The sequence below is a fragment of the Cryptomeria japonica genome, chromosome 6, assembly GCF_030272615.1.
Source record: "Cryptomeria japonica chromosome 6, Sugi_1.0, whole genome shotgun sequence".
NCBI classification, from domain to species: domain Eukaryota; kingdom Viridiplantae; phylum Streptophyta; class Pinopsida; order Cupressales; family Cupressaceae; genus Cryptomeria; species Cryptomeria japonica.
In genome coordinates, this window is record NC_081410.1 from 482,850,296 (window position 1) to 482,994,474 (window position 144,179).

At 40.2% G+C, this 144,179-nt stretch overlaps 1 protein-coding gene across 5 annotated transcripts; it reads right to left on the reverse strand.

Annotated features, from left to right (window-relative positions):
* Positions 1-3,218: 3,218 nt before the first annotated feature.
* Positions 3,219-111,717, reverse strand: LOC131052862 (uncharacterized). 5 transcript variants are annotated; one of them, XM_059207442.1, is made up of 8 exons: positions 111,590-111,717; positions 111,369-111,461; positions 109,166-111,213; positions 108,928-108,973; positions 28,069-28,280; positions 27,612-27,719; positions 21,031-21,153; positions 3,219-4,142 (listed from the first exon to the last, which is right to left on the reverse strand). In XM_059207442.1, exons 2-8 carry the CDS (start codon positions 111,420-111,422, stop codon positions 3,890-3,892), a joined length of 2,844 nt encoding a protein of 947 aa, XP_059063425.1. In that variant the 5' UTR covers positions 111,423-111,461; positions 111,590-111,717; the 3' UTR covers positions 3,219-3,889. The 5 variants fall into 5 exon arrangements, with proteins under 5 accessions (XP_059063425.1, XP_059063424.1, XP_059063427.1 ...); XM_059207441.1 differs by having other exon boundaries at positions 111,369-111,464; XM_059207444.1 differs by lacking the exon at positions 111,590-111,717 and having other exon boundaries at positions 109,166-111,020; positions 111,112-111,213; positions 111,336-111,458.
* Between the last annotated feature and the right edge of the window lie 32,462 nt (positions 111,718-144,179).

Genomic DNA, 144,179 nt, shown 5'->3' on the forward strand with positions numbered 1-144,179 from the left:
AAGGAAACTTGTCATATCTATATCGAAAGTACATTGATGCTAAGGCCCAAGTTACAATGAATATAAAGCACCTAACAATCCAATTCCTGGGTACACTAAAATTACTAAATAATAAGGCTACGGAATTTGCCACTGCAGTTAATGCTCCTCCTGTTAACCCTTCTATTGTGAAGGCCAAACTTCCTTCTTTCTACCCAAGATTTCCAGTGCCCAACCAATGCTCGTGCAAGGGCTTCTCTAGGTCCCATTCTTAATAGGATTGGCATACATCGAATCCCAAGTTCCCTCAGATATCAGGTGTAATACATTTCAATATATATCTTTTAGTAATCATCCTCCAAGTAAGTGCCACCCTCCAAAAGCTTAACAAAAACATTGAAGGAAAGGTGTTCATTAGCCCAGCTTGGAGAATAATAGGGCCAAACAATTTGTTGCATCGTGCCAGCATCAACAAACAAGGATTGAAGCTATTGAGTAATTGCATAGAACTCATGTATACTCTCATACTCCAGAATCGACAGAGGCTAGGAGCCATAGAAGGTGGTCTTCTATCTGAAAATGCCAAGAGATCATCTGAAATATTGCAAGAGTAAGCTGGAGCAGCTCCTAACCCAAGCGAAAAGAAGTGTAAATAGAGAATTCCACAGAAGCCACCAGGAGAGGCCCTGAATGGGATACTCCAGTTTATAGGCATCTTCCAACACCTGACACAACTTGAATCTCCTGGCCAGACATTGATGACATGATAACAGCATGCCTTCCAAATAAGCTCTCAATTAAGCAGATGAATGGAATATGGTATTTTATGGATAATTTTTAGCCTGAATTCTTGTAAAAACTAGGCATTTGCTTTTTACTAGTCAATGTGCATGATCACTCAAATGGCTATGATACTGTAAATAAATTAATATCTTTTTGTCAAACTTTTTTCAAGTTAGATTAGATTATATAGGGATCACAGGATTGTTAATATTAGTTGCTAAGGCGAGTATAATTTTGAGATTGGTGTTCAAGAATGTAATGTAAGTATAACAATGACTTGTTGAGATGTACACATATTTATCCATTTTTTGTAAAGAGACGTGTCCTTTCGGCACTTATTTTTTTCAGTTTGTGTAGTTTGACACTTTGTCAAACACTTGGCATGCATTCATCTTTTAAGACTGATTTCTGAGTTTGTTTTTTCTGTTTCAGAAGTTTATAGTATTGTGCAATGTTTTTTCCTTTGAAAGAAAGATAAATACAACAACAATAGATAACAAAGGCAATATAGGAACACAACTTATTCTTTTAAATTGATTCAGATTGGAATATAGAAATGTCTCTTCAAAACTGAATACATCAACAAGTTGGAATGACATACCCCAAAATATTCATCTGGAAATACATAAATCTGATTTTGAATTGAAATCTGCAAAATCACTGTAGCAAGATACTGTAGCAGTGTCACTGTACCGAAGTACTGTAGCACTGCACTATAGTGCGACACTATAGCAACTTCTTTTTCTTTTTCTTTTTCTTTTTGGCTGTGACAAATGCCCTTAAATCTGCTCTAACAATTTTCTCCAAATCTGCCCTTCTCTATTTGAAAAATCTAAGACTTTGTAAGCCCAATGTGTTTCCTGAATGAAAACACCATTAATCCTCTTGACTGTGTCTTGCAACAGCAAAAAGAATGTCATTCATGAGGAATATAAATTTTCCATTCAACCAAGCATGCTGGAAAAACCATACAAAATGCCCTTATATTCTTTCCTCAAGAGGTCAACTCATCTTGTGTGGCAATGTGGGATAAATGAAGTTCCCTTTTATGTAAATATTTTAATCTCCTCTTTATGGACACCCATGTACTTTTAAGTAAAAGGGAACATTTAATATTTAAAACACATAACTTTATGTGTCCCACTAAAGGTATTAAATAACAATAAAGTTAATAGCTTAATTTAACTTTATAATTCAACTTTATTGTTAAATACTAAATAATAAATAACACCAAATAACTATTAAATCTCTTGTCGGTATTTAACCATTACCACCAACATAAGTGCCATCCAAGAATTCATTGAAAATATTGAATCACTGACTTGGCCACTGACTTACAATAAATAGTATCTCAAAAACACATCAGAATCGCTCGTCAAGCTCCCTTGTCCTGGTTAGCCTACGGGATCATGGAGAAAATAGCCTAACGACAAATCATGAGTTAATTGGTTAGAAAGGGGGCATTACATTTTCCTTTCGTAGATAACTCCAATGCAACACAATTTCTTTTTCCTAAACACATATTCTAACTTTTATCCAAAAAAAAAAAAGTACATAAAACTGAATCTCTACATATGTATGTGCGTCCACCCTTTAAGAATTGTTGGGTTGTAAATCACCGTAAACTAATTTCTTTCGTTTTTTAGGGAAAGGAAAATTCCTCCACATTGTTTCCCATGGGAGTTAGAATTTAACAAACTCGAATTAGCTGAAGAAGGTATCAATTACAAGTGTTCAAGAATAAGGAATTGTTCTTCAACAGAAGGTATAGAAAGTGACTACCCCGAAATTCTCTTGTTAAGGTATCTAAATCTTGCTTGGAAGACTCATGAAGTCTAATCATTAAGATTTCTTACACAGAACTAATAAATGCATGTAAACATTCTATAGACTTAAACCAATTAATAAACAGAGATGCTACATCGCCACATGCCATCTTATGAGAAGAACTTATAATAGATGTAACATTATATGTCTCACTTAAAACAAAATGCCAGACTCTTATTTACAGCAATCAGGACATAAAGATGTATTAGTATAGAAGAAAAGAGGAAATGGGTAACATGATCGTCTACTCAACATCTTTTGTAAGAGAATCATAAAACACCATAAGAAATCAAGCACAGGGAAAATGAGAACCTACTCATATACAAGGACACTTTTTAAGAGACACCTAAAACATGACACCATATTTGCCTGTCAAATGGTAGGGAAAAAACCAGAACAAGGATAATCATGTAAGTCGACACTTTTCTGCTTAAATTTTCAAGCTATCTGAGAAAACAAAATTACAGAGGATGAGGACACAACAACTTTAGATTTTGGGTTCCATTCATGGAGATGTGTGGAAGGCAAGTCCATCACTACCAGAGAGTGATTGGATTTGAAAATAACTATTATTTATATCTCAGGACGTAAAACTTTTCTAACCTCAAAAAGAAAGATGAAAGTGAAAATTTACTCGGAAGTTCATATATGAAATTTTATAAACATAAAACTACAAAAAATCCATTACCATTAAAGAGAACAACAAAGCACTCCCTCTGGAATGTCATTTGGCAATGGAAGTTCTGCGACATTTCTACAAGGACATGTCATATGGATAGACAATGTCAAGTCAAATAAAGATTCTGTTCCATTTGCTATAGGTTTCTCAGAGGCAACAAGAAATTTTCTGCAACGGAGCTTGGCGAATCTATTTCTGACTGACAATCTCTCCAACTTTTGTATTTCATTTCTTTGTTCCGATATGCACATTGAAGTTTCCATCTACCTAAAACATGGCACCATCTTTGCCTGTCAAATGGTACGGAAAAAAAAACAGAACAAGGATAATCATGTAAGTTGACACTTCTCTGCTTCAATTTTCAAGCTATTTGAGAAAACAAAATTACAGAGGATGAGGACAAAACAACTTTAGCTTTTGGGTTTCATTCAAGGAGATGTATAGAAGGCAAGTTCTTTGCTACCAGAGAGTGATTGGATTTGAAAATAGCTATTATTTATATCTCGGAACGTAAAGCTTTTCAACTTTTCTAGCCTTAAAAAGAAAGATGAAAGTGAAAATTTACTCGGAAGTTCGTATATGAAATTTTGTAAACATAAAACTACAAAATTTCCATTAGCATTAAAGAGAACAACAAAGCACTCCCTCTGGAATGTCATTTGGCAATGGAAGTTCTGTGGCATGTCTACGAGGACATGTCATATGGATAGACAATGTCAAGCCAAATAGAGATTCTGTTCCATTTGCTATAGATTTCTCAGAGGCAACAGGAGATTTTCTTCGACGGAGCTTGGCGAATCTATTTCTGACTGACAATCTCTCCAACTTTTGTATTTCATTTCTTAGTTCCGATATGTACATTGAAGTTTCCAACCTAAACAACAGAGAGAAAATGCAAACAAATTAAAAAGAAAAGACTATTATATGTTACAACCTTCTAACAAAAAAAGACATTTACTAGGAACTGAAATCACTCAATCTCTGCTCAATACTGTATATGATATCAAATTAGATGATAAATATATTTAATATTATGACACAATGAAGTGAAAATAACATAAAAAATATGAATAAAACCTAAATTGGCTGACTTTTCTGATAAAAGTTCATCATTTTACTTCATTACTTCACAATTATTCCCTCCTACTTTTCTCTTATGTTTATCATCTTTTACACGATTTCTGAATACTTCTCCATTATAATAATTTGGAATTAAGCTTATAGAAAACTAAAAGATATCTCTTAGTGGATTGACTAGATATAACTGATTTGCTCAAATATCAGTAAAGTACAAAATAACAGTAATTAACTTTGCCAAAGTCAACAGAACTCCGTTCCCCTATTTTTGAAAAGAACATAAAAGAGTTTACTGCTTTGCTAAAATACTCATGACTTAAGCTAGTGTTTCTGCTTTTAAAATACACAAGTCACAATAATTGTCATAGGATCAGTTTTACGGTTTTACCACATTACAAGGAAAGGCATCCTCAAATTCACAAAGATGCAGCATGCATGTTGTTGGTTTACCAACTTGTATTCCAGCAACTCTTAAAGATTTACCTAATTCTTATGCTCAAAGCTGCTGGAAGTTAGGCCAATGAGCAGGAAACACTTTCAATTGTGTTTTGCTCTGCAGTTTATGCTCTGTGAAACCTAGGTGGGTTTCCCTTTATGACACTAAGTGTAAGTATACAACAGATCTATAACTCAATGTCTAGCAAATTGATTCTTGTATGCTTGTGACAAGGATTTGTGTAATAGATCTTAAAACATGCAAGCTCCTTGTGACAAATTTGTTTCAAATGTGAGGATTTTGAACTACATAAATATAAAATGGTTGATTTAAGATTTATCGTTTTATGATCAATTATGAAGCTATGGAAGAAACTGGATTTATTGATGCCTATTCAAGGTGACGGGGTCAATACAACACACATTCATACATAAAAATAAATATACTCCTATGGTCATGAAGAGCACACGATTATAATGAGAGGGAGGGAGGGTTAATCAGTACATTAACAATCTTTTACTTTTCAAAATTTGATTAGATGCAACAATAGCAATACTTCCAAAGGCTTAATCAACCACATATGCAAAATCTAGCAAGTAAGAACACACAATTTACGTGGAAACCCTTGCAGGAGAAAACCATGGCAAAATATTGCTTTTGTATTGAATTTTTTTAACAAATCTTGTACGCACCAACCCACAGGAGACACCAATCCCCTTAAGATGATTTCAAAGGCACCAGCCCACTAGAGACACCAATCCACACAACTGAGCATCAACTCAGAAAGAGATGCCAATCTCTTTCAAAATGAGGCACCAACCTCCAAAAATGAAATGATAAATGTTTGACCTTCTTCTTTAATCAAATCCGAAGCCCTTCACTATTCTGCTCAAGAAACTCTGCTCATGAATCTGAAAAATATCTGCTCATAAAGTCTGAACTTAACTGCTTCATGATGTCCCAACTTAAGAAGGGAAAGCAGGGCTATTAGGCTAATTGGTTTTAATTTTTAATAGGTATATTCCTTGGCTCTTTTAACAAAGTTATTATGGCTATAGGATCTCCCACTTGCATGCATCAACTCTCGTTGGTTCTCTTTTGCACCCCTATTTAGAAGATTGATGCTCAAACTTTAGTTTTTCAATTTTTAATTATAGGGCATGGTCCCTTAGATCACAATTCATCTAACCATAATAAAATTAAAGAATTCCAAATGCATTAATTTTTATTAGAACTCAAAATCATAAAAGGCTGAGAACTCTTGCTTTGGCCATGCTATCAGTCCCAACAAACCAACATTGCACCACATGGCACTATTGTCAAACCACATGGCACACCAAACCTCAATACCCACATTCTAGGCCATTCACACTTTTCAATGTGGCACGTCTGTCAATGCTGTTTGGTGCAAAAATTTACACCTGTTTTCAAAATCTGTTAGTCCATTCTATATATTTTGAATTTGTGATCACCTAGTAATTTACTTTTTGGATAGGAGTCCAGTCATTACTTCCTATGCTTTACCTTTTGTTTTGAGATGGTTAATTCCATGCAGTCTAAAGTTTTATTTACGAGCATTTACAAAGAATCTATTACTCATATTATGATAGCATTGGTTTACCATTCTCAGTGGTGCTTTTCACAAATTTAAGTCTTTAAATGCAGCACTTATTTGACAAAAATAAAGGGTTCAAATACGATTAGTGCAACACTGATGATTTTCATTGTGATGTCCCCTTACTAAAATCACCCTAAAACATAAATTAGCAATAATTTTAGGATCTAGGAATTGGAGCTCATCCTTTATACAAATTGATTTTTTCCCATATTATCCAACCATAGCTAATACTATGCATACCTATCAATCATTTACTTATGCCAATAATGAAATGTTAAAGTATTTCCAATAAGTTAAATAGATTGTTAATTCGTGTTGTATGATTTACACCCCATAGATTGGATGAGACTCTTCCTCCCTATTCTACTAATCCTTACAAGTTGGAAGATTTACTATGCCAAGGGCGCATGACACAGTCTACGGCTCCCTCAAGGTTTACTGCCCGTCTTGGGACATTTTCGCCATGTGATCGATTTACTCTGCCTTTCCCCCACACACTCCCTATCTTTGCAAGTATTAGAGAAAGACGAAGATAATCTTCCTCTTCTCTCGGGAGGAGGTTTTATTTTCACTCTCGATGTCCATCGCTCGATTGTACGCATCGGCATATGAGGACGAAGGCACTACTTTCATCTTCTTGCGCAGTGAGGGTATCAATCCTCCGTGAACCACCTCTTCTTCAACCCATAGGCTGGCTGGTTTTCCATCTTGTTCAACAGTTCTTTGAGCCTACGGTTGTAAGCGCGTACACTCTCATTTTTCCCTTGCTTAGTATTATAGATTTCGGCCACGGTCTCATTATCATCCCTCAAGAGTTTGAATTCCTTCTGGAACGCCCTCTTCAAATCACTCCATCTCGTCTTGTGCTGGGCGTCGAGGTCTGTGTACCAATCAATGGCGATCCACCGAAGGCTGGCAGGAAATGCCTTCAGCTAGTAGTCCCTATCATCTTGGCCATTTGCCTCCCAAATGGTTATGCATGTTTTGCAATGCCGTACGGGGTCCTCCGACCCGTTTCTCGTGAACTTCAGCAGTTTCTGCTTCTCTTGGGTGTTCAACATTGTTTTCACTCGGAAGGTATGTGTGTATTCGCCTTGTGTGCCGGACCTGGGTCGACTGTTTTGACCGCTACGTTCCGGTGCTTTCCTTGCACTCTCGGCCACGCAAGCGTCCTCTACACGTCCACCTTCAACATCCCCAACACTTCGAGTATTCCAAGTGTGTCGGACCTGAGTGAACTATCCCGACCGCTACATTTCGGTGCTTTCCTTGCACTCTCAAACACACGCACGTCCTCTACACGTCCACCTCCAGCATCCCAACACTTCGAGTACTTCCAGGCTTCGACTCGTCTCTGTGCTCCCTCCGGCCGAGGGTCGGCAGATCACCTAATTGCTTGGTCTTGACCACCCTGTGGCCTCTTCTCAACTTTGACGGGATCTACGGACATGAATCACTCAAGGCTGACCCGTTTTCCCCGGCAATGGCGCCAAAATGTTTACCGCTACAACTGGTAAATTAAATACAGGAAATAATAATGTACATAACAATGCATACCAAACACGGCAGTAAAATATATCTTTATTCGCACATTCAATTATTACAGAGAAGAGACCAAAGATGGTCGGCCAAGGATTACAATAGATCCGACAATACCATCCCCCTTCCTTGACAGTACACGACATATTTAAAGAACCCGACAGTTGCCGAGAGGTACACAACCATCAACCAACCGACACATAACTACCCGAGACTGACAACCCACTCAATACAATTAATTAATACCTCGTCGGATAACAAATATTATCAAACATAACAATAGGCAATTTATGCCGACAACACTAATGAGGCGTCTAACTTGTAATGCTTCCTTCCTTATTCCAATTCCGCAAATAACTAACACAAATAACCTCTGATGAAGTACATAAAGACTCCTGTGTGAAGCCCCTTCAGTTTGCAATAATTCAGCTGATCTTTAATAGCCTCATAATCACAAATCCATGAAGAATGAACGTTCTTCAATAGAAAACCCTCTGAAACCCTTCAATTCCCTTATAACCCCCAAATGGCACGATTTTCCACAAGTACGCCTAAATGCATTTAAATACATTTAAAGTGTATTTAATTACTTTTGCATAGTTTCAATAGTCACTTGGGTGCCATATTTCACTTTAAGTGATTTAATTAAAATCACTTTATAATATTAATTTGCCTTTTAATATAATAAAGTCACTTTATGATTTTATAATAATCATGTGGGTTAATTAAATAACTTAACCACTAGAATATTAATATCTTCTTCATTATTCAGTCTTTTGACGTGCCATCAGAAGCTAGAGTCAACGCTAAATAACCCCCATGTGTCCAAGTGCCCTGACTAAACATAGCACAACTGCCAGATTGACTTACTAAAAATAGTAGGTCCCGCAACTAAGCCCACACACCAACTACTAAGGCCCTGGAACTGAACCCAAGACTGGACTGAAGAAGTGGAATTGCCACTGAGACTCTCTATCCAGAATTTTAGCCTACTAGAGTCCAAAAATAATAAGCTAACCCATCAGGGTGGGGACATCACACCTCTCAATTCGCTTGAACTGATATCTTCACAAGTATCTCTCTCCAAAAGCTTAGTTTGATAATCAAACCCAAGACCACCCGTTTCACCAACACTATAAAGAAGCAAAGAGTCATCAATGCTAGCTATTTTGAATATTTTATCCCTTTTGCTTTCAATGAGCCCACCGTTTATAGGTGTATTTTTTATCTCATATTTAGTAGTCACATGCATACCAAAGAGGTTTTCTTGTGAAAACTCTTGGGAAGTTGGGGCAGCAACGAGAGGAGATCCATTTATCACCAAATCTTCAACATGTTTATGTACAAGCATATTGGAATCATCACCAACATCATCACTTTGGTACTGGTCATAAGCTGGTTCAATGACGCCACCCAAATCATCCTTAACATGCTCTTCTTTAGCAAACTCAACCCACACAATAGTTCTACTTACATCTTCTTTGAAGTCATTAGTCTCAAGACCTTCATTGGATAATTCCAAATGAGGTTTCCAAACTGTTGTTTTGTGGTTATTGCCAAACTGATCTTTATCACTACCAACCACATGCAAGTTTAGAGGAGTATTTTGGGGCTCTAACACACACTCTTCATGTGTCAAGGTTTCTCCTTCAAACTCATGGTCATCTTTATGTGTCATGTGCACTTCTCCATCACTTGTCTTTGTGTTAAAGATATTATTTTCAGACTCTTCCTTATGTTTGGATTTTGCAAGAACCTTTACCAACCTCCTAATATCTGGATCCTTCATCACATTAATCAATCCTTGCATTAAATCACACATAGACTTATCTGCTTCTATAAGTGGCAGTGCCACCGCCACTTCTCATGCTTCTAGCACTAGTAGTTGTAGTGGGAGTGCTACCATTGGACCTAGGATTCGTAAATCTAGGTTGGATTCCTTCTTTGTGCCTCGCACTACTCCTGGGTCCCAACCGTCGCTTGAGGGCATGGGTTGGAACAAGGAGGTCCATGATGCTGCTAAAATGGCAATTGGTAGGTTTTGGAGCTACAACTGTATTCCATTCTTTGTAGCCAGGTGAATGTTTTACTAACTTTTATGTTTGATAACTTTGATTGTTTTAATTTTTATACTTAACTTATCTCATTGAATTTTTATACTTAACTTATCTCATTGAATTTTTACACTTAACTTATCTCATTGAGTTTCTTTGCGACAGGTCTCCTTATTGGCAACAAATGGTTGATGCCATTACCATATGCAGGGCCGCGTTCAAAGCCCCTAGTGAGAGTGATTTGAGGGGACCCATTTTGTCTCAAATGGTGGATGATGTGAAGAAGGATTTAGATGAACAATGCCAGATATGGAGCACTAAAGGTTGCACCATCATGACTGATGGTTGGACAGATAGGAGAAATAGAACTCTCCTTAATTTTCTTGTTTCTTCCGCAGGTGATTGATTAATTTTAGTTTCATATAGTCTTTAATTTTTTATTTTTTATCTAATGGTTTATTGAATGATCATTGACCTAGCTTTATTTTTTTATTTCAGGGGGCACTGTTTTCATCAAGTCCATTAATGCCTCCGCCCATTGCAAGAATGCCACCTACCTATGTGAGCAGATAGAGGAGGTGATTGAAGATGTGGGTGAGGAGAACGTGGTACAAGTGGTGACCGACAATGCAGCAAATTATGTTGCTGCGGGTAAACTTAATTTTGTTTGCAAATTAATTACTATCTTGTAGTTTGTACCTCCATTAATTACAATTTACAATGCAACAAATTATGTTGCTGCAAGTAGACTATTGATGGAGAGGCACCCATCTATAGTTTGGACTCCATGTGCTGCTCATTGCATTGAGCTCATGTTGGAGGATATTGGAAAAATCCCATGGGTCAAGAGATGTGTAGAAAGGGCAAGAAATGTTTGCAAATTTGTATATAATCATTCATGGGTGTTGGCTCTTATGAGACAATACACAGAGCAGAAGGAGTTAGCTCATCCAAGAATCACAAGATTTGCCACAAACTTCCTCACATTGCAGTCCATGCTTAGGTCTAAATCTGCCTTGAGACGTATGATTGTTGGTGAGGAGTGGTCTTCCTCATCCTATGCTACCACCCCTGCAGGGAAAGATATGGCAGACTGCATTTTGGATGAGCAAGGATTTTGGGTCCCTTGTGATGAGATAGTGAAGGTAATTTTTTTATAAATTCTACAATTTAAATTTTAACTTCATGTTTTATAACTTATTATATGTATTTTCTTATTTGCTCATTTTTCTAAATTACACAATATTTTCAATTTTGCAGTTTGTTAAGCCCTTGGTGGTTTTGTTGCGAGCTGCGGATGGAGATAAGCCCACAATGGGCTATATATATGAGGGCATGGATAGGACGAAGGAGGCGATCAGATTCGTCTATGGAGGAGATGAGAGCAAGTATGGTCCCATTTGGGAGATCATTGATAGGAGATGGCATCATTAGCTTCATAGGCCCATCCATGCGGCAGCCTATTATCTGAATCCGGCATTCTGTTTTATCCCTTCTTTCAAGGCTGATGTGGAGGTCCTTAATGGGCTATATGCAATCATGGAGAAGATGGGACCTGCTGGTACTTCTCAGATAGACCTTTTTCGAGAGCTACAATTGTTCTCAGGTGCACAAGGGGAGACCTTCTCTCGTCCTGTCGCCAAAGACGGCAGGACAACTATGATGCCAGGTAAAAATAAATTGTAAGGCTTAATTTTAGTTTTATTCAATGCTATATTGTAACTTGTTAAATGAGTTCATGAGTGAGACTGATTTTATTTATTTTTCTCATTTCAAACTCAGATCATTGGTGGAGCTTTTTTGGCCCAGAGACACCAAATATTCAGAAGCTGGCCATTCCCATCTTAAGACAACCATGCAACGCATCAAGTTGTGAGCGCAATTGGAGTATGTTTGAGCACATACACTCCAAGAGGCGCAATAGATTATCTGTGGAGAAGATGAATGATCTCGTCTTTGTTCACTACAACCTCCGCCTGAGAATGAGAAAGAATGCATTAGTTGACATCCCTCCTATCATTCTAGATGAGGTTGATCTTGAAGCAGAGTGGGCCAATGAGAATCAGACAACTCCTGGGACTCCTACAGCTATCTTTAGTGATAATGACATTGATTGGATCGACCAGGTAGATATAGAGGCTGAGGCTGTAGCCATGGCAGAGGAGGAGCAGAGAGCACGAGTAGAAACAGGAAATACTGAGACTCAGAGTGACACAGTTGTTCCTGATGTTGGTGAGCATGGCATGGTGTCACGGGGAGCGACTATGGCTGCTAAATCATCCAAGACCTACTTTAAACGCCTTCGCAGGGGGCCAAGGCGAGAGGGTGCATGACCCTCTGAGCCATAGACTTGTACACTTGTATGTCATGTCCCCTCTTTAACTCTGTCTAGCAGAGACATGTGAATCAGCTTATTATGGGGTCTTGTAGGCTGACAGTGGTGGATAGAGACTCAGTGAGGATATTCAATGTTTGGGATTTGGTGTTCTGGCCGTAGTAGACCAGTTTGGAGCAGTTCCTTAATTTTAGGAGGCAGATCCTACATTTGTGGAGGCTATTCCTACTATTTAGGAGTTTATGACAGTATCCAGGGTTGGGTTTCCACGAGCCTATTCCTTGGTTTCAGTTTTAGAAGATTTGGGTATGTTTCCTAGTTTCTAGGAGCATCCCTAGATTTTAGGGATAAGATTGCCAGTGGATCCATGATTTCTGACTTCAATCACAGACAGGTGGCAGGTTCCGTTTCAGGCTTTCGGAGTTATTTGAGCCTTCTGCAACTATTTGGGTTATATTTTTAATATATTTAAATATTTCCTAAGTTAGCGTTTAATTAATTAAAAAAGGCTATGTTTATAGCCATTTTGGAGTAATAAGGGGTTTTTGGCTTCATCTGGATGCATATGCCCATGTGTTATAGCTCGTTGGAAAGGTCTTGAACTTTTCTAAATGTTTCCCATTTGTCAGGGACCCTTTTGATGAACGAAATTCTTTTATATTAAAAAAGTGGCGTTTTCTCTATACTTGGCAACTAAAAATGAGAAATAAGACTTTATAAACCTAAGCACACTTTTCATACACTTTTAGGGTTCGAGCTAGAGGGGAGGAGTTATAAGGAGATGGTAACCTAATTATCATCCATCTTTTACACATTTCATCTTTGATTTGGAGAATTTGCTTTGGAGAGCGATTTAGCATCTGGGACGAAAACCCCAGGGTTTTGCCTGTCTGGGACGAAGCCCCCAGCACAGTGGTTATTTGGTTATTGCGTTCAGTTTTCAATGCCTTAGAGTGGTACGACATCTTTTCTGGAGGATTCAGTGAACAGAGTTTGGGTTCAGCGTGGAGATTGGGGGTTTCCAGCTTGGCATCACCAAACAGCCGTACGGCTGTACTTTTCAGCCATTTCTCTTCCCACGTGGAGCTATGTAAGAGCTTTGGATGTTTGTTGCAGCCTCTTTCTTGATTTCAGTATTCACTCGTCATTCAGGTTGGACTCATTGCTTATTGTAATCTTCCTGGAATTGTTTGGAATCACTATCTGGATAATTATTTGATTTAAATAATCAGAAATCTGCTTGGTACGATTCTGATTTGGCTGTGTATGAACATTTATTTCCAGTACTCTTTTCATGTACTTGTTCTTCAATTATTACTTGCTGAAAAACTATCAAAAACACAAAAATAAACAAACCTTCTGCAACTTCTGTCTATTCTCTAAAACCATCAAAGGAAACATAGGAAAATATAGTTTATTAATTTAAAAACTACAGCAGATCAGCAAGGGGATCCATCAGGGATCTTTCATTGTAGTTGTATTTAGTATTTACTATTTACCTTTGGTATTTGTATGAAACATTTGATGATGATCATATGATGACATGGATTTTTTATTCCATGAGTTTTGTAATATTGTATACATTTGACAATATTTATATATCTATGTTTGTTATTTTCTTCAGCTACAATTTGCGTTTGTGCTTATGTGATTGATGTATACTTGTGTATGTAATCAAATGAGCCGAGTTTGATGATGTTTTTGTGTCTTTAAGGTGTATTCAATAAAGGGTGTCTGAAACAAGTTTTAAATCTTTAAAAATCTCTAAATTTCTTGAGTTTTTCACTTTCCCGAGTCCAGCCGATTTTGGAGCCGAGTCTAATGCCGAGTCCCGAGTCCGAGTCCGAGTCAGCCTTGTCGAGTTCGGGTCCCGTTTCTTTGGTCTGTAGAGAGTAGGATCTACCGATGGGAAATCTATTGCTGCCTCCTTCAGTTTGTGAAGATTACTTTCCATGGGAGAAGTCATGGGTCTGCAGTTCATCATACCAAATCTCTTCAATATGTCTAAGGTGTATTTTCCTTGGTTAAGTATAATGCTGTTAGAGTTTTGCCAAACTTCTAATCCAAGGAAGTAATGTAGAAGGCCTAAATCCTTCATATCAAACTCATTTTCAAGGTCTTTCTTACATTGACCAATAAGGTGATCTTCTCCTGTAATCAGAAGATCATCAACATATAAGATCAATATCAACATGTCACTTTTGACTTTCTTGAAGTAAAGATTTGGATCTGCATCAATCTTTGAGAATCCCAATCCCAACAGATAGCTGTCAATTCTTTCATACCAGGCCCTGGGAGCCTGTTTTAGACCATATAGAGCTTTCTTTAATCTGCACACGTGTCTCTGTATTGTGGATCTCAAACCCTTCTGGTTGTTCTAAGTAGACTTCCTCCTCAATTTCACCATTCAAGAAAGCAGTTTTCACATCCATCTGATGGACTTTCCAACCTTTGGCTGCTGCAATGGCCAGTATTGTTCTGACAGAGGTGTATCTAGCAACTGGAGCAAATGTCTCATCATAGTCTATTCCTTCTTTCTGTGCGAACCCCCAAGCAACAAATCTGGCTTTATGTTTCTCTATGCTACCATCTGCAACATGTTTGATTTTGAATAGCCACTTGGATGAGACAACGGATTTCCCTTTTGGCCTAGGAACAATTTCCCACACATCATTGTTGAGGATGGATTTATATTCTTCTGAGGATGGATCTTTCCAAACTTGATGTTTAAGAGCTTCTGGTACACTAGAAGGTTCTGATGTAGAGAGATCATTCATTAGGGCTACATAGCTAGTGAATCTTCGGGGCCTCTTACTTTCTCTAAAAGTCCTTGAAGGAGCTACAAAGTCTCTTGCATCTTCTATTGTTTTGTGAACCCATAGAGGCCTTTTCTTAAAGATTTCTTGGGGAGGAATTTGTTCTTCATTTTCTTCTGAACACTCCCTCTGAATCTCAGGAGTGGAATCCTCTTCTATGTCTGAAGATGGAACATAGATTTCTGACTCAATAGAGTATTTGGCTCTTTTGAAGGCTATGTCTTCTTCAAATATTACATCTCTACTAAGTTCAATATTGCTATGTCCAGGCACAAATATTTTGTAGGCTTTAGAGGTTTCACTATACCGAACAAAGATTCCTTTTCTTCCAAAGGGTTCTAGTTTTGTTCTTTTCTCTTTAGGTATATGAAAGTAGACAGGGCATCCAAATATCCTAAAGTGAGTGAAATCAGGTTTTATACCTGTGAAAACTTCTTCAGGAGTTTTATCTTCAATGTGGGAGTGAGGGCATCTATTTTGTATGTATACAGCAGTGTTGGAGGCTTCTGCCCAAAGATGAGTTTCTAAGTTTTGATCAAGAAGCATGGCTTTGGCTGCTTCTACAATGGTTCTATTTTTCCTCTCAGCAACCCCATTTTATTGGGGGTTGTAAGGGACAGTGAACTCCCTCTTAATCCCAGCTTCTTTACAAAATTCCCTAAAAATGTTTGAAGTGTATTCCCTCCCATTATCAGTCCTTAGGGTTTTTATTTTCCTTCCGGAAGAGTTTTCAGAGAGAGATTTGAATTCTTTAAATCTCTTGAGGATCTCTTTAGATTCTTTATGTTTAAGAAAGTAGATCCAGGTCTTCCTGGAGAAGTCATCAATGACTATTACATAATAAAGGAACCCCCCTAATGATGATACAGACTTTGGCCCACATAGGTTAGAGTGAACTAGTTCTAAAACATTGCTTGTTTTCTTAGAACTATTCTGAAAGGAACTCTTAGTATTTTTGCCTAGGGCACACCCCTTACATGTACCAGAATGGTATTGTTTTAACTTAGGCAAACAAATTACTAATTTTTCCATTGAACATAAAGCACAAAAGTTTAAATGACCTAATCTTCTATGCCAAATTTCATTAGAATCTACAATCTCATGAAGTAGGGCTAGGTTAGATTCAGTACATACCTCGTACAAATAGCCTTTTCTATGTCCTAGGGTTGTAGCCTTCTTGATGGAAGAGTTTTGTGGCCATACTAGAACTTTACCATTCATGAATGTTATTTTGTACCCATCATCCTCAAGTGCAGATATGGAGATTAAGTTCCTCTTGATGCCAGGAATGAATAGAACTCTGGTGAGTTGAAGAGACATGCCTATCTTCAGCTTAATGGTGCAGATACCGACACCTTTCACTGGATGTGCAGAGTCATCACCAATGGTTACTTCTTCATCAGTTTCTTCTAACATGGAATCCAATAATTCTCTATACCCAGTGATGTGTCTTGAAGACCCACTGCCAATGATCCAGGTGTTAGATTTATTGGATACTTGACTGAAGAGGGCAGAGTAGAATACATGCTTCTCAGAGTCATATTCTTCCCTTTTAACTTTTGTAAATGTAGCTTGTTGTTTGATTCTATCCAGACATCTTGCTGCATAGTGTCCATATTGATCACACCTAAAGCACTGAATGTGAGAGTTGTCTCTCTTAGATGACCTTTTCTCATGTCGGTTCTTTCTCTTCTTGAAATGTTTCTTCTTGTTTTTCTTGTTGGAGTTGGTATTTAGAACATGGAGATCTTTATCTATGTTCTTTTGTTTGATCCCCTTCTTATTTAGCCTTGACTCCTCTTGAAGACAATCTGCTCTTAGCCTATCAAATTTCGGATATTTAGCCCTTGCACTAATGCCTTGGACGAATGTTTCCCATGTACTAGGCAACCCATCTAGAGCAATGAGCGTTAGCTCTTTGCTCTGGATCTCATATCCAAGCGTTGCCAGTTATCTCAAATGCACTTTCGAGTGCTTTGAACATATGATAGGCAGTCTCATGCTTTGTTATTATTGGCATAATGTGATTTCTCACTCCATCGACTATGATCTTCATGGCCTTTTCATTTCCCTCAATCCATGTCAATTTGTCAGGTTCATTCTCTGGTTCTTTAGATTCAACTCTTATGAATGATTCAATTTTATTTTCTTTTAGAATCATTTTAATTCTGAACTTCCATCCTGAGAAATTATCGCCTCCTTCAAGTCTGTCCTCAAATCTGGTAGCATTAGCCATGGAAAATATGATGTTTATATCTTCGATTTGAACTTCTCAAATTTGAATGCCTCAGGTTTGATCAGCGTGGCTCTGATACCATGTAAATGATACTCAAATTTATGTTCAAGTCTAAAGTTGTATAATATTGTTATTCTTTTACTGATATTTTATGTTGCTTCTTATGTTACAGGTTGCTGGAGATAACATTAATTTATTTCTATGCATCTACAGCATTTCATATGACATATACTTATAAGCAATGCCCACCGATCAAGGCATGCCTTGACCGGACATGTCTATTGACATGTTCGATCAAGACATGTCTTGATCGGTGCAAAGGCACCGCTTCATTTGGGTGTTATGCTGATAACTATCAGGTCACGTCATTTAATATAATAAACCAATTAACAATCGGGTCACGTCAAATAGTATAATCAACCGATTAACAATTGGGTCACGTCAAATAATATAATCATCTGATAACCGATCGATGAGATTAATATGATAGCTATTATAGTTATCATATGATAACATCAATCAATGCTATCATATGATAGCTATGATAGTTATCATAAGTCTGGTCTGTTCTTATTACAATCACAGCATGTGTAATATGATTATAGCATGATCGATTATGTTTTGGATAGTGAATGCATATAAGATGATTATAACAAGTTTATTTATTTAATCATGAGGTCTACCATTTAGCTAGTAGTTATATCGATAAGGTAGATGATTGAATGAGAGATAAATGAAGTCTCTCATTCAATCATTTATCTTACCGAAGCTACTAAGTTTCAACAGGATCGTTAGCTTCAAATAACTGGAAATATTACAATGCTTGGGTGGCAAGCCAACCCCTTTCACTTATATAGCGAGTGACAAAAAACTAAAGAAATCAAACCAGCCAAGGACAAGCCAAGAAACTGAAATAACAATCACTCAACCGCTTATCCAGTGGGAGGACTGGGAATGAAATTAACAATCAACTCTACCGCTTATGTAGCGGAAGGACAGTAACAAAATAAGATATAGGCGGCAAGCCAACCTCTTCCACTTGTTCAGTGGGAAATGAAGAGAAATTCCAAATATTACTTGCTGATAGTACTACTATTCAACATTACAATAATTATCATGTCTACAACAAAGGTAAATCACTAGATATAGCTGCACATATTGCTCAATCAGCTCCACAAGGTACAAGGGACTCTCCACACAAGAAAAACACTCCAAACTCAGAAATCTCAAAATTTGATTAACTCCTAGCACGCTGAAATCACACGGACCAACAACACAAAATCCCACTAAAACACTCACAACTCTCTCAATTCTTAACCGAATGACATGAGACTGAAAGCATATGACTCCTAGGAGGTAGGCGATCAAGCCTAGAACAACAAACTGAGCCAAATACATTATGCACGCATCCCAAAGCACTCAGCCACATGGTACGGTCAGCTAAGGGGGCGATTTGCTAAAGTAAAAATCCATGACACCAATTTAAGCTCTATAAACTCACAAAATGAATCGCCTAAACCAAACAGAGAAATACAGGAAATACCCAGAACGAGAAGAATAGCACACAGAGACTTACGAACAGAAACCTTCTTCAGCACACCACACGAATAGCAACCTCGACACTCTAAAACACTCCCAAAGATCAGAAAACAATACTGAAAACTGCAAATTCAAATTCACATTCCCTCGAAATGGACGCCAAACCCAAATGCACATTCACTTCATATTATTTTGAAATTTACATTTCATTTCTTCTTTCCCCCAAATCAACCTTCACTAAGAGGCAAATATACTTTATAAAAATATCAATAAAGCATAATGTGGCGTCCAAAGGTGATAAAGTGCATTATATTATAAAATCAACTTATTCCTCCTTAGGCATCCAATATAAATAAGTGAAATATATTGCAAAATTAACTTATTTCTCCCTTAGGCGTTCATTATGCCTTAGCTAATATTTCACTTGATAAAACATTTTTCCTCAACAAGGAATCGCCCAGCATAAGCACTTGTTTACACATTTTTAAAGATTAAAATCTTTAATAAAATATTTTAAAGATGGATGCCCCCAAAAAGTAGAAATAAATTAAGTCATTTAATTAATGAATGACTAGGTCCATTTGATCATATAATCAAGTTGAAGAAGCTGAATTCAATTTCCATGCCAAAAATAGAACTGAATCTCTAGATCATCATGTCAAGCTGGACTGTCATAAATAGCCTATGATGCACTGGCTCAACCCAAAACCCTAAAAATAGTACTTACAAAAAAATGTCTCCAAACTCCATTAGGGCACAAACCGGGAAGCAAGTGTCACTTACTAAAAATAGCATACTGCTATAAATAGTAAGTGTGTTCAAATGCAATTTAACCACATATTGAGCAGTCGTCACAACTTTACTAAAATAGTAAGTCCGGAAAAGTCTTCAGATTCGTTTTGCATGTCACACCATCGCGAGGCTCTCTGAAAACCTTGAAAAATCCAAAAAAGTAAGTTGTTCTCATTCCCACTTACTAAAAATAGTAAGTTCGGAAAAGTCCTCAGATTCAGTTGCATGTCACACCATCGCGAAGCTCTCTAAAAACCCCGAAGGAATCCAAAATCCGAACTATAAAATTCCAACATGCAAGCCACCAAAAATGCCAAAACATCCTCCTAGAAAATAGGAAACCCTAATTCTGCCTTTGACTGACCCACGTGTCTCGGAATTGGCCAACAGTCCCTAAAACAAACTAGAGCGGAAAAGGGGACATTACATTTCCTTAGGTTACTGTCCTTACATGTCATCCTAGTATGTTCGCTGGTGTTATAAGACATTCTGAAGTATATGGACTGCACTTATACTGGAAACACTACTACAGTAATTGTTCTTGGTTTAAGTAATGCCGTACAGTCTGCTTGCCAAAGTCATTAAATCTGAATTTGTTTATTTGAAAACAGGGAAACTCTTCTGCCAAGTGTTTGATGAAATTTGTTCTCAGAGACTAAGGATAGAAGTTTGAATATTGCGTACAAGTGTTTGTCTAAATGTCCATCTAAAGAACTTGCTGTCCTATAATGGAATTCTGGTTTGTATGCAAATTGTTTGATGTAATGTCCGTGAAGATGCAATGAATATCACTGATCTTTGGCTCATACAAGTGTTTGACAGACTTACCTCAGCAGTTGTGTGTCAATTTCTGATTATTAATATTGGGACAAGTGTTTGACCAAATGCCTATTCAATGTATCTGTCTATCCAAGTATATGCAACTCTGTAGCAACTTGAAAATCTATGTGTCTACATGACTGGTGAAAACCAGATAGATCCTTGTGTATTATTAATATGTTATTTCAGTTCAGTAGCAGCAAGGCATATAATTTCAGTTAGAACAGTAAACTACCTATTGACTAGAGTTTGTGTGCAAAGTGTTTGGAGTAATGCCTCTGAGGAAATCAATGTTAATTCCTGAAAATTATGACCAAACAAGTGTTTGATTAAATGTATGTCCAGAATTCTTGTGCTTGTATTGAAAGTTTGGAATCAGAATTTGGGAATTAGCGAATATTCCAGACTGAGATAACTATGCAAGTGATTGACGGAATGTCTATGCTGTGTTGGTGAAATTTATGATGCAATTTTGGGGTGAGAACGAGTAGGGGTTCTTACAATCTTGATGTTATATATTTCTCGAATGCTGATCCACCTTTGCCTTGCAAAGCCCTTTGACTTAATCCTTGATCCTTATGTGGAGAAGCTCCTTCTGATGTTGACTCGCATCCAACCTTGAATCTGAAAAGAAAACTTAAATTGATTAAGACTTCAATCTTTGAGAACAATACCCTTTGAGCTCTGATTTCTGATTTAATCCTTCCCTGGTCTGATCTAATTCCTTGTTCTCAGTCTGCGATTTTACCTCTTCTTGAGCTCCTTGTGTCAAACCTGAAAGACTAGCCACAATACCTTGTATCAAACCTAAGTGCTTAATCTAGAAATGAGGACTGATTTCTGACTTTAGGTCTGAGACATGTCTGATTTTCATTGAATTCAGGTCTGAGACTTAGACATAATGTTATTGTCTCTACTAAGTTGCCCTCTTTGGATGAAGAGAAACTTGTTTTGGTTCCAGAGACAATTATTGATTTCTAGAAGTGTAATTTGAGGAAGAGGACATCAAAGAATTTTGGTGAAATGGAAGAGCTTACCTATGGAGAATGCTACTTGAAAAAGTGAGAAAATATTGCAACATCCAAATTTGCAATTGCTTGGGGACAAGCAATTTCGGGGAGGGACGATGGCAATGTCCCATTCTTAGGCCTGGTCAGTTAGGTGACAGTTAGTCTATTTCCTAAGTTCCCATAGGCTAATTGATAAGGGAAAGGGGACTCTAAAGATTTTGGAGAGCACAAGTTCAATAATTGTTTCTCATTGCAATTGCCTCTCTTGAATCTGTATATGTACTTGTCCTCAACTCCTAAGATGGATATAGAGATACAAATGCATAAACATAGGACAATTTTTGGTCAGGAAAATCAGCTAGAAAGCATTTTTTAGTTTTCTTATCACAGGAATCTTTGTTCTTCATCTTTTGGGACTTTTTAACAGATGTACCATGTTCAGTTTCTTTGAATACAGAAGCATTATTCTGATATCTCATTGCCTTCTAAATGTATAGCAGTTTACCACTATTCTGTTTGCAATGTTCATTCCATAATGAGGTAGTTTACTATTCAGAATCTAAATTATTGGGTTGTTCTGCATGCCACTGTCATGGACTCTCAATGTGGATCATTGGTGTCATAGCAGATTTTTCATTTTACAACCTGCTATTCATAGGTTCAATATTCATATGCTTGTAAACGCTCATGTACAGCAGCAAAAGGAAAGAGCACCATTTGGTCCTCCATCAAACTAACCAGACAAATATTGATGCAAAGTAGCATGGTTAATTACCATAAGAAAAGTATGATGCCTCCCCAGTCATCTACCAACTTATTAAGGACACACTTGAAGATATGAATAAAATTTAAGAATTCAAAATTAGCATATGAAGACTAGATCATGTGATAGATTATAGAAAACTTTATTGCACAAGGAAGCATTTTATTGGTTTGAAAACAATGGCATAAAGCTAAGGAAAGCAACTGGCAATTTATCTATGCTTCAAGTAAGCAAAGGCTCTGCAAAAAATTGATGTTTTGTATCAGCAAAATGAGATTAGTCTCCTGCAATATCTTGCATATCAAAGATGAATACTGTTGTGATTTTATGACACCCTTGGTCCATCGGTAAGAACCGATCAGAGATACGATCCACGGAACAGCGTTGCTCTAGTTGATCAAGGAAAAAGCAGAAGAATCATAAAGTGTGAAGTGTTGCCTTGTTCGGAGGAAGTTCCTCCCTTGGCCTTTTCTTCCTTCTCCGGAACCCCGAGGTTCTTTCCCTTTGCCTTCTCCTATTCTCCTTCTCCAGAACCCTGAGGTTCCGAAGTTCCCTCTCTTTGCCTTCTCTTGCTTTTCCTTCTCCAGAACTCCGAAACCTCGAGATTCCAAAGTTTCCTCTTCGTTTTCTTCTCTCCCGGAACTCCGGAACCCCGAAGTTTTGAAGTTCCTTCCCTTTGATGCCTCTCCTTTCTTTTCCCAGAACTTCGGAAACCTGAGTTTCTGAAGTTCCTCTGTTTCTTTCCCTTTCTCTTCCGTTCCCGAAACTCCGGAACCTCGAGGTTCCGAAGTTCCTTTCTTTTCTTCTTCCCTTCCCTGGAACTCCGGAACCCCGAGGTTTCGAAGTTCCTTTGCTCAGTTCCACCTTTTCCTTGCCAGTTCCCCAGAACTCTGGAACCTTGAGGTTCCGAAGTTCCTTTCCCTTGCCTTCTCCGAAACCCCAAGGTTTCGAAGTTCCCTCCTAGCCTTTTCTTCCTTCCTTTCTCCGAAACTCCGGAACCCCAAGGTTCCGAAGTTCCCTGCTGCTCTCTTTTCTTCGGGACCCTGGAACCTCGAGGTTCCGAGGTTCTTTCCTCGTCTTCCCCACTTCGGGAACCCGAGTTTCCGAAGTCCCTGGACTTCCTTCCGACTGGCGACACTTCCGGATGGCGTGATCGACACTCAAGGCTTTAAATGCTCCGACAGCTTTTGTGACTTGTGCACCTTCTTTTGTGGAGCCACAGGGGTGCATTTAATGTTTTTGGCAGGATTTCCATCAAGAGAGGTACGAGGTCAGGCTTGTTGTGGTGCCTTATGTCATGTCTGCATGCTCTGACTTTGGAAGGTCAATCAATCCACCCTTCTCAGGGTTGTCTTTTGTGGGTATGGCTAAGTTGTTTGCATGCACAGAAGTCAAGTGCATGCACTTCCCTACACTCCCAGACTGACATGCAGGGGTCATGATCACTCTTGTAACCATTTTTCTATATAAGGTTGTTATGCCTCATTGTGAAGGGTTCTCTCCCTACTACCTTGAGCTTTCCTCTACTCTTTCTCTTCTCTTGAAGACTTGTAATTATTTTTGCATTTTTGCAACTGTAAGTTTGGCCTTTGGTCTTTGAATGAATTGAAATTACATTCTTGCCTTCCTTCAACTTTTGCATGTTGTGTATGTTTCCTTACCTTCATCATAAGTGTATGTTTCGTGGCTCTTCTCTCCATATATGTTGTGTTAACTTGTTTTTTATGTGTGTGACTTGTGGGAATCCTTCTCCCCTCTTGACACTTAGCAAATTCTAACCTCCATACATGCGTTTGGGTCACTCATACAACTGAAGTTTGTGCATCCCTTGGGTATTTCAGTTGATTCCTTGTGCCATTTTGGGTGGGAAGAGGAACAATCTCTTATCTTGGTGCATCACCTCCTTTCATTTTAAGCATTTCTCTCTTCCCTTTACCTCTGCAATTTGTCAGGATAGGCCTAGGAGTTAGTTTTGAAGTGCTGAGTTGGTTCAACACCTGCACCTAGATTGAGAAGGAAGTCGGCCTTCTCCAGAGATTCAACCCCCTTGCACGAGGTCCCACACTTTGGGGTTGTTTCTATGTTTCACAAGGTTGCTGAGTTGATAGCTCAGCAAGGGTGCGAGCTTTTGTGATAACAAATACTTTGAAGGGGAAAGGAAAATTAAATGAAGCTCCTTCAGCAATCAGAGCTTTGTAAATCAAAATGTTACTAATGCTAGCTCAATTTACAGATAGTTGAAAGTTGAAGATCAGAATGACCCAGGAACAAGCCACAGATATTGAGAATTCTACCAAGCTCTCCTCAAAATGCTTGCCTAGAGTTTCAGGTCCCGCCAAAGAGTTCAGTAATGTGTTCACCTCAGCCCTAAACTTGAACACAGAATGACAACATTGGATCCCCTAAGATACCTTTCATCTATCACCCATTTCTAAATCAGTGAACCTTATATGAATGCAGGTTGGTGGGGAAGAACTAAATCAAAACCTATCTCGCTTGACCTTATTTGCATTATTCTAATCCCCGTTACTGCACTAATGCCAAGTAATCATCCTTGTGTTGATAATCCCACTTGCCCAAGTCAGATTAAGCCTCCAACAGCAAAACCAACGACCAAAATGTTTTTTAGCTCTGTTGTTAAGTGAGTTGTGTTGCCCTCTTTGTGTTTGTCCTTGATGACAAAAAGGATATTCAAATTGATCAAATACATTGGCATATACTACTCTAACATGATTCATGATTTGATTTGGTTTACAGTGGCTTGATTCTGGTTCATATTCAGATTTGTTGTTGTTGTGGTACTGATACTTTCAGTGTATGTGCAGAGTTTTCTCACTCACAGGTTCACAAGTACATTGGGTTTCTTGGTTTACAGGTTGACCTCTATCCATGAGTACTTGTTCTACTGGTTCAGGTATATGTGTGTCTCATCATTATTTGAAGATCATACACACTATTCTTTGCACATAGTGGATACTTATTTACATATCAGAATACATCTTCAATGACATCATAGTGTCTTGGCATGTGTCTTTACAAAGTGTAGTTACATTATTATCTCTTGGATAGACAAAGGTAAATCATGGTTGAAATTTTACACTCTTGGTGCATTGATATTCTTATGGTACTTAGCATGGTTTATTTTATAAATGCTTTACATAGCACTCAAGTGCCATTTGCATTCATCTTTGGTACATATTTAAATGGCTTTGAATTGTTCATCGAGCTTCATTTTCTATATATATATATAGCATACATTATGCTATCGGCTTTTATTGGATTTGAAAATTGTTTTAAGCACATTATACAAGTGCTTTGAGCACGTGGACCGACAATGATTATTGCACATGTCAATAGTGTCGAAATGACACTCATGTGATGGCTTTGCCTACGTTGTGACCAATATTATTATGTTCCTCGATTGGTCTTTAGTTGAGTCATTTTATTGACTTGGCTTATTATGGTGACATGGCAACGATTTGGTTTAAGTCATATGCTTGGCTTACGGATTTCAAAATCATTTCATTTGTATTTGCGGCTCGAGATATAATGATTAGGGCATAAACAAAACATTTTCTTTGTTTCATTTTCAAACCCTATGAAGGGCCGCCACCATGGCAAGTTTGGAGGTAGTTACAGAAAAGTTTTAGTCGGATTCTTGTGGTGGGTTCTCAATATGTTGTTCTTCAGGCGAAGGAGTTTCAAATGGTGGTCTTGGTTGCCGATTATGTTGGGATTTTTGACAGATATCATGGGATTCTATCCACAGGTTTTTACTTCATCGGTTCACAGGTATTTTTGTTTCTTTTTCAACATGATTTGAAGATTAAAAGTGAATATTGGAAAAGGAAATCAATTTCTGTTGCTTTCAGTTGAAGAGAAAAATGCGAAGTTACTTATTCACTGCTATTTTATTTGCAAAAAAGAAAATCAAGGTTTGTTCTTGAATGTGAAAAACAGAAAAATTATTTTTGTTCCCTACCTTTTTTATTTTCAGATATGAAAGAATCATATAAAAAAGGGGTTTATTGTTTTTGAAGTATAAAGAGTTTATTTACTGTGGTATCTCTTTGGGTTCGAATTGTGAAGGTTAATGCAAGTGAAAATATCATTTTTGTTGACTCTGCAAATCTGTTTTGTTATAAACCCTAACTAGGGTTAAGATACCCTAATTTGAGGGTATAGTTTGGAGACACGGAGATATTTTCTTTGATATAAAAGATACATCATTCAGCTTTTTTTATGTGGATGTTGGGATATACAGTGACATATTCAGAACTTTTCATATTATTGAAAGAGAGGTTATATTGTTGCAAACTCTGGTTCTTATACAGAGTTCTTTATCTGAAAAAGAAAGAGTTGTAATTCTCTGATGTTTTACAGAGATTCTAAGTGACATGCTTTTAATGTTTAACAGTACCTTGTAATTGGAATCATTGAACATTATTGTTATATCAAACTTGTACAATCACTGACAATTTTGTAGTTGCAAAGATATAGTGCAATTATAAGGTTCCGGAGATTTTTGCTTTGTATGAGATATAGAGGTTGGTGCTCCTTGAAGTTGGTGCTTCTAAATACATTGTACAGAGTCTGTGCTCTTTGAAATAATAGAAAAGAATTTTACCAAGTGGTTTTTCTACCCCAAGAGGGTTTTCCACTCATGAAAACTTGGTGTCATGTGTTCAATTTTGTCTCTTAATTTGTTCCATTAGTTGATGCTCTGATACTTTTGTTCGTCTATCATTTCATGTTATACTATGTTGTCTTTGAGTTCATATCATGCTCACATGTTATAACCTCTGCAATACATATTAAGCTGGAATGTAATTTTGTTAAAAAGGGCATAGTCATTTTTGTTTGAAAGCATCAAAAGGATTATTCATCTTATTAATTGAATGATCACATTTACATGCTTTGATAACAGTCTTTGTTGTTAAAAGGTCAAATCACATTTGTTCAATTTCTTAGCTTGCAAGTTCACTATCACTTATCAGCCCTAAATTGATAAACAAGATTGTCAATGATTAAAAAGTGTTTTTTCAGTCAAAATTTATTCACTCTGATTCACAACCCCCCCCCCCCCCCTCTTAGAGTGACTCCACTTCCAACAAGCTGCTCATTGAACATGAACAGATCAGACTCTATGCCATTAGACTTGACAATAGAGACACTAATGCAACAGCTTTGATATTCTTTTTGCACCATCAATATTTTGACAAACATTAAAGAAAGCATGAAAGAATGATAAGATCCATCAGAAGCGAGTATTAGTAGCAGCACTATCTGAAATACAAATCCGTACCAACCTTAGAAATTCATTTTCAAGTCCCTTTGTCCTTCCCATAAAGCTTTTTCCCTCGCTGGAAAAGGAATTGGCTTTCAATCTTTTGAACTTGTTAGGGTTGCCAGAGATCCTGGCACATCAGAAGGGGAATACAAAGATATGCAAGAATTCAAATATGAGTACTACAAAGGAAAAGGATTCCTAGCAATTTTGTTAACATTGTTATAAATAAGATTCATAACTGCAGATATAACAAAATGTGTAACTAACATGTATGCTTAACATTTTTTATGGTAGATCAAAATACAACATCACGAACTTCTAATAGTCTTATTAAATACCATGAGAGACATTGCTAGCATTATGCATACATGCAGATTTCATAAAAAGCTTTCCATGTGAGTTAAACCACCAAGATTTTGCTTCAAGTCTTAATGACAGATCCCTAAAGGATTTATTTCAATTTCCATCATCCTTACCTTAAGCTAGAACTGAACTTGCAAGCATCTTCTAAAATTGTCTTAGCTGAAGCGTATATCACACTCTCATATTCAACAATTTCTTTGCCACACATAATAGGAGTAGGTAATGGCCGTACAAGTTGCTGCATTAATTGAGTTGTGAGTAAAAGCCTCCTCTTTGCTTGAGAAACTAATCCTGCCTTTTTGACATAGGAGTCATCACCTTCATTCTGAAATGAGAATGCAATCATCCAAACTTAAAAAAATTTATATTCCCACTAGCAGATGGGTTAATTGAAAAGGAAACAACTGTTGTAAGAAAATTCCAATAAAAGAATAAATTAAATAATCCATGAAGCCTTACGTGTTACCAAAACCATTTATGAAACAACAGCTGCATGGAGGCGACACCAAATGAAGGTTTAATTATGGGAAAGTCCAATTATAATTAATGGCTTTGCAATAGGATGTAGCTATTACTCACCAGTCTTACTGACCTTGGAACACACAAAATATCTAGTTATAATTAATGCTTTGCAACTGGATGTCGCTATAACTAACCAGTCTTCCTGACCTTGTAACACATAAAATGTTCTAACAAATATAATGTGGATATCCATCATTGGAATATCATGCAAGGTACCCAATTCTCTCCACTCATCCATCCTAGCATAGCCAAATCATGAACCAATGAATATGGTTCACCCGTCCTCTACAAAAAAAGAATTAAAATTCAACAAAGATTCCAGTATGCCTCAGAAATGAAGAGGAACAGCCAAGGAATGATTAAACATCCCCCAACGATGCCTTGGACAACTACTCGTCCCTTACAACCCAGCCTACAAAAACTGCACAAAAAAATGAAAAATTAAAGGGCGGGGGGTCTCATACCCCTTTACAACAACCTTGAAGAAAAAACAAAGACGCTAATGAAAAAATAAAGGGTGGGAGGGTCTCATACCCCTTTACAACAACCTTGAATTTAAAACAAAGACACTAACATACAAAAATGAAAAAACTCTCTCATTATGTCATTTTGCATTTTGTGAGAAGAAGACAGAAAGAGATTAGTAATGAAAAGACAAGAGATCAGAAATGAGAAGAGGACAAGAGATCAGCAGTGAGAAGAAGACAAGAGAGCATTAAGACTATATCATTTGAGGTCCATTTACCATATATTGTTCATTTGCCCAGGTCGTTTTGAATTTTATTTTGTATTGAAGATATCTAGCTTTACCAATAGGCAAAAAAGTATGGATATAATTTCATCATGCCAGACTATAGGACCATGCAAGGTCACCCAAGAACACTGACAAAAATAAATAACATCACGGTATAGTAGATCACACAGAGTCACCAACTGACATTGTACCACAACAAAATACATATAACTGGCCATGCAAGGCCTGCATAGTATAGTATATACAAATTTAAATATGTTCAGCATTTATCCCAAGTAGACAGTTATTACATAAAGGCAAAAAATCATAATAGAACATTTTTTTTTAAATCCATACTTCGCTATACTTATCAATGTCATTACACCAAATTGGTGGATCAATATCCAATATGTCCTCATTTGACCTTACTAATTCCACTGTAAAGTCTTCTCCTTTTTTACAGCAAAAACCAATCCTCCTTTAAATCCAAGATCTTTTCCAAGGTATCAGCTGAGTATTTCTTGTTGTATGTTTTCTGAAATTCTAGATAACTTCTCATAAAAGGCACATTGTCTATCTTGCTGAACGGTTAATGTCTTGCATATTTGATCTCTGTTTTATTGATGTCCACTATCCCAAACTTCAGCAGATTTAGAAACTTATCCTTGGAGATATCCGTTGTTAGCGTCACCTACACATATATGTTATGAAAAATGATTCGTCTAGCAGACTTAGTTAGTACTCTCATTTTGTCCTGGAATAGATTCTCATTCCTAAGTTTCCATAAAAACCACAAAACTTTGGATAACACGAGCCAAGATAAATTAAATTGAAAGATCCCTGATGGATCCCCTTGCTGATCTGCTGTAGTTTTAAAATTAATAAACTATATCTTCCTGTGATTCCTTTGATGGTTTTAGAGAATAGACAAAAGTTGCAGAAGGTTTGTTTCTTTTTGTGTTTTTTGATAGTTTTCAAACAAGTAATGAATAATGAACAATAAACATGAAAGGAGACTGAAAATAAATAAGAACATACAGCCAAATTCAGAATTGCTACAAGCTGTACCAGACAGATTTCTGATTTGTAAAACCAAATAATAATTCCAATGCAGATCCAAGGAACTTACATCCAACAATGATGCCAAACTGAAAGGTGAATAGTGATCATGAATCAAGAATACCTCTAAGGCTGAATACATGCATTCCTTACATTCCACGTGGGATGTACCTGCTGCAAATGGCGGCCCTAAGGCTGTAAGGATCACGCCCAAGCTGAAGAATCAATCTGCCATGCTGAAACCCTTACTCTGCAACCTGAATCCACAATGAAGAATGGTGTACTCAATCTTTGTCAACAATGCACTCTGCCTGAAGAATCCAATGCCAATAACTGCTGAGGGCTACGTCCCAGCCAATCCAGATCTTGGGGTTTGTGTCCCAGATGAAGAATCACCCACTCAAAGCTAATTCGCAAAATAAGTTTGATTGTGTAAAAAGATAATGAACAATTTGGTCTTCATCTCCTTATATCTCCTTTCCTTTCCAAGCCAAACCCTAAAAGGGAGTAAAGTTGGCGCATTATGAAAAGAGTGTTATTTTCTAATTGTGGCGTCAACTATAGGAAAATAACACTAAATTGCAAATAAATAGCTTCAGGCATCCAAAAAGACTCCGGAAGGTGAGAATCATGTAGCAAAGTTCAAGAGCTTTCCAACGAGCTATAACACATAGGCATATCAACCCACATGAAGCCAGAAACCCCTTATTACTCTGAAATGACTAAATACATAGCCTTATTTTAATTTATTTAATCACTAACTTAGGAAATATTTAAATATATCAAAATATCTCCAGATATCCAATAATAGCCCAAAATGACCAAACAATCATGAATATAACTTTGTCACCTATCGGTGACCGATGCCGGAAAAGCTGAGCTAACTGGCAATCCCATCCCTAAAATCTAGGGATGCTCCTAGAAACTAGGAAACACACCCAAACTCCCTGAAACTAAAACCATGACATGGTCCCGTGGAACCTCCAATATGGGAACTGCCACAACCTCCTAAAAAATAGGGAATCTCCCTAAAATCAAGGAACTACTCCCAATGGCCCTCAAACTGTCTGAAATGCCAACTCCGGATACTGAATACCCTGCATGAGTCTCTATCCACCACTGCCAGCCTGCGAGATCCAAATAATAGACCATCCCACTACTCTTCTCCAGTCACCTAGAAAGGGGACATTACATAAATGGTTTACTCAATTCATTCCAATAACCAGATAGTATTTCCTGTCAATTGACCCTACCCTTATTCCCCCAACTCTCAAGGTCTGCAAAACATAAGTTCTAGTTTTCTCTGGCATAAAAAATCAAAGAAAATGAGATTAATATTTTCAAGCTTCCTACAAATAGCATGCAAATTGAGACTGCAAGAAAACAGAGAATAAGGTATTTTTCATAGAATAAGCAACCACTTTGAGCATGCTAATTTTGGTAGTAACACATTGGACCAAAGAGACTTAAAAAATTATGACCACTATTTCTCAGAAACCACAAGCTTCCAACAATTGATTAGGTGCCTGGTTATTTCCGGGGTTTTAATCAAAGAACAATATATTATTCTAGGCTTCACCTTATGCAAATTAGAACCATCATGTAATGACCCACCCCAGGACTCCCACTATAACTCCCACTATAACTCCCACTGAACAACCTGCATGTTTGTTTTCAAATTAAAAATACTATATTTCCTTTTGAAGGTGGTCTTTCAGAACTAGACAGAATTGCAGAAGATGTGTTTTTTAAGATTTTGCAATGTTTTTGAAGAAACAAATATGAACTCATACAAATATTGCATACATCTAGTACTGAATAGAATAATGACATTTGTAAATATGAAAGTACTTTCAAATTTAATTCAAAGTCTGAATTTTACAATATCCCTATAACTTAGTACTTCAAATGACTCTACAAGTCTATTTAGTACTTCAAATGACTATTGCAGACCTTACCTATTCCTAAGCAGAAATGTGAGAGTGTGTCCATGGATTTCATCACAAGTCTTTCGAGAGTCCAGGGTAAGGACGGTATATTTGTAGTGGTTGATCAGTTGACTAAATTTGATCACTTCTATGTCATCGCAGCTGATTGGACAGCCTCACAGGTAGGAGAATTATTTTTCAAAGAGGTATTTAGGTTGCATGGTCTACCCAAGACCATTATCAATGACTGGGACAATAAGTTTCTTAGCATTTTCTGGCAGGATCTGTTCAAACTGGCAGGTACGGAGCTAACACCCAACACTAGTTACCATCCACAGACAAATGGTCAAACTGAGATTGTAAATAAGTGGGAGAGTCATCTTCGCAATTATGTTGTGGGTCAGTTGAAAGCATGGGTCAAATGGTTATACCTTGAAGAGAATTGCTACAATACTACATACCATATGTCCATTGGTATGTCACCCTTTCGGGGGCTCTGTATGGTCATGATCCTTTGTAATGTCCCCATTTTAGCCTATTATCAGATGATGTGTCGTTAGCCCTTTTTGCCTTGGTTCCAAGGGCTAACCAGGAAATTTCAAGGATCAGTTAGGGATTTGGCCTAGGCGATTTCAGTTTCAGGCCAATCGAAGGTGTTCTGACAAGGTTTCCAGATGCTTAATATTTATAGTATGTCAGTTGTGCCTCAGTGACAGGAAATATTTGATGCATTTTATAATGCTAGTATTTATGGTGATCAATATTTGTCATCAAGTTTGCAAATTTAATGAGCCATTAATTAATTAGGCAATTTAATTAACAACTCCTAAAGTTAAATTTAAATATTTAACTTTAATGTTTAATTAATGTTGGGACTAATGTTGGAAAAGAAAATATTAGAAGTCCCCTTTAAACGGGAGACATATGGAGTTAATGTTATTTTATTATAACATTCTTTTATCCCACATTTGTGGTGAATTGGAAAACGTGCCCAAAAGAAGTTATAAAAGAGAGTTTGAAGAGCATTAATGGCATCTTGGAAGTTGTTTATTCTTGGAGTTTGAGTTTCTGGAGAAATCTGGGGATTCTCTCAGGCATTGGAGGAGGTACACCCTCTTTTGCAACATTTCCTACACTTGTGAAAGACCAAGCCTAGGAAAATAATTGAAGAAGCATTGAGTTGGAAGAAGGGCATTATTATTTGGGATTGTATTTACTCAGCTGGGAGAAAATCGCAGATTTTGGGACTGGTAATTTCAAGCAATTTCCAGTGCTGGAGTTTGTCATTGAAAGGAGTTTGAATTAGAAAAGAAAGTCTTTTGTTCTTCTCCATACAGCCAGTTTGACCACTCCCATAGACTAACAGCAAGACATTCACAGTCAAAGCCCAGTATACAAGCCGCCGCAGTCGTTTCCAGCAGCAAGCTTCCTTGGCGAATGCACTGAGTTTTCAGTTAGCTGAATGGAGGGTGAGGCAGAAAATTGTGGGAAGAATGACGCCCAGTTAGAGCACTGTTTGTTGCAGTAGTATTGAGGTGTGGAATGTGAAGTGTGTGGCAAGTCATGAGCCACTACAACAGCAAAGAACAGAGACAGCATTGGGTTAAGGCACAACTACGGCTAGGAAATACCAAGCATTTGCTCACTGGAATAATCTGCAGCAACATCACAGTCAGCAACAAGGTTCAGTCTGAGCACTGGGGTATGTGAATACTTAGCCAAGAACGTGTGGAGTGTGGGGACTAGTCGTGCATTACAATCAGCAACACAACCTCAGCCAGCGACTGAGTTTTGGCCATCAACGTCAATATTATATCAGGTTCTTGAGTTGTTTTTTGTGTTGGATTATCGCCTTCATTAGCTGGAGTTCTATCGCTTGGTAATTTGTGATGAATATCATGTGCAAACTGTAATATTCTGGAGTTATCTATGAACCAGTGATAAATATGTTATGAAATTTACTGAAAATAGTCATCTATCACGTTACTGTTAATTAATCCACAGTTGTCAAGTCTGAAGCATGTATTTATGTGAATAATGTTTACTATTTGAATCTGCACCAACCGTTTGACAAAATGCTAATGATCTTGGGAAGTCCTTGAGAATGCATAATGTGATTTATTCTTTATGACATCATCAAAAACAATTAAAACGCACCAGGAAACAACAAAGCATAAGTCCACTATATTAAGAGGAAAAAATCAAATTATAGGTTGAATGTATGGCAACTATTTGATTAAATTCTTCTAAGTCTGTTTGGGAAGAGTTTTGTGGCAAATAGGGACAGCCTATTACATCCTTTGTCTTTTATAGATTTGGCTTTCAATGATAGCAAGGCACCACAACCCAAAGATTGGTTACAAGATCATCAAGATATACTCAGGGTTCTTAGGGAAAATATCCAAAATGCACAGAATCAACAAAAGTTATATGCTGACCGCCACTAGACAGAGAGAACTTTTAAGGTTAATGACATGGTTTTCTTACATCTTCAGCCATACAGACAGAGCTCATTAAAAAGGAATGGTGCGGAAAAACTTAAACCAAGGTTCTATGGACCCTACAGGCTTCTGAGGAGGGTTGGAGAGGTGGCGTATGAGCTTGAGCTCCCACCAGATAGCAAGATTCACAATGTTTTTCATGCATCCTACCTCAAGAAGGCAATTGGACAGCATGTTGTTCCAACTCCTGGTTTACCACCCTTGGATGATGAGGGGAAACTGGTCTTGGTTCCGGTAGAGGTTTTGGAGGTGAGAGAAAGGAAGTTGAGAAGTCATGTGATCAAGGAATACTTAATACATTGGAAAGATTTACCTTTAGAGGATACCACATGGGAAGGTGAGGACATCTTGCAACATCCAGCATTGCAATTTTTTGAGGGCAAACAATTCCGGGAAGCGAGGACTCTAATGTCCCATTCTTTTCTGTGATCACTCGAGGGGCAAGATTAACCCATTTCCACATTCCTACGGGTTATGTGTCATTAGGGAATGTAATTTTGGCTTAAGGGGACTTTTTGAAGATTATTTTTATTTATCTATGGATAACCTTATTTTATAAGTTACTTTATATTTTTTTTTGTCCTAACTTTACAAAGTGACTTTCTAAAATAAAGTCTATAATTTAAAGTGATGGAGATTCAAAAAAGTCAAATTATTTAGAATTTTTCTTGTGCCATGGGTAAAGTGATCGAAAGATATTTCCCATATAAAAATTTTGTGCGTGGGTTTTGTGAAAGGAGTATTCGATTTTTTTTGGGGGAAGGAGCTCATTTTTGGGGCATTATTATGTATCTGCAGAAGGATTTTCACGAGCTCCTCTCAAGATGAAACCCTTGAGAGGTTTGTGGACTGAATGCAGCCCTAGTCTGCAAGTACAGCAATTCAGATTGGAGTGCAATTACGGAGCTAGTCACAGCCATGGAGTTCTTACGCTGGTATTATGGGCAAGACAGCAGGTTTTAAGAGTACCATACCTTCCTAACGCTAAACTGCCTACTTCTCTTCCTTGGCATGATGGAATCCGAACTGTGGTCGTAGAAACAGTTGATACCAGTTATTGGGAAACAAGATGTAGTGGCGACACAGTGAGGACACATTTGAGTGTGTCATCTAGCCCAGCAAAAAGTGGGTTAATTCCAGATTATCGAATGCCTACTATTTCTGCCTTAGCCAAGAGCAGCAGCTACGTGGGAGGATTGAACCAAGGGATCTAGCTGTCTGGCATAGCATATCCATGTATTAAAGGTTTCGTACCTCTGTAAATCATCAACGTGAATGATTATTACTGGTATCATATGTAAATTTTCGTAATTGCTTGATTGATTTCAAGTAAAGTAAGGGGGCCGCCAAATTGGTTACACATAGAAGCATGACAAACTAGCCATGTAAAGATATTAGACTCACTCGTCAGAAATATACCCTATTTTCTGCTAATATAAGCTTAGTGTGAAACTACAGTTCATGTGGAGTTATAGGTAGTATTGACAAGTTGGAATATTGTTAAGTACCATACATGAAACCTGAGATGTTATTTTAAGTGTCATTCTAGTCTGAAACATTCATCAGTTCCTGCTCACGGATGTAAATATGACTATTATAAGGTAATATGGAGTAGTTTCCTATTAGAAATGGTTGTTTTATTGTTTATAAAGCTTTTCCTTTTAATTCTGTGTGATCCATATCATATCTGGCAACAAAACTCAAGCACAAACAGTCAATAAGCAATCAGTAAAAACTCAAATTAGACCCTGCACACCAACTGTTTGACAAAATGCCTATGAAACAAAACTGAATTTTGACATCAGATTTAGAAGGGGTCTTTACATGATTCCTTGATGGTGCTTTCAATTATTCCTTCTGTAGACGACCTCCAAGGGTCTATTTTAGTTCTAGAACAACTCAAAGAATGTATGGCCTGTAATATCCACGACAATTTTTTTTTATTTTTTAACAAGATTACAATCACACCAACACCTGTTAGGGTTAGAATAAGAAAACTAAACCAGCTGAAAGGAACCCTACACCTTTTGATCACCGAGAGCCCAAGTTGGGAGGGTGAGAGCATACGGTAGCAGGGGATCGTTAGATGTAAACTGTCGAAAGTACTGATTACAATAATGGGCGGCAAGCCAGCCCCTTCCACTTTCCAGTGGGAATAGAAAACTAGAAATCTTGGCAGTAAACCAGCCAAGGAGAAACAAGAACATAACCAAGCACGAATCACTCTACCGCATATCTCAGCGGGAGGATGAACACTTACAACAAAGCTGTAATATCCCACTAATTTTTTTTTTTGTTTTTTTAGGCCAATAGCAATTCATCCACAACAATTACCCGTTAAGGTTAGAGTAATAAGCAAAACAACTAAAGGGAACCCTTACACCTTTTGTTCACCGAGAGCCCAGACTGGGAGGGTGAGAGCATACGGTGTTTCGAGGATCGTCAGCATCAATAAACAAACTGAACATTACAACTGCATGGGCGGCAAGCCATCCCCTTCTGCTTATCCAGCAGGATAGAAACTAAACTTCTTGGCGGTAAACCGACCAAGGGAACTATTACAAGAAATAGAAGTTCAATCACTCTACCGCGTATTTCAGCGGGAGGACATTACATTAACAATCACTCTACCGCATATTTCAGCGGGAGGACCCAAAACATTGAACTTTATCACTCGACCACTTATTCAGCGGGAGGACATTACATTAAACATCACTCTACCGCATATTTCAGCGGGAGGACTATTTATCAAAGAAAACTGAATTACAAAACTGAGAAGGCGGCAAGCCAGCCTCTTCCACTTATGCAGTGGGAAGTACAAAATAAGCAGATAGAATGGGATGCTCAGTACTACTGAAACAATCCTTACAATAAGGAGATGAGATGAGAAGATTAACTGCAGATTTCTACACAATACTGTAATTTTCTGTTACACTGCTCTGCAGGCTGAAAGTACAGTTCCAGCAGCCCATGAAAACATGAAAATACTCATAACTCACTCAATTCTTACCCGAATTGACTCAAATCAAGCCCAATCCCACCATACATCCAATACAATGACAACCAATCACAGCCACACCCCAAACAACCCTCTTTTTATTTTGCACGCATCCCAATGCAACCCAAAAAACCCACGCCTAGACTAGGAATTTCGATTTTGCATAATTAAATCAATACTCAAACAAATGGGCTAAAAACTTACAAACTTATTTGCCAGTGCTGGGAAGGAAGATAGGAATAATACCCATAACTATCAGACGCTCCAACAGAGAGATGTGAGCAAAAATGTGTTTCAGCCACAGGCAAAACCAGCAAGTCCAGAATCGTTGCAACACCAAGATGTCTATGGCAAAGCTCTGAAAACGATAGGAGAATACAAGGCACAGCTAGGTACTGTATTTCAAGTACGAAACCGGGTAGCACTAGGGAGACGCACTCCGAAGCCTCAAGTTCTGTCGCCAATCCGGCAGCATAACATTACAGATTTTCAAGATGGTGCAAATGGGAACCCAAGCCTCATATTTATAACTTCATTCTTCAAATCCAAATGACATCCCTCCAAATTCCACGCTTGCATTTGAATTTCATTCCACTTTCATGTGGACCCAAGAGTAGCGCCCAACTCCCTAAGTCAAAAGTCACGCCCAAGAGAGGGGAGGACCCACGTTGGACACTTAGGCACAAAATGGCGATGTAAAGTGAAATAATATCCCTTTTAAAAAAAACATTTCACATCCCATAAAAATAATTGAATTTCGCCCAACTTAGGATTAAACAGGCATTAATCCCAAATTTAATAAACCAGCATCCAATAAATAGATTAATTAAATATTAACCTTAGGAAAGGAAATAATATTTAATTATGTTGCAAATATCTCCCGCACTGATTATTATCACCTCCAAGATGAAACTGAACCCAGACGACCACACACTGCTGCAGAATTCAAACCCCTGACTACTGCCAAAAAATAGAAATGTGCCACCCAGCCACTTACTAAAAATAGTAAGTCTTCGTTTCATCGATGCTAGACCCTGATTACTCATTCCACCTAGCCTACGGGTCTCAGGAATAGGCTAATGGACCTCTGAAAGAACATCAGTGAGAAGGGGACATTACAGTCCGCCCTCCCCAAAATTGCTTGTCCTCAAGCAACTGTAAGGCTGGATGCAATAGAATCTCCTCATTCTCCCACGTAGCATCCTCTGCTGGTAGATTCTTCCATTTGATCAAGTATTCCCTGATCACTCTTCTCCTCAAAGTTCGCTCCCTGAATTCAAGGACAGCTTCTGGAACCAAAACCAACTCTCCCTCCTCATCAAGTGGAGGTAGCTCAGCTAAAGCCACTACATTATGTCCCAAAGCCTTCTTAAGGCGAGACACATGAAACACATTATGGATCCTGCTGCTTGCCGGTAATTCCAACTCATAAGCCACTTCTCCAACCCTTCTACTGACTCTGAAAGGCCCATAGAATCGAGGTTTCAATTTCTCAACCCCACTCTTCTTGAGAGTAGACTGCCTGTAAGGCTGGAGCCTCAAATAAACCATGTCGCCCACCTCAAAGGTGCGCTCAATACGCTGCTGATCAGCATACAACTTCTGCTGATTCTGTGCATGTTGTAGATTGTCCCTCAAGATTCTCAGAATATCCTGACTTTGCTATATCATATCTTTCGCCTGAGGGGTTCTGCTATCACCAAATACCAAGTCTGCGAAGCTAGGAGCTTCATAACCATATAGTGCCATGAATGGTGACATCCGGATGGACATGTGATAGGAAGAATTGTAACAATACTCCTCTAGGTGAAGCCACCTCACCCAAGTATTCTGCTGTCCCGAGACATAGTTTCTGAGATAACCTTCCACCCACTTATTTACTATCTCGGTCTGTCCATCAGTTTGGGGGTGATAACTGGTGCTTGGAGTGAGCACAGTCCCGCACAATCTGAAAATTTCCTGCCAAAAGGCACTTAGGAACTTGCTGTCCCTATCACTCACAATGTTCTTCGGTAAACCATGCAGTCTGAATACCTCTCGGAAGAACACTTCAGCAACTTGTGCTGCTGTAAACGAGCTGGTAATGGCGAAGAAATGAGCAAACTTTGTAAGTCTGTCCACCACTACATAAATACTATCTTTTCCTTGAGCCCGAGGCAACCCCGTGATGAAATCCATGGAAATACTTTCCCATTTTTGACCGAGAATAGGCAAGGGTTGTAACAAACCAGCAGGTAGAGTGTGCTCATCCTTGTTCTTCTGACATGTATGACACTCTTTAATGTACTTCAAAACATCATTTTTAAGCCCCTTCCAAGAGAATCTCTCCCGGATCTGCCTGTATGTCTTGAAATAACCTTGGTGACCAGCAAGGGGAATGTCATGGAAGGTCTGCAAAATCTTCTCTTTTAACTTAGATTCAGGTACTATGAAGATTCTTCCCTTGTACAGTATCAATCCTTCAACCAATTTGTACCTTTCATCATGAAAAGTACCCTCTACAAGACTGATTGCAAACTGATTTTTGGCATAATCAGCAAGCAACAACTCTTTCCAACCAGCAGTAAGCTCGCAGAGTGAGCTCAAATGGGGCCTCCGTGATAAGGCATCTGCTACCACATTGTTTTTCCCCTTTACATACTCAATATCGAAGTCGTAAGCTTGTAGCTTACTCACCCATTTCTGCTGTCTCTCATTCAGATCCTTCTGGTGCATGAAGTGCTTAAGACTGTTGTGGTCAGTCTTGACAATGAACTTACTTCCCACCAAATATTGTCTGAATTTTGCAAGTGCATGCATTATGGCAAGCATTTCCTTGTCATAAATGGAGTATAGTCTCTCAGGACCTCTCAACTTTCTGCTCTCAAAAACTATAGGGTGCTTATCCTGCATGAGGACCGCACCAACACCTTCTCCAGACGCATCACATTGTAGTTCAAATGGCCTGGTAAAATCGGGTAATGCTAAAACTGGGCAGGAGCTCATGATCCTCTTAAACTGCTCAAATGTTGTCTGTGCCTTCTCAGACCACTCAAAGGCCCCTTTCTTGGTAAGATCTGTAAGGGGGGCAGCCAACTGAGAATATCCCTTTACAAATCTCCGATAGAATCCACACAATCCCAAAAATCCTCTCAGATGTGTTATGTTTTCGGGAGTAGGCCAATCGATGATAGCCCTAATCTTTTCAGGGTCTACCTTCACACCACCTACACTGATGATGTGACCCAGGTAGAGCAACTCTTCCATCCCAAATTCACACTTGGATTCCTTGGCAAACAGGGATTCAGATTCTAGTATGCCCAACACTTCATCCAACTGCTGAAGATGCTCTTTCCATGATCTGCTGAAAATCAGGATGTCATCAAAAAATATCAACACAAACTTCCTCAACTGTTCGTGGAAGATCCTGTTCATGCATGACTGGAATGTAGCAGGAGCATTCGTCAACCCAAAGGGCATGACTAAGAACTCAAAGTGCCCAAAGTGGCACCTGAAAGCAGTCTTCTCCACATCTGAAGCTCTCATCCTAATCTGATGGTACCCCGATCTGAGGTCAATTTTGGAAAAGAACACTGCCCCATGTAGCTCATCAATGAGCTCATCAATCCTCGGAATAGGATACCGATTCCTGATGGTCTTCTGATTCAGCGATCTATAATCCACACACATGCGCATGGTCCCATCCTTCTTTCTCACCAGAACAACAGCCGAAGCAAAGGGACTTTTGCTAGGCCGGATGTAACCCATGTCAAGCAATTCCTAAATTGCTTTCTCGATCTCATCTTTCTGCTTCTTGGGGTATCGGTAAGGAGTAGTCATGACTGGCTTAGCTCCTTCCTCCAGCTCAATAATGTGTTCAGCACCTCTTTCAGGAGGTCTACCAGGAGGTGGCTTTTCGAACACCTTGCTTCTCTTAGTTATCAAAGCTTGAATGTCTTCAGGATACTTTCTGTGCTCTTGTTGTGGTTCTGAAGGTATTACCACAATATTGCTCTTATCTTTGACCATTGCTGAAATGTCTGAGGAATAATTGCCCTTATCCACCAATGGATTGGAAGGCATTATCAAACACTCCGCTGCCCACTCCACCTGATTATGGCGGATCAGCCTCTCCATTCTTTTCAAGGATACAACCTTAAGTCCCCCATGCGACATTCCTCTCAAAACTACCTTTTTCCCTTCGGACATGAATTTCAGCTCCATGGTTTGTAGGTTTAGTGTGATCTCACCAAGAGATCTCAACCATTGAATCCCGAGGACTGCATCATCAGTCCCTCCAATGCTTACCACAAAGAAATCATCTCTGATTTCATGATTTCCCAACTTCAGAGACATGTTGGAAATCATTCTATTACAGGATATAGTGGAGCCATCTGCTACCATGACTTTGAAGCCCTCAACTTCCTCTGCCACTAGTCCCTTTTTTGCAACAATTCTTTCATCAATGAAGTTGTGTGTTGCACCCGTGTCAATGAGAGCTATGACACGATGCTCTCCAATCACACCCCGAACTCTGAAAGACTCATTCTTGTGAATGCTCGAGAGTTGAGCAACTACTCCTCTATCGTCTGACCCAAATTCGGGCCCTTCAAGAGCCTCTTCATACTCGCTGTCCTCAACTTCAGTCTGCTGTTCTGAAATTTCAGAATCTGATCCATCTCCAGAATAGCCTTCCATTTGATGTAAATTCCCCTTTCCATGGCACCTATGCCCGGGAACCCACGGTTCTCTGCAAGAATAGCATAGATTCTTTCTCCGGAGCTCTTGACGGAGCCCATCATCCATTCGCGGAGGGAACCTCTTGGTCTGATTAGTGAACTTCTTTTTATCCTTTCTGAAAGGGAAAGGCTTCGACTGAATTTTACTCTTAGGGGCAGCCAACTCCATACTTCTGGATTTTTTTATAGCTTCTGCTAGTGTGGGCGGATCAAAAGCTTTGACCCATCCTCTCAATGGTTCTTCAAGTCCTTCAGTGAAAAGGACAACCAGTCGCTTCTCTGAGATGCTACTCACCATGACTGACAGGTTTTGGAATTCAGTCACGTAAGTGTCCAAGGAACCTTGCTGCCTCAGTTGTGCAAGTTCTCTAAACTTCACCTCTGGATCCCTGGTGTCAAATCTCTCAATTAGCTTGTTGGTGAAATCAGCGTAGGTGGTGACTAAGTTGTGACCAAGGGTGACCAACCCATGGTACCACCATTCGTGGGCCACTCCATCCAAGTGCAAGGTAGCAAACTTGATGGCATCCTCCTCCGGCATCGGTCTCAAGGACAAGTAATTGTCCAACTTCTGTACCCATGCTCTAGCAGTACCCTTAGCGCTCCCATCAAAGTGTGCTAAGGTCACTCTTCCAAGAGCTTGCTGGAAATCTCTCGGGGCAGCAGACTTGTAGTCATTCCTCCGTCCTCTTTTCATTTTCTGATTCATGAATTGATCCAGAGTTAGGATATCTCGGATCTCACCAGGAAGGGAAGCATACTCCATGTAGCTATTCCTTATCTCATCAGCTGTGGGTATCTCTGTTTCAGCTTGTTGTACTTCTTTGGGCAAAAAGACAGGTTGTAAAGGCCTTGGGGCTGAACCTCCATTGTTACTCCCGTTATTCCTCCCATTCCCATTGCTTACAGGAATGTTAGAAGTGCTGGCTTCCGGTCCATTGTTGGGCTGATTAGGGGTCCCAACAACGTTCTGGTTGAGCTTTGACAGCAGTAATGACATCATGTCCATCATGGCATTGAATTGCCTCTCTGCCTTCTTGTCGGGTGCCTCATTTGTTTCTGTAGTCTTATCTGCCATTGAATCCACTGAATCTGAGGTATCTAAATTCTTCCCTCTGTTCCTCAGTACTTCTGAAAATGTGTCCTCTTCGGGCACTATAGGAACCTGAAACTGCTGTCTCTTCTGTTCTCTGTTGTAGTGTCTGACGTCTCTGTCACTCATGGAGACTTCTGAACCCACTGACTCTCACAGGCTGGCAGGAAAACCAGCTCTGATACCACTGTAATATCCCACTAATTTTTTTTTTTGTTTTTTCAGGCCAATAGCAATTCATCCACAACAATTACCCGTTAAGGTTAGAGTAATAAGCAAAACAACTAAAGGGAACCCTTACACCTTTTGTTCACCAAGAGCCCAAACTGGGAGGGTGAGAGCATACGGTGTTTCGAGGATCGTCAACATCAATAAACAAACTGAACATTACAACTGCATGGGCGGCAAGCCATCCCCTTCTGCTTATCCAGCAGGATAGAAACTAAACTTCTTGGCGGTAAACCGACCAAGGGAACTATTACAAGAAATAGAAGTTCAATCACTCTACCGCGTATTTCAGCGGGAGGACATTACATTAACAATCACTCTACCGCATATTTCAGCGGGAGGACCCAAAACATTGAACTTTATCACTCGACCACTTATTCAGCGGGAGGACATTACATTAAACATCACTCTACCGCATATTTCAGCGGGAGGACTATTTATCAAAGAAAACTGAATTACAAAACTGAGAAGGCGGCAAGCCAGCCTCTTCCACTTATGCAGTGGGAAGTACAAAATAAGCAGATAGAATGGGATGCTCAGTACTACTGAAACAATCCTTACAATAAGGAGATGAGATGAGAAGATTAACTGCAGATTTCTACACAATACTGTAATTTTCTGTTACACTGCTCTGCAGGCTGAAAGTACAGTTCCAGCAGCCCATGAAAACATGAAAATACTCATAACTCACTCAATTCTTACCCGAATTGACTCAAATCAAGCCCAATCCCACCATACATCCAATACAATGACAACCAATCACAGCCACACCCCAAACAACCCTCTTTTTATTTTGCACGCATCCCAATGCAACCCAAAAAACCCACGCCTAGACTAGGAATTTCGATTTTGCATAATTAAATCAATACTCAAACAAATGGGCTAAAAACTTACAAACTTATTTGCCAGTGCTGGGAAGGAAGATAGGAATAATACCCATAACTATCAGACGCTCCAACAGAGAGATGTGAGCAAAAATGTGTTTCAGCCACAGGCAAAACCAGCAAGTCCAGAATCGTTGCAACACCAAGATGTCTATGGCAAAGCTCTGAAAACGATAGGAGAATACAAGGCACAGCTAGGTACTGTATTTCAAGTACGAAACCGGGTAGCACTAGGGAGACGCACTCCGAAGCCTCAAGTTCTGTCGCCAATCCGGCAGCATAACATTACAGATTTTCAAGATGGTGCAAATGGGAACCCAAGCCTCATATTTATAACTTCATTCTTCAAATCCAAATGACATCCCTCCAAATTCCACGCTTGCATTTGAATTTCATTCCACTTTCATGTGGACCCAAGAGTAGCGCCCAACTCCCTAAGTCAAAAGTCACGCCCAAGAGAGGGGAGGACCCACGTTGGACACTTAGGCACAAAATGGCGATGTAAAGTGAAATAATATCCCTTTTAAAAAAAACATTTCACATCCCATAAAAATAATTGAATTTCGCCCAACTTAGGATTAAACAGGCATTAATCCCAAATTTAATAAACCAGCATCCAATAAATAGATTAATTAAATATTAACCTTAGGAAAGGAAATAATATTTAATTATGTTGCAAATATCTCCCGCACTGATTATTATCACCTCCAAGATGAAACTGAACCCAGACGACCACACACTGCTGCAGAATTCAAACCCCTGACTACTGCCAAAAATAGAAATGTGCCACCCAGCCACTTACTAAAAATAGTAAGTCTTCGTTTCATCGATGCTAGACCCTGATTACTCATTCCACCTAGCCTACGGGTCTCAGGAATAGGCTAATGGACCTCTGAAAGAACATCAGTGAGAAGGGGACATTACAAAAGCTCAACTCAACCGCTTATGCAGCAAGAGGACCATTACAAACAAAATATCACTCGACTACTTATTCAACGGGAGGATTGAATTACAAAGATCAAATGTAGGCGGCAAGCCAGCCTCTTCCACTTTTGAACGGGGATTTTCTTTACAATCTAGAAATGGCTGTTGGTACTACTATCCAACCTTACAATAAAGAGATGCAATGCATAGAAAAGAGAGATTATACTGTCCAATACTGAAGAATACCTCCAAGTTTAACACAATTAGCAAACTCAAACCCCCCATAAAGAAATAACACACCGCTGATCACTAAAATGAAAATACAATCTTCTTTCGCATAACATGCAGAAAACAGCCACTACCAATATCACTATTATGCTCATAACTCACCCAAAACAACTCAGAATGACACAAAAACTGAAGCAAATGAAAGCTAAGACAAAGGCGATGCAATCATAACCTCAAACCTGCACCGCGAACACCACCAACAGCCAGCACGCAACCCAAGGCAGCCAAGAAATGGTACGGCCCAGTTGGGAAGTACGATTTTCTGCCAAAAAAATCAGAAAGCACACCAACAGAAACGCCAAAGTAGAAGAATGATCGCCCTCCCAATACGCTTCCAACGAGCTATTAACCAAAATGATCGATTGCACAGGCAAGGAGATATGATCAAATCTTTGCTTCAGCCACACCAAACCAGCAACACTGAAAAACACTCCAATCTCTGAAAGAATATTGAAACACACACTAAAAAATGGAAGCACACTCACAAATAACTCCAACAACACACTGAAATCAACTAGGTACTGTATTTCAAGTATGAAACTGGCAAAACTAGGGATCCACAACTCCAAAGCTCAAGTTCACTCACCATTCCGACAACATAACAATGTAATTTCTTCAAGATGATCAAATGAGGAGCCCATCCCTTGTATTTATAGATTTCTCCATCTGAAATTCAAATGCAAATGGCGCCCAAACTCATTTGAAATTCACTTCATATCATTTCATGTCCCCCACCAAGTATGGCATCCACTCTACCATCTCCTAGTCATACTTTTCCAAAGGAAATTGCCATGTTATAATATTAACATTATAAGGCATAAAACTCATTCATTTTTTGACGCCATCAACTAAGGGAAATAAAATTGTGACTTAGGATAAATAATATAATGTTCTCCTTCCTAAGTCATTCCTCCAAAATAATCAATGAAATAATTAAATACTAAACTTTAGAATAAAGTTGTAATATTTAATTAATCAATTATAAATCGCCCACTGATTACTGCCAAATCAACCATATGAACTGGAGTGCAGAAAATACTAATTCTGGACTGGAATGGAACTCTTCTCAAGACTACCACAAATAGCTCTGCTCGAACTGATATTAAAAATAGTAAGTCATGAAAACATCTCTGAAAGACATGCTCGTCAAACCCTGTGAGAGAGATTCTCAAACCCAGAAAAACCTCAAAATCCAGTCAACTGCCACCAACTTACTAAAAATAGTAAGTTCAAAAATCACTCCAGAACAGAATGCATGTTATACCACCGTGAAGCTCTCGAAAAACCTAGAAGGAATCCTCAATTCTTCTTGCCATACTCCAACCAGAATATCCTTGAAAACTACGAGGAATCCTCCTAGAAAATAGGAAACCCTAATTCCTCATTCTAGTCAACCTACGAGTTCCCAAAATAGGCTAATGGACCACTGATTACCTCCTACTGAGAAGGGGACATTACAATCCAGCCTCCCCAAGATTGCTTGCCATCAAGCAATCACAAGCCTGGATGATGCAGAATCTCCTCATTCTCCCAAGTGGCATCCTCTATTGGTAAGTTTTTCCATTTGATCAAGTACTCCTTGATAACCCTTTTTCTCAAAGAACGTGCTCCTTGAAGTCAATGATAGCTTCAGGAATAAAAACCAACTCTCCCTCATCAAGTGGAGGCAACTCTTTTGAAGCTACAACATTATGTCCAAGAGCCTTCTTAAGGCGAGACACATGAAATACATTGTGAATCCTGCTGCTCGCCGGAAGTTCCAACTCATACGCCACTTTCCCAATTCTCCTATCGACTCTGAAAGGCCCGTAAAAACGTGGCTTCAATTTCTCAACTCCACTCTTCTTGAGAGTAGATTGTCTGTAAGGTTGGAGCCTCAAGTAAACCATGTCGCCCACCTCAAAGGTGCGCTCAATCCGCTCCTGATCAGCATACAACTTCTACTAATCCTGTGCATGGTGGAGATTGTCCCTCAAAGACCTCAAAATATCCTGACTTTGATGCATCAAATCCTTCGTCTTAGGGGTTCTGCTATCACCAAATATCAAATCAGTGAAGCTAGGAGCTTCATAACCATATAATTCCATGAATGGTGACATTCTAATGGGCATGTGATAGGAGTTGTAACAATACTCCCCTAGGTGCAGCCATCTCACCAATGTGTTTTGCTGCTCCAAGACATAGTTTCTAAGATAGCCTTCCAACCACTTATTTACAATCTCGATCTACCCATCAGTCTATGGGTGATAACTTGTGCTTCGAGTGAGCACAATACCACATAATCTGAAAATCTCCTGCCAAAAGGTACTTGGGAACTTGTTGTCCCAATCACTTACAATGTTCTTCGACAATCCATGCAACCTGAACCTCTCGAAAGAACAAATCAACAACTTGAGCTGCTGTAAATGAGCTAGTGATAGCAAAAAAGTGAGCAAACTTGGTCAATCTGTCCACCACAACATATACAACCCTTCCCCATGACCCATGGCAACCCTGTGATGAAATCCATGGATATACTTTCCCATTTCTGACTGGGAATGGACAAAGTTTGTAACAAACCAGCCGGTAAAGCATTCTCATCCTTGTTCAGATGGCATTTATGACACTCCTTGATGTATCTCAAGACCATTTTTCAATCCTTTCCAAGAAAATCTTTCTCAGATTTGCCTGTATGTCTTGACTCTTCAAGTAACCTTGGTGACCAGCAAGACGAATGTCATGGAAGGTCTGCAAAATCTTCTCCTTGAGCTTAGATTCAAGCACAATGAAGATCCTTCCCTTATATCACCAACCAATTTGTACTTTTCATAATGAAAAGTACCCTCAATGATGCTAGTTGCAAACTGATTTTTGCCATTATCAGCAAGCAACAAGTCCCTCCAATTTGCAATAAGCTCACACAAAGAGCTCAAGTGGGGTTTTCGAGACAAAGAATCGGCCACAATGTTATTCCTCCCCTTGACATACTCAATGTCAAAGTCGTAAGCCTGTAGCTTACTCACCCATTTTTGTTGTCTCCAATTCAAGTCCCTCTGATGCATGAAGTGCTTAAGACTGTTATGATCAATCTTAACAACAAACTTACTCCCCATAAGATGCTGCCTAAACTTCGCAAGGGCATGCATTATGGCAAGCATTTCTTTGTCATATACGAAATATAACCTTTCAACTCCTCTCAATTTCCTACTTTCAAAGACAATAGGATGTTTGTCTTGAATGAGAATTGCACCAACACCTTCTCCTGATGCATCACACTGTAACTCGAAAGGCTTGGTGAAATCTGGTAAAGCCAAAACAGTACATGAGCTCATAATTTCCTTAAATTGATCAAACACTCCTTGTGCCTTTTCTGACCATTCAAAAGCTCATTTCCTAGTGAGATCTATAAGGGGGGCAGCCATCTAAGAGCATCCCTTCACAAACCTTTTGTAGAAACCACATAGACCCAAAAATCCCTTCAAATGTGTTATGTTCTCAGGTGGAGGCCAATCAATAATAGCCTTTCAGGATCCACCTTCACACCCTCTGCACTGATGATGTGACCAAGAAAGAGCAGTTCTTTCATTCCAAATTCACATTTGGACTCCTTAGCAAACAAGGATTTGGACTCTAGTATACTGAGCACTTCATCCAAGTGCTGCAAGTGCTCCTTCCAAGACTTGCTAAAGATGAGGATGTCATCAAAAAATATGAGCACAAAATTCCTTAACTACTTCTGGAAGATCTTATTCATGCAATACTGGAATGTGGCAAGAGCGTTAGTCAAGCCAAAGGGCATGACTAGGAATTCAAAATGCCCAAAGTGGCATCGGAAAGCAATCTTCTCAACATTTGATGCCCTCATTTTGATTTCATGGTAGCCTGATCTGAGGTCAATCTTAGAAAAGAACATGGCACCATGTAGCTCATCAATCCTCGAAATGGGGTACTGCTTTTTTATGGTTTTCTGATTAAGTGTTTGGTAATCCACGCAAATGCGCATGGTCCCATCCTTCTTCTTCACCAATACAACAACCGAAGAAAAAGGGCTCTTGCTTGGCCTAATATATCCCATGTCAAGAAGCTCCTTAATAGCTTTCTCTATTTCATCCTTCTGCTTCTTCATCTTGGGGTACCGATAAGGAGTAGTCATGACAGGCTTAGCTCCTTCAAGCTCACTGATGTGTTCAATATCTCACTCAAGAGGTCTGCCAGGAGGTGGATTCTCAAACACCTTACTTCTTTTTGTAATCAAATCTTGAATGTCATTAGGATAACTCCATTTCTCTTCAAGTGAATTAGATGGCATAATCATACATTTAGGAGGTTTACCAAGAGGGGGATTCCCAAAAATCTTACTCTTTTGGTGATTAATGCTTGAATGTCTGTAGAGTAATTCCCCTTTTCTTCAAGTGGACTTGATAGTATTATCAAACACTCTTCTGCCCATTCCACTTGGTCATGGCGGATCAGCCACTATATCCTCTTCAGTGATACAATTTTGAGACCACCGTTAGACATTCCTCACAACACTACCCTCTTCCCATCGGACATGAATTTCAACTCCATGGTTTGCAGATTTAGAGTGATCTCACCAAGAGATCTCAGCCACTGAATGCCAAGGACTGCATCATCAGTCCCTACTACGCTCACCACAAAGAAGTCATCTCGAATCTCATGACTTCCCAACTTCAAAGACATGTTGGAAATCATCCGATTGCATGATATGGTGGAGCCATCAGCTACCATGACTTTGAATCCTTCAACTTCTCTAGTCACTAGCCTCTCTTAGCAACAATTCTTTCATCAATGAAGTTATGAGTTGCTCTTATATCAATAAGAGCTATGACACGGTGCTCTCCCAACACTCCCCTAACTCTAAAGGACTCATTCTTGTGAAGGCTTGCAATATCCCCTATAATTTTATTTTATTTTTTCAATAGCAAGATCACAATCACACCAATCACCCATTAGGGTTAGAACAATGAAATCCAAATAACTGAAGGGAACCCTTCCACATTTTGTTCACCGAGAGCCCAATCTAGAATGATGAGAGCATACGGTGTTCCGAGGATCATTAGCACCATAAACCAACTGAAAGCTGAAATACAATAATGGGTGGCAAGCCAGCCCCTTCTACTTATCCAACAGGTAAACAAGAAACTTGCCGCTAAACCAGCCAAGAGAACAACACACCAAGACACAAATCACTCAAACGCAATGTTTCAGTGGGATGACTGAATCACATCAAAGCTCAACTCGACCACTTATTCAGCAGGAGGACCATTACAAACATAAAATCACTCAACCACTTACTCAGTGGGAAGACTGAACTTCATAACTGAATTACAGAACAAGAAGGCAGCTAAGCCAACCTCTTCCACTTATGCAGTGGGCAAGCAACACTCAATAAATGGTTAGTAGTACTACTACTTAAACTTACAATTCAGAAAGAGAATTTAGAGATGATATCGAATGCAGATTACAGCAAGAAACAGCTAACAAATTAACTCAAATCATGCTACTGCTGTTGTACCAAAAATCTGAAGTCAAACAAGCATAACTAGTCTCAACCGGCAACACCAAAATAATCATAACTCACTCAAATGAAGTCAGAAACACACCAAATCAAATGCGAATGAAAGATATAACGTGGACGATGAAACATGAACACAAAACCTACAGTCCAATCGCCTCAAAACAGTAGCACGCATCCCAATGCACCCCTAGAATGGTATGGCCCAGCTGAAAGGTACGATTTGCAACTAAAAATCCAATTCTTCAAATCAGCAGCTATAAAATTGCAAACTATATCGCCTCCATGCCACGTTTTGATAGAGCCAATACCCAGAATGAAGGAATCACTTGGTCAAGATGTATGAACAAAATATGGTTTCAGCAACTCCGCAACCAGCAGCAAGAAAACTCTCCAAAATCCATACAAAACACTCCACACTCAGCAAAACACTTTCTAACAGTACTGGAAAAACAAGAACACAACTAGGTACTATCTTCCAAGTACGAAACTGAGACTTAGCTAGGAAGCCACACTTTGAAGCTAAGATTTTCAATCGCCAAACCAGTAGCATAACAATGCAATTTCATAAGATGTCCAAAATGAGAGCCCAAGGCTCTTATTTATAACTTTTTGCTCCACCAAATTCAAATGCAAATGCACACAAATACGCCCAAATTACATGTCGCTTAATTACACTCCAAGGGTGCCCAACACATTTGAATTTTATTAAACATGTCCCCTCAAAATGGCGTCCACTTATTCCCAACTCCCTAGGCAAAGTTAGAACTTTTGCTAGGTGAACAACTTGCAATATTAAAACAATATAAACATGACATGTTTTATCATTCTCAATGCCACCTGACTAGGGGAAATAATAATATTAGTAACAAATATTTATCCTTTTCCCTAAGTCATCCACAACACAATTAATCAGTAATAAAATAATTAAATATTAAACCTTAGGATAAGGAAAAAATATTTAATTCAATAACTTATAACTCCGATACTAATTAACATCAAAATCAAGGATGCAGTTGTACGATGAAGACCACTGAACTGTGCTGAGACAGGACCCTGTCCGAGACTACAAAAAATAGAAATGCTCAACACAGCCACTTACTAAAAATAGTAAGTCAAGAAATACTGCTCCGAAAAACATGATCTTCGCACCCAGAGAAAGAGCTTGGAAAACTCAGTAGAACTGCATCATCCAAACAGCCAAACCCTAACTTACTAAAAATAGTAAGTTTTGACTTCACCAAAGAATCAAATGCTACATGTTATGCCACCCTAGAGTTCATGGAAAACCCAGAAGGAAACCATGAGCAGAACTGAAGAATTCCCTCCTGACAAACCCTAAAAAGCTCGTGCAAAACTACACAGAAATTGGAAACCCTAATTTTGCATTTGAATGGCCTACGAGCATCCAAGGATAGGCTAACAGTCACTGGAAAGCGTAGTGCTAAAAATGGGGACATTACAAGGCTTGAGAGTTGAGCAACCACACCTCTATCATCTTGTTCACTTTCAGGCCCTTCAGGAGCCTCTTCATACTCGCTGTCCTCAATTTCAATCTGTTGTTCGGAGATTTCAGAATCAGATCCATCAACTGAATAGGTCTCCATTTGATGTAAATTACCTTTCCCATGACACTTATGTCTCAAGGCCCAAGGTTCTCTGCAAAAATAGCACAAATTCTTCCTCCGGAGCTCTCAACAGAGCTCATTGTCTAGCCGGGAAGGAAACTTCTTATGCTGATTGGAAAATTTCTTCTTATCCTTTCGGAAGGGAAAAAGCTTGGACTGAAATTTAGTATTAGGAGCAACCAACTCTATACTCCTTCATTTCTTGATTGATTCAGCTAAGGTGGGCGGACCAAAAGCTTTAACCCAGCCTTTGAAAGGATCTTCAAGTCCTTCTATGAATAAAACTACTAGCCTCTTCTCAGAAATACTACTGACCATAACTAAAAGATTCTGGAATTCAGTTATGTAGTTGTCCAAGGAGCCTTGCTGTTTGAGTTGTGCAAGCTCTCTGAAATTAACCTCCGGGTCCATAGAATCAAACCTTTCAATCAGCTTGTTTGTGAACTCAACATATGTAGTTATCAAATTGTGTCCAAGGGTGACCAACCCATGGTACCATCATTCGTGAGCAACACCATCCAAGAGCAGGGTAGCAAACTTAATGGCGTATTCTTCGAGCATTGGCCTTAAGGACAAATAAATGTCCAACTTCTGGACCCAAGCTCTAGCTGTGCACTTATTGCTTCCATCAAAATGTGCTAGAGTGACCTTCCCAAGAGCTTGTTGGTAATCTCTTGGAGTGGAGTATCTGTTATCAAACTTCCCTTCCCTTCTCTTCTTCTGATTCATGAATTGATCAAGGGGCAGAATGTCACGGATCTCTGTGGGAAGTGAAGCAAACTCCATGTACCATGCCTGTATCTCATCAGGTACTGGGACTTCTACCAGAGGTAGCAGTGATTCCTTTGGAAGGAAAACAGGTTGCAAGGGTCTTGACACCGAACCAGCCGGTACTCCACCATTGTTGCTACTATGTTTATTGCCATTCCGATTACCTCCTGAATTGTTAGAGGTACTGGCATAGTGTCCATTGGTGTCTTGATTTTGACTTCGACCCCCTCCAACATACTGATTCAATGTGGCCAGCAACTGGGACATCATGTCCATCATAGTATCAAACTTTTTTTCAACTCTCTCCACAGCCCCATTGACACCATTCTAATCTAATGTTTCCTCTGCCACTGAATCCACTAAACCGGCTGAATCAAACTCTTTCTCTCTGTTTCTCAAAACCTCTGAAAAGGTTTCTTCCAGTGGCATTGACGGTATCTGAAACTGCTGCCTTCTCTACACTCTGTTGTAGTATCTAGTATCTTTGTCACTCATGGAGAACCCTTATCACACAAGCTGGCAGGAAGAGTGGCTTTGATACCACTGTAATATCCCCGACATTTTTTTTAATTTTTTAAACAAGATTACAATCACACAAAAACCCGTTAGGGTTAGAATAAGAAAGCTAAACCAGCTGAAAGGAACCCTGCACCTTTTGATCACCGAGAGCCTAAGCTAGGAGGGTGAGAGCATACGGTAGCGGGGGATCGTTAGATGTAAACTAATGAAACTACTGATTACAATAATGGGCGGCAAGTCAGCCCCTTCCACTTTCCAGTGGGAATAGAAAACTAGAAAGCTTGGCGGTAAACCAGCCAAGGAGAAACAAGAACATAACCGAGCACAAATCACTCTACCGCATATCTCATCGAGAGGATGAACACTTACAACAAAGCTCAACTCAATCACTTATGCAGAGGGAGGACCATTACAAACAAAATATCACTCGACTGCTTATTCAGTGAGAGGATAGAATTACAAAGACCAAATGTAGGCGGCAAACCAGCCTCTTCCACTTTTCAGCGGGGATTTGCTTTACAATCCATAAATGGTCGTTAGTACTGTTGGCACTATGGATGAATTGATTATGTGTTGCATTGATGTTTTGTCATTGATGTCAACACTAGCTCATATGGTTGGTTACCGGCAGACAGGTTTTGGTTACCGGTAGAAGATCTAGTGTTATCGGCAGAAGAGACTATCTGTTGGACACTTCCAACATGTTTGGATCACTGAAGTATTTTTTATTTCATGTGTTATATGCTCCATGAGCATGTCTTGGTCAGTTGGTATTGACTTGGTAATCGGATGCTATCATACACTCTGGTAAACCCTTATCGGCATTGGTTTAAGCCTCTACCAACAGAGCTTTCACTGAGGAATCTTGACAGGATGCATAATTGGTGTTGGTGCAACTTCTACATGGATTTCAGGATGTTGAAGATGTTCATTGACCGTGCTTCAACTGCTTGAAGACATTGCTTTGGCATGGTGGACACAGAATAGGTCTGGTACCTTTCTAGGTTATGGACCGGTATCATGTTAACGTGTACTCTACACGTTACCGAGATGTTTCGAAATGATCTATGTATTTATTATTGTTATTTTGGTCTTAAGCCAACATGGCATATCATTGTAATATGGATTTATGAAATCATCTTATTGTAATATCTTTTAGGTGGCCGACCTAATTGATTTAGGTCTCAGGGTTTGTATAAAATGATGTAAGATCTCATTGTACATCATAGGGATTATATGTCGTGGTCTTGGAATCCAATATCATATGCGAAGGAGACTTGGTCGATCATAGGTGATCAAATTGGTATTAAGGAAGAGATCAAAGGCCTCCTGTATTGAGCTTAACCAGGACTGTAATTAGGCATGGTAGATGTTATTTCTGGCAGTTCACTCTATTGGATTGTTGTCCATTTATCTTGAGATGGTTGTAGCCTCTCTGTAGTCAGTGAGACTCTTTTGTAATGAGCAGTAGGCTCTAGGCAGTGTGTCAACCTGCAAGTGCAGGCCCCTCATTGTAACACATACTTTCTATAGAAGTATCATCTGATTGTGGGTAGGCTTCCCACCGTGGTTTTTCCCAATCCGGGTTTTCCACGTACAAATCATGGTGTTATGTGGTATGGTTGCTTTGCATTGATTATCTGTTTAATTGTTAAGTTACATTGTTTACCGGTATCTCGTCCTACCGGCATTTGTATGTGCTTTACCGGTACTTAAATCTGGTTTAAGGTTATTAAGTGGATTAAAAGTTATAATCTATTAACAACTGATTCACCCCCCCCCCCCCTCTCACTTGTTCACCGGATATCCTAACAAGTACTACTATCCAGCCTTACAATAAAGAGATGCAATGCATAGAAATGAGAGATTATACTATCCAATATTGAAGAATACCTCCAAGCTTAACACAATTAGCAAACTCAAACCCCCCATAAAGAAATAACACACCGCTGATCACTAAACTGAAAAGACAATTTGTTGTCCGCATAACATGTAGAAAACAACCACTACCAAATTCACTATTTTGCTCACCACTCACCCAAAACAACTCGGAATGGCACAAACTGAAGCAAATGAAAGCTAAGACAAAGGCGATGCAACCAGAACCTCAAACCTGTACCACGAAGAGCACCAACAGCCAGCACGCAACCCAAGGCAGCCAAGAAATGGTACTGCCCAGTTGGGAAGTACGATTTGCTGCCAAAAATTAGAAAGCACACCAACAGAAACGCCAAAGTAGAAATATGATCGCCCTCCAAATACGCTTCCAACGAGCTACTACCCCAATGATCGATTGCACAGTGTTGTGACCATTTCACACATCGCCCCATCAGAATAGGGACCCCCTCTGTTTGCTTTAGGTTTTGCTTTCCCTTAGCTAGTTTTTTTTTTCCTCTCTGCTTTCTAGGTTTTTGAGTCGGTGAGTGATTTGCCTGGGCTGGCTAGATTAGGGCTAATCTTTGGAAGCTCGTTTAGGGTTTCTTTCAAGCTAAGTCTAGTCTTGTTTTTGGGAGTTGATTAGTCGTCTGCCTGGAACCTCAAGTTTGCCATAATGAAGCATGCCTTTCAGGAGAGTCAAGTTGGTTAGATCAAGGAGCAGGGTGAATAGGTCTCAGGTCAGGTTAGGTCTAGATTGAAGTTTTTCTTGTTAGGAACCTGTTTGTTTCCCGGTCTGAGTCAGTTGAGCAGAGTCAGTGAAACAAGGGAGTTGATTTGATCAAGATTGATGAAGAATGAAGTAAACTGAGGTAAGACCTGGCCTTGAATATCAATTTCGCTCCTGACCCTTCCAAAGGGTCCAGAGCGAAAATCATTGTAGACCTCCTTTTCTTCTCATTTTTGGCTAAGTGTTGCTTTCTAGGGCATGTTTGAGGGTGAATTGATATGCTTTGCTTGGGGATGGACTTGATTGATTTTTGAAGAACAAGATTGTTGCCTAAAGGAGAATTTCACTCCTGACCCTTCCAAAGGGTCCAGAGCAAAATTCATCATAAACCCTATTTCTTGCCTTGGATAGACTTGCAACCTTGTTCCTAGCTTGGAAAATGACCTAACCTTGCCTTATGCAGTGGTTTGAAACTTGAAAGGTGAACAATATGGTCTGGAATGAGATTTTCGCTCCTAACCCTTCCAAAGGGTCCAGAGCGAAAATCTTCTTAAAGCTCATTTCTCCCTAACTTTGGCTAAATTTTGATGTGCAGGGTATCTTGGAAGGAAGGTTGGACATTCTTGTCACCTTTGAAGATTTGAAAGCATGAGAAAATGAAGAATTTTGGACAAGAAGGGAAATTTCGCTCCTGACCCTTCCAAAGGGTCCAGAATGAAATTCCCAAAGGCTCTTATTTTGCATTGAAGAAGGTCAAGGTTTTTTGACATGGATGGAAGAAGAATAACTTGCTTTTGCCTCTTGACGTTGTTTTGAACTGAAAAAATGAAGGATTTAGCCCAAATGGAGAATTTCGCTCCTGACCCTTCCAAAGGGTCCAGAGCGAAAATCTCTATAAGAGACATTTCTTGCTTGGTTTGGTCAAATTGAGGTGTCCAAGACATGATGAAAGGAAGAATGAACATATTGAAATCCTTGGGCATGTTTAGAAGTTGTGAAAATGAAGGATTCTGACCAGGAAAGGAAATTTCGCTCTTGACCCTTCCAAAGGGTCCAGAGCGAAATTCCTTGTAAACCTATTTTTAGCTTTTCTTGGACATGAAACTTTATTCCTAGCACAATGATACATGAAATCCTACCTTGCAAAGAAGTTTCAAGTTGAAAAAATGAAGATTTTTGGTCAAGATTGAGAATTTCGCTCCTGACCCTTCCAAAGGGTCCAGAGCGAATTTTCTCAAAAATTCCTTTTGCTATCAAAGTTTTGATTAGTCAAGTGTGGGATAAGGTAAAATCAAGAAGGAATTGCCCGTGGGAGTGACTTGAAGTTGCAAGAAATCATGAAAGATGAAGGAATTGAGCCTAGAAGAGATTTTCACTCCTGACCCTTCCAAAGGTTCTAGAGCGAAAATCCTCAAAGTCATCTTTTCTTCCAAATTTTGGACAAAACTAAACTTAGACAAGGGTGTGAGAAGGCATTTGGTTTGCCTTGTTTGCCCTCTCGGGTAAATGGTTAAATGCAGAAAGTAAATGCACAGAACATAATGGAAATATATTAAATAACCAGCCTCTGTATTAATTCCACAGTCCATGTACAATAAGTGCTTATAACATTACATCTGACACGACTAACATGATCCTACTTCGAAGAAAAGGTACACAATATATAATACCCGAAGGGGCGCGACACAACCGTCACGACTCCAACTACCTACCCGCCGGCCAACTAACTGACCGCCATAACTCATTATTACCGACGACAACATAAACATAATATAACAACATAACATAATGATTATTCCCGTCAACATCATCCCCCGAAAGAAAAGAAGTCGACTCCGACGACTTAATACAAAATAGAGATGAATGGCAAGAACTACTGACGCCAGTCGGGCCCGGATCTTATACACTTGCTGCGTCCTCGCCTGAAAACCCTTTTCTGCTACCATCCGATGCTCAAGTGCGGATTTCACCAATATTGCTTCCTTTGCCATCACAGTCCTCCTGTGCCTAACCCAAACTTGTCTGCAAAACACGTTTTTCAGTCTCAGCTTCCACCAACTGCTACTCAAATGATACTGTCTCCCTAGCCAATTTGTCCTCAATAGCCACCCGTGCTGCTCTCCTGGCATCCAACTCCTGGGTACGCTGAACTAAGTCTCACGCGACTATTGCCTCCAACCTGGTGGTCAACTCCTCCCGAGCCCTCTGTACATCCACCAAGGCAACCTTACGTCCAGCCGAGACATACTCCGAGTTCCTCAAAGCGTACCAGTCATGCCTGAAGGTGGCCACAACCCGCTGGCACAAATGCTAGGAGACACCTGAAATCCTCCATCACACTCCCCAAAGGCTAAAAACTGAACTGAATAACTCCCTGGTCTCATACAACTGCGCGAACCTGCAATGCCTTCCCTCGAACTCTGTTTGTTCCCAACCTCCAAATCTGCCTCCCTCTACGGCTTATGGCTTCCCTGCCAATGCTTAGCTGTGGGCACAACACTTCTCGTGGTCTTCTGTAGCTCAAAATAAACTGGGGGTTTGGGGGCAACGCCCCCAGCGGGGTCGAGGGGCAACGCCCCTCGCGGGGTTTGAGGCAGCGCCCCAGCGGGGTCGAGGGGCAGCATTTACAACCTTCAGAACCCCACGAAAGTCCATGGCGCGCATCATTTCTGTGATATTTTATAATGTCAAAACCCTTCTTCTACACTCCAATATTTTCAGTGTCTAGGCTCCAGACTCCAGCAAATCATTTTAAATCTGGCCGTCGTCGTTTTTTTTTTTTAGGCACTCTAATGTCCCCGATGGCACCCCGGCCATACAACCTCCCTGTACGGTCAACAACAGCACTAGCACCTCCAATCGTGCGGTCGACACCCTTCTTATCGTACGGACACACCTCCGGTCAACAACAGCACTGGCACCTCCAATCGTGCGGCTGCTTGGTCTACCTATGGCGGTCGTTTTGCCCTTACGTGGCTGTGGATTGTGCGGGCTTGGTCTCTTTTTTCTTTTTCCTTTTGCGGCTGCTGCGCGTTGGTGTGTGTAACCCTTGCTGTGCGTGTTGATTGTGCGGTGCGTCCCTTTCCCTGGCTGGTGATGTGCCTTCGACGGTGTGTGGGGTCTTTTCCTTTACCCTTCGCGCCTCGCGATGTCCAGTGCCTTTTCCTTCGCGCCCCGCGGTGTCCGGTGTTGTGCGGTGTGCGGCGTGGTGGCTTCCTCCTATCCTCGGTGTGCGGCGTTCCTTTTTTTCCCTTGCGCGGCATTCCTTTTTTTCCCTTGCGCGGCGGTGTCTTCGTGCGGCGTTTTATCGGTTTTGCGCGGCCTTCGGTGGCTCCCACCGCACGATGGTGTCACCGTCGGTGATTCCACCGCACGGTGGTGCCACCGTCGGTGGTTCCACCGCACGGTGGTGCCACCGTCGGTGGTTCCACCGCATGGTGGCTCCACCGTCGGTGGTTCCACCGCACGGTGGCTCCACCGCACGGTGGCTCCACCGTCGGTGGTCCCACCACACAATGGTTCCACCGTCGGTGGTTTCCCTGCACGATGGTTCCATCGTACGATGATGCCACCTTCGGTGGGCCCACCGTACGGTGGCCACTTTCTCTTCCCCACCGTACGGTGGCCTTTTTTTCTCCTTTTTTTTCTTTTTCTTTTTTTTTTTGACCGTACGGTGGCTGTCGTACGACCGTGCGATTTTTTTTCTCTTTTTTTTTTTTTTTATTTTTAAAAGTTGTCTAGAGAGTCTTCGGCTCGGGTCCCCTGTCTCTGGGATCGCTCTTCATCCTTCTCGGTTGTCCTCGCCCAAAAGTCTCCTGCTTTTGTCCCGTGCCTCTCGAGTCGCTTGCCCGGCCTCTTAGGTCCCCTTCAATCCTCTCGGGTCCCCCTTTGGGCTCTCGGGTGTCCGTCCGGCCTCTCAGGTCCCCTGCATGCTTCGGGTGGTAGGGTTTCAATTTGTACCCGTTGGTGGCCAATCTATTTTCAATGTCCATCCGAAGACTTGGAACCACAAATTCTATAGGGACCACGGTCTCCTTCCCATACATAAGAAGAAGAAGAATAAAGATTTTGAAGACTGTTGTCTTCCACACAGGGTTCCAATCATTGCCAACACTCTTCGGATTATCTACGTCGCCAGGGTTTGGGGTGTCTCCCTTCCAATATTCTTTGTATTCCGGCAGGTACACCTCTGTTGGTTGCTCTGGTTCCTCTATTTCGAGCCTGTAGCTTTGGAACATTTCGTAATCCTCCATTTGCCAGTGGAAGAGCCCGTTAAGTGAGCATACCTCATCTTCAGAACATCCCTCCAATTCGAGCACCCCTTCACTATTCGGCTCCATCGCGTTCTTGCCCTTGCTTTCATCGGGACCCCCTTCCCCTTTATTAAAGTCCTCTAAGTCTGAGTCGGAAGAGGCGAGCTCTTCGCCAACATCTTGGGTGTGTAGGTCAATGGTATATTTCTACCCTCCCTTCTCCATGGAAAGTGTATTTTTCTTCCAGTTGTGGTTCACCCTCGCGTTGATCAACCACGCTCTCCCCAGGATGGCGTCATAGCCTTTCTTCTTTGAGGGAATAACCACGAAATCTAACAAGAATGGTTGTGTACCAATTGTCACTTGCTGGGCCATCAACAGGCCGAGTGGCTTAATGCCGTGTTGGTCCGCTCCCACCAGGTTGAATGTGGATGGCCATAGGGTGGGCTTCCCCAGCCGCTTCCATGTTTCTTCTGGTAGTACATTCACCCCAGATCCTCCGTCCACAATGGTGTCCTTCAGAATGGTCCCAGGGATACCCATTTCTACCACAGCTGGGTGTCTACCACTGCTCAAGGCTAGTAACATCGAGTCAGTCGAAGGGCTGACGGAAACGTCCACCTGTGGTGTACTCTTCGAAGCGGTGGCGGGAACCCCTACCTGTGGTGCACTCGACGATGCGGTGGCGGTAACCCGTACCTGTGGTGCCCTCGACGATGCGGTGCTTTGCACATTGGTGAGGATGGCAGTCCTCAATTGTGGCATAGAGTCTAGAAGGTCTTTCACCTTTATCGGCACCTCCATCTGCAAGATTTGCCCAATGATGTTATTTTTCGCTTCCGTACGGGATGATGTACTCGCCACCTCGTTGTCCCGTCGTTCAGTCATCATCTCACGTTCAATATTGGCCTTTGCCTCCCGTAATCTCTCCTTCTCCGTACGGGGGTCAGGATAAGTGGCTTTTTTCGTCTGGGCGCGGGTGATCGCCAATACTTCTTTCTCACCAGTCTTCTCAGCCTTCTCAATGTTGAGGAGATTAACCCCTACCTGCGGGCAATTTGCGTCCTCATGGTCGCCTAGCCCACACCAACGACAGAGGTGCTGAGGGGTGGCTTCCTTCGTGCAATCACGGGCGAAGTGCCCCCACTGATTACAGGCCCTACATTGGATAATTGGCCGGCCCTTGGCGTCATATTGGATACGGCTTCCGTTATTGTTATTGTTGCTATTCCTTCCACCGCCGCGTCTGTTGTCTCGGTAACCTCCAGATGATGCCGTTGTGTTAGTATGTTGGGCGGTACCCGCTGGTGCGGATGTTGTGGCCTGCTCCGTGAACAACACCTGGTTCGTGCTTCGGGTTTTCATATTGTATGGGCACTCCTTGGTGGAGTGTCCCATCATTTGGCAAATCTCACAGAATGCCTTCTTCGAGCAAGTCCCCTTTGTGTGCCCTTCCTCTTTGCACTCAATGCACCATATGTCCCCTTCGTTCCGACCAGTGCTTCTCATTATTTTGAATTCCTTTCTCATTCGCTCCATGTCTTTCTGGAGCGCTTGCACCCGTTTGCCAGCCTCGTCGTCGCTGCTGCTTTCCTGTGAAGAGTCATTGTCCTCGGATGAGGATTTATTACTTTTCTTCTTCTTTGATGTTTTGTGTTCGCTCTCCAGGTCCATCGCCCTATTATAAGCGTCGTCATATGACGTAGGTGGTACAATTTTCATCTTCCTCCGTAGGGAGGATTTCAACCCTTCAACGAACCATCGTTTCTTCAATCCATCTACGGGTTGGCTTTCCATTTTACCCAAGAGTTCTTTCAACCTCCGACTGTATGCCCGTACTGTCTCCCTGGTACCTTGTTTGGTACTGTATATCTCCGTTACAATTTCATTGTCATCACGGAGCAACCGAAACTCCCCCGTGAATTCCTTCTGTAGATTGGCCCACGTGGCGACTTTTTGCTTGTCCACATCGGAGTACCAATCTATGGCAACTCCTCGTAACATGGCTGGGAACTGTTGTACCCAGTCATCCTGGTCTGTTACTCCGTTGGCAGACCAAATGGTTTCACATGTACAGCAGTGCCGTAAGGGGTCTTCCTTGTCGTCCCCTGTGAACTTTGGTAATTTTTGTTTGCTCGCCATCCCTGGTCGTCTTCCTGGAGGCGGTTGTGTCTGTGTCTGCGGCCCTGCGCCGCTACCTCCGGTAGTGTTGGTGGTGTGTCCTAGAGGTACGGTGTTTTGCCTGTCGCGTGTGGCACCTACACCCGTACTGTTGCCCTCCCCTTCGTTCTGACACGCTCCTACTCCTGCTTCCCGTTGGTTATCTTCACTCCTTGGCGTAAGGGATAAGTTCCTAAACTGATCCCGAGTCTCCTCGACTAGATTTTGCCGTAACCTTGTTTCTTCTAGAAATTCTTCGTGGCTCCGCGTCCTACGATGATCTGGCGACGCGTAGAAATTTCCGTCGGCCTCTGCACCTTCCGTGACACCTCCTTGGTTCCCCTCGAGCCCCCCTTCGGCAGGTCGTCCTTCGGCAAGTTGCCTCAGCCTCCGTCTACGTTCTACTTGCTGCTCCAGAATCAAAGCCCTCTGTGCGGCCTCCCACTCGTTCGTTTCCGGTTTTCTATTCCTATCTTTATTCAAAAGGTTTGGCATTAATTGTCACACATCTCCATAACTTTCAATTCTTAAATCAAAACATGTCTTTATTAATTCATCTGCTCAAGTACAACTCGTGTCAATGACACTTTTATTTGAAAATAAGAAGTTCACGGTTCAATTCCCTCCTGGCCTGGTGCCATTTCTTTCTGTTTCCTGTCGGCTGTTTTCTTCGTAGCGTTGCAGGATTTGTTGTCGTCGCTCTTCCTGGGCAACTTCCTCCAGGCGGGCCTGTTGTGCCAGTGATGCCTGTGCAAGCAACCGGGGGAGGTGGTTCATCAACCGGTTTACTGCCGGGCTAACCTCCAGCGCTGTCCACACGGCACTTGGTGGGATTTCTGCCTCCGCCGCTTCTCTTCGAACGTATGTCTGAATGGCTACCTGGAGCAAAATTGAAAATTCTCGCGTTGCCGTGTCTTCTCCTGTGTACAGTTCTGTTCGGGCGTCGTCGGCCTCCGGGTTTACTTCACCAACGGGTAGGCCCATTGTGTCTGTGCGCCATCCGTGTCTTCTGTTCCCGAGTTCGTCTAGGCAACGGCGCCAAATGTTTGCCCTCTCAGGTAAACGGTTAAATGCAGAAAGTAAATGCACAGAACATAATGGAAATATATTAAATACCCAGCCTCTGTATTAATTCCACAGTCCATGTACAATAAGTGCTTATAACATTACATCTGACACGACTAACATGATCCTACTTCGAAGAAAAGGTACACAATATATAATACCCGAAGGGGCGCGACACAACTGTCGCGACTCCAACTACCTACCCGTCGGCCAACTAACTGACCGCCGTAACTCATTATTACCGACGACAACATAAACATAATATAACAACATAACATAATGATTATTCCCGTCAACATGCCTTAGAGTGGATTTTGGTTGCTAAGAAGGAAAGTTTTGAAGCCTAATGAAAATTTCGCTCCTGACCCTTCCAAAGGGTCCAGAGTGAAATTTCTAAATTCTCCTTTTTTCCTTGCAATTTAAGACAAGATTTTGGTTTTCATGACTTGGAGAGGAGTGAGGCAAGATGTTCTATGCCTTGGAGGTGATTTGAAGATGAAAGAATGGGAAAATTGCCCTAAAACATGATTTTCACTCCTGACCCTTCCAAAGGGTCTAGAGCGAAAATCCTAAAACCTATGTATTCCTTTCAAGTTTATGCTAAGACATGACTAGACCAAGGTAGAAATTGCCCTTGAGACCACCTTTGACTTGATGTTGGTTTCCAAAAGTGATGATTTTAGGCCAAAGGAGGATTTTCGCTCCTGACCCTTCCAAAGGGTCCAGGGCGAAAATCCTAAAATCTCCAATTTTGCCTTGCAAAACCAAATCAAACTTGGATTGGGTGAAAGAACAAAACTATTTCCTAGCCTTGTGAGGTGGATTCAAGATGGAATGATGAAAAATAAGCTACAAGCAAACAAAATCGCTCTTGACCCTTCCAAAGGGTCCAGGGCGAAAAACACTAAAGTCACCTTTTCCTTCAAGGTTTGAGTAAAACTAGGCCTGAATTGCACTGAAAGAAGCCATTTCGAATGCCTTGGAAAGATTTGGATGTTCAAAAAATGTGAATTTTGAGCTCAAGAGAGAATTTCGCTCCTGACCCTTCCAAAGGGTCCAGAGCGAAATTCTGGATAGGTCCTGTCCCTGGCTAGGTTACTGAGCAAAACTGACCTTTTTCGCCTTGTGAAAATCAAACCAATGCTAGTAGGTTGGGAAGTGAGTTCAAAATGAGCAAATTTTGATGAATTGAAGTGAAGGAGATTGGAAAATTGGCCTGAGAGATGAATTTCGCTCCTGACCCTTCCAAAGGGTCCAGAGCGAAATTCCCAAAAATGCAGTGTTTCCTTCAAAATATTGTTGGGCCAAGTTAGTGGTTGAGATGAATAGACCCTGGAGACTACCTTGAAAAGGGTCAATGATCAAGCAAAAGTGAATTTTGACCTAAAAAGAGAAAATCGCTCTTGACCCTTCCAAAGGGTCCAGGGCGAAATTCACATTTTTCACCGAATTTACTCATGTGAAATGCTAAAATTTGAAATGCAAGACTTTGATTAGGTCAAAACAAACATGAGCTCGCCTTCCGAAAGATTTTGGAGTCAAGAAAACAAGGTACTCAAGTCCTAGTTAGAAAAATTGCTCCTGACCCTTCCAAAGGGTCCAGGGCGAAATCATCAAAAAGCCTATCATTCAACCTTGTTAGATTGAGTCAAAGGCAAGTTACAAGATTGTGAAGACAAGGACATCGGAATTTGCAAATCTAGGTTGTGAAGATTTTTGATTTATGAAGTGAGCAAGTCGAGATAAGGGGTTCAAACCATCACATTGGATATTTTGATGCCTAAGGAGGAAAGAAGCTTTATTAAGCCTTGATAAAACCTTGACATTCCTAAGCTAGCCCAAATTTTCGCTAAAATTAGCCTATTACAAGACATTTGGGAGGTTGAAGCAAGTTCGCCATGAATTAAGGCATTCATGATTTAATTAATTAATTTCTAAGCCTTGAAATAAATTAAAAAAAAAATTCACCTTTCAAGCCTTGAAATTAATTTTAAAATTTTAAAAATTAAGGTGAGCACTCAAGCCTATTATTTTGTTTTTTTTTAAGCAAGTCGGCCATCCTTTGAAAGGGATTTTGATTTATTTTATTGCTAATTTGCTAAGTCGGCCTCATGGAGAATTAGGGTGAGCGCCCTATATAAGAGAGATGTACTGTAGCAAATGTAAATCATTCATTCAATTCTTCTCATGCGAATTTGAAGAGCAGATTAGAGGAGCGAATTCTACCTGATTTGGAGGCAAATTTCTTGCTAAGTTGGAGGATAATTTCCAGAATTTGCTAAGTGTTTGGAGGTTAGTGGAAGGCGAAGTTTTTTGAAGGCTGATTGAAGCATAGTTCATCCAAAGGAAGACCAGAAATTCAGTCCTTATCCAGCAAATTCTGATCTCCTTTTATTCATTTTCCAAGGTTGATAGTTAAGCATTCAAAGAGGAGGTATGAAGAATCAGATTTTTGAAGTTTTTATTCAAGGTTTATTTTGATTTCCATAGCAATCTTTAAAAATCTAAGTCTTGTAAAATCTGATTTCCATTCATAATTAATTTGAAAATTCATAATTCTTGGATTTATCATGTCATTTTCAAATTAATATCTAAATTATTCCCTTGAAAGGTCTTCAATCCTATACCTTAAGATATTATGCTCAAACCCTAACTTTAAACTTTTGTGTAGGTATCAAATAACGACCTCCACAAGACCAGACCAAAACAAGGACGATGTTCTCCAATCTAGCATCATCAAGGACGACCTCTTCCAGTCCAACATTTGAAGGAAAGGTACACCATCCATCCTACACATCAAAGACAAACGAGGTTAAAGCAAGGGTCTGTTGAAGAAGCCAATAGGTTCAGAAGAGTTAATTAAAGTTAGCTTCTAAACATCATCAAATTGAACATCAACCAAGTGTCGGACAAGGTGGCATCCCAGTCATCACTCCTCCAGTCGGATTGGTCCACCTCGGCGTGTCCAAATTCAATGTACCTGACTCATGGGAGATGGCACAAACTTCGATGTACCTACCCCAGTTCTCCATTGGTCGAATATTCCAGAGAAGACATGTGTCCAAATAATGCAATTATTTCATTGGGCAGAATTGAGTTTGTTGTAACAAACCCTAATTAGGGTTTTCATTGTAAAATCTCGGCCATTGATCTCAAATTGATCCAGGCCATTCATTGTATTCGAGGATGCTATATAAGCCCTCACTCATTTCATTTCAAAGAGAGTTAGAGACAGAGAGAAAAAGTTAGAAAGTTGGAGAGAAATAAGTTTAATTTTGTTAGTAGCAAATTTGAGTAGTGAAGAGAGAAAGTTGAACAATTGTTGTTATTTGGCTATGAGATCAATGAAATATTGAAGTTATGGTGTTTTGTTGCAATCCTTGTGGCTATCTTCATGGTTGCTTATCTTCTTGAATCACTCTTAGTAGAAATATCATTTAGATTTTAAGTTTGAAGGACGAATGTTGTGCCTGATCTTTGATAAGACTCACATTCCAAACTACTAGCTTCTTACTGATTGTAAGAACGCCTTGTGTGGTCAACTGGAAACATTGAAATTGATTAAGAGTTCAATTATCATTGGAAGTATTGGTACGTATCTCCCTGATAGTATCTATCTCCTTGGTAATTTGAAAATCGTGAATACCCTTAGAAGATCGCACCAATTCCAGTGGAGTTGTAATCCTTTGGCGATACTGAAATTGGTAGAATCTTATCAAGACCAGCCTTCATCAAGTCATTTTTAGGATTAGTTTAAGTATCTCTTCCTTGAAACCCTCTATCTTTTGATCTTTTTTGAAAATCTGTTAGTATTAGGAAAATCCTGTTCCTTCATTTGGAAAGATAGTAACACGGACAAGTTTTCTTTGAAAGTACGTAAGGCCCCTTGAAGAAACAGCAAACACAACGACCACTGGTGCTTATCCGCAAGTAGAGATCCTACAAAGCAAAACCTTGAAGTCCTTCCAATTGATCCTTTTTGCGATATCTTCAGCATTTGGAGACTTTACTCAAGAGAGGATAAGATACCTCTGGGTATTTTATTCTGTGTTTGGTCGTGTACAAAATACACATCAACAGAATTGGCGCTAGAAGGAGGGCTGAGCATTATCATGCTGTGAGTAGATGAAATCGAGATCCTAATTCGCAAGGAGTTATCCAGGACTTTTGTCCCTCCTCCCACGCTCAACAGAATTGGCGCTAGAAGGAGGGTCTGATCGCGATGAACGCCTAAACAACTAGACATCAGATTCTATCAATTCATGTTTACAGGAGTAATCTTAAAGACTTTTTTTTCACCCTCCTCCCGCGCTCAACAAAATTGGCACTAGAAGGAGGGTTGAGCATTATCATGCCGTGAGTAGATGAAATCGAGATCCTAATTCGCAAGGAGTTATCAAGGACTTTTGTCCCCCCTCCCGCGCTCAAAAGAATTGGTGCTAGAAGGAGGGCTACTTTCTTATACCAAAGTTTGATTATCAAGAGGAACAGTACTATCCAGAAAAAGAAAAAGAAAAAATTCAACATGAGCATGTATCACAATGGTGTTGCCACATGAAGGATTGAATGAAGTAGTGCAACCTAATTTGGAAATAGGCAATATTCAAGAGGACATTATTTCAGGATTGAATGACCTAGCGTGGAACTTAAGGAGAAGTGAAGCTGAGTATAATAGGGTCAGAATCATTTTGGAACAAGAAGCAAACAGAGCTGAAGAACGCCAAAGAGTCACCGCCCGAGAACTTCGCAACCAAAGGAACCTGCAGTAATCTCCATAAAACAGATCATCACGCTGGATCGTATTGGTTCTTTCTCGCCCGAAAAACACCAAAGAATATTGAGGTCTACACCAGGCACCAAGAATCTAACTGTACTTCAGTTCACTTCAAGATCGAAGCGGGCCAAAAGAGAAGATACTCCAAGGGAATCTGAACCAAGATTAGAAGGCACTTCTGAGTTGTTACAAGCTCTATCTCTTCAAGAACAAGTACAAGCAGCAATTCACACAAGTATCCAGGCAATTTCTCAACCAGCAAGCCAGGTCGGATCATCAAGTTCTCAATCAAGTTTCCAACCTTCGGGAAGCACAATGGCTCACAATGCTCCTCCTCCTCCTCCTCCTGCTCATGCACTCAACGGCGCTACATGGATGATTGATAATCCATCATCATTAGTATTTGCAATTTATCATGGAGACAACATTCCTTATTCGGTTCGCTATTGGTAAGTGTCGATAGACACACTAGCAATAAGGGTAATCATTTTAATACTTGTGTGAATGCAGTAAGCCACCTGTTGGGTAGTCCTAGTCATGAAAAAAAACTCCTTTTGTAATGGTATATGGAACAAACGCCTCAACTCCGCCTAGAACTATGTGAGTGTGCTCCAGACCGCTGGAAAGTCACAAATTTGAAATAATGGGCGCCTTGGCAGTGGCGCTATTGGCACCTCATCCCTTTCCCAAGCTCTTCACAGTCATCACAAATTTATACCTCTTCAATTCTCCGGTTCATGAATCTGTTATGCCACTGAGTTCCTCACGCTAATGATACCTTCGCTCCAAGGTCAATATGAAATATTCATCAATAGTCGGGACTTAGGAATTCTCAATAATAGGATACTTGCTCTTATTTGCTTATGCGAACTCTCAGAGAAAACAAATGATGTATCGGGTCCCACAAACAAATATTAATTGGCAGCCTTAATGTTCCTCCGCCCACTTCATCAAGCCACAATTTTAGGTAATAATATTCAAACATTAATCTGCTAGGCCTTTATGAATTCGACTTGCCCATTCTCCTTAATATAGCTCCACTCCAATATCAAACTTCTTACTCGTGCCACCACTAATATCAAAATCAGTTAATCAAACTCACAAGAAACGCAAATATTGAATGCGGCAGAGATGTATGCGCCGAGAAAGCTTGAATGATCTCGAGCTGTGAAGATAGGAAGGCATTGCCATCATTATCGTTCACCACCATTATCGTGGATGCTCTCCCTGTAGGCAGAAATGCTCACACAATCTTTGCATCATTAATTTCAACAGGCAAGAAATACGAAGCAAATGCTTGAAATATTCGTTGGCTCTGGCTCTGATACCATGTTAAAGTCCCAGGTATTGCCAATATATTTTTTTATTTTTTATTATTATTATTTTCTTCTACACAATGAGATCACACATCTCATAATAAATATATGCAAGAGGTGTCCTTTCACCAAGGGACACCATAATTTATGATAATATTATATAATTAAATATTAATGATTAATATATTATTATATTATTAATAATTATAACTATAATATATTATCACAATTAATAACATAATAACTATAAAATAATTATATTATAACATAATATAATTATATTATCTCACAACTAATAATATAATAATTATTATCAATATAATCACAAGCTTTGTGTATTTATGTAGGCCTGTGCATTCCAACCACAGCTACAATAAAATCAACACCACTCTCCCATCTCCTAGTCGTACTTTTCCAAAGGAAATCGCCATGTTATAATATTAACATTATAAGGCATAGAACTCATTCAGTTTTTGACGCCATCAACTTAGGGAAATAAAAATGTGACTTTATAAATAATATAATCATCTCCTTCCTAAGTCATTCCTCCAAAATAATCCGTGAAATAATTAAACATTAAACTTTAGAATAAAGTGGTAATATTTAATTAATCAATTATAAATCGCCCACCGATTACTGCCAAATCAACCATATGAACTAGAGCGCAGAAAATACTAATTTTGGACTAGATTGGAACTCTGCTCAAGACTGCAACAAATAGCTCTGCCTAAACCAATACTTACTAAAAATAGTAAGTCATGAAAACTTCTCCGAAAGACATGCTCGTCAAACCCTGTGAGAGAGCTCGGAAAACCCAAAAAAACCTCAAAATCCAATCAACTGCCACCAACTTACTAAAAATAGTAAGTTCAGAAATCACTCTGGAACAGAATGCATGTTATACCACCGTGAAGCTCTTGAAAAACCCAAAAGGAATCCTCAATTCTTCCTAACAAACTCCAACCAAAACATCCTTGAAAACTGCGAGGAATCCTCCTAGAAAATAGGAAACCCTAATTCCTCATTCCAATTAGCCTACGGGTTCCCAAAATAGGCTAATGAACCACTAATTACGTCCTACTAAGAAGGGGGCATTACACGGCCTATCAAGCAAGTTGCACAACCAAAATTTCACCTTAAAGCATTCCAAGAACTCTGCTTCCAACTGATGCACAGTGTCCTAAACTGTTGGTGATAAATTTGGCTTGCATAAACCACTCAAAATCTGGAAATAAGTGATGTTCATTGTTACAAACCAACCCAAGAAGGGTCGACCTAGCACACAAGCTGCTCCCTCAGCAATTATGTCATAAATGCTCCACACCCTACCAAAATTGATGTAGTCTTCAACCAGTCTGCTGATATGAGTAAGACTTCTTATCCCAATACTGAAAATGCCTAGTAATGCTTCTCCTTAGCTTCGAACAAGCCAAGAAAGGGGGTAGCCACACTAGCAAACACCTCACTCAGCAACAACAGCAAAAATACTGTCCAAAACTATTACAAACTAACTTGAATCTGCTGATCATGATGCAACTTGATATCCCAATGCTGGAGATGCAAGGAAAGTGCTCACCTACACTCCAAACAAGCTGAAATATGGGTTGGCCTCTCAAGCAAGCAGCTCCTTCAGATTAAACCAGCAACTAATCTTCCAAACTGATTTTTATGTAATCCAACAGGGATCCCTGAAGTAGAATCCCCCTTGCACACCCTTGGTTGGTCTTTCACAACTGCAAGTGTGTTTACCTATGGAGGCTATCGTCTCCACAAGCAGCTCTAACCCATAGGGTTCAGCCACACTCCTCTTAGGAGACAATAAAGAGAAATAATCCAACATCACATACCAAATGATATCCAAATAGCCCTTTTAATAGCCTCCAAGTCATGCGCCCTTTTAATGGTTTTTTCTTTTCTCTTTAATACTCATTTTAATTTGAGATTATTTAAAACTTTTAATATCTCACTCAATTCCTTTTTCTCTCTCCTCAAGGGCATCCAAGATAAGTCACTTAATTTCACCATTTTATTATTTTCAATGATTTTTTTATAACATCTAGCACAGAAGTGTTGAAGATATTGTAGCTGCGGTCGGATTCGTCTAATCTACCTAGCTAATCCGAATGTCTAATTGGCCCATCGGCCTTAGACATTTGGCGACTCAACTTACTTGCTTCAGTTAAGTATGTTTCGTACTTTAACTTGCTGTTGGAGATTAGTTGTGATTACCATTTGCCATGTTATGTTTACCTTAGACGTATGTATCCGATTATCTATTTACATTACACAATCAATGATCGGTTAATATCATATCTGATTGATAGTCGATCTGTTATTAATTGATTTGTTATTATATTAACTAAATCGATTATACATAACCGATTATAATTGAATCGGTTTGGAAGTAAAACCGATTACAATTATGAATCGGCTTGTGTCCCTTTGCCTTCATGTCTCGTCGTGTATAGTCATGACTTCTTATGAAGTCATCTATATGTATCATACAAATTCCTTTGGATGGAGGGAAATACATCGTGGTTGGTAATCGGCAATAATATACATACAGCAGAAGATAATATACAGCAGATCAAAGTATACCCATAGATCGTGACAAATAATATACAGCAGTCTATAACATATACATACATTAGTTTGTGATACTCTTCTCCCGTGAATGCAATATATTTCCTACAGATTGGATTTCCACCAAGCATAGGTTGAATTGACCTCAACCTAAGATTAAAGTTCGAATAAAATTTAAAATACCTACCTATTACAATCTGATCAAAACTTATCATGGTATTAGAGCCAGGATAAGGAAAGATCGTATCAGATTTATAAAAGTGAGGCTAGCCATGGGAAAGGGTGGTGTTGTATTGCTTCTTACAATGTTATTCATGGTAATGACATCTGCTGGTTCCTCAGAGACTCAAGAGATCATTGCAGTGTCTTCACCATGAACATATGACATCTACCGAACCTATGTCAATACCAAGGGCAATGGAAAGCAGATCCTCAAAGTCTCCAGGACAGTGGTTCACGCATTTGGATGCCTTATGGGTGTTCTGGCAGTGGTACTGTACAAGGCTGAAATCTCTTTGGATGGATGTACTTGGGCATCAGAGTGCTAATTGATTCAGCTGTAATGCCCATAGCTTTCATGCTCCCATGGAGAAAAGCTAATGCAGTGTGAACAATATGAGGAGCAATAGGAGGCTGTATATTCGGAATAAGTACAAGGCTCTCTGTGACTACTATAGAATATGGGAGGGTCAATCTTGACACAACAGGAAGGAATGCACCCTTGCTTGTTGGGAACCTGATGTCAATACTAAGAGGTGGTCTAATTCATGCAGTCTGTAGTTTTCTTTGGCTCCAAAACTATGACTAGGAAATAACCAAATACATGACCATGGTGGATAAGACAGACTTACCTGCAGAAGAATTCAAGGGGAAAATAAATGGGACAAGAAATCAATATGACAATTATAATACTTGGTATATCTAAGGTCAAAAGATGACAGTTTTATGACATTAAGAGGCAACACAAACATTCTCTGGTTAGTTTGATGTATAGTAAGAAGATAACGTTGATGCCGTGAGTAGAGCTGATTCATCAGTTTACTGTATTGAACTCCCATGGTGCTAAATGTTATAAAAGGACCTTAGAGCGTGCAAAATTAAATGCCTAACCTGGATAGCACATTCAGAGGAAAGTTATGCAGATAATTCTATGTCATTTGGATGATCTAATGGTTAGATTCCTCACGAAAATGTCAATGGTTCAGAGCTGAATCAAATCCTTAATCTCAGCTTGCCCTGAGCTGAATAGACGAGTTAAAGTGAATTGATGATGATTGTTTCAATAGAAATCTGTAGTAAAGAATGAAATGATATACTTGGTTAAACATCTATGCATTACTTATGACTACTTTATACAGTTCATTATGATGGTAGATTGAGCTGCAATAATGTTAAGAGTTAAAAGGATAAGACTCGCTCTATCACAAGGGAAGGTGGTGAGTAGCAAGACAGGTTATGAATGAGGGGGCATAGTTGATAGTGCTTCATAAGGCATATAGAAATGATGACGGATATGACAGTCTATGAGAACCAGAGATAAACAGTGGACAGTGGTATGTCAACCAAAGTGAAAGCAGCAAATATAAAGAAGGAAGGATATTTCAGAAATCCAATGATTTAGATGTGACAAATATGGTCACTATGCAATGCAATGTCCTACCAGGACTATGCCTCAAGCTTCCATTGTAGATGTTGGTGAAACTCTTCCTCAAAAGGATTCAGATGGATTCATATTCTGACTTGAAAGAGATAAGTTCTTTTTATGATTGAATAATGTTCATGAATTTCATATGTAGTTATTAATTCATGCAATTACAATATGAGTGTTATTTGTGAATCAACATTGTTAGCAGATGCTTGTTTACGACAAGCTGCATCTGGATATCCCGTGGTTAAATTTCTTCAATTTACTATGACAAACTTATCCCTTACATACAGGACATCCTTAGGATCACAGCTTGTGGAGTTTTAGAGTTCTATTTGTGATGAAGAGATTGAAATTCAAGAGGAATATGCAAAGGACTTTAGTGGAGATTATAAAACTTTGAATTTCCATTTTTATGAAACAATATTTACTTACAGAAGTGCAACAGTCATCTTGGAAAAGCTATTTGTTTACCCTCTGGGTGAACAATTTAGAACAAACAGATAGAATACTCAATGCAGAACAATAATGCCATAGATACTGTTGGTTAACAGATTGGATCTCTCAAAATTTATAAATAAATACTCCTGTTGCCCAATAGAAAACCAATGAGAACCAACAGTTGGGTAGATAATTATTATTTTACCCTCTGCATAAAGGTACAGCTCCCTATATGATATTCAATGAAACTTGAATAAATTTAATCATGTAATTCACTTTTAACCAAAAAGCAAACAAAAGGCTTTAACATTCACTTGTCAACACAATGTGAACGCTTCATGATAGATAATGAAATTCATATTAAGACATTAAACTTCAAATAAAGATTAACTCATAGGATGATCAAAAATATTTGAACTCTGATTGATACTCGCTCATGTCTAACAGGACAAGGGGAATCAGAATATTCAAATGCTTTCAGCTAATTTCATTCATCAAATTGATTCACAGACTTAAAATGAAAAAATCACAGAAAGGAATCCGATACATGAACACATAATTATTCCAACAGAAATCTTTATATATTCAAACTCGCAAGTTTTCTAAAGCTGTATCATATATTCCATTCCATTCAAAGATGGGTATTTCACTGAAATTAACAAGTAAAACCAGTCTGCTCTCTCAATTTTTACAAAAAATTTTATGGCCCCCTCGCCAAAACATCCATAACTAATATTTATAGCCACCAGGCTAAATTGTCTTTTTTTAGCAAATGAAACTGACCCATTAACTAAAACCAAAGTTTCAAGAAACAACCGTTCGTAACTGAAATTAACTAAACGGCCAAGAGCCGTAAAATAGAGCTATAATGATAAGAACAGAAAACGGCTTAAATTGTCTCATGGGTGTGCGGTGCCACATATATTCCGCCACTCCATATGAGCCATGGAGAAGTTATGAACAACCTGGTAATGTGGGAGCCCAATGTGCAGGATGCGTTGCTTCCAAACTTCTTTGTCCATACCCACTTGCATAACTTTAATTTTGTGCACTTTTGAGTGATCTGAATAGACAACTAACATAGATTCAATTCGAGCTACTCTGGTGAAGTCATCTCTGGTTAAAGACTTTGATTCTTTAACCAGGTTCATCTTTCCTTTGAAACTCTCCACCATATCTACAGTGTGCTCGATGGTTTGTCCATCTTCCTTAAGAAGTTGTACATCGATGCACTTTAAGTCTTTCTACATCACGGCAATGAGTTCTTTCAATTCTTTCAACAGCTTAATGGACTCTTCGTGACCTTGCTTTATGATTAAATTTCTCCATTCAATATTTTCCTTGGCCACATACAGTACCTTGTCATCCAAATCTTTTACTGCCTTTTCTGCGAGAAATTTCATGACACCATATTTCTGCACATCTCTCACCTAAATCAATACTGCAGCCCATTTGTTCCTTTCCTTCTCCCACGCCGACACCTCTGTTTCAAGCTCTTGAGTTACAGTTACAGCATCCTCGTACACCCTGATTAGATTGGCGATATACCCTGTTCCTTGCTGAATTATGGATTCAAGCCACTCCTCGAAGGTTTCCGCCATCATACGATTCCTCTGAACCTTATCCAACAAATTTTGGTTCATGGGTGATTTAGGATCAAAACTCTGAGAAACCTGTGACAGGGGCTGTGGACTGGGATGATGTATGGCATTGATATACTCTGCCATCTGCTTAACAACCTGTTTCAACTCCTATTTGTCCTTCTCATCCTTCCATGTTCTGGATAACATTCTTTTAGTGGAGGACTCTAGGTGTTTTGCGTCAGCAGCCCTTGAAGCAGTTCCTAAATCAACCTTTTCAATGGCAAAATCCTTCTTAGTAGCATTCTCTGGATCTTTGTCTGAAATCGGCCTAGCTACTTCAGCTACCCAATGCCCTGTATTCTCATCCACTTCCAGCATAGCTTCTGCTTTTAGCTTCTTAGACTTAGGTGTTTTCCCGAGGCATCTACTCACCATATCCTCCATTGGTACACTGATAGGGACTACATTTCGTTTCTTACTAATTGAAGCTCCCAACCACCTTGAAACATTTGGAGATTTTTTTGCTGGCGGCGTCTGATATTCAGATGAATCCATGATAGCCAAAGTAGTCACTTGATTGGGGTTTTCCTCAGGTTGCTCCTTTTCTTTACCTGCATCTTGAGCTGCAAGGATGTTTGCTTCCGGTTCAGCCATAATCACTTGCGCCTCTTCACTATCAAGAATTATGATAGTTTCTTTTTCTGAAATTTCTTTACTTTTCTTCTTACTTCTAGAACGGGTGACTCGAACTTATGAGGGGCCAAATAGTGATTCTTTAAATCTCCTAGTTTGAACCTTCTCACTATGTGTATCAGTGACACCTGCAATATCAACAACAATGTCAAAAGAAGAAATTGGTACAGCAGCATGAGGTTGCTCAACTGATTTCTCGGCTGAGGTAGTGGTCAATCTTATTCCAAATCTACGGTCTCTTAACCATTTTTCTATTCTCCTTATAACATTAAAGGTTCTAGATTGAATATTTTCTTCTTCTCTCCTATCCCAGTCAATTTCAGGAATAGGTTGCTCATGAACTCTTTCATTGAACTTCGGATCCAATACATCTTCACCTTCCTCTTCTTGTATTCCTGCTATGTTTATTGACAATTTCAAAGTAATGATTTGCCGTATAGTGAACCTTGACCATAATCTTCTCCGGACTTCAAATTCATCACGGCAATCTTCCCAATAGTCTTCTAACTGGGGTATATGTGAAAAGTTCACATCAACATTCAGGTGTTTCATTGCATATTCTTTGCTGTCAAATCCCTGCCGAGCAACATAAGGCTGCAAATTCATTTTCTTGAGCTCCACTTCTAAGTTCAATGCATCAGAAACAGTTTTGCACTATAATATCCAAGTTCAACTGGGAAAATTGCTTCAGACTCACTTTTCATCCCTAATTTCTTATCAACATGAGCTAACTGTCTGCAAACTTCTAAGAGTACATAACTATCGAGAGCATATCTGGGCAATTTGAAAGGTTCATCTTCAAAGCCACCAATTCTAATATAAGTAAATCTAGGAAATTGAATAAAACAACTCCCATATGTACTGACCAACTTTAATGCTTCAGGTGACATTCTATTATTCAAATTTCCCTGCAGTTCAAAAGTTAATCTTTCCACAAAGACATCATTCCATCTCAAGAAGTTTTCTGTGTACCTCTGTATCTGCAAATGTGGATAGAACTCATAGACCTTCATTCCATCAACCCAAGGTTCTTGATATAATCATGGCCATTCTCTGATACAGGCTAAAATATAAAACAGGTAGGAAGTCATATGAAAACCAGCTATTCCAACAAAATTACTCAAACCTTTGTGCAATCTCTCAGCAATTACTTGCGCCCAGTCAAGGTATTTCTCACCAGATAATAATACCTGAATGTAAAAATACATCCAGTCTTCCCAATAGAAGGCATGTAAATTCCCCTTAAGCCTATTCAAAAGAATTACAATATCTCTTACTTCTATAATAAAATGCTCTCTTGTCAAGGGTTTAGGTAACCTAGAACCTCCCTTCTGTATTTTAAGGAACGAGTTTCTAGCAATGACGCTCCGATAAACACTTTTCTTCTCAGAGAAAAATGCATATAAGGTTCCTATGGACCAATCTTCACACGACTCTTTGTGAGGAATTCCAATTGCAGCCATTACTGTTTCTCTGTCAGTCTGCACTAGCATGTCTCCATTATTGGCCCCAATATACCTATTACTAGCATCATATCTGTTCATGCATGCATATACTAATTCTGGGCAAGGAGCAGCAATTGGGAATGCGGCGGCCTCAACCTGACCACTGTGAACTATCTTTTCTATCATGGAATTGGCTTTTGGGTTCTTAGCCCTTTCTAGAAAATTATCTAACTCATCTTGAACGAAGGCTGTATCATCTAATTCTGGGAGGGTACTAATCAAGCATGATGTTCGACCCAATTTTGGAAGAGTCGGTCTCATTTTTGCTTAAAATTGCATCAATCAGACAGCATTCAACTCCGAGGCAAAGAATTACACTTTTCCAATTTCAGAACTAAAACAGAGCAGGGGGAAATAAGCAATTGAACTCACCTGTCTTCACCATCAAACTATGTAACCCTCGGAAAAACTGAGCTAAATTACCTTCCGCGTCTCTACTCTTCGCCAACGGCAACAATAATTGTCTTACCTGAGAAGCATCATATTTAAGGATGGAAAACACTGAAAAGTACCAAAACATGCTTTGCCCCAGCTCATTTATCCATGTAAAACCCCTCATGATTTGATATAGTTTTGACATGCTCATTAATTAAAAATCAATTTCACACAGTCGACATACTTTCTCATGATTGTTTTCCATAATTAAAATTTGAAAACACGGAAAACAAGGAATATTCTGTTTCCATCGTGCCGCCTTTTCTTCCTAAACACCATCGGGCTGATTTGAAACACCGCTTTGAACCTTGAACTATTTTAAAAGAAGTTCATTGGTTCAAAGTTCAATGACAAAAGATCAACATTTGCGAACAGGCAGAAAGAGACAAAAGGAACATTCAATGACACGGGAATGCACCTTGAACCTTGAACCATTTCAAAAAAAGGTTCAATGGTTCAAGTTCAAAGCGACCACAAGACTAGTACTGAAGAGACAGCCGCAAAACACAAGACAAAAGACCGATTGAACCTTGAACTTTGAACTGGAAAGGTTCAAAGTTCAAGTTCAACGACTATGCTAATGAAGACTTAGAACTTTAATGGATCGCATTTCCTTTGAACTCGAATTTTGAACTTTATAAAAGGTTCAACAGATGAATATGAAACTCGATTGATGAAGACTTAAGCTCTGCGAAAATGATGACCCTTATTTTTGATGGGTTATAAGCGAAAAAAAAAAGGGGTAACAGATACCAGATAAGATTAAGCAAAAATAAGAGATACTATTCCATTCATAAATATGTGCGCCTTTACAAGTGACCTTCCATGGTATATAAAGGAACCAAGGGGGTGCGAGGGGCAACTGTCGCACCCGTAACTACCATCCCTCGGTTACCATACTAACAAAGACAAGTACTACTTAATTAACTACGGTTTTATTCGCGTACAATATTACCGCTAACATCATCCCCCCAAAAAAACAAGGTCGTCTCCGGACGACTTACAAACAAAATGGGGAATACATTGTTACAACAGAACCCAAAATCAAAAACTAAGGAGGTGTAGAGGGTGTCCTTGATGAAGAGGGTGCCGATGTGCGGGGTGCGGCTGTCAAGCGAGCCTGTAGCTCATAGACCTGCTCAGTCCGCAACTTGACGTCCCGCTCCGCAACCATCTGGCATTCCATCGCTATCTTCACCATCATTGCGCCTCGAAGATCTCTTTATCTTTCTGCTCTACCATCTCCAAGGCACTACCCAGGCGACTCTCCAACATAGCCCTGTCCTTGTGAGCGTCTGCCATCTCTACCTCCAAGGCACACTTCGCCGACCTCTCCTCGGCTAACACTGAGTCCAAGGTAGCGCGCTCTGCCTCCCATGAGGCCTTCTCCCGAGCCAATTGCTCTCTGTGCGACTCCTCCATCTGCTAGAGTCGAGCAGCCAACTCGTCTCGTGCCAACAAAGTCTCCTGGTGCTGGGTCTAGGTACTCTCAGCAATAAACTACGTCCTCCGCAACTCATAGTAGGTCTCTCAAAAAACCTGCTCTATCTACCGCAACAAGGACTATCTACTGGTCTCACCAACCTGTTTGCGGAGGCCCCAATCCTCCAACATCTGTAAGGTTTCCGTAGCAGGCCATCCACGAGACTCAAAACACTGCGCAAAGTGTGTTGTGCACCTTCCCCTCATAAACCCAAGTAGCTGCTCCAGCTCCTCTCGAGCATCACCCTGAGACCGCGTAGAGGCTACCATCCGTCGAGGTTCCACAGCGGGAACTACTCCAATTCCCCATCGCCCTCCACTCTCGGAGATGCTAGGACACCATCTCTATGAGGACTCTGGAATGGCTCGTCATGCGGGGGCTCGGAATCAACTCCTCCTCGTGTCTGGGACTCAACACAAACTCAGGAATGGGTGAGTGGTCACTTTCCACAATCCGTGCTATCTCTGGTGGACTGTCTCCGACCAAGTCCACAATCTCGTGAGGGCTTGGCTCCCGCCGTGGGGAGAGGACCGCTACTCCAACTGGTGCTAGTGGCGTCATTTTATACCGACTCAACGACGCACTCATGTCCATCTGAGAAGGCATATCCATTTGGGAAAGAGTATCCATCTGGGAAGGCGTATCCATCTGGGAAGGCATACCACTCCCTCCAAGATGCTCTGCTCGAATGGCCTCCCTATCTACCTTCCCCCTACTGTCCCCAACCTCTACTACTGCCGTGACACTCCTGTCGTCAACCACGTGATGCTCTGGTAAGGCTACCACTGTCGCGACTACCTGTGGGGGGACCATAATCATGGGTGTCCTGCCCTGCCCAAAATCAGTTACTACCAATAATGCCGCTCTAGAAAGAGTCGTTTGCTCGGGTAGCTCACCCGAGTGTTGTGAGGTTGTTGCTGGCACAACTGAGAGAGGTGGAAGTGTGGCCGTCTGTGCTACTGTAGAAGATGTTGTCCCCGTCTCCTCCTCCACCTGCTGTGCGCCTCTACCCACCACTCTGAAACTACCCCCGGTGGCTTGTGATGCATCGCTGGAGTCTTCTGCCTCCTCACTCGGGTCACTAGACACGGACTCCGACTCTATCTCCACCTCCGACACCACCACCCGTCGCTTCCGCCGCTTTCGTTTCTTGCCTAAGTGTGTATCTCCGCTTTGTGCCATGGTATCCAAGTGAATCCAATAAAATATAGGGGGCTGCCCAGGGTGTACGCGGTCGTGTGGTGCCAAGTGTTGTGCGTCTGGTGAGCCCTAAAGGCGTACCGCATCCAAGAAGAGTCCAACCGCGTGGTAGGGCATGTAGAAGTACCTGTGCTAGAGGGTCATGAATTCCTCCAGCCTATCTGCTAGTACTGATGCCCAATCATTTACTACGCCATTATGGATGCCATTCGCCAGCAGTACCTGTGCCATGGCAATATCTGAGGCCCTACTCGCTCCCATCAGGCGCCTCTTCAATACATCCATAAGGCACCGCCAGATCCCCTCTCTCAGGAATGACTTCTTCAAACCTCTTCCTTTGCTTGCATGCTGGAGGCTATCAAGTTCCGTTTGTGTGAGGTCGTTGCGACACATGAGCTTGAGAAGTTTATCTTTTAGATCCGGGGATATTTTCTGAGCCTTGTCCACTTTCTTTCCTTGCACCCCCGGAATACCAAAAACTCTTGTAAATTATGACGAGGCGAAGGACACTGTAATTTGTCGGTGCTCGTAATCAAATACAAACTGCCGCTTGTGTGGGTCATAGGCCCCAATCATGGCCCGCAGCACCACCTCAAAGTCCTTAATACAAAAAATGGGCATCTGGATGGCCCACTGTACCTATGCCTGTCGTAGCTGTGTCTTCATGGGGTCATCATGTGGGGTCTCGTTCCACCATTTCCTGCAATCTGTTCCAGTCAAACCCTCGAAGGTAATGGTGTCCATCGTCACATCATTCTTTGTTGCCATCTGCTGCTGCACTTTAGGTTGCACCTTTTTCCCTTTACTTTTGATGCTGTCAACCATGCCGCCCCTGACCTTCACACCCGAAGGCAAAATTCGAACAACCTTCTTATTCGCAGAGGTTGACGGCACTGTAGCAGGTAACTGTCGTAACTGCTTTTGCCAATTTTTCCCACCGCTGGCGTCCATTAAATAATTTTGCCTTTGTTCTTTGTGCCCTCTTTAATAAAAAACATAGGGTTAGAATAACGAGCTTCACGTGCCTATTTCCCTCTGGGAACTTTTCCTCCAGCTGCCCCTCGAAAAAAATTTCCCTTTGTTTTAATTGTGTCTGCGGGGTATATTAATCCCCCTACGGTGGGAGCACGAGCTCCACCGCATGGGAGCACCTGGCTCCACTGCACCGGAGCACGTCGTGCCACCGTGCGGGAGCACACGAGCTCCACCGCACCGTGAGCACACTGTGACACGACATGGGAGCACGCAGGCTCCACCGCACGGTGGACACGCCAGTGGACACGTAGGGCTCCACCGTACGGTGGGTCCGTAGTGCCACCGACGCGTTCCGTCGTATGGTGCGCTACCGTACGGTGCAATTTTCATTTTTTCATTTTACTTTTTTTCAAATTTTTTAACTATTATTTCTTCAGGAAGATTCGGGGTCATTCGATCGCCTCTGCTCATGATACAATTTTAATTTCGACCCATTGGTGTTGCCTGCAACCTCCCGTCCATCCAATGTCCACAACTTACTGCCCCGTTCTCTGCCACCTCGCGGACTTTATATGGTCCTAACCATCGAACCTTGAATTTGCCTAGTTTAATCTCATTATGCCCATTATATTTCAGTACCAGTTGTCCTGGAGAAAACCTCATTCGTTTCAAGTGCTTGTCGTGCCACAGCTTCCTCCTTTGTTGGGCAGCCTCCGTAGCCCACTGGGCCATCATTCTTTTCTCATCCAGCTTGTTCAAGACATACAATCTCTCCCTCAGGCTCTCCATGTCCCCCAATCTGTTCTCGATTGCAATGAGAAGACTTGGCACCATGAATTCTGTTGGCACAATAGCTTCCTGCCCGTACATGAGTTGGAATGGAGTCTGGTTGGTGGTCACCTTGTAGGTTGTGCGGTAGGCACACAAGACCAAAGGTAATTTTTCTCCCCAGTCTTCTCCCTCAACACCGCACGACTTGTAGATTACCCCCACGAGAATCTTGTTGGTAGCCACGGCCTATCCATTGGCTCATGGGTAATAGAGGCTCGACAATGAATGAAAAATTTTAAATTCAGTAGTGAGGAGTTTAATAACGCAGTTCACAAAATGTCCACCCCTGTCGCTAGTCAACTGCATAAGGATACTATAACATGTGATGATTTGCTCATAAATGAATTTGTTGTACTTACGGCCAAGTTGTCAGGTAGGGCCCGCGCTTCAACCCTGTTGGTTAAATATTCTGTGGCTACCACAATGTAGCGAGACCTCCTGGCGCGGCTGGCCTTGAGTGGCCCGATAAAATCCAACCCCAGCACTCAAACAGTTCCTAAGCATGCAAAGGGTTGAGGGGCATGAAATTCCTCTTCAGCGGCTTCCCCGCTCTCTGACACGTATCACAACCTACTACCCATTGTCTGGCATTGTTATACAATGTGGGCCACCACAGGCCTGCTAGCAACACCTTTCTTGCCGTAGTGTCTGGTCACATATGGCCTCCCGTTGGCCCCTCATATCCCTCCCTCAAAACGCTTGGCACCTCTTCCTCCATCACAACCCGACGTAACACCTAGTCAGGTCTCATTTTATACAACAATCCATTAATCAACTGAAACGTGCGGCTTCTCAACACAAGTTATCTTCGTTCTCCCAATGGCATACCTTGGGGGAATACAGAGGTGGAAAGATATTCCCCAATGGCAGTATACCATGGTGGCAATACTGCGATCTTGAATAGGTGAGCATCTACAAAGTCGTCATTCACCCCCTCTAGCGGCTCTCCGGACCTAATCCGGGACAACTGGTCAGCAATGATATGCCTCTTGCCTGGCCGTACAATTCTTGTGAACTTGAACTCCTGAAGGAGCAGTAGCCACCTGCTTATCAAGAACAGACATTTCTTGTGTACACACATTTTTGGCGGGACCCCCTTTAGATCCTTCTAGGACCACACGAATACATCCTTGTATTCCAGGAAGATTTTGAATGTTGCGGCCTTCAGCACCGGGCTCCAATCATCGCCTACCTAGATATTTTGGGGGTTGGTAGTGTCTCCTAAGTTTGTCTCCTTCACAGTGGGGTCTTCGTACCACATTGGTCTATCCTTTGAGAATTTGTACGCCAAAACATCATTCACTTTGGCGTCTCCCTCCTTATACTCCGTGTACTCTAGCGGGAACTCCTCCTCCTCGCCTGACTCGTCCTCAATCTGTAGCATGTGACAAGTAGGATGAAACACTTCATAGTCTTCCATTTGCTAGTGGAAAAGTCCATTCAATGAAGAAGTGCAACTTCTGAACATCCACCGAGTTCAAGCACTCCTTCCTCGTTTGGTTCCCTCTCGTCTTTACCTTCATAGGAGTCCCACTCCCATCTGTTTGAATCCTTTGAATCCGAGTCAAATGACGCAAGTTCCTCGCCGACAACCTGGGTCCTCAGATCAATGGTGTTCTTCCACTCCCTTTTCTCCATGGAAAGGGTGTTCTTCTTCCAGTTGTGGTTCACCTTTGCTGTAACCAGCCACCCTCTCCCTAAGATGGCGTCATACAAAATCTAGTAGGAAGGGTTGTGTGTCGATGGTCACCGGTTGGGCCATCAGGGTGCCGAGTGGCTGATGTCGTGCTGGTCTGCACCTACCAAGTTGAATGTGGGTGGCCATAGTGTTGGCTTCCCAAGCTTCTTCCACGTATCCTCCAACAGCACATTCACCCCCGAACCTCCGTCCATGATGGTGTCTTTTTGGATAGCCTCGAGAATTCCCATCTCTACTACCGCAGGATGTCGACCACTGTTTAAGGCCAACAACATTGGGTCAGCCGAGGGACTGACAGAAACTTCCGCCCGTGTCACACCTGAAGGTGCCTGCGCAGTGGTATGTATGGAACTAAAAATGGTGGTTCTCAGCTGTGGCATTGTCTCTAGAAGGTCCTTTACCCTTATTAGCACTTCCATCTGCAGTACTTGCCCAATTATGTTATTTTCGGCCTCCGTACGAGATGATGTACTCACCACCTCTTTGTTTCGTCGTTCGGCCGTCATCTCATGCTCAATATTGGCTTTTGCCTCCCGTAATCTCTCCTTCTCTGTACGGGGGTCGGGATAAGTGGCCTTTTTGGTCTAAGCGCTGGTGATTGCAAGTACTTCTTTCTCACCAATCTTCTCAATGTTGAGGAGATTAACCCGTGGCTTGGGGCAATTTGTCTCATCATGGTCTCCAGGACCACACCATCTGCACAAGTGTTGTGATGCCTCCTCTTTCTGGCAATCCCGCGCAAAGTGTCTCCACTGGTTGCATGCCCAACACTGAATCATCGGTCGTCCCTTGGCATCATACTGCATTCGACTCCGATTATTGCTATTATTCTTGTTGCCTCTTCCTCCCCTTCAATTACCTCAGTAACCGCCAGCTGATGTCGTGGTGTTGGCTTGAGGCTGCGATGTGCCTGTTGTCGCTGACGGCTGCTCTTGGGTGAAGAGCACTTGGTTCTTGCGTGCCTTCATGTTGTAGGGACATTCTTTGATAGAGTGTCCCAACACTTGGCAAATATCGCACAAGGCCTTTTTTGGACAAGAGCCTTTTCTGTGACCTTCCTCCTTACATTCTGCACACCATACTTCCTCATTTTTGTTGGTGCTTCCCTTCATGCTCTTGAATTCCTTCATCATGCGGTGCATATCCTTTTGAAGGGCTTGCACCTTTTTACTCGACCCCTCGTCGCTGCTACTTTCGTCGGAAGAGTCATCCTCTTCAGAGGATCTATCTTTCTTTTTCCTGGATGTCTTCCCTTCACTCTCCAAGTCCATTGCCCGGTTATAGGCATCGTCGTAGGATGTGGGGGGTACAATTTTTTTTTTTCTTCTGAGTGACGATTTTAGGCACTCCACAAACCACCTTTTCTTTAACCCATCATCGAGCTGATTATCCATTCTTCCCAACAATTCCTTGAGGCGTCGGCTATATGCTCGGATGGTCTCATTTTTCCCTTGCTTGGTGCTCAGGACTTCTGCTACGATTTCATTATTGTCTCTGAGGAGTCGAAACTCCTTTTCGAAGGCTTTGTGCAATTCATCCCAAGTTGTCAGTTTGGTTTTATCAGCATCCGAGTACCAATCGATGGCTACTCCTCGTAGGGTGGCCGGAAATTGCACCATCCATTCCGCCCTATCGGTCACGCCATTGGCCAACCAGATTGTCTCACATGTACGGCAATGCCATACGAGGTCTTCTTTCCCATCTTTGGTGAACTTCGGTAATTTTTGCCGATTCACCATTACATTTCTTGGCGGCGGCCCGGTCTGCCATCCGGAACTCGAATTTAACCCTCCAAGAACTCCTCCTCCCGACATTGGTCCTCCCGAAGGTACTCCGCCGAGATTTGGTCCGTTGGGTCCCACCAAGTTGCTCTGACTACCAGGGTGTGATGAGCCTGCCCTGAACAGATTGCTTCTACTACCGTGACCTTGTGTCCTCTCGACACCTTCGGTCGCACCGGTATCCTCAGCCTCTCTGTCCTCAATCTTTGTCTCGTCTTCCCTCCTGGTCTTGACACCTCTGTATGGCATGTACGTCTCTACCATACTCCCGTCACTGATCTCCTCCAATGTTAGGGAAAGGTCCCCCAAACGTTTCCTGGTGGTTTCTATTAGTGTGGAAACCTAGCCCTCGACAGAGCCATTGTTGCCATTTCCACCGCTTCCTTCCTCGGCAATCCTCCTGAATCTTCTTCTTCGTTCTACTTGTTGCTCGAGACTTAATGCTCGTTGAGCTGCTTCAGAGTCCACTATGAATTCCTTCTTATTTTTGTCCTTATTTAGGAGATTGGGCATTAATTCTAAATTCTTCTTATGCAATAGAACAAGGCATCATATTGAAAAGAACACTTTTATTAATTCATACCTGGTATACAATGTATGTCACTACAGTGGAGGTGTTCTTGTTTATTCTCCTTCGCCCGTACAATTCAGGGATTATTCATCCCTCGGTCGCTTTCATTGCGCTCCTCTTGGCGCTCGTGAAACTCCCGTAGGATTTGTTGGCATCGGTTCTCCTGATAGGTGTCTTCCGTGCGGTTTTGGACAGCCAAAAATGCCTATGTCAGAAGGTTGGGCAAATTGCTCATCAACCAATTTACCGTCGAGCTTACACCAAGCGCACTCCACACAGCGTCCTCTAGAACATTTTCGGTGGTGACTTCGCTTCGTACGTGTGTTTCAATCGCCCCCTGGAGGATGCAGGAGAAATCTTTCGTGAGTGCTAGTTCTCCCTCAAACAGTTCTTCAAGTTCTTCGTCCGAGTTACTACTTGTCCCTTCGGCCAATGGTTGTCCCATTATCAATGTGCCATGTAGTATACTCCCGTGCTCCGGATAAATTTCGGCAACAGCGCCAGATGTTTACCCTCTGGGTGAACAGTTTAGAACATACAGATAGAATACTCAATGCAGAACAATAATGCCATAGATACCAGATAAGATTAAGCAAATATAAGAGATACTATTCCATTCATAATCACGCGTGCCTTTACAAGTGACCTTCCATGGTATATAAAGGAACCGAGGGGGTGAGAGGGGCAACTGTCGCACCCGTAACTACCATCCCTCGGTTACCATACTAACAAAGACAAGTACTACTTAATTAACCACAGTTTTATTCTCGTACAATATTACCGCTAACACTATCAAGTCATTTGTGCAGACGTATGAGGATCATACCAGAAAATGAGAGTCTCCTGAAGCAAGATATCTTCCATGATTGGGTCCATGTGAGCAGAGGATGCTTCTGTGACAGAGGGAGCAATTGAGAAGATATGCTTCGATTGATATTTGAGGATCTTGATCATATTGATTCAAAGGGAGTGGACCATGTTAAGATGGTTTCTTTAGTAATTAATCAAAGAATTATGCTTCATGAGATGGAGTCCCATGTATATAGGTTGGAAGGCCTTTATGCTGATTCATAGGTCATGATATTTCTGGATAGATAAATACTTGGTGAGCTTGGAATACATCAAGAGTGATACAGACTCCAACCTTGTACTTCATGAAAGGTCAAGTCATGTGGAGATCAAGTGGAAAGGTATGTTATTCAGTTAAGATACTAATGAGCTAAGGACGGACATTCTCACCAAGCCTCTCTTCAGAATAAAGTTTGCATACTTTCGAGGTAAGCTTCGTATGGTAGAAAATGAAGCTCTAGCTGAGATCGAGTCTCAGCAACATTAATTTGTTTTAATAGTACTAATGTATTCTCTAAGATGTTTAAAGTGTAAACTCTTATTGATGCTATCTTATTAATCTGATATGGTTCATGATTAGTGTCATGTGTGTGCCTCCATGACAACATTGGTTCGGTACTTGATAAACCTCTGTGAACAATATTGTGAGGTGACGATCTCTCAATAATGAACACTTGTACATCTGATCATTATCATAAGGTGATGATCTTACGATATTGATTGATCATACCATTATGATCGATATCATGGGACTTGATAGCTATGTATATGTCATAGTGATTAATATATCTAGATGTAATATCTATGGATATACCATAATGGTGGATATCATGAGACGTGATATCTGTGTATAAGCCATGATGGTGGATGTTACATAGAGAGATATTCATGGTGGATATTATGTGACGTAATATCCATGGACATGCCATGAAGTGATATCCTTAAATATGCCATAATGGTGGATATCATGAGACGTGGTATCCGTGGACAAGCCATAATGGTGGATATCATGAGACATGATATCCGTGGACAAGCAATAATGGTGGATATTACTGTTATCACAAAAGTTTGCACCCTTGTTGAGCTATCAACTCAGCAACCTTGTGAAACATGGAAACAACCACGAAGTGTGGGACCTTGCGCAAGGGGGTTGAATCTCCGGAGAAGGCCAGCTTCCTTCTCTGTCTAGGTGCAGGTGTTGAACTAACTCAACACTTCAAAGCTAATTCATAAGCCTACCCTAACAACTTGCAGAGGAAAAGAGAAGAGAGAAATTGCTTGAAACAAGGGAGGTGATGCACCAAGAAGAGATAGTTCCTCTCCCTACCTAAATGACACAAGTAATTAACTGAAACACCCTGAAGATGCACAACTTTCAGTTATATGAGTAACCCCAATGCATAGATGAAGGTTAGAATCCACTGAATGCAAAGAGGGGAGAAGGATTCCCACAAGTCACACTCAGAAAACCAGTTAACACAGCATATATGAAGAGAAAGAGCCACAACATGCACCTATGATGAAGGTAAGAAAGCATGCACAACATACATAGGTTGAAAGAAGGCAAGAATAGTGTTCTTCAATTAATCATAAGGCCAAACGCCAATCTTACAGTTGCAGAAATGCAAAGATTACAAGCCTTCAAGAGAAGAGGAGAGCATAAGAAAACTCCAGGCAGTAGGGAGAGAACCCTTTACAATGAGGCTTAACAACCTTATATAGAAAAATGGGTTACAATGGTCATCATAACCCCTGCATGTCAGTCTGGAAGTGCAGGGAAGTGCATGCACTTGACTTGTACATGCAAGCAACCTAACCATACCTCCAAAGGCAATTCTGAGGAAGATAGATTGACTGAGCTTCCAAAGTCAGACATGACATAAGTCACCCAACATGGCCCCGTACCTCCCTTGATGGAAATCCTGCCAAAAACATTAAATGCACCCTTGTGGCTCCACAACAAAAGTGCATAAGTCACGAAAACTGTTGGAGCATTTAAAGCCTTGAGTGTCGATCACGCCATCCGGAAGTATTGCAAGCCATAAGCAAGTTTAGAAGACTTCGGGGACTGGGGTCACCGTAGTGGGGAACTTCGGGGACCGGGGTCACCATAGTTGGGGAACTTCGGAGAACGGGGTCACCGTAGTTGGACAACGAACTTGGGAACCTGGGGGTTCTGGAGTTCCGAGGTAGAAGGATAAGGAACTTGGGAACCTGGGTGGTTCCGGAGTTTCGAGGTTGAAGGACTAGGAACTTCGGAACTTGAGGGTTCCAGAGTTCTGGGGTAGAAGGACAAGGAACTTGGGAACTTGGGGGTTCCAGAGTTTCGGGCTAGAAGGACTAGGAACTACGGAACCTAGGGGTTCCGAAGTTCCGGGGTTAAGAGAAGAGAGGGCCAAGGAACTTTCGACAAGGCAACACTTCAAACCATGATTTCACTGCTTTTCTCCTTGATCAACTGGGCAGCGCTGGTCCATGGAACATATCTCTGATCGGTTCTCACTGATGGACCAAGGGTGTCATAAAATGACAACATTTTTGGCGATTTCTGCGGGATGCTTGCCTGCTAAGCATGAAGTCCAAAAGCCTTAAGCATCCATTGGGCACTGTGTCATGGAAGACCCAAACATGTGTGTGCCATCACTTAGAGGAAAACTGAAAACTAGAGCATACACCCTCTTAAGGAGAATGTGGCATGTGCATAAGCACTTATGAAAGCAAAACAACCTCTAGTCTAATATTTACATAGTCATCAACACCCTCTTTAGAAGCAAGGCTTCAGATGAATCCCATTCACTGGGATTGGAAGAACTTTGCCATCAAGCTTGGAGAGATGAAATGCATTGGCCTCCTTGCAACTAGTGATGACATATGGACCACTCCAGATAGCATCAAATTTGGAGTGGCGCCCAGCTTTGGCTTTGTCTGCACCCCACTCGAGAACTAGGTCTCCCTCTTTGAAGACCCTATTAGTAGCCTTTTTGTCAAAAACCTTCTTAACCTGCTCTTGATGAGTCTTAAGTGTATGCATAGCCTGACTTCTAACCTTCTCAGCTCCATCAGCTCAGCTAGTCTTACTGTCATGGCATCATTCTCTGTTAATTCCAGTTGATGTGCTAGTTCAAGAGAGGGTAACTCTAGGGAAGTTGGGAGTCTTGCTTCCTTCCCATATACTAGCATGAAAGGGGAGTTACGAATCCATCTCTTGGGTGTGATCCTGTCAACCCATAAGACTGTCCTCAACTTAGTGTGCCATGCCCTCTGATTGTCTTCAATTGTCCTTTTAATTATCCTGATGAGGTTCTTGTTGGAAGATTCAGCTAAGTCATTACCCTGAGGGTAATAGTTGGATGATGTCTTCAAGTATACACCATGCTTAACTGCCCAAGAACTGATTTGGGTTCCAACAAATGCCCTGGCATTGTCTGATATGATGGTGGAGGGGACACCGAATCTTGTCACAATTCCCTCAAGGAATTCCAACACTGAGGCCTCAGTGGCATCCCTCAATGCGACTGCCTCCGTCCACTTAGTGAAGTAATCTGTTGCGGCCAAGATACATTTATGGCCAGCACTAGAAGGTGGGCTTATCATGCCAATGAAGTCTAAACCCCATTGGGCAAATGGTTGATCTGCTTGGATGGGATGAAGGGGTAGGGCAGCCAGTCTTTACTTTCGAGAGAAGAGAGCACATTTCTTGCAATTCTTCACCCATCTATGTGAGTCACTGAATAAGGATGGCCAGTAATAACCAGCCCTCATTGTTTTGATAGCCGTAGTCCTTGCAAAGAAGTGCCCCCTGAAGAGCCATCATGAAATTCCTCTAACAATCTGCTGACTTGGTTTTGCTCAATACATCTTAGTAAGACTCCATTAGAGTCTTTTCGAAAAAGAGTGTCATTCACTAAGACATAGGGAATGGACTGCAACCTGAAAATGTCTTCTTTTGGTCCTATCCAAACCTTGGGGGTATCTACCTTCCATTAAGAAGGTGGTCATGTCACTTACCCAACTGAATTGAGTGTTGTTGTCAGTTGGTCAATCCTCTTGTAACACAAGGGTGACCTCTGAAGTAGTCTCAGAAGATGAGACAAGCTGTTCACATAGGCCCCTACCTCTTACAAGCTTGGTGATCTTGATATTGATGTCATATTCCATGACCTTGGTTATCCACCCAGCCCTCTTCTCACTGATGTCCCTGTTTAGAAGGAAATCTTCGACACTTGCATGGGGAACTAAGAGCTGGATCCTGTTGTTGGACAACATGTGCCTGAACTTTTTTAATGCCCTTACAACAATGAGGACTTGCTTCTCTACATAGCTATATCTAAGTTCATAGTCCTTTAGCCCCTCACTAAAGAAAGCAATAGGTTGCTCCAACTTGTAATCGTTCAGCTGTGTTAGGACAGCTGAAATGTTGGATTCTCCTCCAAAGGTATAGAGGATAAAATCCCTTTCATAATTAGGATTGACAAGGGTAGAGGCCTGAGCAATTGCTTGTTTGATCTCTTCGAAACCGGCCCTTCCCTCCTTGGTTCAACTGAAAGCCAAGTTTTTCTTCAACATGGAAGTGAGGGGTTTTACCATGGTGGCAAGGTTGGGAATGAACCTCCTCACAAAGTTGATCCTACCAAGGAAACTTTGCAATCCTTTCTTGTGACTAGGGAGTGGAAGAGAAAGAATAGCCTCCACTCACTCTTGATCAATGGTCAAACCCTCCTTGGATACGATGTGTCCTAGCAAAATTCCTTGATTAGTAGCAAATACACACTTGTTAGGGTTCAAGGACACACCATACTCCCTGCATTTCATGAACATCTGCTCAAGATGACCAAGATGGTCAGCTGCATGCTTCGAATAAATAGTTTTGTCATCAAGGTATACAAGCACAAACTTTGCTAATACACCCTTGAAGACCATGTCCACTGCTCTTTGGAACGTGGCACCTGCATTGGTCAGCCCAAAGGGCATTTTACAATAAGCATAGGTGCCCCACTTAGTAGTAACTGCAGTCTTGTATTGGTCTGATTCCTAGACCAAGATCTGATTGTAGCCTTAATACCCATCCAAGAATGAAAATCTTTCTAAGCCACTGACCTTTTGGAGAATCTGCTCCATAGGGGGAAGGGCATAGTGATCCTTGAGGGAGGCTCTATTGAGATCCCTAAAGTCTACACATAGTCTGATTTCCCCATTCTTCTTCCTTACAGGGACAAGGTTGGCCACCCAGGAGGAGTGCTTGATAGGGAAGATGATATTGGCTTCCATTAGCTTGGTCAACTCCTTCCTCATTAGTGGCTCAATCTTGGGGTTTATTGGCCTTTGTTTCTGTCTTACTGGCTTTGCATCCGGGTTTAGCTCTATGGTATGCTGGGCTAAGCTAGGATCAAAACCCTTCAAGTCTTCATAGTTCCAAGCACCTATGTCATCATATTGTTGGCAAAGTCTTCAAGAGAAGAGGAGAGCATAAGAAAACTCCAGGTAGCAAGTAAGAATATATATTAAAGACTAATTATTTGGATCAAATGGGTTAAATTATGCCCTTCACGATCATGATGCTGGAATTTAAACAAAAAAGGCAAGCCCCTTGCCTTATTGCAAGGGTGCTTTGCCAATCCATGTTTCATAAAAGAAATTAAAAGCTTCAATGATATATTATGGAACAATTAGTCGAAAACATTGGCCTCCCTTAATACTGAGTTCAACCTTCCTCATACTCATTCGAGAATATATTCAGTGTTGACGGAAGCATGTAAGGTTATCCAATTCTTTGTGCAGTGTAAGTGTAACAATTACTTTCTTGATAAACTTAAATGGTGTGATGTGTAATGTCCCCTTCTTAGCCAGCAACAACAGATCAAGGTCAGTCTATTAACAAAGTCCTTATAGACTGGCAAGGACGGATAGAGGACATTGGACTGGTGATTTTCTCCTATTTCAAAGGGCACTTGAGAGTAAACAATGGTGGATTCAATCGATAGTATTATTACCTCGAAGTGGCTAGTTAAAACTCCATTAAACCCTAGAATATCTCCTTCAAAGGCATAAATGAGTCTAGAGAGAGAGTGAGATGCTTCTTGATAAGTTTTGATCAGATTGTAATAGGTAGGTATTTTAAATTTTATTTGAACTTTAATTTCTGATTGAGGTCAATTCAACCTATGCTTGGTGGAAATCTAATCTGCAGGAAATATATTGCATTCACCGGAAGAGAGCATCACAAACTAATGTATGTATATGTTATAGACTGCTATATATTATTTGTCACGATGTATGGGTATACTTCGATCTGCTGTATATTATCTTCTGTTGTATGTATATTATTGCCGATTACCAACCCTGATGTATTTCCTTCCAAAGGAATTTGTATGATAGATATAGATGACTTCATAAGAAGTCGTGACTATACACCACAAGACGTTAAGGCAAAGGGACACAAGCCAATTCATAATTGTAATCGGTTTTACTTCATTGAACTTTGCCAACAACTTCCGAGGCCGATTCATAAAGATTACAGGTCTTCAAGAGAAGAGGAGAGCATAAGAAAACTCCAGGCAGTAGGGAGAGAACCCTTCACAATGAGGCTTAACAGCCTTATATAGAAAAATGGGTTACAATGGTCATCATGACCCCTGCATGTCAGTCTGGAAGTGCAGGGAAGTGCATGCACTTGACTTGTACATGCAAGCAACCTAGCCATACCTCCAAAGGCAATTCTGAGGAAGATAGATTGACTGAGCTTCCAAAGTCAGACATGACATCAGTCACCCAGCATGGCCCCGTACCTCCCTTGATGGAAATCCTGCCAAAAACATTAAATGCACCTCTGTGGCTCCACAAAAAAAGTGCATAAGTCACCAAAACTGTCGGAGCATTTAAAGCCTTGAGTGTCGATCACGCCATCCGGAAGTGTTGCAAGCCATAAGCAAGTTTAGAAGACTTCGGGGACCGGGGTCACCGTAGTTGGGGATTTCAAGGCATCAAGAAAGAAAAGTCTTCAAACTTGGCGAAAATATAGAAAGAAATTTTGGACTTCTTGAAGGATTTCATCTCCTAAAGAATTAAAAACAAACTCCCAATCAGAATCCGATGGTGGCAAGAAGAGTATTCCAAACAAGTTTCCATACTTCGAAAATTTCTTGACACAAATTGGAGAATTCAGGGAGGACATCCAACAATCAGATTGTTCCAGGTCAACGTGTCTAGGTTCAATGAACCTGTCTTATCCAGAAGCTTCTAGAAGGCATACTTCACAACGCAACAACCTTCTATTTTATTATTGTTTTATATTTAGTAAGAAGGACAAGTGTCCTCAAATGTAATTTGCTCATTGGTCGAGAAGTAGTTGTAACAAACCCTAATTAGGGTTTTATTTTGTAATCTCGACCGTTGATTTGAAATCAATCCTGGCCATTGAATTGTAATTGGGGAGCCTGTAAATTGAGCTTGCCCCTCATTTGTAAATCATGGTAGCATGTTGCAAAATATGTTGAGATAAGTAAATTGTTGTTTATGACTGCCAAAGTAATAAGTAATGCACTGTAAGAAATTGATCGTGATTACTTCTCTTATTTTTGAGTTTGCATGGTTCTTATCCCTCATCAAAGTTTAGATTTTATTTCATGTATGTTATACAAATACAAAATCTGATAAGTATTGATTTATGGTGAATCTTCCGCTAATACTTTTGATGAAGAGATGATTTTTGTTAATTGTGTAAAGTTAGTCTGAGCTTACTTTGTGGATGCTTAACTTCTATCTGGATGAATATTGTTTGATTCATGATAGTTATTCACAACATGAAAATCATAACCACATCCCTTCAAGATTGCACTCACTTTGTGTAGTTGTCCTAGCGTCGCGAAGCAAAGTGTTGTTATTGGGTTCACCTAATCAATATCGTACTATGGGCCTACCACCTATCGTACGACCTACAATGTGACAATCGGGCAAACACCATTACAATTGATGTATAGGCAAGAAGTAGTGCTTCCTGTCGAGTACATGGTTCCAAGCCTAAGAATTGTTGTGGAGAACTGGCTTCACGACACTGAGAGATTGAAGGAAAGACTCTTTGCCCTCAAAAAGCTAGATGAGCGAAGGATAATGGTGCAATAGGCCACCAAAACCATGCAATGCCAACAAAACTTTTGGCAAGACAAACACCTCCGAAAAACAAACTTCCAACTAGGCCAGTTGGTGTTGAAATATAACAGTCCTAACAAGATCAAGCCCGAGAAGTTCAAAGTTCGTTGAGAGGGGCCCTATTGATGTGTTTTTTATGCACCTCAAATACAAAATAAAATACCAAGGTATATTATCCTCTCTTCAACAAAATCTTCCCAAATGCTAAAGTATGTGATCAATTGAAAGACACCAAGGTTTCGAAATGTCAGGTCTTGACGAGTTGATAAGCTCAATGGTTTGATGTGATAATACTGGAATCACAAGGGGCACTTACGTTGTACATGAATGCTTGAATGTTGCCAGAAATTGATCATCTAATATTACAATCTTGTGATGCTTTCTCTCCTAAACTAACTTGAATTGGAAAAAAAAGACAAAAGGGGAAGGGTTTGGGAAGCTAGTCTAATCCTAGGAATGTAAGTAGTGAATGACTTGGTGAGACTCTACTAGACTTTGCTTTGACATCAATAAACAACTTCACAAAGCTAGTGCAATCTTCTAAGGTCAATATATGATGTTCAAATTACCAACAACAACATAGACAACATCAAGGCAATGCATATAATTGTGTAAATAGCAATTGAAGTTAATCTTGAATAAGGATTCCAGTTGACCACGCAACACAAGTTTACAATCAACAAACTCTTAGTAGTATGGATATACGAATTTCACCATTAATCATCCACAAAATCTTTCATTCAATTAACCAACATTAAAACAAATGAGAAGTAGAGACCATGCAACATGTTGAATCAACATAAGAAATTCACCATAACTTCAATGAAAAACAATGTCTCTTGAGACAAGATCTTGGCAACAATCTTTATCTTCTCTCCTAATCTACTTCTACTCTAACTTCTAATTCCTAATTGCCTTAGCGACTATTCTTCTACTCTTCTAACATTAGCCTTTACAAATTAGAGATTTGAGCCTTATACAGAGGTCTCATTACAATGAATGGCTCAGATTGATTCACAATCAATGGCCAAGATTACAAGATAAAACCATAATTAGGGTTTTTTATAACCACCATTACATTGGCCAATGAGAGATGAGGATAAGGAAGATAAATATTATTACATTTAACGCCATGTATCATTATTCCCTTCTTGGATGAATGCTGACTTGAAACCCTTTTGATTGGAAGAATGGTGACTGGGATGCCACCTCAACATGCATTGTAGACTTGATCAATTTTCCTTGAGCATTCCTCATGATGCTTGGAACTCCTTGTGATACTTTGCATTTCATCTTTATGTCATGGAGTTCCCCTTCAGCTATTTGTTCTTTGACTTTGAGATCCCTTGATGTAGTTTCTACTTCATAATGTAGAATCCCCTATGCTCATGTCTTAGATTTGTCTTCCCCTCACTTGTTCACCATCATAGTGAAGCTTTCTTCATGTTTGACCTAGTCCTCATCTTTGCTTTTTGAAATCCTCTTCGTCAACCTTGGATTACCAAGTTCTACTCATCGTGTTTTCATTCCAATTGTTTGCTGCCATATCTAATAAATCAAATATAGGAAATAATAATATACATGACAATGCATACCAGACACGGCACTAATATTTATCTTTATTCGCACATGCAATTATTACAGAGAACAGGACCAAAGATGGTCAGCTAAGGATTACAATTCACCCGACCATACCGTACTACCTTCCTTGGTAGTACACAACATATTTAAAGGACCCAACAGTTGTCGAGAGGAACACAACCATCAACCAACTGACACATTAACTACTCGAGAGTAACAACCCATTTAATACAAACAATTAATACATTGGCAGATAACAAATATTATCAAATATAACCATAGGCATTTTATGCGAACTACATCATCCCCCCCCCAAAAAAAAAAGAAAAAGTCGTCTTCCAAACGACAAATAAACATCAAGTGATATTCAGGAAGACTAATGACAAACAATGACTTGGACTGGATGACCCCAACTTGAAGTGTACTTGCCAAATCAAATGGGGGTCCAGGGGCAGCACCCCTTCCGAGTTCGAGGGGCAACGCATCGTCGCCAAGCACAAATGAAGACCTTCAAAACCACACGGAACTCCATGGTGCACATGATTTTCGGGATTTTTCAAGACGCCAAAAACATTGTTGATGAAGACAGAAAATGGAGAATTCACTCCTACCACTTTCTTTTTTTGTCCTTCCCATACGACCTAAAAGACATCATGTACGAAAGAGTGTTGTTGTAGCCGTACGTGGAAGTCTTGTTGTAGCTGATGCAAGAGGCTCCGTGCGGAGATGAATGGCATCCACACAATGTAGCAATGATGTCCTACGAGGTCTTTAAGCCACCCAAGAAAGTGTCATATAGAAAAACCAGAAGTTGACCCCATTGGAACAACCAAGGATAACTACACAAACAAGGCATGAGGTCTATGTGCGGTGGATAAATGTCATAAGATTCGGGCTAAAGCACATAGTCACCATATGGGATAACCAGAAGGTCATACAGGTAAACGCCAAAGCTGTAAGAAGTGACAGAAACATTGCCCAAAAAGAACTAATGACTGTTGTACGAGATGAGCGGACCTGTTATACTGCACGAAATGAGGAATACGGTGTGTACACTTGAATGTCGTACTCTACAAGTAAAATGTTGTGCACACGGGTTGACTATTGACTGTACTAGAAGAAGTCCCTGCAAGGTCCATACAGGAGGATGGGAAGGGCATATAGGAGGATGGCATGGGTGTAAAGAAAAAGGCAATGTCGTACGTGACGAATGTCGTACACAATAGTTATGTTGTGCGTGATAGATGCCAAGGTGCCAAGATGCCAGATTGCAATTCAATGGATGTGACCGAACAATTACATGCCACCACCGTACGAAGTGGCCAAGGATGTGTTGTACCCGAAAAACATAACGTTGTTGTACGGTGTGGAATGAAACAAGCTGCCATGGTGCAAAATAGTAAGGACTTCATACAGGTGCAAGATGTCATACAAAATGTCGTCGTACAGGTTCACAATTAGACTGTCATACGAGTACAACCTGAAACTCTCGTACACAATTTCATACAAGTGCAAAATGAAATTGTAGAATGGCCGTAACCTAAAATTGTCCTACAAGGAAGTTGGGAGTATGAGTTTCTCGACAAATTTCTTGTGACGTAGATTTTCCTTCGAAAGCACCTATACACTCCATATTTACACATTCTGCTCTTCGTACTGTCAGATGTATCCTTCATAACTTTATATGCTTTCATTGGTTTCTCTTCATCGAGAGTTGTAGCTTCAAGAAAATTGCATGTTGGTGAAAATACCTCGTAGTCCTCCATTTACCAATGATATAGTCCATTCAGGGAACTCGTCTCACCTTCAGAGCAATATTCCGATTCGAACAGCCGTTCATCGTTGGGTTCCATGCCTTTTCTCCCTTCGTCCATACCTAACTCTCCAACCTCGGACTCTAAGTCGGATGATGCCAGCTCTTCACTCACCCCTTGGTTCCTCGATTCGATGACATACTTCCTCCCGTCACTCTCGATCGAGAGTGTGTTCCACTTCCAATTATGATTCGCCTTGGCCATAATCAACCATCCCCTCCCAAGGAGTGCATCGTACGCCTTCTTCTGCAACGGGATGACTACGAAGTCCAAGAAAAATTGTTGCGTCCCAAGCATTACTTTTTGCGCCATCAATGTTCCCAACGGCTCGATGTCGTGTTGGTCGACACCTACCAAGTGGAAGGTCGATGGCCAGAGTGTCAGCTTCCCTAGACATTTCCAAGTGTCCTCTGGCAGCACATTAACTCCTAAGCCCCCGTCAACGATGGCGTTTGCCAGCTTTTGGCCCATTATTTCCATCTCGACAACCGCCAGCTTCCTCCCAACGCTCACCATCAACAATATTAGCTCAATGGCCTCATTCCCTTCATGTGATGGTTTCCCTATCAATTCCTCTTGTGGTTTGCATTGTTTTTGGATAACTGTGTTGTCATTAACCATGTTTGTAATTGCCACTCCAAGTTGTGGCATAGTTTGAAGAAGGTCTACCATCTCGATGGCTATGGTCGTTTGTAGAACCTATCGAACTATATTCTCTGATTCCTGCAATAAAATACTTGTAGTTCCATTGGAGGTTACTCGTTCCTTCCTTAGCACTTGTTCTACTTCGTCTCTAGCTTCTCAAAGTTGTTCATTCTCCATACAAGAGTCCAAATACATTGCCTTCTTCGTTTGTGCTCTCGTGATTGTCAAAACTACCTCATCCTGTTCTGCCACATCCACCATTTTAATACCCTTTTGCTTCGGGCAGTCGGTGTCTTCATGATTCCCGGGTCCACACCATCTGCACAATAGTTGTATGTTATTTTTCTTATTTTGGCAATCTCTTGCAAAGTGTCCCCATTCACTACAATGTCGGCACTATATGGTAGGACATCCTTTCGAGTCCTGTTGCATTTGATTTCGCCCGCAATAACTGCCTGGCAATGCATTATGTGGTTTTGATAGAATGTTTCCAATGGAATGGACTCCCCCTATGTGAAGAGTACTTGTGTACTTCTCATCTTCAAATTGTATGGGCACTCCTTGATTGAATGCCCCAGCACTTGGCAAATCTCACAAAACATATTCCTAGGACAATTACCTATTCCTAGGACAATTACCTTTCGTGTGCCCCTCGCTTTTGCATTCAATAACTGCCTAGCAATGCATTATGTGGTTTTGATAGAGTGGTTCCAATGGAGTGGACTCTCCCTATGTGAAGAGTACTTGTGTACTTCTCGTCTTCAAATTGTATGGACACTCCTTGATTCAATGCCCCAGCACTTGGCAAATCTCACAAAACATATTTTTATGACAATTACCTTTCATGTGCCCCTTGCTTTTGCATTCAATATACCATAGATCATTACTTTCTTTATTGATTCCTTTCTCGGCCTTCAATTCTTTCATCATTCTCAACATATCCTATTGAAGGGCTCATACGATTTTGGATTCTTCGCCACTACTACCTTCGGTCCTCTCATCATTGGTCTTCCTCTTCCCTCGGAAGGATGTTTTGTTTTCATTCTCGATGTCCATTGCCAGATTGTAAGCATTAGTGTACGAGGACGAAGGTACTACTTTAATCTTCTTACGCAACGAAGGGATCAATCCCTTAGTGAACAACCTCTTCTTCAACCTGTCGATCGGCTGGTGTTCCATCTTGTTTAACAACTCTTTGAACCTACGGTTGTAAGCGCTTACACTCTCAATTTTCCCTTGCTTGGTTCATCCCTCAGGAGTTTGAACTCCTCTTGGAATACCTTCTTTAGTTTACTCCACCCGGCCTTGTCCTTAGCATCTAGGTCTGTGTACCAATCAATAGCAATTCCCCGAAGGATGGCGAGAAATGCCTTCAGCCTATAATCTAGGTCATCTTGTCCACTAGCCTCCCATATTGTTATACATGTCTTACAATGTCATACGAGATCTTCGGATCCATCTCCAGTGAACTTCTGGAGTTTTTGCCTCTCCTAGGTATTTTGGTTGTGCAACATTGTCCTCACTTGGCACCGTGTGTGTTCGACCAAATTGGACCGTCTTGCTCTCTACATTCTGGTGCCTCTCTTGCACACTCGACCACGCGCGAGCTCTTGACGAGTCCACCTTTTGCGTCTTTCGTACCTTTGTCACCTTCGTTTCTATTCTCTCCTCCCTGAAGTCTTCTGCTCCTCAACAAGAACCAAGTTCATGCGAATTGGTTTCTCGCCTGCTTACTCCCTTGTGTGCTGGACCTAGCTAGACTGTTCTAACCGCTTTGTTTTGGTTCTTTCCATACACTCTCGGCCATGCGCACTTCCTCTACATGTCTACCTCCAATGTCCTCAACACTTCGGGTACTTCCAGGTGTGTCGGACCTGGGTAGACTATTCAGAACGCTACACTCTGGTGCTTTCCTTGCACTCTCGGCCACGCATGCATCCTCTACACCTCCACCTCCAGCATCCCAACACTCCGGGTACTTCAAGGCTCTGACTTGTCCCTACGCTCTCTTCAGCCAAGGGTCAGCAGATCACCTAATCTCTTGGTCTTGACCACCCTGTAGCCTCTTCTCACCTTTATTGGGATCTATGAGCATGAATCACTCAAGGTTGACCCGATTTCTTTAAAAGGAAACGACGCCAAAATGTTTGCTGCTATAACTGATAAATCAAATACAGGAAATAACAATATACATGACAACGCATACCAAACACGGCAGTTAAATATATCTTTATTCGCACATGCAATCATTACAAAGAAGAAGACCAAAGATGGTCAACAAAGGATTACAATTCACCCGGCCATACCATACTACCTTCCTTGGTGATACACAACATATTTAAGGGACCCGATGGTTGCCGAGAGGAACACAACCGTCAACCAACCGACCCATTAACTACCTGAGAGTGACATCCCACTTAATACAAACAATTAATACATTGGCAGAAAAACAAATATTATGTAATATAACCATAGGCATTTTATGCCAACTACACCAATCCACCTGTAATTAGACTTGCAAAAGAGACAAAATCTGAATCAAAACTTTATCAATCAAAGAAAAAATCACGAAATATATGTTGTATGCGAGTCAAGGTTTAAATTCAATCCCATGATTCTTAGCTATTGCAGTTTTCATCCCTATAAAGCCTAGGGGAAATTCAACCCTAATAGGGACAGATCTTGGTGGAAATGTGATCCTTGTAGGGACTAATTCAGTCCTTAGTAAATTTTACCTTTGATGCTTTTCATACCCTTGGGTGGAATATCGAACCTCATCTAACACCTCAATGTTCCTTACTTTGTCCTCATTCGAAATGGGTAAGTTGATTGTTATTCCTAAGTGGAAAACCGAACCTCATCAAGACACCTCAATGTTCCTTACCTTGTCCTCATTCCCGATGGGTAAGTTGATTGTTATTCCTGAGTGGAAAACCGAACCTCATAGGGACTTTTTGCTCCCAACTTTTGTTGCAGCTTGTGATCGGTAATTGGAACAGTTAATTTTCTATAATTAACTTAGGTTCTGATTTCAATTGATTTGCAAACTCATTAGCTTTCTAAAATGAGAGAATTGAAACTATGCAATGTTGATTTTGATTTTGCAAAATACAAAGGTCTCAATCTACATTTGGAATTTTTGCCTTAAGGAAACCTGATTTTTCAAACAAGAAAGGTTTGATTTTAATTTGTAAGACTGAAAATGTCCTTCAACTCAAAAAATTGAAGTGATGTTGCAACCAATTTCATTGTCTTGACTCTGATTTCTAAGTGTAAAAGTTTGGAACACAGCCAGGAAATCGCTTTTTATCAGCTAAAAGTCATTCTTCTCCTTGCACGATTGTCATTGTTGATGCAATCTACATTTGCTTGGCTGAGAATGAGATGTTTTCTTTTTGAAATGATAGTTGGAAATGGTGCCCTCGACTAGCAATGGCATCTTCAGCTGGGCTGCAAAACGTTTCCAATAGTGGCGTCTTGTAACGTCCACTTCTCAGTAGGAAGTAATCAGTGGTCCATTAGCCTAGTCTGGAAACCCGTAGGTTGACTGGAATGAGGAATTAGGGTTTCCTATTTTTTAGGAGGATTCCTCACAGTTTTCAGGGATGTTCTGGTTGGAGTTCAGTTTGATGGTTTCCAGCACTTCAATTCATAATTCAAGTTGGTACTGATCAGTATTTGTTTTGCAAGTGATTTATTAAATATTAATACTTTATTCTAAAGTTTAATATTTAACTATATTGTTGGACGACTTAGGAAATGAATAGTGCATCTTATTCAAAAATTTATTTATTCTCCTAAGTCCGGCGCCAAGGATGGAATATATGCTCATGTATAATGTTCTTTTATGTTGTAAGTTTGGACCAAGGAAAAGTTCGAATTTTGTGCCTAGGGAAGGGGGCGCAAGTCAAGGAAATATTTGAAATGAAATCCAAATGAAAAGATAGGAATTTGGGCACCATTTGAATGAGAATTTGAGTTTCTGAATCTATAAATATAAGAGCTTGGCCTCTCATTTGGCATCTATGAAGAAAATTATAAAGAAGTGCTGCCAAAATTTGGAGTGAAGCTTTGGGGAATGCATACCTCCTAGCTACCGCTTGGTTTCTTGCTTACAATACAGCAACTAATTGAGCTTGTGACTGCTCTTCATCCAGAGGAGTAGATTTGAGGAACAATATTGCAGATTTGTTTGTCAGTTTCAGATATTTTGGAGTGTTTTTTGAGTGTTCATGTTGTTGATTGGTGTGTATGCTGAAGTAGAAATCTGTTCGTGAGTCCTTGTTTGTTTGCCAAGTCATTCTACGTATTGGCTCTGATTAATTCTCTCCCCTGGGCGATGGAGTCTACCAGTTTGCAAATCATCATTTGCTGATTTGAATTTAATAATGCAAATTGTACTTCCCAGCTGGGCCGTACCATTCCTTGGCTGCCTCGGGTTGCGTGCAGGTTGTTGGTGGTGTTCGCGATGCAGATTTGAGGTTCTTGTTACATTGTCTCAGTCTTAGCTTTGATTTGCTTTTGTTCTTGTGTCATTTTGTGAAGTTTTAGGCGAGTTACGTGCATAACAGTGATTTTTGTAGTGGTTGTTTTCTGCGCGTTATGCGTACAGCAGATTGCTTTTTCAGTTTAGTGATCAATGGTGTGTTATTTCTCTTTGGGTGTGTTTGTGTTTGCTAAGTGTGTTAAGCTTGGAAGTATTCATTAGTATTGGATAGTATAATCTCTTATTATATGGATTGTATCTCTTATTTGTAAGGCTGGATAGTATTACTAACAGCCATTTCTGGATTGTAAAGCAAACCCCCGCTGAAAAGTGGAAGAGGTCAGCTTGCCGCGTACATTTGGCTCTGTAATACTATCTTCCCACTGCATAAGTGGTAGAGTTGATTTGTAATTTCTTTGTTGTCCTCCCACTAAATAAGCAGTGGAGTTGATAGTGAATTTCATTTCTAGTCCTCCCACTCCATAAGTGGTAGAGTGATTGTTCTTCAATTTCTTGCATCATCCTTGGCTAGTTTACCACCAACTGATTTTTAATATTCTCCATATCCATTTGAAAAGTGGAAAGGGTTGGCTTGCCGCCCAGATATTGTAATCAGTTTTCAGTTTGCATCTAACGATCCCCTATGCACTGTATGCTCTCACCCTCCCAGATTGGGCTCTCGATGATCAAAAGGTGTTAGGGTTCCTTTCAGTTGGTTTGGATTGCATTATTCTAACCCTAACGGGTGATTGGTGTGTTTGTAAATTGTTAAAATCAAAAAAAAAAATTGTTGGGGATATTATAGTGGTATCAGAGCCACTCTTCCTGCCAGCCTGTGTGTTATGGGTTCTCCATGAGTGATCGAGATATCAGATACTACAACAAGGAACAAAGAAGGCAGCAGTTTCAAATACCGTCAGTGCCAGTGGAAGAGACCTTTTCAGAGGTCTTGAGAAACAAAGAGAAAGAGGTTGATTCAACCGATTCAATGGATTCAATGGCAGAGAAAACATCAGATCAGAATGCTACCAATGGGCCTGCGAAGAGAGTTGAGAAAAAGTTCGATACTATGATGGACATGATGTCCCGGTTGCTGGCCACATTGAATTAGAATGCTAGTGGGGGTCGAAGTCAAAATCAAGACACCAATGGACACAATACCAATACCTCTAACAATTTAGGTGGTAATGGGAATGGCAGCAACCATAGTAGTAACAATGGTGGAATACCTGTAGGTTCGGTGTCAAGACACTTGCAACCTGTTTTCCTTCCAATGGAAGCACCGCCACCTATGGTAGAAGTCCCAGTAGCTAATGAGATATGGGCATGTTACATGGAGTATGCATCACTTCCCACGGAGATCCGTGAGATTTTGTCCCTTGATCAATTCGTGAATCAGAAAAAGAGAAGGGAAGGGAGGTTTGATAACCGATATTCCACTCCAAGGGACTATAAACAAGCCCTTGGGAAGGTCACTCTAGCACATTTTGATGGGAGCAATAAGTGCACAACTAGAGCTTGGGTCTAGAAGTTGGACAATTATTTATCCTTTAAGGCCAATGCCGGAAGAAGACACCATTAAGTTTGCTACCCTGCACTTGGATGGTGTTGCTCACGAATGGTGGTACCATGGGTTGATCACACTTGGACACAATTTGATAACTACATATGCTGAGTTCACAAACAAGCTGATTGAAAGGTTTGATTCTAAGGACCCAGAGGTTAAATTCAGAGAGCTTGCACAACTCAAACAACAAGGCTCCTTGGACAACTACATGACTGAATTCCAGAATCTTTCAATTATGGTTAGTAGTATTTCTGAGAAGAGGCTAGTGATCTTATTCACTGAAGGACTTGAAAATCCCTTGAAAGGTTGGGTTAAAGCTTTTGATCCGCCCACCTTAGCTGAAGCAATCAAGAAATAAAGGAGTATGGAGTTGGCTGCTCCTAAAACTAAATTTCAGTCCAAGCCTTTTCCTTTCTGAAAGGATAAAAAGAAGTTTTCAAATCAGACCAAGAAGTTTCCCTCTCGGATGGATGACGAGCTCCGCCAAGAGCTCCAGAGGAAGAATTTGTGCTATTCTTGCAGAGAACCTTGGGCCCCGGGACATAAGTGTCATGGGAAAGGCAATTTACATCAAATGGAGTCCTACTCAGCTGATGGATCAGATTCTGCAATCTCCGAACAGCAGACTGAAATTGAGGACAGCGAGTATGAAGAGGCTCCTGAAGTGCCTAAGAGTGAACAAGATGATAGAGGTGTCGTTGCTCAACTCTCGAGCCTCCACAAGAATGAGTCTTTTAGAGTTAGGGGAGTGTTGGGAGAGCACCATGTCATAGCTCTTATTGATACAAGAGCAACTCATAACTTCAAATAAGAGCAACTCATAACTTCATTCATGAAAGAATTGTTGCAAAGAGAGGGCTAGTGACTGAAGAAGTAGAAGGATTCAAAGTCATGGTAGCTCATGGCTCCACCATATCATGCAATCGGATGATTTCCAACATGTCTTTGGAGTTGGAAAACCATGAGATTCAAGATGACCTCTTTGTGGTGAGCATAGGAGGGACTGATGATGCACCACATACAATTTGATCTAAAACTCATCATTTTTATTAGTAAATGGTCGAAAAATCTTCCAACTGCAACCAAAAATTTGACAATTTTAAAAAATTGCCCAAAATAAAATATTGTTACAGCCACTATTTTCAATGAACTCGCCAAAAAAAAAGGAAAACCCTAGTTGGTTGTTGCCTGTGTGACCAAAAAAAACAGCATGCAATTTTTATTAGAAGTTTGTTGTGAAAATGTTACAAGATTAAGCACCCCAAAAAACATGTGATTTCGCACAATGAAGTCACAATTGTCAGAATTTAAAAAATCCACAATTTTGACAAAAAAGTGGATGAGATAAAAAAAATCCACAATTTTTAACCATTAAAAATCTGTGATTTTGCATACAATCCCTATGATTCGTCCTTGCATAAACTTCACACAACATATTCTACACAATTCTATATAGTACAGAACCATTCTGTATGGGGCTCCTTTGGCACATTCTAAGTCACAAGTGTGCGAGTCGTCACAGCCAAAAGTAGTCTACAGATCTCCACATGTTTACTGATCCCAAGAAACTCAGCTTGGGCTCTAATACCATATTACAAAAAGTATATCACAGAATGATCACCAAGATATTCAGTATTAAACAAGGAACGAAAGTGTCCTTGAATAAGATTATAAAATGCTTTATCCAAATAGGATAAGAGTGACAACTAATAGGATAAAACTTATAACTGATAAAGCAAAGGAAAAATGAATATTCCTAAAGACTAAATTGACCATAATATACTAAATATTACAATAATATTTTAATAAAAGCTATAGACATTATCAAATAGCATAACAAATTGTGTCCTAAGTGTGAACTCCCCATCTAAATGGCAGTGGCAGTTAAGTTCTTCATTAAGTAAAGATTCAGGATTCTAAACAGACATATTGGAAAACCAACTACAATGTAAATTTTACAAGAATATGTGTTACACACCTCTAGTAGAGAATTTCTTGCAGCTGTCCATGGCATCTCTGAGTTACTGACAAAGAACAAAACCCTAAAATAAGTTAGCAAACTCATAGAACTCCTCAAAATTTTAAAAAGTAGTTTAATTTCTCATTGTGGAACAGACTGGTAAACCCTAAACAAAAGAAGCATTCTGATGCACTTTAATAACCATTTGGAAAAAATCCAATTGAAATACATGTGAAATATAATGAAATTATAACACCTTATAGTAGAAATTCTGTTTCCATCTTCAGTGCTTCCTATGTGAGAAGGTGTACGTGGCATAACAATTCTCCTGCGCTTCTTAGGAAGAACCGTCACTGGAGATCCAATGTTTGAAAGAAATGATGAATTTTGGTGATTAAAATCATCCCTATTAGAAGATGTGGCAACTTTTGAAATTTCTGTAGATGCTTTGTGCTCAAATTTGTTTTCTGGTAATAAATCAGTGTCTGGGGACCAATACTGTATGTCTTTGCCAGGAATAAACAGGCGTGAAGATATCACTGCAGAGATTCCTCCAGCAGCCAATCCCTGATACATTTCTGCATCTTGCAAGGCAATGAGTTTATCCTTAATGACATAGCCCAACTGTGATACAACTGGCTTCTGCAATAGGGATTCACTTTGACATGAACCACTTTCAGCTGAAGAAGAATAGGAAGATTCATCACTAACGTGTCTATAGTATTGTTTCTGCAGTGGACTTAGAAAAGTTCCGACAGTGCATTGGCCAGGATCCTCTTCACCATATCCCCTGCTTCCCTGTGAACATGAAGGCAATGGGGGAATTTTAGCACCATCAACAGAACACATATGCCACCATGCTCGACTTCGAGTACCCACACCTTTGTCTTGCCATAAAGGACTAAGGGGATTCACAGCTTGTTCATTAGAATTTACCCTCAAGCCTAGGTCACTACTAATGGTATTCCTACCTTCATTATCCTTTTCCATTATCACTGGCACTAGTTGGTTAGGAAAAGGATATTGTTGACCAAGACTGTCAGAGATTATAAATTCATTTGAAAACTGAATGTCATTTATATACTCATTTTTTCGTATAGTAGATAGACAAGTAGGGTTAGAAATTGCACGTGAATGTAAGTCTGAAATAGTCATTTTCTCTTGATGTTGATCATAAGAATGATCTACAGAAGGGATAGTTGAAAAATTTGTAGGCATTAAACATTTTTCTTGTGCTTGGCCTTGTGACCCTATCAGAGGCATCGCTTGAAATTCATTGCAAGGATAAGTGTTTATTCTCATGGGCAAAGCATTGGATGAGGATTGTGATGTTGGAAATCTTCTTGTCCCAACCTTCTCAAAATACTCTTCATAAAAGAGATGGCCCTGATTTGTCAATTCTTCTGCTGAGGCTTGTGGATCAACATCAACTGTAAATGGGACATATGGTTGAGTGCACCTTGAAGTCATTAACTGCTGTGTTCCTAACTTTTCAGAACACGTATTACCATCTAATTCTGGTAGTAAGAAAGGGAAATGCTTTCTCATCTTGAAGATTGATGAATGAAATGACCCAAACAAACATGGAAATGTCTTTCCCACTCCCAATGACCTCCTTTGCTGAGTTGCTAGAGTTTTTATGTTACTAAGCAGTTTGGAGAAGCTAGTGGTATCAGGCAATGCAAGCTGGCCAAGATGAGAAATTTTTGCGCTTGCTTGAGAGCCTTGCAAAGGCTGATCCACATTCAAATCACTGGGTATGTTGTGACTTCCAAACAGTACTTGGTGATTGAGATTTGGCGCATTCTTTGGAAGCTCATTGATAGAAGAACTAATTTGACATGAAGATCCATACGATGCAGATAAGGTGCTCCATACTACTGGAAGAGTTTGCTGGTTCAAAACATCTGATGTCAGTTTTACATCTGGATCATCTCCCACCATATTAGTAGCTTGGGTACATGTGTCTGCGTCAGAAGGCAGTGATTTTAATTGCTGTTTGGTACTGAAGTGATCCGAGTCACAAGTCTGAACTTCTGACAAGAGCAAACTAGAGGAAGTGACATGTGAAGAATTCTGTTCTACATCCAAAAAATAATTATCTTCGGTACCTGAAGAGACACAAAGAGAACTTGAAGACTGTTTCAACGAAGTAACAAGGAGGTCTGGAACCAGATGGGCATGTTTATCAAAACAAGAGACCTTTGATAAAGAATATTGATCATGGATTGAGGCTTCACTTGCAAGGTCCTTGGATTTTGTTGTAATCAGAGTCTCTATAAAATCTAATCCTTCCGCTGCACCCTAAAATTATTCAAATGCAAAGGTTTACTACATTATAAAAGATGAAACACATTAGATAGAAATGCTGGATTTAAGCTAAGTCCTTTTGCAGAAGAGTGCCAGATGAACAATTTTGATATAACTGAGTTAAAAATATATCAGATGGAGGTCTGTACGGCATAGCTAAATCCTTCAAGTCTGTGCACACTATGCCATTGACAGATTGGCATTCATTTAGCTGTAACAGATTACTTGAATCCACACTTGTACTGCTGCATGGAAACCATAAGCACAAACAAAATTCTTATTTAGGATATAGATATACAAAGTAACAGAGAAGGCTAAAGCACATTCAGTGGAAATTTAAATCAAATCCAACACCAACACAAAGAAAAACCTTAATTTGTTTGAATTTTTGATGTCTAAGAATTTTCTTTGTGCAGGAAAGTTGGTTAAAGCATATCCCAAAGAAAATTCCATTCTAAACCTTCCATGTGCCTCATCTTGTAACTGTGTGTTTAGACAATTCTGCAAATACAATCAATTGGTTATCATAAATGATTATATGATTAAAATTAACATATAAACAACCAACTCAATCAATTTTAACATGTTAGAGAAACTAGTATTTACTTCAATGGAAAATAATTCATGCTTGTTATGAACAGTTGTTCCTATCAAGATAAATATGCTTTGTCATACACAAAAAAATCAGAGGGTTATAATGCCCTATGCAAATACTTGGAGAAATGTATCTCGGCGTAAGTCCCCTAAGTGACTTTGACAACCAATATATAGGTGCCTAGGTGCCTTACGAAGTTTAGACTCTTGGATAGTACAAATGTCAAATTCCTAGCAAACAATTCAGAATACTATCTTCTAGTTTTCTATCTTCCTGTAGAATTGACTTGAAGTTTGGGAAAGAATGCCCTACTGTCCAGCCAACTCCTAGTTGGTGAAAGAATACTATATTCATAAGAACTTCTATCATTAAGTAGGGAAGCTTCTCCAGAGGCCCATTTTAAAGAAACCTAACCCAAATGCTAGAGAAGATGAAGAAACAAGTGACAACATAACCCATGATAAGCTACATTTCTATATTTCTGATGCATCACCTCATTCGTTGGGCAAACATCCTTGCAACTAGGCATGCTAACACACTCTTTTGTCTTCAAAGGTCTAGTAAACATAATGAGTTTAGAATCACCCTCAATGATGTTCAAAATATCTCTTGAACGAAGAGGAATAATAGTGAGACATATATCTTTGCCCTATTCTTTTACTAAGCAAACAATTGCTGCAATATGAGATAGTTTCAAGAAATCTAACCCTTCTATCTTCAAGGAAGGATGCCTCAAGAGCCAAATGATTTATTGCAAAATCTATATGCCGAACAACAAATTTACCCCTTCTCAGCTCATCTTGTAGTATCTCATTCTATATGAATTCCCCTTTGTGCATCCAGGGATGGCGAACATGTTTGGAGATTGATTCCAAAACCATAGCACCATATATAGTCAAAAAATATCAAACATCAAAATAACATCTATCTTGCTTACCATCTTCTGACATCAAGCATCTTGTTGTCTCAATAACTATAACTACATTCTGTAAGACTATAGTCTATATCAAGTCTAATGTCCTTTTATGTACACCTTAGAAAATAGTTAAATAATTATTAAATAATAAAAAGCAAGTTGTCGAAAAATAATAAATTATAAGACGACTAATTTCAATTATTTAAAAATGTTCTTAAAAGTGACTTACGTTGTGTTGCTACGCATCGAGTACCAAAAAGGCAATTTAAATGTCACGGTTTTGGTGGGAAAATAAAAAAGATTAAACGGAAAGCTAAAAGATTTTCTCTCGAAGAAAATTATAAAACGAGCTGAGAGAAAAGGAATAATCATTTGGAACATTTATAATCTCTCTTTCCAATAGAAGTGTCTATGGCCAAACTCCTACCGTTGGGATGAAAACCCCAATGGTTTCCTAACGGAAAAAAATCTGAAAGGCAGAAGCTGAGGACGAAAACTCTCTGCCTTCTACAGAGCAATTCCATCAAGGAATCAATAATGAACAGAAGATTTGCAATTTGGGGACAAAAACCCTCAGACTCTACTAAAGTAATTTTATACAAAAGTTGCCTTCGTGCTAAAAAGCTTACATTTTGAAGTTGGAACAGCTGTAATAAAGATTTGATTAAATCCAAAATATTACCAACAATTTTGAGGTCGAATACCACTATCAGCCACTATTCTCAAGAGTCTGGGTTGTTGTGAGGAATCAACAGAATTATTATTCTGATATAATAAGTCATGGATTTTGCAGAGGCTATATCTATTATATTAATTTCAAAGCATTTTTTGAGGACCATAATCAAAGGTATCAGCTAAAGATAGAATTTTATTGTTGCTTATAACTCCTCCAAGCCTTTGTTACCCACATAGGGGAATTAATAGGAACTGCCACCATCATTTTATTTGATTCTATCACCACTCTAGGCCATCAACCTTTAGCAAACCGCTTAAGAGAAGAAAGTAAGAGTTTCAGAGGAAATTCTGCCATAAATAATGTTTGTCATTGGTTAGAAAGGAGAGTTTTTGGAAGGTCATGTTTTACCAGTTTTCAAAGGCGTGAGGGTTGGGGAAGAATATTAACATTTGAAATGCAACTCATTCAATTGCTCAATTACATATAAGAGTCCTAGAGTTTTAAATATGGTCACGACAAATGGACAGGATTCATGAAGCATGAAGACAAGACTTACCTATTTATTGTGGCATTATCTCTTTATTTACCAACCCCAACATTTTAGGGCACACGAGGCAAAAAGGCTAGAAGCGACTATGTGAAAATGATATGGAAGCTAAAGGGAAGTCACAACTTTGAGAAGTCGAAAAAAAGACAAGGCAAGTTGACCTGTGTTTAAAAGTCGGAACTTGAAAGCTTCATATCAAAGATGCCAACTAAGATATTGGCACAATCTGATTTGTTTGTTTCAATCAAGTTCTTTGACCAGCGAAAAATGGTTTAGTTTTCAATGCAGAGTTTTGTGTTTTTTGGATTTTTTAATGCAGTTTGAGGTTTTTAGGATAACTTGCGTGTTATTGACTTTTGGAATTTGACAATGCAAAATGAATAACAAATGCAATACATAAAATAATTGACTAAAAATGAATTTCAGACTTCTGATTTTATTTATCAGCAAAGAACAAATGGAAATAAATGATTATTTTCAACAACCCAAGCCAATAATGGCCTACCAAGAGTCCAGTGTTGGGAATTGAAGGTGATTTATTGGCCTGAACAGGTGGAAAGATTGAATGAAGCACCTCCAGCTGCAACTAATGACTTCAATCAGCTTTATTCACCTACTGAATAACTATCTAATACAAATTTGTGAAGAAATCCTGATTCCAATGCAATTCCTGAACTTCCCCCGAGAGAGACACCAATTTGGTGCCATTTCTACCCACTGATTTGCTCCTGTAGCTCCAGTTTGAACCAATTTTACCAAACTATTGTTGGGATTCTTCTTATTTGCTGCTAACAATAAATTTTGTACCTAAAAACCAAGTTAAAACCCTTGTATTTATTTTTTTGAAGTCCCAGGCTGCTCCAAATGGTAAGATTCAGCCAGGGTGAGAATGGATGACCACAAATTGCCACAAAACTCTGAAATAACTCCAAATACCTGCTTAGATCTGAAAATCAGACTCTAACCCTGCTGTAGTTGTTGTCAAACTCTGATTTTTGACACTTATTGGCAATATATTAACATTCCAAGTAAATCAATGGCTAAATGATGAGGGGGATTTTGTCCTCTCATCCAAAATTTGAAGGTTTTCCTCTTCAAATTCAATTCAGACTCCTGCAAGATGCATTGCAGACCTGCAAATGCAAAATGGCTCTCAAAAGAAAACAATAATCTCATACCAAATTGAGCGTACAAAGCTCTTTTGACCTTCTCAACCCTAAATCGAACTTCTCTTGCAATCTTTTTAAGATTCTAATGGAATCTTCTCCCCTCATAAAAGTACGCCCACCTTGAGAGTTGCTTTCTAATGATTAACTTGACCACCTTTTAAAATGACTTTGTCACCTAGGGTGTTGTGCAAGGTGATATTCATAAAGTTCTTATTAAATTAACTTTTCTATTTTTAGAAAAAGTAACTTTATAACATTATATTATAAAGGCTCACGAAAGCAAAAATTAACTCTAAGTATTGGTCCCCTTTGGCTAACCAATCATCCCCTACACTGTGAATTTGCCTGCGGAGATGGCTAACAGGCAAAACTATGCATCTGAATAGCTACTAGAGAAGTGGGGACATTACATCATATTAGGTCTCTGTCACTAAATTTGGAAGATCCTTGTATGTATGGTAGCTGAATTTTGTATCCCATGATATATTTAAACTTTGCAACGTCTATGCAATGGTGATGTTGCGAGAATTTGAGGACTATTTCATCATACAATGAGTTAATCTTTATTAGCTAGCAGTAATGTTCATTCAACGTGCAAGGCATGAGGAATTGAAAGACATTCATTGCGCAAGTTTGAATATATGGAGACTTATTCAGCAGCGACTCTTTCTCTAGCCCTTTGTGTTCATTTTTTAGTATGTTACAATGGTCTAAGGAGTAGATAGTACTGAGCAATCAGCTACAACAATTTCAAGTAAAACTACAATAAATAAAGACGAATTTTTGAGCAGTACAATGACAAACATCGCAACCACCTTATAACATTAGAAATTTGTTTCTTTATGGTCTGAAACAATCAATATATATACTCAATTATGTACATAATAAATTAATAACCAGTTCTAGAATTTGATATGATATCTACAACGGTTTAGATACCGGAAATGTACATTATATTGTGAATAATTTTCAATTGATGAATTTGATCAATAGCTTCATTCTTATCTTCTTCGGCTAAGATCCCAGTTTGTATCTTTGTTTGAATTCTGCAAAATTCTATTTTCATAATTTCATTTCAATTTCTCATTGTTTGTTATATATTTAGCATTTAAAATTCAAAACCTAATTCAAACACAACTTCAACTCAAACAAAAAGGGAGAAAGGACCTCAATCAGTATTCAAACCTCTTCTTAATAGAATTGAGGTTGGTTCTATTGAGTTCATCCTCCTTTTAATGTAATGTTTGTGAAAGTCAGGTCATTTCCTAGTTTAAAAAGCATAACTTGGGAAACCCTAATTTTTCATCCATTACAACTAGCAAACATTTCATTTGTCTTCGGTAATTCATCACCATTCTAGAACTATACATATATTCAGCTATCTAGCAATCCCACCAACTATTTGATGAAAAGCCTATGTGCTTAAATTTAGGAAATGGCAAGTTTATTCAAAATATCTTGGTAGGGATATTATAGTGGTATAAGAGCCAAGTTATCTTGCCAACCTGTAGGAGAGAGAACATGGATTGGCAACATAAATTCTTACCTAGGGAAGACAATGTAGATCTTGTCCAAGAGATATTTTTAAGAACACTGAAGGAAAAAGATTAACTATGAATAAGAGGCCCCCAAAATTGCTGATCAATATCATCAATTATTGAATAAATTCCAAGACTATGTTTCCTTTGACAATAAAAGGCCAGTTCGCAAAAAGCCCTAACAAGGCCAGCCTGATAGAGGAAGGAGCACAACCAACAGGAGTTTCATGGAGCACAAATGGAAAGAACCTATGAAATTCACAAAGGATAGAATGGGAAAAACCATTGCGCGAAGGAAAGAATGGAAAGAACCGTGGCGCGAAGGATAGATGAAAAGAACTGTAATGGGCATAGACGAAAAGAACCGTAACGCATCGACTTTCCTCCCTACACAATATTTCAAAGCTCAACCCACTACACATTTAGAGTTTTTTTTATTCATAGACACAAGAAAGAAAAAAACTATGACCTTCAACCGTACGTATCTAAGGCGAATTTGAACAAATTTTTTATTACATTTTGGAGTTCAACGAATTTAGAACTTCATGATTGAAAACCCTGACTTAGTTTTCAAGTGTGTAATTGTGAAAACAAACCATTCCGTGTTTGTAATCCTTGAAATTTCCAGAATTTCGAAGCTTAAGGACTTTTGATTTTACCATCAATAGTTCTGCAAATACCTTAAAAGGTCTAGAAATGAAGTTATAGGTTTGAAAAAACTCAATTCAGTGAGGAGATTCACTCTTATTTATATGTAAATAACGTGTTTCCTTTCACAAATTCCTTCCTTTCTAGTCGTAATATCAACTTCCTCTCTTGGTTCCTCAATAACTACTTTGGAATTGATTTGCTTGTGATCTGATTTCAATTTGCACCCTCGGCATACACCTTGAATCTTCTTCTGATTTTGATCTAGTCTGCCCTTAATTCACTTTAGGTCTGCTTGCAATTTGCTTGGAATTATTTGCATTTGGTGTTTTGAATGGGGCTTCGACCTCCTCTACGCTTGATTAAGAATTCACTCTTCAAATCTGCTATTGATTCTGGAACCACCTACATTTGCTCTGATTTAGGATCTTTTCTGCTTTTCCTCTGCGTTGAATTGTGGTGGACAAGTTGTTTTGATCTTGCATATATATACACCTCACATTAAAAATTGTGAACACTTGAAAAGGCCCGACTTGGTTTGTGTTGATGTGGCTAAAGCCGTATTACTAGCTCCTTTCGGTCAATATAGAATAGAATTTGTGATCAATCCCATTCTCTCTTGCATTAAGAAGTTCCAATGCTACAAAAACAATCACTGCGAAGCAACCTCAAGGTTCACTATGTCATGTCTTGACTATGGGATAACTCCACGGTCAATGTGTCTTGCTGGTAGACACAAGGGGACTTACATTATTGGATAGAATAAGCTTTTGGGTTTATGCAAGGTCCCTAAGACTCTACAGGTTTTGATTTCATCAGATAACTCATAGGCATGATGCTGTTTTACAGCTTGCAGCTTTCAGATTTTGTTAAAAAGCGAAAAAAGAGAGAGGGCAAGAGAGAATAACAACCAGATTTAGCTTTGCCAGTAATTCACACAACTAAATAAAACCTGATGCAATCTTGAAAGCAAACTAGATTTTCAAATTATTAAACACAAATGCTGAATTCAGAAATTCACCCATCTAGCATTTAACAACCTAACTGAGTTTGTAAATAACTTCAGACTAACCATACTGAGGGATTGGCAATCAACTAGTCCTTAATGGTATAAAGTTGAACTAAAGACCTCTATCAAATATAAACCTGAATATATTACTTGAAAGCAAAATACATAACAAAAATTAAAAGGTGAAGAAGAGAAGAACCATGCACTCACAGGAAATTACAACTGCTTTAAACTCCATTAATTATGTGTATATTTTGACTAAGTTTCTGCAACAATCCAAGAACTTACCAAAATAAGGGAAAATCGGTCCCTTTAAATAGATTTTCAAAATTGGATAAATGGCCCAGATTAAACCATACAAGTGGCCCAGATTCATCCTAAAAGGAATGGCTCCCCATACCTAGTAAATAGGGAACATACCTCCCTACAAACTACCAACTAACTATCAACTACCAAACATAAAGTTGTCCGCCAAAAAGTGCACCTGCACGGAGCTCAAAATCTGAGGGGTGTACTTGGGTGGTTAAGGAGAAATAACTAACCTTGGGAATGCACTTTTTACCATCCAAGATAGATATTTTCCCCCTTTTACGATAAAAAGTTATTTTCTCCTTCTAAGAACCCTTTCCATATGTCTCGGCCTGCAGAATGCTCTGCCCCAATATACTCCTGGAATCTTAGGCAAATGGAACATATTTCATGAAGAGGAGGAATAGGGGGATTATTCATCCGGAAGTCAACGTCCTCATAGAAGCTATCTGCTTTTTCGATTTGCTCTAACCAGATCACTTTATTGGTCTGAAAGTCCCAAAAAGTCGAGCATAGCCTACTGGCGAACTCTATATCATTCTTGGGATATGGAGTTCCATCATCCTTAACCCGATCCTTCTAGCGTATTTTCATCTCGCTGCACTCTATATCTGGCTCCCAATCTGTGAAGACCCCTTTTGTCCTCAATGCTAGTAATTCTCAAATCCCGAGTGCAAATGTATTGTTTTATTTGTTTTGGTTTTCTGATTTTTATTATTTTTTGCGAGGGTTTTGACATTTGAAGTAATTGCAACAAAATCTAATGCTCTTATAACTAAAACTCAATTAAGATACATTCAACTTGCAATGATTACAAAGACTATTGCCTGAATATGAGAAATTGAAGTCTTTTATTCAATTTCAATGCAAAAAGCAATTACTACAGTAATATAGAGCCTGGTATTTATGATCGAAATGCTGTATTGATCACTTATTCTACTCCAAAAGTGCAGCGCTAGCCTTCCTATGATCAAACGCCACCCTTAATAGATATCTTGGAATTTGTTCAACCCTTCCTTGCAAAATCGCCCCTATTACACGTGCGCCTAGCTTGCTGATGTGTTGCAGTGATTTTAGAGTTATTGTACAACCTGTGAATGTTGTGTGATAGCTGGAAAGATATCGCCAGGCATAGATTCTACAATCTGCATTTATCAACCCTCCAAACTATTATACTTGACAACAAACTTCATCGATTGAGCTCAAATAGAACTTCTGATTGAAGCCCGCACCTAAATGCCAAATTCACTGGTTGTTTCACCACTTCAGATGGCTACAACATTGAAGATTTTCCGGTATCCAATGGTTGTCTGTAAGCAGAAACCCTGGTCTCTTCTCACAAGCACATTCAAGAAAAAGAGATGCATAATCAATAATCAATCAAACTCCTCAATTTAATGCTTATATCCTCCATGAGACGTTCGAACTTCTCCAAAAAGCTCCCCATTAACATTAAAATGTAATAAAATAGCATTGGCAACATTAATGAAATAAACTTTGGGTTATGTGCTCATAAATAATTAATCAATTCAACCCCCTCCTCATGATGACTTTGACCCTTAAAATATAAACATAAATTATAACTTTAAATTAGCCTTATTTAATGATTTAATATTAATTTAGGCCACATAAATATTAATATCTCCCAAGATACTTATCATTTTGCTAAATCGTCAGAGACTGCAGTCAACAGTGCTAATTCCCATGTGACCAAATGCTCGGCTAAAAATAGAAAGGGCCCCTCTCGAACAATCCAAGACTTAATATAAATAATAAGTATGGCAAATGAAGTCCAAATTGTTAATGCATTAGTAGCTTCTGCAAGATAAGACTCTCCTAACTCTCTACTCTGTTATTAGTTTACTCATTCATGCTTTATGTTTATCAGACTATAACATTGATCATAATTATGATATTGATATTGGATAATGATGGATTAGATTGACAATCTACTTAACTATGTTAAGCGTCAATCTAAAGGGCTATCGGGCTACTAACCTGATAGCATATTAATGTCAATTCATATATGAATCGGCATTAATATGCTATCGGGGTATTAACCCAATAGCATATAATGCTAACCGTAATTGTTATTGTTTACTTTATATTGATCCATTATTATATGCTCGATACCGATTCATTATCGGGTATGTTTTATCTGAAACAATTAACAAATACCGATTCATGATCGGATGTGTTTATAAGCACTGTTATCATTAACCGTGATACCGATTCACCATCGGGTATGTTCATAAGCATTAAACGATTCATTATCGAGTATAAGTACTGTTATCATTATACCGATACATTAATGTTTCTAGCACCGATTAGTTATGAATCGGTTAATGTTAGTAAGGGTCACGACCAAGTGACATCTTGGTCGGACATGTCTAAAAGACATGTCCGATCAAGGTGCCACTTGACCATGGCCATCCTACTACTTATACATTATTCAAACCAAAGGAGATGACATTGAAATCGATACATGTTCATCCTCCTAACCTGCAATAAAAGAAAGATAGCAATATTAGTGTCATAGTCATAATATCAAAATTAAAATACACCATCCTTGATATAACCTGTTCATTAAATTGGAAATTACAATACTTTTACATGGTATCAGAGCCAAGTTGATCGAACTTGAGGCTATTTAATTTCGTGAAACAAATTTAAGAACAAGTTTATATACTACATTACATTTCTTCAAATGGCCAGTGCTATCAGATTCGAAGACAGACTCGGAGGTGGCGATGATTTTTCAGTCTGGAAATTCAGAATTCAAATGATCTTAAAGGAGAACAAAGTGGATTCGTTTGTTCAAACCAAAAATGATCAACCCGAAAATGAACCTGACAAATCAGCATGGATTGAGGGAAATGAAAAGGCAATAAAAATAGTAGTTGATGGGGTGAGAAACAACATAATGCCCATCATAAGAAAACATCAGACAGCCTATAAAATGTTCAAAGCTCTTAAAAGCACATTTGAGATATCAAATGCAAGTCAAACTCTAGCATTAAAACGAGAAATAAATCACATCATCATGAACAAAGGGGAGACAATCAACGCCTACTTTATGCAGATATCAGTTCTAAAAGATGAACTTGCAACTCTGGACTATGAGATCCAAAACAAAGAGTTGACACTCATTCCTTTAGATGGGTTGCCTAGTGGATGGAGCACATTCGTCCAAGGCATCAGTGCAAGGTCCAAATATCCCAAGTTTGAAAGATTAAGGGATGACTGTCTCCAAGAAGAATCAAGATTGAACAAGATAGGAATGAAACACAAGAATATAGATGAAGACCTACAAGTTCTAAACACCAACTCCACCAAGCATAACCAGAAAAGGCAGTTTAGAAAGAGAAAAGGTCGTCAAGGCAAGAATACTTCAAAGAAGGACTTATCTCACATTCAATGTTACAGATGTGATCAGTTCGGACACTTCGTTGCAAAATGCCCGGAAAGAACAAAGAAACATGCTACATTTGTTAACGCAGGAAAGACTAAAGGGGAAGATGACTCCGGGAAATATGTATTCTACTCAGCACTCACAAGTCAAGCTTCCAACAAAATCAACTCATGGGTGATTGACAGTGGTTCATCCAGGCACATCATTGGGTTTAGAGAAGTACTTCATTCCATGACAGAGGAGAGTGATGAGGACGTAACCATCGGAGATGACTCCACACATACAGTCAGAGGAGTAGGAACCTGCACCATCAAATTGAAGACAGGCATAACCCTGCGGCTTGAAGGAGTACTATATGTCCCTGGCATCAAAAGAAATCTAGTCTCTATATCAGCACTAGAAGATAACGGACACAGAGTAACATTCATGGACAACAAAGCATTGGCTTGGCCAAAGAACTCCTCCATCAAGAAGGCAATGACCATTGGACAGAGACGAGATATTTGTATGAACTGTGCACGGAACCTAATCTAGCCCTAATCCATGAAGCCACTAATGCAAATGAAGTTTGGCATAGAAGATTAGGTCATCTGAATTTTACGGCTTTATCTTCAATGGGAAACCTTGTCACAGGTCTACCCAAGTTAAAGCAAGATCATTCAGGGGCATGCAAAGGATGTGCCCTAGGTAAGAATACCAAAGGTGCATTCCAAAATAGTACTAGGAAAACTAGCAAAATTCTAGAATTAGTTCATTTTGATGTATGCGAACCTATGTCTGTATCCTCTCTAGGGGGATTCTTGTATTATGTAATATTTGTTGATGACTACTCTAGGAAGACTTGGATCTACTTTCTGGAAAGTAAAGAATCAGAAGAGATCCTCTCTAGATTTAAAGAATTTAAATCACTAACTGAAAACCACTCAGGAAACAAAGTTAAAACCCTAAGAACTGACAATGGGGGAGAATACACATCAGATTCATTTAAAGAATTTTGTAGAGATAATGGGATTAAGAGGGACCTTACTATACCTTATAACCCTCAACAAAATGGGGTAGCGGAAAGGAAAAATAGGACCATAGTTGAAGCTGCCAAAGCCATGATCCTAGATCAAAACCTTAACACAAATCTCTGGGTTGAAGCATCCAGCACCGCTATGTATATACAGAACAGGTGCCCTCACTCCCATCTTGAGGACAAAACTCCTGAAGAAGTATTCACTAAGATTAAGCCTGATATTAGCCACCTTAGGATATTTGGATGCCCTGTCTATATCCATATACCTAAAGAAAAGAGACTAAAACTAGAGCCTTCTGGAAAAAGAGGATTACTTGTAGGATATAGTGAAACCTCCAAAGCCTATAGAATCTATGTACCTGGTCAAAGAAATATTGAACTAACTAGGTATGTAATATTTGAAGAGGATCTAGCTTTCAAAAGAGCTCAGAACTTCATAGAACCTGAAATCTATGTACCTACCTCTAACTTAGATGAAAATCCTACTCCTAAGTTTCAGAGGGAGAATCTGGATGAAACTGAAAATGAAAATGAAAACTCACCTAGAAATCTCAAGAAAAGACCACTATGGGCCACCAAAACAGTAGAAGAAGCTCAGAGGTTTGCTGCTCCTTCTGGAACCTTCAGAGAAAGCAAAAGACCTAATAAATTTACTAGCTATGTTGCTCTTATGAATGATCTATCTAAAAACGAACCTGACAATGTGACAGATGCCCTTAAACATCAAGTATGGAAGAATGCTATGTCTGAAGAGTATCAATCCATAATGAAAAATGATGTATGGGAAATTGTTCCCAGGCCAACTAAGAAATCTGTTGTTTCTTCTAAATGGCTTTTCAAGATCAAACATGCAGTAGATGGCAGCATTGAAAAATATAAGGCAAGACTTGTAGGCAGAGGATTTTCTCAAAAGGAAGGAATAGACTATGAAGAAACATTTGCTCTTGTAGCCAGATATACCTCAGTCAGGGCTGTACTAGCCATTGCAGCAGCTAAGGGATGGAAGGTACATCAAATGGATGTAAAGACAGCTTTTCTTAATGGAGAGATATCTGAAGAAGTATACCTAGAGCAACCTGAAGGGTTTGAGATCCATCATGCAGAATATCATGTGTGCAGACTCAAGAAAGCTCTATATGGGCTCAAACAGGCTCTCAGGGTCTGGTATGAAAGAATTGACACATATCTATCAAAACTAGGCTTCTCTGAAAATGATGCAGATACTAATCTCTACTACAAACAGAATAAAGGTGATATGCTAATAATAATTTTATATGTTGATGACTTATTAATCTTTGGAGAAGATCACCTTATAGATCAATGCAAGAAAGAGCTATCCAAAGAGTTTGATATGAACGACTTGAGATTCCTTCATTATTTCCTAGGGTTGGAAGTATGGCAGAATCCTAATAACATTGTTCTAAACCAAGGCAAGTATACATTAGACATCCTGAAGAGATTTGGAATGCTCAACTGCAAACCTATGACCGCTCCAATGGAGACCAATCTTCATAAACTCAAAGAAGCAGCAGTAGAATCACCTTCTACTGACCACACTCTATACAGGCAAATGATTGGGTCTCTTATGTATCTGGTAAATACAAGACCAGATATCTGCTATGCAGTAAATGCCTTGAGTCAGTTTATGTGTGAGCCAAAGGAGATACACCTGGTAGCAATAAAACACATTATGAGATATCTACAAGGCACCTTAAACCTTGGTCTCAAGTATAAGAAAATTGATCTTAATCTACACGGATTCTCAGATTCAGATTGGGCTGGAAGTGTGACTGATCGGAAAAGCACCTCTGGATGCTGCTTCAGTTTGGGATCAGCCACGATATCCTGGATCAGCAGAAAGCAGTCTTCTATAGCGCAAAGTTCCACAGAGGCCGAATACATTGCAGCCTCCATGGCTGCCCGAGAAGCGGTGTGGCTTAGAAAGTTGCTTGTGGGATTGTTTGGTAATCCGATGAAACCTACAATCATCCATTGCGGCAATCAAAGTTGCATAAAAATTTCAGTGAATCCAGTATTCCATGATAGATCCAAACATATTGAGATCCCATACCATTATGTACGAGACATGGTAGACAAAAATGTGATCAAATTAGAATATGTTAGTACGGGAGATCAGACTGCAGATATTCTGACCAAACCACTTTCCAAAGTGAAGGTTGATCACTTCATAAAAGGTTTAGGTATGATAGAAAGGTAATCTGCTTTGTAAATAAGATGTTGAAAATGTAAAACTTCTTTGTCATGTTGAGACATTATGGGTTTCACCCCCTGTGTTCATATCTAAGAGGTGACGATTTCTCAAATTATGAACACTTCTATGCAGACATCATAAGGTGACGATCTTATGATTCTCAAACCAGTTATCATGTTGGATCTCTGGTATGCCATGGATGTGCCATGATGGTGTTGTGATAAAACATTTGAAAAAATTGTTTGTGCACATATCACAATATGGATAGGATGAGAATTTAACCATCCTCAGTGTTGCGTGTTTAGGCAATACTAATATCACGTGTCCAGGTGATATTTTGTTATAATAAAATGATGAATCCTTTATATCACATGATTGGGTGATACATACTTAGAGTAAAATCTTATATTTGTATCCTATGTCCTGATGATACTTCATATCATATGTATAGATGATATATATTCTTGGAGACTGACATTATGAAAAGAAATGTGATGCAGGTTACTTTATCTATCTTCCAAAAGCTAAGAGGGAGTGTTAATGCATTAGTAGCTTCTGCAAGATAAGACTCTCCTAACTCTCTACTCTGTTATTAGCTTACTCATTCATGCTTTATGTTTATCAGACTATAACATTGATCATAATTATGATATTGATATTGGATAATGATGGATTAGATTGATGATCTACTTAACTATGTTAAGCGTCAATCTAAAGGGCTATCGAGCTACTAACCCGATAGCATATTAATGTCAATTCATATATGAATCGGCATTAATATGCTATCGGGGTATTAACCCGATAGCATATAATGCTAACCGTAATTGTTATTGTTTACTTTATATTGATCCATTATTATATGCTCGATACCGATTCATTATCGGGTATGTTTTATCTGAAACAATTAACAAATACCGATTCATGATCGGATGTGTTTATAAGCGCTGTTATCATTAACAGTGATACCGATTCACCATCGGGTATGTTCATAAGCATTAAACGATTCATTATCGGGTATAAGCACTGTTATCATTATACCGATACATTAATGTTTCTAGCACCAATTAGTTATGAATCGGTTAATGTTAGTAAGGGTCACGACCAAGTGACATCTTGGTCGGACATGTCTAAAAGACATGTCCGATCAAAGTGCCACTTGATCGTGGCCATCCTACTACTTATACATTATTCAAACCAAAGGAGATGACATTGAAATCGATATATGTTCATCCTCCTAACTTGCAGTAAAAGAAAGATAGCAATATTAGTGTCATAGTCATAATATCAAAATTAAAATACACCATCCTGCATATAACCTGTTCATTAAATTGGAAATTACAATACTTTTACACAAATGATGCCAAACTAAAGCCAAAACGACACATACTGAATCCTGGAGAAGGTGCCAACTGAAGAAGATCCTTTGTCCACACTTATTAGCCTACGAGGGTCAGAATGATAGACTAATCTTCCCTAATGATTGATGTCAACTAGAAGGGGACATCACAGTCTACCCTCCCTAAAATTGCTTGTCCCCAAGCAATCTCAACTTCGGATGCTATAAAATATCTTCAGTCTCCCAAGTAGCATCCTCTACTGGCAAATCCTTCCACTTAATCATGTATTCTCTGATAACTCGCCTCCGTAACTGTCTCTCCCTGACATCCAATATGGCCTCAGGTATTAGAACCAATTTCCCCTCATCGTCTAAGGATGGGTAACACTGCAGAAGGAACAACTCGATGACCCAACGCCCTCTTGAGGCGCGATACATGAAATACATTATGTACTTTGCTATCCGCCAGTAGCTCTAGTTCATAAGCCACCTCTCCCACTCACCTAATAATACTGAAAGGACCATAATAGTGTGGCTTTAGCTTCTCCGCACCACTCTTCCTAAGAGTGGACTAACAATAAGGCTGTAGCATCAAATACATCATATCCCCCACCTCAAAAGAACGCTCAGTCCTTTTCTGGTCTGTATACTACTTTTGTTGATTTTGTGCCTTCTGAATAGTTTCCTTGAGAACCCTCACGATATCCTGACTCTCCTACCACAAATCGCCAGCACTAGGCAGTCTACTGTCACTCAGCTAGTAAATCTAGAAAACTAAGCGCCTCATATCCATACAACGCCGAGAATGGTGTCATCTGTAACGACATATGGTAATTGGTGTTACAACAATACTCGCATAGATAAATCCGCTTAACCCAACCCTTCTGCTGCCCTGTGATATAATTTTTGAGGTATCCTTCCACCCATTTTCTTATGATCTCTGTATGTTCGTCCGTCTATGGGTCATAGCTAGTACTCAAAGTGGGTTCGGTTCCACACAGTCTAAATAACTCTTGCCAGAAGTGGATCATGAACCGACTATCTCTGTCACTGACAATACTCCAAGGTAAACCATGTAGCCTGAATACCTCACGGAAAAACAACTTTGCTACCTGTGTAGTTGTGTATGTAGCTGCTATCGGGAAGAAGTGAGCATATTTGGTAAGTGGATCAACAACCACATAAATACAATCTCTGCCTTGGGCTTTCAACAAGCCCATAATGAAATCCATAGATAAGCATTCCCACTTCCTATCAAGAATCGGAAGTGGCTGGAGTAATCCTGTAGGGTATGTATGCTCATGTTTATTCTGCTGGCATACAGGGCACACTTTAGCCTAAGAACATCCGCTTTGAGACCTTTCCAAGTAAAGCGCTACCGAACCTGTCTATAAGTTTTGAAATATCCACAACTGGAAGAAGAACACTCTGTCTACGGAGAATGGAGGAAGGAAGTTTATCATAGACCTCGGGACACAGTTGGTTAGTAAGGAACTGGCATCATCTTCGGAATTGGAGGGTGAAGGAGAAGGCGACCTGAGAAATGAAGGACAGGGCTGTAGGGAGCCCAATGACGAAGGGATTCTCAAAAAAGGAGAGTGCTCCGAGGATGAGACGGGGTCATTGAACGGGCTCTTCCACTAGGAGATGGAGGATTATGAAATGTTCCAAAGCTACAGGCTCGAAGCAGAGGAACCAGTGCAAGTAATAGAGGAGGTGTGCCTGCCAAAATACATACAATATTGGAAGGGAGACGCCCCAAACCTCGGTGACGTAGATAATTTGACGATCAATTGTGTCAGCAACGATTGGAACCCTGTGTGGAAGGCCGCAGCTTTCAAAATCTTTATTATTCTTCTTGTTCTTATGTACGGTTCGATCGTGGTCCCTGTAGAATTTTTGGTTCCAGGTCTTTGGATGGCCATTGAAAATAGACCTGCCACCAACGGATCCAAATTGAAACCCTACCACGCGAAGCGCGCAGGGGACCCGAGAGGCCGGAAGGACACCCGAGAGGCTAGAGGGGGACCCGAGAGGATGGAAGGGGACTCGAGAGGCTGGGCAGGCGACTTGAGAGGCACAGGACCAACGCAGGAGACTCTTGGGCGAGGAAAACCAAGAAGGATGAAGGACGATTCCAAAGACAGGGGACCCGAGCCGACGACTCTCTAGACAACTAAATTGGGAAATTGGAAGAAAAAGAAAAAAACGTACGGTCGTACGGGTTTGTACGACAGTTGACCGTACGACTGGGGAAAAATTTATTTAAAAAATGTACGGTCATACGGGTCCGTACGACAATGACCGTACGATTGGGGAAAAAACTTGCAATCCATACGACGACCGTACAAGAAAAAAAAGAAAAAAAAAGAAGGTGCACGATGGTGGGGGGGGCCACCGTACGGTGGACCACCGACGGTGCGTCCCACGACGATTGTTTCGTTTGCGCGTCGTTGGCCTCTAGGTTAATCTCACCGACGGGTAGGCCCATCATGTCCGTGCACCATCCGCGTTTTCCATTCCTGAGTACATCTAGGCAACAGCACCAAATGTTTACCCTCTCGGGTGAATAACTTAAAGCATAAAGCACGTAATGCAGAATACTAACGCCATAGATATCAGACAAGTATATGAGATGTTCTTCCATTCATAAATTGTTCCCCCTCACAAGTTACATTCGAAAGTATATAAAGATACCGAGGGGGTACGAGCACCAACCGTCGCACCGCAACTACCACCCCTCAGTTGCCAACTAACCAAAACAATTACAACTTCATTTACTAGTTTTATTTCCGTGTACAATATTGCCGCCAACAAGGTTCACTGGAGTAGGGCACCCAATGATAGCACGGACCTTTTTAGGATCCATCCGCACACCCTCTCCACTGATAATGTGGCCTAAGTACAACTGCTCCGTCGTGCCCAAATCGCATTTGGATTCCTTTGCATACAAGGATTCCCTGTCAAGTATTCCCAACACTGTATCTAAATGGCCAACGTGCTCTTCCCAAGTTTTGTTGTACACCAAGATATTATCAAAAAAAACAAGTACAAATTTCCTCAGCTGTGGCTGGAATACCCTATTCATAGTAGCCTGAAATGTAGCAGAAGCATTGGTTAGCCCAAAGGGCATAACCACAAACTCGTAATGACCACAATGGCATCTGAATGTTGTTTTCTCAATGTCTTGGTCTCTAACTCTGATCTGGTGATAGACTAATCTCAAATCAATCTTCAAAACCTAACAGGCACCATGAAGCTCATTGATCAGTTCATCAATCTGTGGGGTGGGGTATCTATTTTTTATAGTCCTCTTATTTAGGACCCTGTAATCAATGCACATACGTAAAGTACCATCTTTTTTCTTCACCAAAACAACAAATGAAGCAACTGGTGACTTACTCGGCCTAATATGTCCCATAGCGAACAACTCCTTAATTATTTTCTCTATTTCATCTTTCAATCGCTTTCGGTGTCGATAAGGAGTAATCATCACGGGTTTTGCACCCTCCTCCAACTCTATAATGTGCTCAATGACACTATCTAGAGGTCTACCAAGTGGAATGTCACTGAACACCTTCTCGTGCTTAACTCTCAACTCCTGTATATCTGGATGATATATTGGTTTTTGCTGCTCCCCCTGTGATGGCATCAACATACACTCTGCTGCCCACTCAACCCTGTCGTGGCACATAAACTTGAAAATATTGTCTCTGATGGCCTTCAAAACATGAGTTCTCCCATCTATCGTGAATCTCATCTCCATCTCTCGAAGGTTGAGAGTGAAGATGCCTATGTCCTAAAGCCATCTCATTCCCAAAACTGCATTTGTATTTCCCATAGTCACAGCATAAAAATCTGCCATAAATTCATAATTATTGATACGCATAGGAAGTCCTAAAATCTTCTTGTCACACTTAAGACTGTAACCATCTGCTACTCTCACCCTTATGCCTTCATACTCTTCAGTCTGTATCCCACGCCTCTCCACCAATCTAGCATCAATGAAATTGTGCGTGGCTCCTGTATCCAACAAGGTGATAACCTTCTGTCCAGCCAACACCCCACGCATCCTGAAAGAGCCCTCCTTCTGAATGCTAGTGAGACGTGCCTCCTTAAGCTTATGAGTACATTCAACACCATCACTTTGAAAGCACATGAGTGCATTCAACACCATCACTAGCTCCATAAGCAACATTAAGGGGTTCATCATGCACAACCTCAAATATTGATTTTTCCTCTTCTTGAATGACAACCTCATCAATGGTAGGTGCATGCATGACATGGGAATCATCATCAACATTCTCAAGCTCCTCACTTGAAGTTTTTCTTTCCTCTTCTTGAGCAAACAGAGTAAGAGCTATCATATGGTATTTTTTCTTTGCAAACTCAGTCTTGTAGCATAATTTCGCATGGTGGTTCATGAAACAATTGAAAGGTAATTCTTCCTTAATGACTTGAGGAAGTGTATCATATTCCTCAAACATGCCAAAAATTTCTTCTCTAATCTTCTCCTCATATGAACCCATTATTAAATTCTAAACTTTTGCTGAAAGCACAGGATGGCAAGAATAACTGATTTCTCTATCACTCATGGAGAATTTGATCAACTAGGACATCATGTCCATCATAGTATCGAACTTTTTCTCAACTCTCTCTACAGCCCCATTGGCAACATTCTGATCTGATGTTCTCTCTGCCATTGAATCCACTGAATCTGCTGAATCAACTTCCTTATCTCTGTTTCTCAAAACCTCTGAAAAGGTTTCTTCTACTGGCACTGACGGTATCCAATACTACTGCCTTCTATGTTACCGGTTGTAATATCTAATATCTCTGTCACTCATGGAACCCTTCTGTCACACAGGCTGGCAGGATATGTGGCTCTGATACCACTGTAATATCCCCCTTAATTTTTCCCAATTTTTTTTCCACAATTACATTCAACACAACACTTTTTATGGTCAATAAATGAAAACCAAATGCTGCTGAAAGTAACCCTCCACTTTCTGATCACCGAGAGCCCAATTTGGGAGGGTGAGAGCATACAGTGTCGAGGGGATCGTTAGATGCCAATAATTAAAAATGATTACAATCTTCGGGCGGCAAGCCAACCCCTTCCGCTTATACAGCGGGATAATGAAAACAATGCAATCACTTGGCAGTAAACCAGCCAAGGACAAGCTAAAGAATGCAATCACTCAATCGCTTGTTCAGTGGGAGGACTAGAAATGAAATTCAAATCAACTCTATCGCTTATGCAGCGGGAGGACAGTATTACAATATCCAAAATAGGCGACAAAGCCAGCCTCTTCCACTTATGCAGTGGGACTTAAAGCAATAATCCACTAAGATGGTTGTTAGTACTACTAACCAGCTTACAATGCATAGTATGGATTACAAACTAAAAGAAATCACTATTCCAAGTTAGACGGCATGGCCAGCCTCTTCCACTTAAGCAGTGGGACAAGAAAGAACAATAGAAACTACTGTTAGTACTTCTACCAGCATTACAATATGGATCATAGAAGTAAGAATTGAGAACCAACAGCTGCAAATGATAACCAAGTTCCTTCTTTCCACACCAATGAACGTACACACCCCAAAATCAACTCCCAACACCAAAAGCTCAAGGCACACCAAGAAAGCTCTTCACACAACCAACTGCAAATTCTGAAATTAACAATAACACACTGAAAATATGCAGACCAGCAAGCTACGAACACACTAAAATGCTCACAACTTCCCCAAATCAACTCCGAATTGCACCAAATCAAAAGCGAATGAGAGATATAACATAGACAACACAAATAGAACCTCAAACCTGCACCGCGAACACCACAAACAAATAGATTGCAACCCGAGGCAGCCAAGGAAAGGGGACGGCTCTGCTAGCAAGTTAGACTTGCTACATAAAATCCAAATCAGCTTTTCAAGATCCGCAAAATGGTGAACTTTATCGCCCAAGGCATAGGAAGAGATGGAGCTAATGTGATGTCCCCTTCTCCACAGTGATTAGTTTAGTTGGCCATTAGCCTATTTAGGAGGCTCGTAGGCTAGTCGGGAGCAAATGAGAGATATAACATAGACAACACAAATAGAACCTCAAACCTGCACCGCGAACACCACAAACAAACATAACGCAACCCGAGGCAGCCAAGGAAAGGGGACAGCTCTGTTGGGAAGTTCGACTTGCTACATAAAATCCAAATCATCTTTTCAAGATCCGCAAATGGTGAACTTTATTGCCCAAGGCATAGGAAGAGATGGAACCAATACCTAGAACCACACGTCAAGCACACAGGGAGCCACAAGCAAAAAATGCCTTCAGCAACATGAACACTCAAGAAAACACACCAAAACATTTGAAACTGACACAAAAATTCTACAACATTGTTCTTGAATCCACTCTGAATGAAGAGCAGTCTCTGGCTCAACTAGTTGTTGTATTGCAAGCAAGAAATCAAGCTATGGCTAGGAGGTAAGCGTTCCCCGAAGCTTTCACTCTGCATTTCGACAACATTTCATTATAAAAAATTCTTGGATACCCCCAAATGAAAGTCAAGGCACATATTTATAACTTCCTCCTCAAGTTGAACTTCTTTTCCCTCCAATATGGGATTACACAACCACATTCCAATTTCGTTAATTTACATTTCATTTCATTTCTCCAAAATCGCTCATTACTTGGTGGCAAATACACTATATAAAAAAATACATTGATAAAGTGTATTATGGCATTTAAAGAATAAAGTGAATTATATCATAAAATTGTCTTATTTTTCCTCCTAAGGTGTCCATCTTGCCTTAACAATAATTCACTTATAAAATATTTTCCTCAACCAAAAATCGCCCACATATAATTAAGGAAATGACTTAGATATCAATATAACTTAAGCAATCCCTTTTAAATAAATCGTCCAACCTTTGCCTTAAGTTATAATTTAATTTAAAACACCATTTTTTCATCAAATATTAAACCTGCCAAAACAAGCTCCAAGGATATGGGGAAACAAGCTGAGAGAATTGTCCTGCAAAAAATAGTCACTGAACTAAGCTGAAGAACCCTTGCCAAGAATAGCACCAAAAAATGTTGGAAGCCCAACTGCTCAAACTGACCTGCCGGAAATAGCCATCTGAACAGGCCTGCTGACATCCTGCTAAAAATAGAATTGCTAAAAATAGTACTAACTAAAAATAGCATACTGTTAAAAATAGTAAGTGTTTCCAAAGTGATTTTAACCACATTCTGAGCAACCATCGCACTTACTAAAATAGTAAGTCCAGAAAAAGTCACCTGATGCAGATGCATGTCGAACCATCCTAAAGCTCTCTGAAAACCTAGAAGGAATCCAGAATTTAAACTATCCAGCTCCCACATATACCCCCTGAAAACACCAAAGAATCCTCCTAGAAAATAGGAAACCCTAATTTCTGCTCCTAACGAACCTACGCGCCTTCGAAATAGGCTAACAGCCAACTAAACTAATCACTGCGGAGAAGGGGGCATTACAATCCGCCCTTCCCAAAATTTCTTGTCCTCAAGGAATGCCACCACAACACCAGAAAATTTTAAACTGGTCCACACCCAAGCAAGTACGATCCCAGGGTCCCATGTCCATCTTAAGAAGAACCCACCATGCCGATGTTCTGCCACTCTGATCACATCACTGAAAACATCACGCTAAAACTGCACTATCCTCCCTTGTAACTCCAAAATGTTACCATCCATGATACTCAAACTGAAAATCCCTGAAGGACTGAAATCAATATCATGCAGCATCTCATGCCCATAAGGCTCTAAGTAATCAATATCAACAGTGCCACTGTCTATCACAAGCTTGGGCAATAGAAAATAAGGTCTACTCAACTCACAATCAAACTCCAAAACACATCTCCATATGGTATCTAACGGAGCTATGACTGCAAATGTGACATCTCCAAATCTTCTTGCAAAGAGGAAAGCATTCCTTTGCAAGAGCTCAACAAACTCATACTCATATTTGCACATGAATCTACTAGGCCTCAATTGAATTATTCTAATACAACCATGGAGACTTCTGAAAAACTCTTACAGTTCCCACTCCAAGCACCTAAAAAAGGTGAACCAAAGAAAGCAAAGGTTCGCTATCCCAACCATAACAAGAAAGGGCATAAGGATAACCTCTAGTTAGAGCTTGAAAACTACCCATACACGGATACTGATTGCCCCAACTCGCCATACCTCTCACTTGAGACCATAAACCCGTCCTTCCAGGCGACTGTGAAGTCTGAAAAAGAGTACACTAATAGCCCACCAAGTCTAAAATGAGTGACTTGAGATTTGATTTTAGGAAAATCAGCATCCAAGAAGATGAACAGTTGCTACAACACAGGAAATTGTCATCCAAAACAACACATCTGCTCACGTCCAAGGCTGGAAATATCCACTCTAGTGACTCAAATTCCACATACATCACTCGTTGCTCAAAATATCTTCCCAATCCACTAGTTGATGAGCAAAAATAACCATCAAACACATCTGCTGATCAGAATCTGAACTCATGTGTAAGTTGATCAAATTGTGGACAGTAGTGCTAACGCTCATTGTCACAACTCTAATTTCTGCTCTCGACTAGCCTACGGGCCTCCGAAATAGGCTAGCGGCCAACTAAACTAATCACTGCGGAGAAGGGTACATTACATTAGCGTTGCCCTTAGGCCTCAAAGGACAATCATGGTTAGCATCGTAAGGACCCTTACAGTCGAAGCATAACTTTTTCTTTTGTAAATCATTAAGAGTTTCCCTATCAAATGGAGATGCTGATTTCCCTTTTTGATCGCCCTTAAAATCTGATTTCCCTTGTTTCTTAGGGAAGAACATGTTGTCCCTAGATGAAGAAGATCCCTTAGACGTGAACTTACTTTGTGGTGTTGCAAGTTCCATGCTCCTAGCCTTCCTCATGGCTTCCTGCAATGTTGGTGCGTCAAATCCCTTCACCCAATCTCTCAAAGGTTCCAGAAGGCCCTCAATGAACAACACAACTAATCTTTGCTCAGAGATATTGGAAACCATAACAGATAGTCGCTGAAAATATCCCATGTAGCTCTCCAAGCTCCCAACCTGCTTAAGCTGAGCAAGTTCTCTGAAATATGATTTTGGATCCTTCTTGTCAAAACGTTCAACCAACCGATCAGCAAACTCTTGATATGAAGTGATGAGGTTATGTTGGAGGGTGACCATTCCATTATGCCACCAATCATTAGCCACTCCAGCAAGATGCAATGTAGCAAGTTTGATTACATCTCCTTTTGTCATAGGTAGTAAATGGAAATAGGTGTCCAACTTATGTATCCATTAACGTGTTGTTACCTTTCCACTTCCATCAAACTAGGGTCAATATACTGGTAGCATATTCTAGATTCCTATTCTGATTCTGTGGCCTTCGATCCTGCCTAGCTCTTGCATGCTCCCTCTTCTGACTCAAGAACTGGTCGAAGTTCAAATGTTCTCTTACATCAGGGGGTAGCAAGCTCCACTCATCATGCACTGCCATGACATTGTCCACAAACATAGCATCATCATCTTCTCCTACACATCCTCCTTTTGGCTCATTCCCTGGGAGTTCCAACCACACTCCTATTATCCTCCTGCTCATGATTCTGCCTCCTAGGATTAGCCATCAGTTGTATAGCTGCGGTGAGTTATTGCAATGTATATGCTATACGTTGTTGTCTATCCCGTAAACCTCTCATGGTGTCCCTCACTTCTCTGGCTTCATCTCGTGTTGGACTATTGTCTCTTCTGTCACCCATTCCTGCAACCTATTATGAAGGTCCTGAGGATGACCCTTGATGAACACCAATCAACCAGAAGCTATTTCCCCTTTAGGTATCTGTGGTCAATGCCAATTTTTCCTGTATTCCCTCTAACAATACCTTCTTTCTCTGTCAGTTGGTTGCATTAACAATCTGATTCAACCCAATAGGATGGCAGGAGACCGCTCTGATACCACTGTGAAGACTCCTTTTGTGCTCGATGACAGTAATTCTCAAATTCTGAGTGCAAGTGTATAGTTTTGTTTGTTTTGGTTTCCTGAATTTTTATTTTTTTTAAGAGGGTTTTGACATTTGAAGTAATTGCAACAAAATCTAATGCTCTTATAACTAGAAATCAATTAATATACATCCAACTTGCAATGACTACAAAGACTATTGCCTGAATACAAGAGATTGAAGGCTTTTATTGAATTTCAATGCAAAAAGCAATTAGTACAGCAATATAGAACCTGGTATTTATGATCGAACTGTTGTATTGATCACTTATTCTGCTCCTAAAGTGCAACGCTAGCCTTCCTATGATCAAATGCCACCCTTAATAGATATCTTAGAATTTGTTCAACCCTTCCTTGCAAAATCACCCCTATTACAGGTGCGCCTAGCTTGCTGATGTATTGCAGTGATTTTGGAGTTGTTGTACAGCCTATGAATGATCTACGATAGCTGGAAAGATATCGCGAGGCATAGATTCTACGATCTGCATTTATCAACCCTTCAAATTGTTATACTTGACCACAAACTTCACCGATTGAGCTCAAATAGAGCTTCTGATTGATGCCCCCCCTGAATGCCAAATTCACTGGCTGTTTCACCACTTCAGATGGCTGCAACATTCAAGATTTTTTGTTCTCCAATGGCTGTTTGTAAGCAGAAACCCTGGTCTCTTCTCACAAGCACATTCAAGAAAAAGAGATGCATAATCAATAATGAATCTAACTCCTCAGTTTAATGCTTATATATCCTCCATGAGACATTCAAACTTCTCCAAAAAGCTCCCCATTAACATTAAAATGTAATAAAATAGCATTCGCATCATTAATGAAATAAACTTTGGGTTATGTGCTCATAAATAATTAATCAATTCAGCCCCCTCCTCATGATGACTTGACCCTTAAAATATAAAGTTATAACTTTATATTAGCCTTATTCAATGATTTAATATTAATTTGGGCCACACAAATATTAATATCTAACAAAATACTTATCATTTTGCTAAACCGTCAAAGACTGTAGTCAACGGTGCTAATTCCCATGTGACCAAATGCTCGGCTAAAAATAGAAAGGGCCCCTCTCTAACAATCCAAGACTTACTATAAATAGTATGGCAAATAAAGTCCAAATGATGCCAAACGAAAGCGAAAACAATACATACTGAATCTTGGAGAAGGTGCCAACTGAAGAAAACCCTCTGTCCACACTCATTAGCCTATGAGGGTCAGAATGATAGGCTAATCTACCCTGATGATCGATGTCAACTAGAAGGGGACATCACACAATCATTGATCAAAATTCGTAGGATCCTCTTACAGTATGTCTCGACATCCAACACAGTTTCCTCATATCCATCCCATCCGTTGCTGATCCATCCTACCATGTCACTTTTAATATGCAAAATTCGGTACCAGCTTTTGAAGGTAGAGATATCGAAAGAACCAAGGCTCTATTGTAGTGTGGGAATCTGGGAATGGGTAAAAAATAATGCCTTGATGATGGGGAGTGTCCTATCAACTGCCTTTTGAAATTCTCCCACCTTGTCCCTAATGATCTACATTATCTGGTGGATTCGTTTTTCCTCCAATCTTATGCCAGTCGCCTCCTCAAGTACCAAATATCCCATATGTGTTATGTCTTTAATTCATTCCCAGGTAGCCTTGGCAATATCTTGGACAATCTCGAATTCAGCAGTTGTTTTTTGTGCTAGTGCCAAGGGGGAACATCGGTCTCAGCAGCATTCTGTAGTGACTTGAGTAGATGATCTATGTAGCCCTCGGCTTGCTCAACACGTGCCGTATACATCTTCCGCTCGGCAATCATCTTTTCCAACTATTCCAATATATTCTGCACAAAGTCCTTGAACTCTTCCACCTGTTGCTCCTTTGTCGCCTTTCTCAGTGGGATCGACGTAGTACTGTAATCAGCCAATACAACTTCATCAGCTGATTTGCCTTCGGGCGGAGCAGCAATATGTATTGTCCGGTTTTGTTGAGCATCCTTGGTAATCCTAGAATATGTCCTTGGCTTCTTCTTCGCTTTGGCTTGAGTTTCTCCTATCCTAGAGAATAAGTCGTCCAAACTTATGGGCGACCTTGCTGAAGTTTTCTTATGTATTCGGGACTATAACCATGCATGAGGGGCAAGTTGTCCTAAAGTGACTGCTAATTCCCTGCTTTGCTCTCTTGACGCCTCAATGCATTCAATACCTAGTTGCGGTTGCTCGCCTTGGGAGAAGGGTTGATTTTGTCCTGTGTTCTGATCCTTAATGCCGAGTTCTCTCCTACTTCACTCAACAATTGTTGAGTGACCTCAACTATCTGTTGCTCCTCGTGCACATGGGGCTCCTCAATTTCATTTCTCTCCTTCCTTTTACTCCACAGCATCAATTTTTATCTTGCCATCCTCCTTTTGCTCTTCATTCTTTTCAGTAGTTGTCCCATCATCTTTATCACCCTCTACTTCAGTCTTTTCTTGTTCGGCCTCTTGTCTGTTATCCACATAATTGGGTTGTATTTCTCCTTCCTCGACCTAATCTTCAGGCCCGTCCAGATCAATGATTTGCGTTGCGGTTTCTTGCCCCTTGGGCTCTTGTGGATCAATTGCCTCAGCAATGGTTGAATCAATCAGCGGGGAAGAAGTAGGTAATTGCTCAATCTCAACTATATCCTTGATCGGCCTAAGATCTCTTGATGAGGTGGCAGCAGGTGGTCGCCTTATCGGTATCTTCTCTCAAGCCGGTGCCTCTGGTGAATGGCTCCTATTTTTTCGATCCTCTTTGATGCTCTTACCCCTCTACTGGCCTTGGCCTTGCTACACTTCTTTTTGGGTTTCATCTCAACTTCTTCATTATCAGCACCTGATGGCTCTTCTTCTTCTGATGAATTGGACTCCAAGTCCCCCATCAGGTCGTAGGTGAACTGTATTCCGTCACGAGTTAATTCCTGAATTTTTTTATTTAGCCATGCATCAATGAACCCCCTTGGGCCTTCCATTATGGCCTCCAAGTCGGTGACTGGATCTTGGGACCAATTGATTGAGTGAGCAAGATCATTTACAACCTCATAGTCCTGACGTAGCATATTGTCACCATCGTCTAGTAGTTGATCAGGGACCTGAGCGTACTCAAAGGTTCTAATTTTGTGAATGTTAAGCCTTGAGTACTCACACCGACCGACCTCGAAATCATCCTTGCAGATGACCCAATAGTCTTCTATGCTCATCTTACTTCTGTAGTGTTTAACATAAGCCCTCTTCCCTAATCTTGTAGGACCAAAACTCTTTCTACAGGGGTGCTCTTGCAAACAGCATGATGCCAACTCCTCACTTGACAACTCAGCTTGTGTAGAAGTCTTAAAATATACATCGTTGACCCTATGGCCATATGGAATGCAACTACTGATATTTTCCTTTCCCTTAAAATCTGCCCTGTTGAGTGTATTTGCCTAGCAACCTCTAGGAGAATCAACCTGTGTGTGGGGTACTGCGAGAGTCAATAAGGAGAACCCTCAAAGCCGAAAATCCTCAAATAGGTGAACCAGGGAAAATGGATGAACCAAGTCCCGTACTTCCTTATTAGAGCCACGACGGGTTTAGATATCCGTTGGTGTAGTCCTTCCTACATCTCCCTAACCAAGCTCATGGTGAATGCATCATTCATGCGCTCATATTGGCCTATCGCATAGGCTATATTGCTCTTCTCCCCCTGACTGATATTATAATAGTGTAGTTGCGGGTAGCAATCATACACTTTCACCTGGCCGGGTCCATTACCAGTTTCTCCAAAGCGAATCAATCCTGGCAGCTTAAAATGTCTAGCAAACACATACACAAGATAGGACATTGTGAAATATTTCTTTTCAGCAAGCTGGACCAGTTGTGCATGAATGTTGTCATTTATAATCTGGGCCTAGTCAAATTTGATTTTCCCCAAAGGACCTGTTCTGTGAAGTAGAACATCCATTCTTCGAACAAGTTGGAGTGAGGAAGTCCAATGACTCGGTTGAGCAATGTTATCATGTCCTCGTATTCTTCATAAAAATCACTCCTATATGCCTTCTTTGGGATCCTGGTGCTCGGGGGTCTTCTTTCCTTGAAACATTCCTCATTTATCTTCCCCTTGCGCCTATTGGGATTAGCATCATAGGTTGCCTGAGCCTCTTCTAGGGTCACCATGATGACATCTTCGGGAAGTGGGATATCAAAGACCTCTCTAATAGCTTTCGGAGTGAAGCCAGCTATCATTACCCCATTTGCAACCACCACTCGGCTATCTGGTAAATAATGCCTACGACCTCCACAACAAGCTCATAATTCTGAATATCCTGTGGAAAACCTGCTGCCTAGGCTATGCCACTTTTTGTCATCCGCTTCGCTTTTCCATATGCATTTGGATTATATACTCTATCCCAGAAATGGACATCAACATGTCTGAAATCTGTATCGCCAATGTTTTCCCAAATACTTTGCTCATCCACTGAAGAGGTGACTGGCTAAACTACCTCTGATGATTTGATAATCTTGATCATGACTTCTCTGACTTGGTCAACTTGTTTCTTAAAGTTATCTTTCTTAACCTTTTCTTCATTGAAAATTGCCACAAGATGTTGGAAAGAAGTTTGAGCATCCTCAATTGTACCTTCATGTGTTTGTTTGCTCAAATCAATTCTTTTAATGACATAATTAGTAGACCGTACTTTATCCAAGTCTGTGTCCGGATGAGGAATTGCCATTTCTACATGTTCTTTGATTGATCTATGCTGAATCTGGACAAAGTCTTGGCCTTCTTAGTGATCTTGGGCTTAAAAGGCACCAACTAGCTGAAATCAAAATCATCTGGAGAGATGGCTTGTTTCTTTGTCTTAGGAGTGTTAAACACTAGCCAGGGTGGCAAAGGTGTGTCGTCATCCACTCCAGTAGACAATACTTGTGTTGCCAACTCCTGAGACTAAACATTTGTAGTAACAATAGCTAGAGTCGAGGTAATAATGGCCGGCGGATTTGTAGTGGAAAATTGAGGAGGAACTTGGGTTTTTGACATGAATTTATCAAAATCTTTCAACATGGAATAAGTAACCTCAAACAAATTGGGAAGCAAAACAATATCAAGGTTGTCATGAGGTGTATCAAGAGTAGATTCACTAGTGGAAGTAGAGGGGATAACATAAATTTCAAGAGCTTGTGACGAAAATGACATAGTAGAACCTGAAGGAATAGTATCAGTAACTGAGACTGAAGTAGTACCTATGATATCACATGATGTAGGAGGAACATCTTCTTGCGTCTCTAGAGACTAGGAAGTACTTGGGATTTCAAGTAATCCCTCATCAAATTCTCCTTCCTCTTGTTCCTGTTCATTTTCTAGTTCACCTTCTTGTTCAACTTCATTTTCTTCTTCTTATCCTTCATCAACTTCTTCATGAGCTTGAGTCTCTTGAGTTGAAGACTCACCTTGGCTCTTACCTTTTCCAACCGTGAACTTGAATTTGGAACCTTTAGGAGCCATAGGATCCTGTTTGGTTTTGGTCCTTAATTCAAAAGTATTTCCCACAGGTCCTGTGGTGTCATCCTCGGATCTGGTTTGGAAAGGCTTAAACTAAACACCATGTAGATTCAACCAAACATTGTTATTAGCAAGGATATTCTGGAACCTGGCCCTTATTGAAGTATTCTCCTTCTGAGACCATTGAATAAGAGGCAAAGGTGATCCAACAACTTTTCTCTTTCCATACATAGGATCGAGGATGTCTCCATCCTCCTCAAGATCCTCGGGAACATTAGCAAGATCAAAATTCGCAATTTGTTCTACTATCAAAAGGCAGTAGTCAAGTCTCTGGATGTCCTCTCCGGTTCTACAATCAATCCATACATCTTCAATTCGGTGAACATGAGTGTAACTCTTCTTGATTTTGATCTTCATGCCCCTGTAGTCAAAATACTTTTTGGCTTTGAACAATCTCATTGTCACTCTCCTCATTTCCTCCTCCATGGCACGGGCCTTGTAGATGGAATTGATGAAGTATCTCCCTATGGCAATGGAGAACTTGAGACCTATCTTATGAGCTCCAGATTGATGCTCATGGATTGATATCATTTGGCGAGCCATCTCCATAGGAATAATCTTGTCTAACGGATATCTTGGGAGCATGAAGGGTTCTCCATCAAAGCATCCAATCCTGAAATATGTAAATGTGGGGAACTATAAGAAAATACAACCATATTCACTTACCACCTTCCAAGCCTCATCTGACACTTTCTTGTTATGAAGATCTTTAACAAATAAGCACATATAATGAGCAAAGAAGGCATCATTGACCCTCCTGAAATGGTGCAAACTTTCCTTGAGAGTTAACTGAGTGAAATACTTGTAAACAGGAACCTGACTCCTGTCACCTGTGGTAGATAAACTTGGAAAATGCCTCATCGAGGCGGCTGCATAGACAACATAGCAAGTCATGAAAATTCAAGGTGGTGGGCACCATGGTCAACTGCTCACACAAATCATCTGCAATCTGCTTGCCCCAGCAGATCTTCTTCTTATTTTGCCTCATAATGTGAATGTACTGATACATCCACTAGTAGTAAGTGATGGAAGTCGGGAGGCCCTTTACCCTGCTGAGAAGAGTAATGAGATTGTTGACCTCTTCGATGAAACCACTATGAGGAAGTCTCTGGCGATCTTGCATTTGTAGGTCTAGGGTTATTTACCCAATTCCCATTGATATTCCTCTTGTACTTATCTAAGTTGTTGTCAAAATAAGACACAGTGATTGCATGTCAATATTGGCATATTGCTCTATGGGTGGACACTTGAAAATTGTATCAAAGAAGTCCTCATCAAGCTTGATGAGTGTCTTCTTTCCATCTACATCCTTTACTGATCTGGTGGTAGGGTCATACCTGTTAGCTAGGTCTAACACAAATTTTGGATTCTAAGCAGCCATAGGAAAATCCGCCACCAAATGAATTCCACTATTGATGGTGGGCTCCATTTTATAAGACACTAGTTCGTTGAGATCCACATGGCCGATCTCTGTATCCCTTATATTATCAATATTGGATAATACGAACAAAGGAGGAAAAACTGGATGAGTCTCTTTCTTTTTGAACTTCACTGATCTCTTACTAGGTGAGAGCTTCGTCATTTGTAAGAAATGCATTGCAACATGAAAAGATCATCATTTGAGAAGATTAGTCTCCATAGGAATCTCATTTGATAGGATAAAAGCCATCAATAAATCACAAATTGGCTAAAACCACCAATTTGCAAGTGTGTGAATTAGGTGCAAATCAGATTTTTAAGTCTGATTTGCACTTAATATAAGTGGGAAATCAAAACAAGTGCATATTAGACTTATAAGTCTGATTTGCACTTCAAAAATAGCAAAAAATCAACTCAGGTGTATATCGGGTTTATATCCCTGATCTACACCTAAGAAAATCACAAAACACTAAAGGGTGCATATCGGACTTATAACCCCAATATACACTTGGTAAGGATCACGAAAAGAAGGTGCATATCGGAGTTACAAGTCCAATATACACC

Bases quoted from the DNA above. Each gene is read 5' to 3' on its own strand.
- LOC131052862 (XM_059207442.1), bottom strand. From the start codon at position 111,422: ATGCCAATCTGTCAATGGCATAGTGTGCACAGACTTGAAGGATTTAGC. The intron at 111,214-111,368 runs GTACAGACCTCC...GAATAATTTTAG, and splicing joins TTGAAGGATTTAGCTATGCC to GGTGCAGCGGAAGGATTAGA. The intron at 4,143-21,030 runs GTAAGAACCCCT...TCTGTTGTTTAG, and splicing joins AAATATATAACATCAAGATT to GTTGGAAACTTCAATGTACA.